The 102,855-nt window shown below is 47.1% G+C and overlaps 1 protein-coding gene across 4 annotated transcripts; it reads left to right on the top strand.

The window, feature by feature from the left end:
• Window positions 1-3,745: 3,745 nt before the first annotated feature.
• On the top strand, window positions 3,746-96,407 carry FRMD4B (FERM domain containing 4B). 4 transcript variants are annotated; one of them, XM_069027627.1, is made up of 24 exons: window positions 3,746-3,831; window positions 4,085-4,369; window positions 37,538-37,603; window positions 38,317-38,411; window positions 39,903-39,995; window positions 43,203-43,287; window positions 54,848-54,904; window positions 55,850-55,872; window positions 69,322-69,405; window positions 70,596-70,661; window positions 71,721-71,778; window positions 72,684-72,770; window positions 82,384-82,460; window positions 82,861-82,999; window positions 83,490-83,631; window positions 83,762-83,895; window positions 83,983-84,102; window positions 85,348-85,576; window positions 88,256-88,312; window positions 89,770-89,917; window positions 91,090-91,215; window positions 91,860-92,665; window positions 93,240-93,372; window positions 94,832-96,407. In XM_069027627.1, the coding sequence occupies exons 3-24, from the start codon at window positions 37,538-37,540 to the stop codon at window positions 94,950-94,952; spliced, it is 2,946 nt and encodes a 981-aa protein (XP_068883728.1). In that variant the 5' UTR covers window positions 3,746-3,831; window positions 4,085-4,369; the 3' UTR covers window positions 94,953-96,407. The 4 variants fall into 4 exon arrangements, with proteins under 4 accessions (XP_068883728.1, XP_068883729.1, XP_068883727.1 ...); XM_069027626.1 differs by having other exon boundaries at window positions 3,758-3,831; window positions 3,976-4,369; XM_069027628.1 differs by lacking the exon at window positions 4,085-4,369 and having other exon boundaries at window positions 3,757-3,831.
• The last annotated feature ends 6,448 nt before the right edge of the window (window positions 96,408-102,855 follow it).

Genomic DNA, 102,855 nt, shown 5'->3' with positions numbered 1-102,855 from the left:
GAAACAATGTGTATGAAACACATTCCAGCTTGCCAATGTGCTCTTAGAGTACGCTGAGCAGGAAAACATTAATTACATGGTGGCTGCGGACAAGACTGATTTCTCACAGGGGAATTCTTGGATACAGTGTTTCCCTCCTTGAAGCAAGGATACATTCGGGATCTGACATTTGGGGTCTGGGTATGGAACTGGGACCACGATGGCCTTGAAAACCTGAGAGCAACTTATAAGGAGGAAAATTGTCCTCTTCTTAAAAACCAATGCTCTTTTTTGAGGTGTACTTTAAATTATGTTCCTTTCTACTCCGAGAGCAACTTTCTTCTAACAGAGATCAAATTGTGAAGACTTTTATCTATAGTAAAACTGAATTTGGTTGGTTAAAACATGGAGAAGAACTGACTGAAAGGCAGTCCCTGCTGAGATAGGGTCATGCATGGGGCTGTGCTGGGTTCAAGCCCCTCCAGAACCATCTGTTGGCACTGGAGGGACTGACCCAGCCTGGAAAGGCTCCAGGAAGCTTTGGATCAGGTTGCTGTTCCCTCAAATAAATAACATGCCATCAGAAAACGGTCCACTGGGAATATTTGATCTGTTTAACTATTGACCTAAGCAAATCAGTCCCAGTGGAGGTTATTAAATCCTGGTGAGAATTTACACCATCTCCCTTAAATCCCTATTCCCATGGTATTTCCTAATAGGATAATATATTGTTGCCATACAAAGGCAATTACACCATGGTAAGCATTTACCATAAATACCTAGAATGCAGAAGAGGTCTCCCAGCATTGGGTTACATCTCACTGTTTCTGGCATGAAGGATTTTAGTGGGTGAGGTCCTGAGTATTCCCATGGGAAAGGGGAACTTTCCTGTGGTGCTGTTTGTTCATTGATTATATTTGTCTGGTATAAGCAAGAAAACAAAATTATGGCCTGGGTTTTTTGTGTGTGTGCGTGAATTGCTGGGATTTTTCATGAATTGCTGTTTTTTTCACCTCTGTAGGTAGTCAAATACTCAGTGCCTCTGTCTCCTGGGGTCGTGGAGACAAATTTAGAGGTTGTGCCGAAAAACCTTCATTGTTCACTAAATATTGTCACTTTTGTGGAGAAAACCATCAAAAGCGGGGTTGAATATTGGAGCTGATGAGGGGATTTGAGCAGTCAGAGTGTTGGGAGCAAGGAACGTGCCTCTGTTCGAGTCCCAGCCCGTGTCTCAGCCACACCACATGCACAGAACAGAGTTAATAAAGTGTTTTATTCCTCCCTCACCACGCTGTTCCTTCTGGAATCCCACGGTGCCGTTTATCCGTTTCCCTTGGAGCCCTGCGGGGCTGAGGCTCGGCGCTGCCGAGGTTCGGGGTGTGGGAGCCGTGTGCTGGCTGCCCTCTAGTGAGGCACTGCCCGGGATCAATCCCTGCGGGAGCCGGGCTGGCCATCGCCGCTCTCCGTCCGCGCCCGCACCGAGATTTTGATCGGCGTAATCCTTTAAACCTCGGCCTGACGATGGGAATCTGAGCACTGGCCGATTAGTGGGTGTTAAGTGAGAGGGGGTAAATTTGGCTGTCGTGAAGATCATCACCCCCGCAGGAGGCGGGAAGGCGCCTGGGGGGACGCGGTATCCGTATAATAAAGTTGAATAAAATCGTGGGGAGGCTTTTAAGGGGTGCATCGGGGGCTGGGGCGGTGTGTGCCCTGTGCTGCCGTGCCTGGGGGTGGGAGCCCTCGCTGGGGCCGTGCCCCCTGCTCCTCCCTGTCGTGGCACAGGCTCTGGGCACCACAGCGTGTTGGCATGCCTCTGTGCCAACCACACCACACAAGCACTGGGAAAGGTTCTGCTTTGTGTCCATAGGGCTGAAATACTTCAGGATAGGCGTTTTTCTCCTGTATTTCTCTGGCTGTTTGTATCCTGCAGTAAGCGTGGTGTGCACGTGTGTGTGGAGGGTTGAAGCCGGTGCAAGTCCTGCCAGCTGCCACCATCCTCATTGTGATCTCTGGGATTAAAAATACAGTTTTTGAGATGAGGTTGGCAACCCTGGAGTCCTTGGGGGCTGCCCGAGCAGTGTGGACAGCTCCCCTAGGCTTGAATTTTATGTGTGAGGGCCCCCAAAACTGTAAAACATGCATGCTGCAGCTGCCGAGGATAAAAGCCAGGGAGAGCAGGAGATTTTGGCAGCGTTGGATGGTTTTAGTGCTGGAGCTGCCCTCTCTAAGAGCAGGTGCGTGGATGCAGGAGGGGAGCCGAAACAGAATTCACCCAGGAGGGGAATTGGACAGATTCCTTGCATAAGGGCAGGCTTGAAACAGTCGCCAGTGCCCTGGGCCGTGGAAAGACCGGTCCTGCAGCAGCAAAGTGCTGCTGCTTTTTGGGGATACCCAGGGGCTGGAGGGGGGAGATTGGGTAAACAGGGTTAGAAGAGCTTAGTCAGGATGTGTTTGTTTAAAGGATCTGCTTCAGCCTGACTCCTGTAATTAGGTAACAAACACATTTCTGCTCCTTGGAAACACTTCATTCATTAGCTTAATGGAGGGAAGGATTATGCAGATATGAACCTAGAAGATGCCAAGCAAGGAGGGGTTTGCATCTGGACTGAGCCAAGGCATGCAGCAGGAGTAGCTGCTGGGCTGGGGGGCTCAGGAATTCACCATGGAGCTGTGCCGTGGTTCAGTCTGCACCAGGGTCTTGGCCGCGTACCTGGTGTTTTCTGTAACCCATGTCTGCTCTTACAGGCTGGGACATGGAGGTTGTTCCGTGTGGCTGTGGGTAAAAATCTGGAAAAATGTTTCCATTTAGGATGCATGAGATTTTTGCAAGGGAAAATAGATATTCTGCATTGTAATGTCCCATAAAGACACTGCAAAAATAGGGAAATAATGAAAAGGATGAAATCTATAGATGGTGTATAAAAACTGAGGATAAGCAAAGGCTGGAGAACTGTGAATATGAATTTATTAGGCTTTTCCCAGCAGCACAGTCCAATATCAGGCCAGAAATGCACTCATGCAAAGCTGCTTTGAGATGTTCTAAATCCTGAATGTCAAAATCTCCAAGTGGAGCATTCTGGATGCTGCAGGCAAGGCAGTGGCTCTTTTGGGGGTGCTGATTTTACACACACCTCTGGGATGCACAGTGAAGCAGGGAAATCTCCCCAAACAGCAACAGGTCTCTACTAGAGGGCTGAAATGCAGCAAAGCACAGGCAGTAACAGTGCTGCAGTGGTGAAGAATGAGGAGTCCAATGACTTCTCCTGAGGAAGTCATTTTACTGGGAGAAATGAGAAAAGCATCCCAAGATCTGAGCTCCTTGGGGCTCTCCTGAAGAACTGAAGTGAGATTGTGTTTCTGATGGCAGAAGTGGAGTCCCACGGCCACAGGTGGGCCAGAGGCTCCTGTGACAGGCTGGCCCAGCTTGCAATCAGCCTTTCCCTTGTCTCTGTGCTGGCTCAGAGCTGGTTGCTGTGTGTTTTGGTGCATTTGTGAGGTGCATCCCTTAGGCAACAGAACAGCTACTGAAACCTGCAACCGTGGGAGTTGAGATAGTTAAGATATAAGAAGAGTGTAACAGGTTGTACTTTCAGATCAGCTGGACCTTTTTGAAGCATTGATGGATCTTCTCCATGGGAGATGGGGGCTGGTTGTAAAGTGATGCTGATTGTCTTGATGACTTACAGCCTGTGAGATAGAGGGGGCTGATTGTCTTGATGACTTACAGCCTGTGAGATAGAGGGGGCTGGAGGGAAGAGAAGTGGAAACAAGACTCCCCATTCCTGGCTGAACAATAAAATTAGGGCTGTAAGAGGAGGTGCATATATGTAAAAAAAAATCTGGGAGGAGGAGGTAGGGTTTGTTTTGCTACAACTTTGGCATTGAGGTTCTAGGTCTTGTTTTGTCCTTATTTCAGTCATCAAATAACCTCTTTGAAAGTAGTGAGGTGAAAGTCTTAAATCCTATGAAACCACTTTTTTTTTTTTCCCTTCCAAGCTGGGGCAGGAGCAAACACATGACTTAAACACCTCCTGTGCCGAGCTGGCCTTCAGCAGAGGCAGCAACAGGCTGAACCAGTTTGCTCATTGCTTTCGTCTGCTGACAGGCGCTCTCTTGTCCCGGGTGCCCTGGGAGGTGCTTGGCCACTTCTCCCGGTGCTGCAGGAATTCCCCTGCCTGCAGCCACCAGCTCAGGCGCCGCGGTGTGTGGCCAGCAGCCTTTGGCCAGTGACAGCCCCACGGACGAGGCTGTGCAGAAGACCCAAGCCAAGGTCGGGGGACTGAGCGGAGTATCCGGATACGGGGCTAAGGAGAGTTTTATGGCGTGTGGCAGAGGGTGAGGTGTGCAAGCAGCTTTCCCTTCCAGAAGGTGCCTGTCTCCGGAGTCTCAGGTGAGAAGAACTTGTTTGAGTTGATTGAACCTGGGAGACTGTTATCACCTTGTGAGTTGGGGGGATGTCCCTGTGGTTGGTGGAGGTGCTCCTGGAGCTTGGATCAGAAGTGACAGAGCATGAAGGGTATTCAAAGGGTTCTCCCAAGTTTATTTTGCATGGATGTTGCTCATGGCAGACCTGCTCCTGGTGATTCCCTATGCTGGGCTGGCTGGTGGGTCAGGCATCCATTTGGACGTGATGCTGACCATGGGTGTTGAGGGGATGGAGGCTTAACCATGCAGGAATACTGCCCTGGCTTGGGCCAGGTGCTGGAACCCGTACCAGAACCTCACAGCCCGAAAACGCTTGCTGCCGCAGCCAGAGCTGCTCCAGCTGTCGTGGGCTCTGCTGCCCTTGCTGAGCACAGAGCCCCACCAGCTGCTCCACAGGCAGAACAGCAGGAATTTGGGTCGAGCCGGGGTGCAGGTTTTGCTCTGTTGCCTGCCAGCTCTGTCCTTCAGCAGTAGCTCAAGGGAGCTGCAGATGAGGCAGCCCTGGGAGGGCTCTGCACCCCCAGCACTGGGGCTTGGCACCCCCTGAGTTCCCCCAGGAACAGTCACCCTTGGGGTCTGCTCTGTGCTGAGCTCCCTGGTGCTTTGGTCACTGTTTGAGATCTGCCTGAAGCCATCACACACAAGAAGCTGGGAGCTGCCTGACTGGTGTCTGAGGCTTTCACAAGTACTTGTGTACAAGTCCCTTAAATTTCAGTCTAAAGATATGGAACGGTTGGCTGCTTTTCTCCTTCCACTCTATCACAGTGGAAAATTTGCAGCAACCCTTGGAATATTTAGAAGAGAAATTGCTGATCTAAACGTGCTCTGGCACAAGGCACAAACAGCTGGAAAATGTGCCTTCCCCTGCAATATTTTAAGGATGTGTAGCATCATCAGGGGCTATTCATTGGAGCTGGCACTGTGAGCCTGTGCTGTATGACAGAAAATAAATGTTCTGTCCCCACCTTTCAGTAGGTTGTGTCCCAAAAAGGCAGTGGGCAGGTGACAGGTCCCTTTCTCTTGTGACAGACGCTCTGCCCAGCAGCTCAGCCCTACCTTGGAAGGGCTATGGGAGTAAATCCCTGCGATGGAAGCTGGCAGGAAGCATATTGAGGAACAGATGGTGCTGTGCTACAATTTTACCTGCTGTAAGGCCAATGCATCACTTAGCAATACAGAAGCAGGAATTGTACTCCCGTGGCTGCTGTGCTCTTGGTGGGGAGAGGCATTATTTAATTAACATCCAGCAGGGGAAGGGGGGAAGGATGTAATTCTTTTTATATATATGTGTATATATATATATATATATATATATTTTTTTTTAACTCCCTGAGGATTTGAAAATGTAGCACCAACTAGATTTGTTTTTGAACCCCAGAATTTATTTTACCCTTCTGTGTGAATTCTAGCCATGAGTTAGTTGTGTGCTGAAGGAGTTTGCTGTCTCTGTGCAGAAGGGACGGATATCCCCATGATCTGCCAAGGCCACTTAGTGCCTGGGGAGGGTGGGAAGGACAGGGCTGTGATGGAGAGGGACAGTCGCCTCTCTCTGTGCCCCTAAGGAGCAATGTCACTGTCTCTTCAGGCAGCCTATGGGACACTTGAGCCCCTTTCAGCCTTCAGCTGTGCTTTCTTTACCCTCCAAAACCCTAGTCCTGGAGTTGTTCCCACCCAAAAGCTGCTACCTGTCTTGAGGGACAGATATGTGGGGCAGGAGGGAATGGAACTGTAATAGGGTCCAGTCAGCAGTGGCTGGGAGTTCTCCTTCCTCCTGATGTGGAACTGTAGGAAGAGGAGGACTGGGCACTCTGGTTTCCCTGGGATGGATGTCCCCTGTCCCCTTCCAACCATGTGCACAGGATGGGGGCAGGGTTTCTGGGAAGCATCCTCCTGGAACAGCTGGGCAGGACAGAGTGACCTGCTCAAACAGGCAGGCAAAGGGCCTTTTGTGCTACAATGCTGCCCGTTAATGTGAATGAGAACAGCAGACTTTTTAAAACAAAATGTCAGTTTGGTCCTCTGACCTCAGAAAGGGCCCAATATGAGCACCCCAGCTCTGTTTCCAAGCATCCTTTTCCTGCTCCAAATGGCTTCCTTTCCCTGGCTAAGTTCTCATGTCCTCTCCAAGGAGGAAGGGAAAAATGCATTATAATTCTGCAGTCTTGGCAAGTGAGGAATCACACCCATGAAAACAAATACCCGTTAATTAGGACCATGAAATGCTGATTGAATCACAGCTCTGATAATGGCAAGGGCAGTTTTCAAGTCTGCTTTACATCCCAAGGGGGGCGGGGGGGCGGGGAGAAGGAAGCAATGAGATTTTTTTCTTTTAGGAAGCCATTTCAGCCCCTCTTATCCATCTATTTAAAAATTTCTCTGCCAACAGGTACTACTCAGTTCCTGCGTTGTTTCCATTTGAAGTGTGAGGGGGAGACTGAAGTTATTGCCTGGGATAATTGTTAACAAATGTGGAATTCTCATTTGTGCCCATTATAGCAGGAATAACTTTTTAAAGTGTATGAATGGTTGCAGATTGACCCCCATTGGGGAGTTCATGCTGTTGCAGGATGGCCAGAAGAGAGATTAGGAAACTGTGGGGAGCCTGGCTGGGCTGAAGCTGCACTCTCAGCATGTCTGCTCTGCTTCCCTTTTTGCCAAGGTGATGAGGGAAAAGTTAAAGGGGGTTAAAAACCAGAACAAAACATTGGATCCAAACAATATTAAGATGAGTTTTAACAGCCTGTTTTATCAACTGTCCTTTGGCAAAACGGGAGAATGGGCTTTACCATCGTCTCTCCCTTTTTGTTCTCCCCAGTCAGCTACAAAATGAGTCGTGGGCTGAGGTAACACCCCACCCCGGGCCCTTGTCCTCACCCTCCACAAATACTGGGATAAGGGGTTGCACAGCTTTTCCTGTTGGATCTGGCCATGGCTACCAGCTGTGGGGACAGATGTGCTGGCAAGGGGGAAGTTGCTGTGCCCCATGTGTCTGGTGGGGCTGTGAGAACAGGGTGAGGTGTGGGTAAACCTCACCTGGCAGGGACCAGGCTCCGTGCCCAGCACCTTATCCTGCTTCCCGGAGGGGTGAGGTCCTCACCAGGCTGATTCAACAGGGGCCACAGACACCGTGGCCATCCCAGCCGTCCCCTCCGCCTTTCCCTCCTGCTTCCTCTCTCATTGTTTGAGTTTCTGACATTTCCCGACGTCACCGCTCCCACCCTGCCTCTGCTCCCACCCTGCCTCTGCTCCCACCCTGCCTCTGCTCCCACCCTGCCTCTGCTCCCACCCTGCCTCTGCTCCCACCCTGCCGCCTCTGATACCGCTGCTGGCGTCAGGCCTTTCTCTTGGTGATTTCTTTACAGAAAGGGAGGGAAAATTGGATCAGGACTCCTCACTTTTGAAGGAGCTTTGCTCAGCTTGAACGTGCAAAATGTGTTGTCTAAACTTACCTGCCTTGGTGAGAAGTATTTGGAATTTCTGTGGTATCAGTGCAGATTTCTTGTCCAGCTACTGAAAGCTTCAGGGCAAACACGAGGGTGGCAGCTGGGGGAGGACTGACCTGTGTGGCAGCTGCAGAAGGAACCTTGTGAAGCACAGAAGCAGAGTTATGGTTCAGGTTTTTGGTGCAGGTCTTGTGGGCCACAACTACATGGGCAATGGATTCACGACCTGTGTGAGTTCCTGTATTCCTGGGGCTGTGTAGGAAAAAAAATCTGGTTTTTTATATGTACATTTAATATAATATGATTTTGGGTGGCTTGAATAGCTAATGCCTGCAAAATGCCTGCTGGGGCCAAGGAGGGCAGAACAGCAGTGGCAGGAGGAGCTGCAGGAGGTGAAATCCCCATGGGGGTCGGTGTGTTTGTTGGTGGGGCAGTGCGTGGGGTTCCTGAGGCATGCCCAGCCTCCCCAGGAGCCTATTGAGGGCAGCTGGAGGCTTTCCACTGATTTCAATGGGCTTTGGATCAAGCCCACGGCATGCTGCTTGTTTGTTTTGGACGCCTTCTGAGGATGAAAACATCCTTTCAATGGTTGCTCCTTCCCCTTCTCCTTTGGATCAGCTGCCTCTTGCACCCCGCAGCCACGATGTGACCCCTCTTTGAGAAAATGCCATGAGCTGCTCAACTTGTTTCCTTCTCCACAGCCAAACACCCAGAACCCAGGCTCACTTTCAAGAGATGCTTTACACCAGAGCTCATCTGGTCAAACAGCAAAACATCCCAACCTGCCTCTTTTCAAAGTGTAGATGGTTATTGCCCATTTATTTGTTCAGAGCTGGCAAATGAACCCTGTATAGGTACTTTGTTAATAAAATGAGGCACTAATTGTTGTAGCAATAGATGAGACATTGTGAAATGTTGTTTTTGTGTTTCCTAGCTCTGGAAGCACATTTGCAGCAGACTTGTGTTCACAGAAAACGTCAGTCCATAGCACCAAAAGTGCTGGCAAGCTATTATATACACTTACAGTACCAATTCCTTTTTGCCTCTTCTATTTACCAGTGCTCTCTCTTTCCACTGGTTAGTGATTCTCCCCCAGCAAAAACTGGCTGGGAAAATGCACAGCTCTGCCTCAAAAGGATCTGAGCTGAGCTCACCTACAGCAGGTGCCAAAAGACCTGTTATCTTCAGGTTGTGCAGGATCAAGTCCCAGATAAAAATGTCCACAGGACCATTCTCTTGGGCATGCTGGAGTGGTGGGGCTGAGTGCTGGTGGCCCTGGGAGAGCATCAGCTGCTCTGCTGTGCTGCTGCCTTCATCCTGGTCAGCCTCTGCCAACCAGCAGCCATGGGGCTGGGTTACTTTAAATGAGGATTTTGATGGAATGCTTTTTATCAGTATTGGTGCTCTGGTGTGCCAAATGCTGAATGGACACAGAAGTGAATCCTGCTCTGCTGGGTGTGTGGCCTGGAACTGGGGATAGGGAGAAGAAGAACAAAGGCATCCCAGATGATGTCTTGGTTCATGTTTGATGGGATGCAGTGATCTGAACTCTGTCATCTGAGCAGGTACATAGGGAAGGGCAAGTCCTTTCCTATGTGCACACCTTCCCTGGGCTAGGCATGACCCATGAAGTCTAATCAAGGGCAGAGCTTTGCTCTCAGTCACGATTTTTCTGGAAGCTACAACATCCCGAGTTACTCATCCTAAGAGAATGAATGCACTGAGGATATAATTACAAGACTTAGATATCACCTATTCTCACTCTTTAAAAGATTCTTGACAGGAAACTGGTAGGTTTAGGTTCTTATTTTTGTCCTTGTGTCCATATACATCCTGCCAAATGCTGAAACTTTACTATCTCATTTATGCTTCCTCTTACAGAGCTGTAGATCTCTGCCCAGTATTTAAGTTATGTAGTAATTCTGCCCCATTTGCCACAGATTAATGAGGCTATAAAATAATCATAAAGCTGGGGCAGCCGTGGCTTTTCACGCTCCTCACGTACTTCTATCTACTGTGAAATACTTCATCCAGAAGTAATTACCTGGCTTCTCCAGGCTCCCTTTAATACTCCTTGACGACTCAAAATGAAGGAGACGCTGCCCCATTTTTGTCTGGGACATTAGCAGGGCAATGGCAGCATCCATCGTGGACCAGCGCCTCAGGGAAGCTAAGCAGGTGTGGCACCTGCTGGGGAGCACAGTGTCCATCTGAGTGACCAGAGCTGGGGAGGAAACCCTCCTGCTGCCAGGGGAGTGTGGGACAAACTGGTGAGGCTGGATGTGTCACCTGTCTGGAACCCTTTGTTCCTCCAGACTTTGAACCTGCCACTTCTCTGATAAGACCCTGAAGCATTTCATGGCTCCAGTAAGGCTATGGACAGGAGTGTCCAGCCACAGAGAGGGATTTGGCATTGCTCCAGCGGCTGGGAAGCTGCTGCAGGTCTGGGTGGGAGGTGAAGGGACTGCACTGACTCACCTGACTAATTGGGCACAGGAGGTAGAAATTTTGTCAGCATGGTATGTCAGTGCACAGAGGATGTTATATTTTTGCCTCCAAGAATAGGATGCTGAAGGTATTTTGTGCACTTTATTACTCCCCTGCCAGTTTGGGGGAGGTAGAGGTACAAGAACACTGAGATTGGAGGTGTGGAGGGTGTTTGTCTCTTTCTGCAATTTATTTTCATGGGACAGCTGCCTGTCCCTTTGCTCTGCAAGGTCTCAGTCCCTCTTTGGAGGCTCCTTGTCCCTTCTCAGGCTTGGGGACCATCTCTGAGAGCTGGTACTGGGGTAGAAGGCACAGCACAGCCTGCATGGAAGTGAGAGTGACCTGCTGCAGGGCTGGGACCTAGTTAGGAAGCAGTGAGGTGAAATCAGCAGCTTGGAGAGAAATAACTTTTCCTGCCTCAGCTTCCAAAGGCAGCCAGAGTCTCACTCCCCTGTGCCATCACTTCCTGTAGATGCTTCCCAGCAGGATAGCCCTGAGCTGGGGTCGGGCTGTCCTCCCTCTCACAGGGGGCTGGTGGGGGTGAATCACTTCCTCTGGCAGCTCTGTCTCAGGGAGGCTCTGGGTGAAGCCTTCTCTGGAGGGTGGTGGTGGTGCCAATCCCTGCAGCTCTGAGGATGCTCCACGTTTCCACCCTGTGCTGTTTGATCTCTCGTTTCCTCCAGATGTGACTTGGGAGCAGCACCAAGTGCAGGATGATTTCCCATGTCACCAGTGATGACTCTCCTCTCCTGAAGGAGCTTTGCTTGAGAAGGAAGCCCTTCCCACAAAGCAGAGAACAAGGGGGTGGTTTTCCAGGATCCTGCCCCATGCTGGAGCAGCGAAGGCAGTGTCACATCCTGACCCACTGTGCTGTTGTCCCTGGGCAGGTCTCTGTGCCCAGAGAGCTGCAGACCATGGTGCAGATGCCTGGGTAGATGTCAGCCCTTCTGCAGGTCCCCATCTTGCTCTGCCGGCTGTCACCCATGTGGCTGGAAAAGGACATAAACGTGTAGTTGGAAAGCATTCAGAGACTCTGTTGTGTGTGATAGAAACAAATCCTCTTTCAGATGAAGATCAAGTTTTTTACTCCCATTTCCTGATCCTTCTTTCCCCACAAGTCTGGGCTGGTGTTTCTCCTTCCTAGGTATCTTTTCAGTGCAAACTGACTTTGAGGCTGTAAAGTCCTCCTGCCTTGAAAACAGATGTTTATAAAAATTTTAATGTAATTTGTATGTAGGTATATGTTAATAGTGACCTGCATTAGAAGTCCTGCTGCCAGATGTCACGTAGACTCCTTCAACATCCCTACCTGATTATGTGTTTGGACACGTGAGGTTTCACTGAAGCTGGTGGAGCTGTGGCCAATTACAGCCCTGCTGCACTGGCCATAGGGTACTGGAGGAACTAGGTTTGTGTTCTGGAAACTGGGTGATGTTGTTCTGACGGTGATAGCGTGGTAGTGCAAGATGATAAACCCTGACTCCTGAAACTGGAGCATCTGCTACTTGTTTTGAACCTGACCTGATTTTGTAGTTCTGGGTATGGCAGGTATGAAATTTGCTGTTTGAGGAATCAGACAGCAGCTGCTTAATCATTTATAAAGTAAAAAGACTGTGGCACTTCATTTCTGATGTGAAGTGCTAATTAGTTTACTATGGGATACAGACTGCAGGAAATTTGTGTTTCTGGCACAGTGGCTGTTCATCTTTAAAAATGTGTTTGTCACGGTGTTATGTTTATATCATTAGTGTAGAGCAATATAGTACAGCCCAGGCTGTGTGAGAGGAGGGAAAACATCAGCACCTCATTTAGAAATATGCAAGGCTGCTGTTAAATAAGCTTATTAGAGGCTGCGCCCCACCCAGAGAGGAGAGCATTAGGTATCAGTCTCCCTCTGGAGCTGTGGATCATTTTGGGCGTAGTTGTGGCTTTCAGCTACATCAGGCACTCGACATAGGTGGAGGTCAGTGGGAAAAAGCTGGGAATTGAAATCCTGATGTAGAACCTGATAAATAAATAGCTACACTGCATGTTGTTGTTAGCCTTGAAGGAGAGTAGCATGGCCCTTTCATTCTTTCTAAACTAAAGTTGGGTAATGTGAATGACAGTAAATAAATCTTTGTGGAAGTGTAGACTTAATTTCTGAGAGGTCCTCAAATTTGTGCTAATATGAAGGATTAAGTAGGCTAGTTAGAGGCATATTATGATTAAATTTTTTTTTTTTTATAATCTTAAGGAACCAAATTGGTTTGCAAACACTTTTACCAGAAGTTGAATCTTGCTTCAAAAGCTCTTGATCAGGGCAGGTTGGATTACAGACTTATCCCGTGCACTGGTGCTGCTGCTTAAGCATCTTATGTACTGAGAGGTTAGAACATCAAAGAGAGGGCGCCCAATGTCTGCATTTCACTTTATATTTAAGTTAGTAATTAAGGGCCAGGGACGAGCAAAACCAATTTTTGAAAAGTCGCTTCATCTTTATTTGGGGTTAATTGCATTAATGCTCAAAGCTTGACAGGTTTGGTTCATGACAGGAATTTTAAAAATAAAGTTGTAGGGGATATGCAGCCTTCAGCATTGTCTGAAAGTCCTAATTCCCAAGTAATCCTGTTGTTCATGCTCATGAAACCACCTATAAAACAGTACCTTTGAGCAGCTTTAAAATTTATTTTTAAAGGCAGTGTAACTGTGTGCTGTTGGCTTCTAACTTGAGCAAAATGGGAAGATTTTGATGAAAATCTGCATAGAGATTTGTACAGAAAGGAGAAACACATCTGGGTGAAGCAGGATGAAGTGGGACTGCAGCTGGTTCCTGGGGGGAATTCAGAGGACAGTGTGGTACCACAGGTTTTTGGGTTCTAGCACGGAACCTCAGTGATGCTTCTCATTGCCCTGAGCCCAAGCCAGGGGTCAGGGCTTGAGGCTGGAGCCCTTGGAGTTGCAGCAACAGCAGATGTCAACAGAGGTGTGTGCCATGAAGCAGAATTGTCTCTCATAACTTTGTGAGGATGCTTGGTGGGGTTTTTTGTGTTCCCTGAGCTTTACTGTTCGCTCTACAGAATGTTACTAATATTGGCTGCAATCATGTGTAATCAATAAGAGTGCAATCATGGATTAGAGCCTGTTTTAATGCTCTGGTCAGGACAGACATCTGCGAGCCTGCAGAATTTGGCATTTCATGCATCTGAACAATAACTCACCTTTTACTGTGGAAGGTTCAGAGACTGAAAATGATCAAAGCTTTAATTTCATTAGCTATCACTAGGGACTTTATGTGTGTCCTTTCCTGTATGCCTAATCAAAAGTCCTGTCTAGGAGCAATACTGTGTTGCAGATTTAAAAGCAGATTGATGCTCTTGTCCTCTGGCCTCACAGGCAGATGAATTCTCTATTCATGGGAAATTCATATGAACAACTTTGAAAAGAGGAGCAGCAATTCAGCTAAACCTTGTTCCATTAATTTTGGCATAGAAGATAACATGCAAGGAAGCCTGAGAATCCACTTGGGATCATCTTTTCCTATTATGTTGGTAGCAAACCTTTGTTCTTTTTATTGCTCATTATTCTGGATCTACAGTCAATAATATGAGGAGAAGCATGAGTCTGACACACATCAAGTTTTCTGTTGCCTTTTAAACTGACATTCTCCTTAGATCACTGTTGTGTAGGCTTATTCCTTATCAGCAATGAATGCTGTGTTGTTCATATGACTGTACATCAAACAGCTGTGCAGTAGCTGTCTCCTGTGTTCCCCTGACAGTGGTACATATATCTACAAAGACATTTTCTGAGAGCTCTCTCTCGCCCTCCTTTTCCTCCCAGAATAGAAATCTGGATGGTACAGCCTTTGGAAACCACCTGGGTATTTATCCTACTGGCTTTCCCTTGCTGAATTTTGTTTTCTGTTCTGACTCTAAGGAGCCTGGGTATTATTTAAGTGTTTCAAACTAACCTGCTTGCAATCAGGTTCTTAAAGTGGAAGTCAATAAAGGACTAAGACTGATGTGAATGGATAATTCATCAGCTGCATATAAGCTCCACCAAAATTATGCTAAATTGCATTTAGCTGTCTTTTGCATCACAAATTTTCTTTGCTCTTTTTTGTTCTGTGTGTGTTTAACACTATCCAGGTTCGAGGGACAGTGCACTCTTGTACTTGGGTCAGCTGGGAAGGTGAAGTCCAGATGGGACTTAAATCTTACCTGTTTTATCACCTACTTCATCTATCAAAGGGATGAAAAAATGGGTGAAGTTTTTATTCATGAGGCTGGACTTGAAGTCCATGTACCCTGAATAAGGGTGGGGAAAAGGTTCTTGCCTTGCTCCAGCCTACCCATGGAGCTGTAACTTTGCTGTAGGAGCATAAAGCCTGCACAAGGTCAGTGGGAATCTTGATGGGAAAAGCAGCTGGGAGCACTGAGGAGGGAAGACCTGAGTACCTGTGGCTCTGCCTTCTGAGATGGAGCATCTGAGAGCATTGCTCAGGCTCACAGGAGCTTGTGAAGCATAAAGAATAATTGTGCAGGACATGTAAGTTCAGTGCAAAGATACCATGGATCATAGAGCAATTGAAAAAACCAAACATGTAAAAAAATCCCCAAACTGAAAAAACGTAACACAGATCCTTTGTGCTCTGTTAAAGGAGAAAATAATCATCCTCATTTTTCAATCTAGTTAGGCAATAGGGGGAAAAAGGCAAAACAAAAAGGCACTGAGGACAGCAGGCACAGCACAAAACCATGTAAACTTTTCCTAGTGGGTGGGTTGGATTTTCCTGTCGCAGGACAGGGCTGTTCCCTGCCCTGTTTCTTTCACTACAAAGCTTCTTTTCTTTTCTTTTCTTTTAGAAATGGCACTTGAAAACGGAATCTTTTTTTTATCTCTGTGTTTAAATTTGGATATGACTTGACCACAGTGCACAGATGCCATTGGAGATCTTCCTGGCTGATTCCTCTCCAATGCAGTGTTATGTGAGGGAATGGCAATTCCCTGCTGCCAAACCTGGCACTGGCACTGGCTCAGATTATTGGAATAACCCCATGGATATTTGTCACCACTCTCTCCCAGTGGAAGAGGGAAACTTTTTGTATTTGGTACATGTGGGTTGCTGTCAAAGTCCTCTAAACACAGTGGTGGGCAGTATTGGAGGAGGAGGAGGAAGACTTTTTGTGGCTACAGGCTCTAAGATTCCAAGGGATGATGAAACCCTTGGGGTGGAATTTGGATGCTGGATTTCAATGTACAGCCCAAATCCTTGCTTGTCTCTTGCTACAAGAAGCCATACCCTTCTCTGCCTCAGATCGCTTCTTATCCATTTGAAACATGGTTATTGTTTTCCCCATGTGAAAGCAAGGCTTGGAGGGACCGAAACTCCCTGGCAACAGCATAGCCAAGGGATACCAGCACCAACAGGAGCAGCAGGGCTGCTTTCACTCTGCTGTGCATGAAAGGGAGAAGTGTGATCCTGGGGACACAGGTCCAAAGCCTGTCTCAAACAGGCAGGCAGTCATCTGTCTGCAGAATTACATCACCCAGCTGCCACAGCGGCGCTCACTGTGGCGAGCTCCTGCAGTACGGAGAAGGTTGATTAATAAGGAATGAAGTGGGGTTTGTGAATATTTTCGCTGTGCTGTGGGCACGCAGGCGTCTTCCTCCCGTGAGGACCATTTGGGATAGGCAGGCAGTGCCCTTGGGGAAGCAGTGCCGGCAATGCCGTGGGATTTAGCTCTCCCACCCAGCCGGGATGCAAGCTGTTCCTGCCCCTTTCCATTCATTGCATTGCACAAGTTTGCTCTTACAGGTCAACCTTGCTGATGATTTTAGCCAAAAATCTGCTCTTTGAATAGTTTCTTCAACGAGGTGATGATGGTGGCATATTTGGTTCCCAGCAGCTTCTGTCCCAAAAAGCTTAGGAAGTGTCAAATCCTCTGAGGGGAGGTCTTAAAAAGAAAAATCGTCCTTCGTCTTCCACCCTCCTTTAACTTGTAATGGGGAAGAGCTCTCAAATGGGAGGTGCGGCTTGGGACCATTAACACTTTAAGCCCCAGAAGGGCAGGGTGCTGTCTAGTTTTAAACTGGCTCGAGGCAAGGCTGGAGTCTCTCGTGGGTTATTATTGCAGTGTTTATTTGCTCTGGGCTGTTTGTGAAGAGCTCGGCCACAACGCCCAGCTTTGTTTTTCTCATGCAGCAAGTGCTGTGTTAATGGAGTTAGTTTAAGAGTAGAGCAAATCATCTCTTTAGCGCGTTTTGGGTGTTTTACCCATATGATGCAACAACCAAGGGGAAAGTGCTGAACAGAGGGATGGCTCTGTGCTGTGGGTATTTGCCACAGTCAGAGCTGGAAGAGAAGCTACTGCATCTATTTTACTGTGAGGCACTGGCCCAAGTTGTGTTCAAAGCCAGGTTAGATGGGGCTCTGAGCAGCCTGATCTAGTGGAAGGTGTCCCTGCCCATGGCAGGGGGGTTGGAACGAGATGAACTTTCAGGTCTCTTCCAAGCTATTCTATGTCTGCAGGACTGATATTCCCCCCCCCCTTTTTTTTTTCCCTCCACTTGCTGGTTCCCACAAGTGCCTTTTTCAAGTAGGATTTCTAGTGTATAATTTGAGCACGGGCTCAGCCGGGAGCAAACGATGACAGCTTTGTTCCCTGTATAGCAGATAATGAGGTGTTGGAGGCAGATAGCGCGGGATTCGTGTGTGGAGCGCCTGCCCAGCTCACTGAAGTGCGGCAGCGCTGAACGTCGGTGAGCGGCTTCCTCTCCTCCTGCAGCATCTAAATGGGGTTGTTGTCAGGGCATATGGCAAAAGGGTTAAAATTTAATTAGAAAACATAGTGGTAGCTGCTGGAGCTTAACACAGCTTTATATAAGCTGCTAAGGACAAGGCTGCTGTGTGGGCTGCTGGTAGGGCTGAGCTACTGCAGCCGCTGGCTGGGCGTCAGGAGCCGGGGCATGCCTGGGAATCTGCCCAGGAAGCGCCGTGAAAGAGGAGTTTGTTTCAAGGCTTGACCCTGGCTCTGTGCAACACCCCTGCCCGCCGTATAAAGCCGGGCAGCCTCATGCCAGGCGTCTGAGCGAGGCAGCGAGAGCAGCCGGCGGCAGCCAGCCGGGACGGGGGGCTTGTGTTCCCAGCGGAGCGGCTCATGGCTTCGGTGTTCATGTGCGGGGTGGAGGACCTGCTGTTCAGCGGCAGCCGCTTCGTGTGGACGGTGACGGTGGCAGCGCTGCGGCGGTGGTACGCGGCCCGGCTGCGGGCGTGCCGGCAGGCGCTGCGAGCCTGGTGTGGCCTCCGCGATGTCTATCAGGTAAAAAAACCCCAGCTCTTCGTCCCAGCTTTTCCTTGGAACAGCATCCCGGCACCTGGCGGGTGCGTGTTCTCTCTTCGGGCTGGTTCCTCCGTGCGCACCCCCGGCGAGGCGGCTGGGATGGGCTGAACAGCATCGAGGCAGAGCTGGGAAGGTGCTCAGAGCATCCTGAACCTGGCTCTGAGATGATCCCGGTATTGCTTTCGAAGTGCCTGAATTCGGGGTTTGGGGGAGATATTTTCTGAGCCAAATAGGTTTTATCAGTCAGTCAATCTAGAAGTGTTTTGGCAGCCAGCTGCCCCCCATATCACAGCCCCTCGGAGCCCCTCTTGCTGCTGTCACCATCCTTGCCCTCGGGATCTGGGGGACAGAGCTCTGCGAGCTCCTCTCTGCCTGTGTACTTGGAGCACGATGCTCCCATGGGGAGAGACTGGCTGTGGCTTTTTCTGCTGTTTGTGTCACTGCATAGTGGCAGCTTGCAACGTGATAGTCCTTTGCATGGCAGAGGGCTTGCTGCTTGGGAGGGGTGCAGTGAGTCCTGGAATGGCAATTGGGGGGCTCCCCTTCGTGCAGGCAGGAAGCACAGCCCTGTACTTGCAGTTATTGTGGTATCCAGTTGCAGTGAGGGTGGTGTCACTCTTTTCCGAGTCTGTTTTTGCTGTCAGTTATTTATTTCTGTGTGTCTGTATTTCTGTCTCGCATGTGAACTTGTGCTGCGTGCCCGCTCTCAGCGCCGCTGTGTGCGTTTGCTACCATGAGGGTGAATCTTTCACAGCAGCTTCTCCCCTCTCCCTGGTGTGTTGCAAAACAGAGAATGACACAGCTCGAAGCAAACAGCTCTCCAGAGCCACCAGGATGCAACTTCCATGGGAAAGTCATGCTAACAGGACATCTGTGCCTGTTTAATCCTAAAGCGATCTGTTGGTATTTAGCTTTAGGGGTAGGCTCAGGAGTGAGCAAGCAGCTTTACAGTGGTGGATGTACAAGTGCTTGAATGTACCTTGGGCAGATGATGCACGTGAACACTCCGTGATGTGTCTGACACAGGTGTCACTGTGGACGTGGATCCATATATGGATCATGACTAGTTAGGGAATGCAGGAGTAAAGGCATCACTGCTCCTCATCTGCCCACCTTTACTGACCTGTAGGAATGTGGTGGGATGCAGTCCTGACTCTCTTCTTCCTCTCTAATTAAAATCCACCTACACCTGTGCTGTGTGGGTGTTATTTTTAGGGTCCATTCACATAAAGAGCATGGAGCTTAGACTGCCTTCCCTCTCTACTGCATCCCCGTGGAGGTAAACCCCATCCCTCCAGGGCTGGAATAAAGGCTTGGTGAGGACCAGCTCTGACAACAGCTGTATTCAGCCTGTTCAGCTGCCATACTCTGATGGCTGGCTTGAAGTGAAAAGAGACTTTTTCAAAACAAAGTGTAGCTGTATCTCTGCCCAAACTTACTGTGTCCTAGTGGTTGCTTTGTCTTGTCTTTTCTTTATGAAAAGCATCACAGACGTGTGCCTGTGTCTGGAAGTGGGGATGTGAAAATGGGTAAAAAGAGGAGACTGGTCCTTCTCTCAACCTACCAGGCAGACCTTGAGCCAGGGAAGTGGACAGGGAGTGCCCCTTCCCCTCTGCCCACAACTTGTCACAGCCAGACTGCTGGGATCATGCAGGGACCTGTTGCTCCCCACTCACTGCTCTGAGGGTCTTCCCTGGGAGGTGAAGCCCAGCAGGAACAAGGCAACTCCCGTGTTTTAACATCAGGAATTTGCTAGAGGTAATTTGGGGTGTATTAAAGCGAGATGGCTGAAAGAATGCCCTGCAGCTCTTCCTTGTTGGGTTGTGTAACACTTTGCTTTTTGTGCTGAAGTCTTGGCCCTCAGCTGCTCAAACCCCTGGCTGAGTCCAGTGAGTGAGGACTGAGCACACAGCGTTAAATGTCACCCAACTGCTCAGATACCAGAGCCCTGCAAGGGCTTGAATCAAATTGGTTTTCTCATCTTTTTTTAAGCACTTCAAGTATGGAAACGGCTAGAGACAGTGGCTGGGTGACCCTCGCATACAGGGAGGAACTCTGAGCCACGCTGGGTTACATTTCTTCACCTCAGGCTCTGTGGAGCAACCCAGGAGCAACACATGCAGTGTAGAGCTCTCCATGGGGTTGTTTCTCTGAGGAGGTGGATGTTGCTGTGTCTGTGGGACAGGACTCTAATCTTGGGTGTGAGATTTTGTGTCCCATCATGACCATAGATCCTGCATTGTCTTGAGCAAATTGTTTTCCTCTGTTCCCCTGTTCTTTGTAAAAAGGGTATAACAGCACTCTCCTACCTGCCAGGGATGCTGTTTGTCCTCTCAGATTTTTTCCCAGAAGTCCTGTAGTTATTGCAGCCACATGAAAGCACCTTTTTGTCCTGTGTTCTTACTAAAATTGACTCCTGGACATGTGTTTGACACAGTCCTTTACCACCTTGGCTTCATGCACAATATTGATATTTCTGTAGCTCCTGTGCATTCATATTCTGGGTGTGAAAAATACCACAGGTTTTATATAGAGGTTCTTTTGGCTGAACTTAGGCTTTTCCCCTCTCTGAGGGCTCCCTGGACTGCGCATGGTGTGACAGATCAGGACACCAGGCAGAACTTTGTCACTGAGCTGCGTGCAAGGGACACGCAGGGGAGAGTGAGGTGACAGGCACTTGTGCTGCTGATCAGCCCTGGCAGCCTCAGTTTGTTTTGATCAGTATTTGGGAATCACATTTTGTGGGCCAGTTGCTATTTTTGTGTGAGTTGGATGCTGCCAGTAAGTCCCTATTTAATCATCAGTACATTTTTGTGGAGAAAGGAAAGCAAGTAGGATTCCTTCTCCTTGGGCTGCTACATTTGTTGTTGTGGTGAGGGGGATTTTTAGTCTGTTTAAAATACGAAATTCTTGGCAGCCTTGTGGGAGAGCTGAGCTTGAGTCCCAGCATGGAGAAGCCACAAACACCTCTGTGTGTCTGAGCAGGGTCATCCCCATCGGTGTTTGGGAGCCGGCAGGTGCGGAGGTGGTCACGGGGCAGCGCTGGCTGGCAGGGCAGGCTCAAATCCTCTCTGCCAGCATAAAGCCCTTACCTGCCTTAGCAGCTTTAAGCACAACTAAAACCCACCCCAACAAGCACAAACCAGCCTTTGTCAGTCACCTTTTCCTTAGCCTTTGTATTTCTGGCAGGCATGTGTGGGAAACCTGTCGTTCTACCTGGTCACTGGCACAGGCACTTTAGCCCCAGCCCAGGCACTTCCCCAAGCTGGTCCTTGCTCCAGAATGCTTAGCATCATCTGTCCCACCTGCCAGAATAGAAGGGATGTCCTGCTTGCCCAGAGCCCATTCATCTGGAGGAGGCTGTGAGCCAAAGCTCTGCTGGGGTGTCCCATTTCACTCTGAAATAACCCCTGAACCCACACGAGGGGAGGGGCTGCACAGTGTGTGGGTTGATTCTCTGAGCCCTTGGGTTGTATGCCAGGGAACATTGTCTTGTCCACGGCAGGGAACGTTTAAAGCCTGTCCTAGAAATAACAGATTTGCAGAGACAGCTGATAGAAAAGCTGGCACAGGTCTTTTTTTCTAACAGCAGCAAGCCTGTATGAGTTTTTGGGGCTTGGAAAAATTCCTGGATGAGAATTCAGCATAGAAGCCTTCACTTAAGGGTTCCCATTTCTTACTGGAGAAAGGAGTGAGGGCTGTGTTTTGTTGTGGAGCTCTAGCACATAGTGCTGTGGCTTTGAGGGTCTTCCCAGAGCCCCTCCTGATGCCTGAGATGGGACAACATGGCATTTCTAGGTGTCCTGATACTATTCCAATAGAAAGCTTTCTGCAGGGCTCTCCACATGATGGCTTTATAGGCCACCTGTCTTAGATTTAATTATAGGGCAGTAAAACAAAGTGAAACTTTTATATAAATGAGGTTAACAAGCAGCTGCAAAGCCAAAAACTTCTAGAATCAACACTTATCCTGTGTTTAGTCACCTGCATTTCATTGGCCTGATTTTCATTGGGGTATTGACACGGAGTTTTCCTCTGAGATATCAATGCCGACTGCCACCAATACATCCCACACACAGTGATTCCTCACTATGGTTAAGCAGGAACGAAACATTGAATCAAAATCTATTTGATGATGCAGCTAACTGTTATAAATTAAAAGCTGGTGAAGTGAATGCTTTAGGGTGAGGGTTAAAGATGTGTCAGTCAGTCTGCTCCATGCAAAGTGAAAAGAAACTGGGCAAACTGTTCCCAAACTCCCTGCAGAACATAATGGCATGTTGTGATTGATCTGCTGGATGTACAACCAGATAGGGGAACATCTCTGTGATTAAGCAGTTTAGGAGTAACTGGAATTACCAATTGCCCTGGTAATTAGCTGATAAATTATGACGTAAAAGTGTAAACTTTTCATGTGGGTCCTTTAGACAAAGTGCTTTTGAACCTCTCTGAAAGGTCATTTCCTCTGTGTGAAGTGAAAAGAATTTTGCTGATGAAGCACAGTAAATCAGCTTTGTACGTGTGTCTGGCCCATGGTACCTGGGGTGGAGGAGCGGGAGAGGAAGCGGCTGACTTCTGTTTCCTCCAGGGCTAACGTAGTTGGTTTGGATAGTGAGCACCACGCTTCCTCTGCTACCACACCTCAACTTTTCATTATGAAAAATGCTGACGACAAATTGAGATGCCTTTTTTCCTTCTCTTTTCACAATGATGAAAAGCAGTGCTGGAGTGGTGAGGGAGGGCACAAAGCAGGCGCTGCGTTGTCAGGGCAGAACTTTGTTCCACACCAGACAGACCCCAGGAGTGATGCTCAGCAGAAGCATCTCAGGTGTTCTTATGGGTCAGGGCTTTTCAAAGAGAGCTTGAAAACCCGTTTTGGAGCACACTGAATATGTGTCTGTGTCCCTTGACAGATTTAAACTTGTGCACTGGGGATTAACAGTTACCCTGGAAAAGCTTTGCTCTGGCTGCTTTCATCCAGCTGTTTTTCTTTTTAAAGGGATCTGATCTAAGGCAGTGATGCGGCTCATATGTCACCTGCAGAGCTTTGGCTGTGCTGAAACTCCCATCATGTCCAAACCTGGCATGTGGAGGTGTCCCCATGGCTGGGACTTTGGGGGAGCCTTTAGGAGGGCTGGGAACAGGCCTGGCTCTGGGCACTGCCTCCTGACAGCTTAGAGTTAAACTTGGCTCTGCCCACTTCCAACAGCAGCTTTCCAGAGCTCTCTGCCAGATATATTTCCATCTGAGCTCATGATATAGCGTTTTCTGTTTGAGAGATTTCATTCAAACAAAAATACAATTTTTTTTTTTGGTACCACTTCTCCCTCTTCCCTCACTGACAAACTTCACAACCAGACTGTGAACTTCATCTCATTTCCTTAGGGGTGTCATGGTGCCAGTTTCAAACAGTGCCTTCTATTCACAAACCACTTGGGCCTGTATAAATATTTTTCCTCTTCGATGTGACTCAGCTCACAAAATACGTTAGATTTCGAATGTCGCTGGCGCCGCTTCTCAGAGGCAGCAAGTCCTGTACAAAGGTATCACTGTATGAGCTTGCCTGGATAAATCTCCATTTTGGCCTTTGCAGAGAGGCTGGCCAGCTCACTCTGACTGGACACAAGCTGTATGAAAAGGAAAATTAGAAGTGTTTCAGGCACATGCTGGTTTTTCCAAGCTTCATTTTTGTCCTTCTGAGTGTTTATCTCTCTGTCACTCCTTTTTGCTGGCATTGTCACTGCAGCGCTTTGTGATCTTGGATGGACTGTCCATGTGCTTAAAATAACACTGTGCTATCTTTGTCCCCTCATTTTCTGAAAATCAGGCCACCCCTTCTGGAGTCTGCATTGCTCTTAAAACCTCTGAGTCATAATTAGTGATTAGTAATTCTACTAATCTTCTGTACAGATGGAGGCCAGTTCATTCTCAGAGACTGCAAAGAGGATAAAGCTATCAGTGCTGGAATATATTAGCTTAAATAACCTCCCACACACAAATACACATGTACACTTTTCCCCACTAATTGATCTGTCATTCATTTAAACATGCATCAGTGGTGTGTTGGGGAAGGAGATGGGGAGAGTAAGTGTCCTCAAAAAGCTGAGAAGAGCCTGAACATGCTGGTTTCAGCCATAAAAAGTCATCTTTGACAGTCCAGGCAATGCTAGGATTAAGACTGTGGTGTTTCTGTGGTTGCTTTTCCAGCTGATGTGGGGTAGGTGCTGTCCTGGGGGTGGTGCCCCAGTGTGCATCTTCCTGCTGGCCATCAGGCACAGGAGAGTGGTGCCAGCAGAGCTGGGAACGGGGATGGAGGAGTCACTGCACTTCCACCCATGGCACTGCTGGTGATGTGCTGGTTCCTGAGCATCCTGGCTTTACTTTTGGTTGGGCCAGTGGTTTCCAGGCAGGGAGATGTGGGCTGGGCAGAGGGTGTGAGGTTTGGAGCAGGGTGGTGTTTGTTAAGCTGTAGTGAAAGTGGCAGTAATTCCTCTCTCACTTCAAGAAGCACACTGCATCTGTTCACCTTGCTGGGAGGGCTGGGGTGCAGCTGGGGTGTGCTGCATTCCCTGGAGGGTCACCCTTCAGTGAAGGGTCGTGGCACTGCTATTCCCAAACTCAGCTTGCTCCTGCCTCAGAGTTGCAGAGATTTCCCTATGCTCAACTCTAACAGCTTCCTACCTCTTACAGGTGTGCTGTATTTTTTCAAACTCTAATTTTTTAATTAAAAAAAAAAAGTTATCTGTACAGCTGAATTATGCAGCCCTGGTCTGTGTTTGTTTGGAAGCCACAGATCCTCTGAAGAGCTGTGCTCTCCCTTCTCCAGCTATTCCTGTCCCTGTGGTTATCCCAGCCGGCCAGAAGCTGGCACCACCCAGGTAACCTTCACGTCATTTCTCTAAGGAAACATGACTCACTGTCTATTTTCCATCTTATTTTTGGGGCTTTGCAGTCTGTGTTTTGGAGACAAATGGAAGTTTGCTGCTCTGAAATCCTCTCCCCAAACTTACTGCCACCCCTTAGGCTGTTGGTGAGGTCTGGACCAGCTGGCTGGACCTGACCTGGCACCCTCCTGCCTGATGTGGGGCCAGCTTATGGTTTTTTCATGAAACCTGTGATACTGAGCATGGAGAGGAAACCTTTTGTAGTCTCATGACTGTGAGAATGTTGGCTTTTACAAAATAACTTTGGGAAAAAAGACAACTCTTTGTCTGCAGCTATTTAAGGGGTGGTTATTTGATCAAAGATGTTTCTTCTGAATTAAACAAGGAGGGTGAGACACCTCTGGCACCTCACTGCATCCCAGGTGTCTGGGGTAGCTGCCTTCTGGAGGTGTCTGGATTGGTGGTAATTTGGGGAGGCAAGGGGAGCAGGGCTGCCTCACCCTGTGTGATGGGTGGAGCAGGCAGTGCTGCTTCTCTCCCCAGCATTGTTGGGAAGGCTCTGTCTTTACACAGTGCTCTGCAGCTTCATGGAACCAGTTGTTGGCCTCAAACAATGGGTACAGAGCCTCCTGTTTGGGGGACTTTATCTGGGCCAAGGGGCCTCAGGACCTCTAAGAAGAGGGAGCTGCATCTCTGAGGTGTTTTTGTCCAAAGTGTGATTCATTTTCACTCTGGGAAAAGCAAGTTAGTTTGTTGCAGGTGTTGAATTTTTTTTTTTTTTTCTATTAAAAGAAATCCCTGGCTTGTAAAAATTGGGGTGGGAAGGTCTTCATAGCTTGTCCTCTGTGTGCATAGTGACTGCTCAGTTGAGAGCATAAATAACTGAATAAGAGCATTCGGGTTTTTGAAGTAAATGCATGTGTAAATTTGAGACTTTGTGCCTCTTGTGTACCTGCCCGAAGGTCAGGTTGGAATTCTGGAAGTTGCAGCTTCCTGGACTTGGGTGCACAGTTCTTTGTTGTTCTGTTTTTTCGTTTTTCAGTGAAAGCAGTGTCAGCTGTTTGAGTTTTCTTTGAGGAGAGCTGTCTTTGTGCCTGTGTGGCACCTGTGCTCTGCCTGACACAGTTACACAGTTTGTGCTGCTGCGTCAGAGCCGGGGGGTGTGTGAAGCCGTGTGGGTTGATGTGCCAGTGGGGAAGGAATCCGGGAATCAGAACAGAACTCAGTGTTTTGCACACAGAGAACAGCCTGCAAAGGGAGCAGCAGACCAGCAGGCAGATGATTTACTCCTCTACCAGCAGCAAAGTGCACTCCTGTAGACCCAGGAGCAAATTCAGAGTGATGGCCAAGGGTGTAAACTGTGTCCACACTCTTGGTGTCCTGCCCAGAGTGCAGCAGCTCACATCAGAGGCAGCAGACCCGTGCTTTGGAAAGCAGTTTGGGAAATCCAGTGGAATGCTGCACCCGGGGGTGTCTGTTGCAGGGAGGGACTGTGGGGGTGTGAGTGTATGAAGTGAGGGCAGGTGTGCTGAGAAGACAAGCTCTGGTTGTCTCTGTGCCTGTATCCCTTCAGATGGGCTGGTCCCCACTGCCACAGGGCTCAGCCTTGCTCCAAGGGGTTCAGACTGGGGATGGATTGAAGTTTTAGTGCTGTGCCAAGTCTTTACACAAAGGACCCTCCTGTCCCCAGATAGGAGTGTGTGGGGTGGAGGAGCTGGGAGGGGCGATGGAAGCTCCCAGCGAGCACAGAACTGCCAGCGTGGGGGTCCTCAGCCACTGCTGTGACACAGGGACCCTGATCCCACACCGAGCTGTCTCACTGCCCCAGGACTGGCACCTGTGCTATGCTTTTGGTCAGTAACTGCTGGCTTTTCATTCGGTTTTGTTTTATAATAAAGGGGTTAATATTACAGACAGGGAAAAAAGAAAAAAACCAACCCACAGTTGTAATGCTTTCGCATTTTTAACAATCCCATTTCAACCCCATGTGTCCCCTGGCTCACACTGGAAGGGCTTTTGTTTCTGAATCTGTAATCAAAGCAACAAAAGTGAAGGTCACTTCCTTCAGATTATATGGCAACGGAAGAAGTCCGGGATCATGTCTCCCTCCTTCCCCCTGCTTGAAAGTACAGAAAACATGAAGGCTTAGTGCATGCATGCTGGGAGTACTTCTTGGGTGTCTCCAGTCCATTTAAACCAGCAGGGTGTGTGATGTGGAGGTAAGAGGCTGTATTTTAATTTCTGATGCTTAGCAGTGACAGATAATGTTATTTAGTGCTGCTGCAGTGTGTCCTGAGTTAAACATCGTGCAGAGCTCAGAGCTGTGAGCCCCGGAGAGCCGGCAGCCAGAAAGCAGCACAGAGCAAAGAAAGTTTGGGTGGTGTAGGGTGAAACCTTTCTGCTTGCTCTTCTCTTTGCCTTGAAGGGTCAGTCCATAAAAATTGCTTTGCATCTTTTGCACTCCATTGAGGAGATAAGGGGCTGTTTGTTTATCCCAGCATTTACAGCTGCTTTTTCCTGCCTTTGTTGTAAGTGCTGCCTTGGCTGCTTTAGGAAAGGGCTAAATCCAAGCTGGATCCTGGTAACTTTGCTGCAGCTGGAGCAAAGATCTATAACTTCTGGTTGGAGAGAAAACCTCTTTTCAGAGATTACCCTTATGGGCTGCTCTGAGATATGATTTAACCCGAACAAAGCACAGATTCATGACTCCTGAGAAAAGGCGGTCGGCGCCTGGTACAGTAACTCCTTTCAGCACGCAACTATTAAATATCTCCTCATAAGGTCCCCTCCCCTCTCCCCCCCCAAAAACCCTTTTGAAGAGGTGGCCTGGAGATGCAGCAGTGCACACAGAGCTGGAAGGTAACGGCTGCTGAGAAAGAGCCTTTGATCCAAAGCACTTGTTTTGCTTTAAAAGTGAAATATGGAGCCATCCAGATCAGCCCTGCCGAGTGCCTGGCAAGGTGCTGGCACTGCAAATGTTGGCTCCTTGCCTCCACAGAAACGCTGCTCGCTGCCTGCTCCAGCCCATACTCACTGTTGTGACTTCTCTTGGTTCATTTGTTTGCTCTTTGCAATTTTTTAAAGAGTTGCAGATTTAAAGGACTTGTGCTTTAGCCTTCTTTTAAAATTATTTTTCACCTCCTTCTTATTTGCTGTCCATCCAAGGCTGGCATCTGGGTTTCCTGAGAGGCTGTTGCCAAGCATGAGTGGCTGGAAAAGTCCAAGGCGGGATGCTGGGTGCAGGGACCTGGATGGGGCAGGAGAGGAAGAGATTCAAGATGCCTTTAGAGGATGAGGTGCTGCCTCGAGGGGATGGCAGATATTTGGTCACAGCTTGCTCTGCCTGTGTCTCCTGCTTTGGGAGCTTTCCCTCTAAAACCCAACTCAGGGGTGAGCAGGGAGGTGGTGGAGGAGATAGAGGAGCATCCTGTGAAAAGTCATCAGAAATGAGGGAGAGGTGCAGGGCTGGGGAGAGGCAAAAAGGCATAAAGGGCAGGGCGTGGGTCTCCAGGGATGTAAAACTACTCTTCTATAAGGGTATTTTTTAGTCTTCTGTAACTATTCCTGTAACAGGGAAAGCTGAGTTTGTTCGAGTGGGTCAGGGATGGCTTCTGGGGTGAGGTAAAACTCAGGAAAAGTTACCAGAAGCTCTGCACAGAATATCCCGTGAGATTCGTGTTGTAGAGACTTAAGCAAAGAAGCAGGAGATTAACTACTTTGCCTCCTGGTTGAGCAGCAAAGGTCAGGACAGGTCACAGGAGGGCGGGTGGCCAGCCCTGCCCCACGGTGGGCACTGCTTATTCAGGGGCAGAGGATGCTGCTGCCTCTAGGCAGTGCCCCTTCATGGGCTGCCTCTGCCTTTGTTTGGTCAGGTAGCACCAGGAAAGCCCTCTGATCCCACAGGATACTTTTTCCCCCTGAATTCCCAAGAGATTGCACTGGAACAAAACATCACTGTGGGCTGTGTGCAGTAATGACCTGCCTGCAGTGTCTCAGCAGTGCTGGTGATAAGAGCGTCTCCGGCAGACACGAATTTACTGGCTGTGTTCTGCCAAGGAAAGCAGATGTTGGATTTCGTTGACTTGATATTTGTGGTAGATTTGTACTGATTGTTTCCTATTAATTTTCCTGATAGCTTTTTTATAGGATTAGCTGCAGAGTTGCCTGCCTATTCTTTTCTCGCTATTGTTTTAAATGCACTGCAAAGTGGCAGGAATGGTACATCAGCACATGTGGAATGACACGACCTGTTTGAGAAACACTCCCGTTTTCAGCATGAGACGCCTTTAAGGAGAATACTCCTGCAATAAAGGTGCTGATCCTTCAAGAGGATATCTAACCTCTTCCCCTCTGTCAGAGGGATTCAGCATCCATGATAACACTGCCAGAGAGTTCCTGTGGCTTTTGGCAGTGCCAGCAGAGGTGAAATGCTGGCTGGATGCTGCTTGGCAGCTGGAAAGCCTGGGGCCAGCAGAGCCAGGGAAGAGTTTTTAGCAGCAGTTCTTCCCTCTGCCTCCTGCCACCGGGCTGATTGTTGCCTGTGCACTTGAGTGCTTTCATTCCTGTGCTGGTGCACAGTGAAAAACCCCTGCACCCTGTGTGGAATGGAGCAAAGGCAAGTACAGGATAAGCCATGGGTAGCATCAGGAAAGGCAGCCACACTGCCTCATGGGGAGGAGAGGGGTGAGGTTTTTACATTGCGTGCTCCTGATAGGGAGCAAGAAGCTGCAATTCTCCTGCTTATATTTCGTTCTTGGCAGAGGACTTTAACTCCTGGCTGGGTTACTGGATTTACCATTTTGAGGAAGATTGAATTAATTTGTTCCCTGGATTTTAATTTATTGCTTCTCTTCTTGTTTGTTCAGTTTCAGGGGTTTTATTACAGTGTGCTCACCATTATTTCTGAGAATTTTGGGAGAGGAGGATGAGGTTTAGAGCCCCACAACCTGCTCTGGTGAGTGGGATCTTCTAATGACCCCAGGAGGCTGTGCCTGTCATCCCGTACAAGCCATCAACAGAGTGAATGAAAGAGTCCCTTAGATTTGCCATCCCCTGCAATGAGAAATAATAGAATAAATGGGGAAAAGGAGAGTTGCATGGAAAGTCTGTTGGCATGTGGCCCTGCAAAGCCACAGTGCCTGCAGTGAGGGAGAGCACTTGGGCTGTCCCTGTGCCAGACGTTTTCACTGGCTCAGCTGGTGGGGCTTACATGAAAGTCAGTTGATGCTCTGCAGGAGCCAGTTTTTTCATCGTATCTCCAGCTCACATGGCTATTTTAGGAAGGTGCCATGCAACCCAGGGAGCCTCTCAGCCCCCTGTTCCAGGCACTGTGTTTTATCTCCAGCTCATTGCCAAACTTCAGCAGAGCCAACATTTCCATGTAGAGCATCATCAAAGGGGCATCAAAGTGCAAAGCTCGTGCTTTTCTGCAGCCTGTCTCATCTTAAAACGTTATTTCTGTGCACGTTGTTCAGTCATGGCTTTCAGTGTCTGTCCCTGCCTGGCTGGTCCTCAGAAAGAGAACACCCTGAGGCTGGGAATGGCTCTGTACAGTCCCTGCAGTTGCTGTGGGTAAGCACCCCATGAGTGTGCAGAGCCAGGGGGGCCTCTGCAGCCCTTGGGAGGGATGGGGGTGGCACTTGGAGTCACCTGGGGAGGTGACATTGGTCCTACAGGATGGTTTGCCAGAGCACAAAGGATGAAAGATGTAGCCAGCCATTGTGGAGCATCACTGACTATTTAACATTAGGCAGATACTGGCTTCTGTTAAAGGTTAATAGTGAGATAACAAATTATTTAAGGCAAAATCCTGACCCTATTAAAATTAATGGCAAAATTAATTGACTCCACTGGAAACAGGACTTCAGCCAAAGCCGCCTTTATGACTTGAAGATTAGGAAGGAGAGGCAGTATGTCTGGAGACATGGTCTGCCCCCATAAAGCTGGTGGAACCTCTGCCACTGCCCTCGAAGGGATCACTGCAGGTTTATTGTGTCTATGTGAGCCAGACTGTGGTGTCATGGCAGGAACCACTGGCTGCCCTGGCTGGTGTGAGCAGAGACTGGGAAAACACAAGTTTCTGGATCCAGAGCTGACCCATTGGGCATTGCAGGAGGTACCAGTGAGTCCACAGGGGAGGGCACTGCACTGCTCTGTGGCAAAAAAGCTGGTGGAGAGGCCCACAGTGGGGTGTGGGATGGGGCAATGCTTCCCTTCCTCAGCTCTTCACCCGTGGGAGAGTGGAGCATTTCTAATCCCCATCCATCAGTTTCACCCTGAGCACCTCCCGCCATGGGACACTGAGTGGTGGCACCTACACTCGTCAGGAAAGACCTGTGGGTTGCAGATGGGTTCCCCAGAATGTGCATCATGGTGTCTTTGAAGATCTGTGCAGATTCTTTAAAAAGCTTCCACAGAAATGCTGGTAAAACCCCAAACTTCTGTCTGTTATTTTTCTGCTTATTCTGTAAAGTTCTGAGCGACTCCAAGTGCTGGAACATGATGAAGCTTTGCTCTCCCAACAGACACACCAGGAAACTCTGAGCTCATTTAAACCATTATAACTTTTTCCCTCTTCCCCCCAGCTGCATGCAGGCCCCTTCCTTCCAGAAGGACAGGCAAAGGCTTTTATTTTCCTGAGCTGTGCCTGGTTAGGGCAGCTCCTTATTGCAAGACATCCTTGCATGTGATTTCACATTTTGATCAGGCTGTGCACGTTCAGGGGCCAGACATAAGCTGGCTGATTGTACCAAAGTCAGTGAAGCACTGCTGATCTGAGGCAGCTGAGGAGCTGATCCTAAATGCCTTCAGATCCAAAGGAAAAAACCCACCTAAATGCCAATGAAAATGTGAAGTTTAGGGACTTCAGTATTGAGCTTTGAAATCTCTTGTAGGCTTTATGAGTTACAGAAGAGAGGTTTGGATAAAACCCCAGAACCTTTACAAGAAATTACTGGTGACGCTTTAATGGGTGGTTAACTGCAGCTCAGGTAGGGATTTGGACATGAAATCCTTTAAAGTTCCAGGCTGGTGCTCTGGGCTTGTGCACCTGGAAAGCAGTGCTGCTGCCTCTGAGTCGCTGCCAAAAGCAGGATGGAAGCATTTTGGGATGCCCTCATGGCACAGTCTTTGTGAAATCAGTGTGCAAAGGGACAGCATTCTGGGAAAGGGAATTTTGCTCTTCGGCTTTTTGTTATCTGTATTAGTTCCTTCAGTGCTCTGACTGCCTGAGCCACTGTGGTGTGGCTGTTTCCAGGAATAAATGAGCCAGTTTTTATAATCTACGTACTAATGATGTACCACAGTCCAATTCCTCACTTTTCAAAGTGCAGGTTTAAGGCTGTGTGCTGGCCATTTATTTAGGGAAAATGGTTCCCCTTTCTCTCTCATCACTGGATGCATCAGTACAGGTGTTTTTTCCTGCCTATAAAATACCTTTTGGAACCATTCATCTGCTAGTGAAGTTTAATTTCACGTGGTTACCCTGCCAGGAGCTGATGGAAATAATGTGCACAGTTCAGTGCAGCTGGGAGCAAATCCCTGGTGTCACACACGGATGTTTCCAGGAGCACCCAGGCCTGAACAAAAGGGTTTATCTTGGAAGGAAGGAAAGAGGAGAACTGGGGGAAGAGGTTTGCTCCTTCCAAAAGACTTCTCATGGAATTCAGGGTATTAAAGGTGTGAAGCCTTGCTGGAGGTAGGTGGGGGTGGTTTTAAGGCTCCTGCTGATGGGTACTTAGGTGGCTGCAGGACCCTGGCTCGGCCACCCTGTCCCTGGGCAGGTAACACTTTCCCAGTGGTGTGCACACGTGGGCTGCTGAGCCCAAACCATGGCTCTTCCCCAGGGGGAAAAGCTGGGATGCATGCACAGAGCTCTGAGCCCGTCACTGGCAGACACAGTTGCCAGTTTTGTCTTAATTATGTGCAGCTTACATATAATCTTCTCTTCTTTTGCCAGGGAGTTTTTAGGGTTTGGGATTTTGTTTTTGGTTTTCCCTAGACCTTAAAACAAAAAAGGCTTAAAAATAGAAGTCAGTGACAGATAGGCCAAGCGACTTCTTTATAACTTGCCCAGTTCTGGGAGGAGAAATCTGACCTGGAGGGAGTGCAACACATTGGGTTTTGCTCCTGACCCAAACCCTTCATGATTCTCCATTCCTAAGCTTCCCTTCAGGAGATGTGTTATTCTGACAGCTTTTTTTTTGGCTTAAGGGTTTGGGGTTTTTTTTTGAGATTTCCTGTTTACACCCTGTCTAATTACTCTTTTCTTTTTCTCATTTTTTTCCCTAACGGGATGACACACATGGATGTCTAAAAATATTGCATGTAACAACCAGCTTTGCATAGGGAGGATGTTTCTGTCCAAGAGAAATAGCACAAATATCCTGCATGTGCTTTTTCCCAAATAAACATTCAGGCTCAGGATATTGTAGGAAACTGGTCTATGTAGCCAAGAAGTAGGGTTTTTTTCTCTGCATTGCTGATTTTCTTCTCAAAGATGGATGTTGTGGAAAATCTGCCTCGATGATTTTAGGTGGAGAATTTATCATATTTTTGTCACAAAAAAGAGGGGGCAAGATGTTGTTTCCTCACAGCTAATGAAACCTTTATGATAATGGTAATTTGCTATGTAGAATTACAGTCTCATATGCTTTAGTTTCCACACATGGATATTCTGAGAATTCCTCGGTTTTTTCCCTTCATTATCTGCCTCTTTTACTGAAGATCTGTGTGAATCAGATTCTTGCTGACAGCCTGTAAGTTAGGAGAGCTACAGTATTTTGATAGAACTGTGTTTCTGCATTGGACAGTGTTTGTCTCCTTGCAGTCCTCTCCGTTTCTGAGGTTTTGTTGCTTAGTTGCATACAGAGAATACAAGTGACTTTGGGAAACAATAAAAATCCAGGATCCCAGCCTCTCTGTATGGTTTTGCCAAAAATAGGGCTGTGTAATGTCTCTCTCCTAATTTCCTTTTGGGAATGAGATGAGACACAAGGATGCTTCACAAATTTTATGCTGCTGCTTCTTTTACTGGATAATAGCTTAAATATTAGCAGGCTTTTAAAAATAACTGCTAAGATGACCAATTTGGGGGCATGTTGCAAAAATTGTTCATTTATACAGACAATGCCAAGTCAATGAGAATAAGCTGAAAACAGATGTGTGTGTGTATAAATATCTCAAGACTGCTCACACTAGCTTTTGACTGAGCCAGACAGCTGTGCTCATCTCGTGATGGATTGGTCCAACACATAGAAAATCAATTATATTGTTCAGATTAGCAGGGTGCCCTGAATTAAAGATGAAAGAAAATGTATAAGCAAGGACTCCAGGGCTTTGGGTCTTTGAGGAGCCCAGTGCCCTGGGAGTTGGGACACAGCACAAGTCCCTTCCCAGAGCCTGAGGAAACAAACCTGCAAGCGGATGTGCTGCGGGGAATAAATCAAATAAATCACACCAGTGTCATTGGCAGAGTTAAAAACGAGTCCTTTGCTGCTCTGGCTTCAGGAGCTCAGAGTCTCCAGTTGCTGAGCTGGAGGCACCTTTCCCTGGTCAAAATCCATTGATGAAAGTGATGGAAACCTCTTAATGAAGCTCTCCAGCTTTTCTCCAGGCAAGAGGATGGGACCAGATTACTGGTACCTGTGACTGTGCTGGAGAATTGCTGTGGCATTGCTGTGCCACAGTCATGTCACACCTGGGACTGGACACGGCTGGTGGAAGGGATTGACACTCCAAAGCTTGTGAGGTGAGCTTGCAGCTGCAATAACTTCCAAAGCTTTTGGTTCTACCTCCTGTACAGAACAGGCTTGTGAAATGTGAGTATTCTTGTACATCAGAGCCCTGTCTGCACAGGGAGGCAGCTCAATGTGAGGAGAGAGCTGTCTCCTGGAGATGACCTCTCTGGTGGGCGACATTCCTGATGTAGGATGGGCTTGTGCTTCCCTGTGATAGTAATTTGGAGTTATTTATTTCTGATTGTAAGAGCGGGGTAAGCCAAGTGAAGTGCTCTCTGCCCCATCAGGAATGGGGTGGGGATACTTGGAGTGAGCTCCTGCACAGCTGCAGGAACCAGGGTGCTGGTGGCTGAAACTTTGGGTGTGCAGGAGGAGGACAAGGGCTTGGACTGTCCGGATTAACACTGCTTTGTTTGGGGATTGGAGCCTACAGGTGCAAAGCTGGTGGTCAGACCAGCAGATTTGTGTTCCTTGCTCAGGCTGTGATGCCACACAGTGAGTATCCTTGTGTCTCATCCTGGGTGGAGAAGGTGTCTTAGCAGGAATGGGCTGGGGGAGTGGAGGGGTGCAAGCAGCTCTTCTCAGAGCTACAGCCACAGGCATTCCATGGCCCTGGACATTGCTGTCCTGTAGCAATGTGACGAAGTGTTCCTGTGGTGACAGGAGCCCATGGCCACAGAGAGCTCTGGGGACGCAGGTGGGAGCTGCCAGGTCTGTCATAGCAAAGGCATTTCATGGTGCTTTGTCACTGGGCACCTTGGCATCTTCTGCAACTTCTTGACTGAACTTCCCAGTGCTCTGGGAAGTGGATGTGTGAATTCTGAGAAAAGATTCCTGGCATCTCAGGTTTTAAATGTTGTCTGTATATCTGTAAATCAGACTTCTAAGCTGTTTCCTTATGTTGTGTCATCAATAAAATCAGGGATAATTATATCTCGCCTATCTTCAGGGGTGTCATGAGGTTTATTTACTTTTGAGGTGCTTTGCAGTTACCTTGGATAGCTGAGTTGAAGCACGGATGATGCTTGGTATTTCTTTTATATTTTAATCCATCTAGATACCTTTCTTTCTCCTCAGCATGAGGCTTTGTGGATGTGTTTGCTATAATGAAACCTTTTTTACTTAACAACAGACAACCGAGGCAATTAAAACAGTCAGAAGTGATTAATGTGATTTCACTGGGTGAAAGCTAAAGCAGCTCGCAATTAAATAATGGCAACCCTCGTGCTATCTCAGAGCAACAGATGGGGAATGATTTAAAAACACTATTGGATCAGACACTTCACAGCAGGGGCAGATTGGTAACAGTGTGTCAGAGCCAGAAATATGCTCCACCTTGAAGGGTGCGCTGATGAAATGATTAATTGATGGTAACACGCGACTTAGTTATGAGCCTGCCGTGGCAGCACTGCAGCTCTCAGGAACAAATGGACCCGGGAGTAGATCATAATGGATTTAAGGGCTCTGGGTGCCGTGTTTGGACAGCAGATAAATATCAGGGACTGTGCTGTAAGCTGGAGTTGAGGTGGTGCAGCTTTTCTTCCAGAACCCGAAGGATGAAACTCTGGAAGTGGTACCTTGCTGGGAGTGCAGGGCATGGGGGATGATGTTCTGCAGGGTGCAGCCCCAAGGGATGCAGGGGTGTGAGATCGCTGCTGTCTCCGGGGGGGGCGCAGCCCTGTGCTCTGAACTCCTGCGTGCAAGTTATGCCACTCCTCATCTGGCACTTCTGTACAAATCCATGTTCGTAGCAGTCAGACAAAGGGAAAGGAAGGGATTTCTTTCCTCTAGACTCGCTCTGCAAACGGTCCTTGTACCGCTGTTGCTGTTTTGGTGGGCGGTGTGATGCTCAGCAGTGCCATGACTTGCTAGTGCTGGGGCACAGATGCTGCAGCCCAGTTTTCCCGGCCACTACAGGGAGTTGTGCCTGCAGACGCTCATCTCTGACCTGCTTGCAGAGCTCCTCAGGAGGGCACTCCCTCTCGGCTTGTGGTCAAAATGAGCCCAATTAGTTGGAACAATGAAGCTTTGTTAATTTGGGTGCTTGGGGCAGAAGGGCTGGCTGGTGACAGAGGCGCCTGTGTCTCGGCAGCCCTCACTGTGCAAACGGGGCTGCGCTGGGCAGAGGTGGGAGGTCTCTTCAGTTCTACTGGAATCACGTATAAATCGTGTTTATTTTTAAGTCTTTGTAGGGCTTGGGTGTGCAGCAGCATGCACAGGGGCAGGAGGTGATGAGAGGTGCTGGTGGCACTAGAGCTCAGCGCTGTCCTTGTCCCTGTCCCAGCGGAGCCAGAGGGATGTGAAAGGAGAAACCATTGCGTGTTACTGTTTAATCCCTCTGGGAGCCCCTGTCTAAGCAAACCACCCCCGGCCTCTGCTCACAGCTCACAATTTATAGTCGGCTGGAAGCTTGTGCTGTCAGGAAAGTGAGTTACTTTGAGGCTGGGAGAATAAATATGAAAGCCAGGTTTCCTTCACCAGCTCTCACCCGGAGAGTGTTGCAAAGCTGGTCCTCACTGAAGCTGCTGAAAGGCCCAGAATTAGAACAGATATTAAATAATGTAAAAGCTTTCATTGAAATGTATTAGATTTCAAAGGGCAGATATTAAAAGGGCATAATGGGCAGCTATTTCTGAATTGCTCGCCTCTTAAAGAGAGGCAGACTCTTAGTTTGCAGGAGGTAAATGTGACATGAAATAAGTGGTTCAGATATAGCATCAGAGGTTGCAAAGCTCATCCCATTCTTAATCCCACAGTTCAAGCACCTTCCTGATGTGTGCAGCTCCTATGTAAGAATCCTATGGAGGCAATGACTTCCAATAGTTGTCCAAGGGAAAATGTTAACTTGCTAGTAAAGACTTCGTCTGCAGGGAGGGTTGGCTAGATCTGGGTTTCATGGGTCGCTGGTCATCTGCTTCTCACCAGAGCAAAAGGCTGTGGGTGTGGCACTGGCCAGGCTGGCTCATCCTCACATTTAATTCTCACAGCATTTATGGGTTTTTTATCTGATCCTGAGTGCTGATAAGTACCCTTAATTCCAGCTTGAAGCTTACAGGAGCTGAGAGTGCTGAGGCAGCTCCCCAGATCGAGTCCTCGGAGAAGGACTCTCAGCTCGGATATGGAGTCAATTCCCTTATCCATCAAAATCAGACACTTGCTTCACACTGTCCTTGTCCCCAAGCCTCGTGTGCTCTGGTGCAAGCCAGGAAAGCCAGGAATCCCACCCTCCTGACAGGGCTGTGTTGCTGTCTTTGCAGATGACCGAGGGCCGGCACTGCCAGGTGCATCTCCTTGATGACAGGAACTTGGAGCTGCTGGTTCAGGTACAGACCTTGCTCTTTTGGGGACTGGAAGCCAGTGCCAGATTTCTCTGCTTACTTTCTTTTAGGAGCTGAAGTGGGGATTGAAGTTATACCTCTTACTATAAAATCTCACAGGAGTAGAATAAGCGTGCTCAGGCATATGTGCTTCTCCTGACATCTGGATTATCTGAAGGGTTTCCCTGTGCATCGTGGGCAAAATGTCTGCACTTCTACATTCAGCTTTTGCTTTCACCAAAATTCATTAAGTATATTAAACACACCCCTTGTGGTGGTGTTCTTTTTGTCATTTAGATGGGAAGAAAACCCTGTGGTTTTGAGGATGTTTTATTCCCATAACAGAACTCAAAGCATGAGATCCTCCACTGCACAATATTTTCTTAATTGAAAAATCCTTCCTGCTCTAAGTGTGGGAAAGCCTGGGATGCTGCCTTCTACCCCAGGAAGAGGAAAGCAGCACTTAGTCTGGGCTCTTCAGCTTAATGTCATGGATTAAGCACAGAATTGCCTTTCCATGCTCCACACATCCCACACAGCTCCACAGAGACACCCTGAGTCTGCTATGTCACTTCTGGATTGAGTTGTACAACAGGTTTTTAGTATTGCCATGTGTACTCAAATGTCAGTATTTGCACAGAATTTTTTTATTTTATATTAAAAGCTATTTTTTAAAAATAAGCTATTAATATTAAAAACTGTTTTTATTCCTTCAATAGCCCAAACTTTTGTCTCGGGAGTTGCTGGATCTGGTGGCCTCACACTTCAACCTGAAAGAAAAGGAGTATTTTGGGATAACATTTATCGATGATACGTGAGTGTGTTTATTTATTTTAAACAGCTGTGTCCTTATTGCAATGTAAAACCTTATTTCTGAAACCGTGGCAGCTTGGCATGATGGAAAAATGACTTCTTCTTTCAAAGAAGAAAGGTTTTCCTACCTTGTACTTGTGCTGCTTGGCTAGGGAAAGGGGAAGGCACAAAACAGAAACTATTTGGGAAATATCTTCAGGCACAAACCAGAGGATCCCTGTGAAATACTTTCCTGATGATTTCACATTTCTTATTTGTCTCACAATGTGAAAAAACTGATTTCCCATGTGAATACCCTCAGCTTTCCTCCTCTGCACTTTTAGTAACAACAAAAATGTTTTGCATTTATTTCCAAAATGAATTGCTCCTACTGCTTTTCACCTGAATCTCAAATGTATTACTGAGCATTTTAACCCCAAATTTCCCGAGCAGAGTGAGCTACGAGGTTAGTTCTGCCCAGGAGCCACTCTCCTCCCGCTGAGCCTGGGCGCGATGCTCTGTCCGGGCTCCGGAGCGCTGTGGGAGATCTGTTCCATGGCACTAACCCAGAGTCAGCTGGGTTAATTGCAATCTCACCTGGTGTTTAGGCTCATATCTCAGCAGGGCACTGAAATGCTTCCCCACATCTGCTGGGTGCAGGGCCAGCGTCTCCAGAGGAGTTACCTTCAGCTCCCCCAGAAAAGATGGAGCAGAGGTGCTTAGGGCAGTGGGGACACAGAGTTGTGCACTAATACAGCCCCTAAATAAACCTCTTGTATAATGAGAATAGCTTCAGTTCCTGCTCGCTTTTTGTGCAGTCCTGGATGGAAGGCTTCCCCTACAAATCCTGTCAGAGCCGTGTTTGGGGCCGCCCTGGGGGGCACATCCCACGTACAGGTGCAGGACTGGCCCTGGGGACACGCTGGAGTTCATGGAGCTGACAGGAGCTGCTCCCTCTGGGGCCCTGACCCCAGCACCGTGGTATTTTTACCAGCCACTCGCATCTTGGGCTATCCCTAGAATATTTTTGCCACATCCTTGTCCTTCCACTTGCTGGAAAATACCTTCCCCCAGCTCTTGTGTAAATCCCTTGAGGATACTGTTTGTACTTGGCTTATTTTTTCCCCTAGAGGAGCTGCCATGAAATTCTTCTGGATGTTTTTGGTTGCTGGCACTGAGTCACAGTGAGGTTTAAAGTGCTGCCAGGGGATTATCTGAAAGCTGTTGGCTTCCCCAGAAACTCCAGTGGGATTCTAGCGCCTGCCTTGGTGTATGCACAGGACTGGGTGCTCAGAGGGAGTGTGTGGCCTCTGGAGGGCACCCATGGCTCAGCCTTTCAGGGTTAAGGGTTAGGAAAAAAAAAAGGAAGTCATTTGATGAGATGTTTGCCTGCCTTGGAGCTGAGTCTTCAACTTTTTAAAGTAACACTTGGAGTAAACGAGGGCACTGAAGAGAACCAATTTCTGTATTTTCCATCCCAGTTTTTAACCTTCTCCCCGACCTGTTTCCGTAGAGGTCAGAGCGTCTGGCTGCAGCTGGATCACCGTGTCCTGGACCATGACTTGCCCAAGAAACCAGGGCCAGCAACTTTGTACTTTGCCGTTAGGTGAGTAATTGTTTCCACCAAGCAAACATTACCACTTGGGTTTATTTATCACCAGGGGGTTTTGTTTAAAATAACTGATTACAGATTTGATAAAGGAAATAAATGTCAAAGCAATGTGTTATTTTTAGAAGGAGATTAGGCCCTGGCTACGTGCTGCTCTCTTTTGTATTTCACTATGAAATAAAGTAGGTTGGAACCTTCTACTTTTTAAACTGTTACTAGGACATTATTCCTAGGGTGGGTTTGGGGTTTTTTTTTGTTTAAAACCTTGTATTTTAAGTATCTTCTTTGCCTGACTTGTCTTTAAATGTGCTAGCTTGCAATATAGTTTATTTAAACAACCATACTTACTTTTTTCCTTCTGTTTACCTAAGGGTTGTCTGTACTTTAAAGGGATTGCTGATGGCTGTTTTGCTCACAGCTTAACCAGTCCCCAGGAAAGAATAAAATCCCTGGCAAAATGATGATTTTGGCCAATGTAATTGCATTACTTTAGGGCTGTTGCTGGCAGAGCTCCGCTGGTTGAGAGCCTGAAAAAAACGCACATCCTACGAAACAGAGCTGTGCTGGCAGGAAAGATCAAGCATCATATTCTTAATATTGTTGGAGTTTTTGTTTTCCTTGCAGTCTATGAGGGAAAATGAGAGCAGACTGACCTCATTTGCTTTTCAGATCTGGGTAAATTTATGCCTTGTGTGCTTAATTATTTGAAGCACTTCCAAGGCAGAGCCTCTTGTGTAGCTGGGTCAGTCGGCACCGTCGCCTCCCCATGTCCCCCATTGGTCATCAAGGGAATGGGACAAACAAGTGGCACTTTGTTCTGGCTGAATACGTGCTGATGTGTGGTGGTGTTCAGAGCTCCTCTTCCACACTTAACAGAAAGAAAAAGCTCCATTTATAAAGGGATGATGCGCTCCTCACTATATTTACCATGTTTGATCAGGATCTGGGAGGTTAAAGCCTATGGCAGCCCAAGAAATCTGTGAAGGCAATCCTATAACCTGAGCATTCTGTTGGTTGGAATTTTTGGTGTTTGCTTATGGTTTTCATTTTGGCCCTCTCTGTTGCAAGATGGTCCTCAGGAGGACAAGCTGTGCAGAGACTTGGGCAAGAGTTAATCTGTGAGGAGTGGGCTTGGCAAGATCAACTTTTAGAAGGGAAATTTTAGCCTGACTCCTCTGGGGTCATGAGATCCAAAACAGGCAACCAAGGAGGTGGACAGTGAGATGCAGAGCAGGAGGATACAGAAATAATTAACACTACAGAAACTGCCTGACCCATAGAAAATAGATAATTCCAGCAGAAAAGCCACTTCAAAACCTGCAGTTTCCACTTGCATTACTGGAAATGGAGGAATCTGCAGATTCCTCTTTTTTCTTCATCACTTCTCATCCCTGAGCTTTTGCTGTTCAATAAGGAAACATGATAATCCTTTGAGATTTTAATTATTGCCAGCTGGCATAAACTCAATCCAGTCACAGAGGTTTTTGGATGGTACACTCAGCTGAAGGGCTCTGTGATGCAGATTGAGGACTTACAGAAGTGTCATTTTAGTTTCAAGAAAGCTGACAGCATCGGAAATAGAAGCAGAATGTGCACTTTATGGTGTTCCTGATTGTGCCTGTCATGCCCTGAACATCCTTATCTCTGTGGTCCAGTGTTCCCCATCTGTACAGGGGTGATAAGAGGGTACAGCTTGTACCATGGAGGAAATAGAGAACGAGGACACAGCTGGAGCAGGGGGCAGTGCCCCCTGTGCCCCCACCCTAAATCCATAGATCCTACTGTTTCCTGCTTTGTACCAGCAGTGACTGGGAGCTGACTCTCTTCAGAACCAGAACTGTCCTGCTGCTGAGGGTAAGTCAGCCACACCTGACCCTGGCTGAAAGAAACTGGAAGTGCAAATGAGGTCATTAGCTGAGGAAAAATCACGTTTCGGTGAAGGTTTTATTAGGCTGAGGAAGGTTTGCTCTGTGAAGGGCTGGTCTGGCAGCAGGTTAGGAAAGGATGAAGAGTGTGGGTCCTGCCCTCTGCTCTGCATTTCTGAAGAGAAACACTCAAGGGTATTTAAAATAAAGTTTAGCAAAGTTGTTGGAAAAAAAAATGTATCAGGTGAGATCAAGAGAGGGTGGAAATACCTGTGGTTCATAGAGTTCATGGAGAAAGGTGAGTCATGGAAATGTAAAACAGCTTTTCAAATGTCTAGGGTCGGCTGCTGGGCTGCCCCTTGGACAGGCTGCATGCCTGTGAAATGGGTAAATTATCTGCAGAGGCGTTCTGGAGAGTGCTCTAAAATTAATTTGATGGAACACGCCATAGGAATGTGAAATATTAAAGCAATTACTATTTAATGTCTCACTTTTCTGAAGTCACAGCATAAACACTGCAGACGTTCCTGACATGTGTGGCAGGTCCCAGCTTTACTGCTCCCTACTCCGTGCTCCGTGCTGCTGCTGGGGACTTGTTCCAATGTCTTGCAAATCATCTGTGCCAAGATGATCATCAGTGCAGTCATTAGGGGATGGAGCTTGAGGCTGTCAGGAGCCTTAAGAGCACCATGGGGCTGTGGGAGAGACTGGCCTGGCTCTGATTGCCCTGTGTTTGTCACCCAGCCCTCCTGCCATCAAGGACAAGGCACTGGGGAGCCCTGGGGTGATCTGCATTGCTGAGGCAGTGGTGGTCCAGGTCTTTGCTTGGCTGCAAAATGTTGTGTCTTCTGCCTAGCATTTGGTGGGAGCATCTGGACCTGGAGCAAAGTTGATGGCTCTGATTAACATTTCTGCTCTCCTCCTGGAAGGAAGGTGGTCCCGCAGGGTTGCCAGCAACCCCTGTCCTCCAGGAGAGTGTTGGACTGGCTTCCCCACCTGCAACACATTTGGAATTGCATTTTCCACTGCTGTGACTTCACCTGCAGAGGAGGGATGGGCTCTGCTCCTGTAGTGTTCTACAGGGTTTTCATCTCATTTGAAAAGGCATCAGATATCTGGGATCTATTGAACCAGGAGTCCCTGTTCCCTGTGTGCTGTCAGCCTGTGATTTCTGCTTCTTCCCTCCTAATAGGCAGGAAATTAAGTGCAGTAGCTCATAGTTCCTCTGTGCTATTTTATTGCTAGAGAACAAAACACTGAGGAAATAAAATTACTTGGGAGGAAGATGAAACGTATTCAGAGAGTAACTCATTTTTTTGGTTCTTTTTTAAATTTTCAGGTTCTACATTGAAAGCATTTCCTTTCTCAAGGACAAAACTACAGTAGAGCTGTTTTTTCTGAATGCCAAGTCCTGTGTACACCAGGTAAGACTCGGAGCTTCTTGTGCATCTCTCTTCTACTGCTGCTCTGCCACATACACAGTCCTGCAAACTTAGTAGGAGCTGTGTCTGATTTCCAAAACTAATTGAAGCATTAAGATCTCAGCGTGCTGACTCTCCTTGCCTTGAATGCTGATGCTTCATGCAAATGGATAAGGCTGATGATGGGTTCTAGTCCTGCTTTCACAGCCCTGCTGTGTGCTCAGTGCTCTACAGTGAGTCTTAAATACTCAAAAGCTTTCAAGTTACTTGAAATCTGGGTTGTAGCTCCCCAGGTAGGCTCTGCTCAGTGGCGCATCCTCCTGCACTCTGCATAGCAAACACTCAAGGCAAGCATCTCTTTACTGACCTTGAATCAACCTTGCCTTACAAAGAAAAGGCCTGTGAGGAAAGTCCTATGTTGTGGATTTGGTCCCTAATTTATTTATTTCCTGCCTTAATTCAGTGAAGTAGTAAAGTAACAGTAAATAGTAATAGCAAATCCTATTAAGTAGCAATCACAACCAGTTGTTGGAATACTTTCTGTATTTACTTTCTGGTTGAAAGGCTTCCACTGTTTTCTTAAAATGTTCAAACTGGTAAAATGCATGTTTTTAAAAGTCACGTCAGGATGTGGTAATCAAAATCTTAAAAAATAAGGTTGATTTGCTGCAGATACACCTTGGTCTGGAATAAGAGTGGTGTGACAGCCAACTTTGCCATGCCCCTATGTGTAGCTGCAATTCAGTGAACTTTACTCTGATGCTTCTGGGATTTTCCAGTTAATGTCAAACTCTGGTGCCCTTTGTTTTCACTCGCAGTTCAATCAGTCTAAGAGGGTCACTTGGTTATTACAACCTTTTCTTGGGAAACAATCCTGTATCACTAACTGCTGGTGGAGCTCAGTGTAGCCAGCCAAAGTTTTCACCTTTGATATGCTTCAGATTTTGGAGGATTCTTATTCAGTATCCAGTATTCATTATTTTATGAAAGAATATAGAAAGTGGTTAATGGCAAAGTTGTGACTGTGCTTTGTACAGGAATTGTTTTCTGAAAGAGTGAGGGAAATTGGTGCCTTTTTACAACATGCTAAAGTTTGAAAGATGCTAGAAGAACTTGGGGCCTCACTGGTTATGGTTATTAAAAAGCAAATCTCCATTTGACATACCTGCCACTTAAAGTGAAGGGTCTTGGCAACTTGTAGCCATCCTTAAATTGCTCCTTAACTGGAGAAGTTTAACTGGACAGATAGCACAAATAACTTTGGAATTGGAAAATGGGTCTGGTTTTGGGATGGAATGTAGAAAATGCCACTGCTATTGAAACAAGCCCTAGTCAATATTAAAACATTTGGGTTTCTCTATACGTGTTTGTGTGTATGTATAAAGCATAACAGAAAGCAAAGGAAAAGAGAAGCATAAAAAAGTTTCAAAAAAAAAAAAGTTTGAAGGCAGGCTGGGTCTTTTTTTACCCTATGGCTTGCAAGGTGTGTGCTCTAATTGTAGGAACCCAAAGTGTGGCTTCCCCATTCCTGCAAGCAAAACTGCCCCAAGCAGAGGGTTTCTGTTGTGTTCAGTTTCTGTGGGCAGCAGAGGGATGAGGATGAGCAGCATCACTTCCTCCTGAGAGAAGGATCTATGGGCAGCACCAGGTGATTCAGCATGTAGCGAAAGCTGGGGAGTCCTGGCTCTGCCTGCAGCCCTCTCTGTGCTGGCAGCTTCACAGCCCAGCTCATGCCTGTGGCTCCTTCAGCAGGAGCCAGTTCATCTACTCTCAAGTAGATTTTAACCTTCCAATTAACTCTTGTAAAAATATTCTGTCCTACGTGACAAACTTAGGGTCAGTCTCTCGGTTTCAAGTAGTCGTGAAGGGCACATGGGGCCAAGCCTCGTCTGTAAGCCCATGGGATGTGGACAGGAACATGCACAAAGGCCCCTCAGATGTGCTTCCACAGCCTGTCCTCTCCCATGGTGCTGCTGGCACAGTTGTGGGCCAGGGAGGGAGCCACGGGATGAGCAATGTCTGAATAGGAGCAGATCCCCAGCTCCATGAGGCAAGTGGCTGATGCTCACTGATGACAGCCAGGAATGTTCCCTGGCATTTCTCAGTCATTAATCCAGCTCCAGGAGGTTAGACCTGCCTCAGCTTGGCTTTTTTGCCTTTCCCTTTTTTTTTTTTTTTTCCCATTTCTTTCCTTTCCTTGCTGCATTCATGGAGTAAGGAAACCCCAGTGTGTCAAAAAGCAGCAACCCAGACCCAGCCCATGTGCTCAGGAGAGCTCCCCAGTGCACAGGCAGTGCCAGAGGATGCCCTGCCAGGGCAATATCCTAACATGGATCTCTGCATGAAGCCTCTGCTCTGTGTGGGTCAGAAATGTGGTTCAGGATAAATGCTGCAATACCTGGGGTGTGCTAAGACCTGTGTGGATAGGATTGCTTAAAAGTCAGTCATGGTTTTTTGCTTTCACAAAGGTGTTTCCCAAGTTTTCACTGTAGCTCTTCCCCATAGGGGAAACCCAAATCCAGGATGGTGCAAATGCCAGATGCTTGAGTGCTCTTGTGACATTCCTGAGCCTGGCATGTGTTGACAGCACAGCAGTGTGTGGGTACCTGTGCTCCCATGGCTTCTATGCTTTCTGAGCAGAGGGGGAGAGGGTGATGCTGCCCTGCCTGTGACATGGGCATGCCAGTGCTCCTGCTGGCATGTGGGACACACCAGGAGAGCCAGACAAAGGCTTGGGTGAGCACAGCCAGCACAATGGCAAAGCTCTGTGCCAGTCCTTCCTGTAGAGGGGATTTATCCTGGGCTTACAAGGTTCAGAGGCTGCATCAGAAATGTATTTACAGTATTTTTGAGATATCTGTGTGTGAAATCCTGTAAGTGGCTGTATCTAATCAAAGAGAATGGAATCCCCCTAAGGAAGTCCAGCACCTCTGGGGTCAGGCTGGAGCTGCTGGGCAATGTGTGCTGGCCACTTTTCTTCAGATGAATAAAAAATTAGAGTAAATAATATAGCATATTAACTATATTCTTAGTTATACAATATATTACAAAATATGATTATGAGTAATAACTAATGGAATCAAAACCTGCATGACAGCTCTGAAGAGAGTGAAGGCTTGCTTGGTGCTCTGCAGTACACAGCCATGATTCTCTTCCTCACCTTTCAACCCCACATTCCTTCTTGCAAATAACTGCTCCTTTCTGCAAATCAGGTCCTGCTTTACCCTGCCAGGACTTGGAGGAATCTGGGGCTTGTGCATTTTGCAATCTCTGTAGACATTTTGGCAAGGAGGGGACGAGATAGACAATAAAATCTCAGCTGCCAAAAATTTATTTCTTTCTACTTCCCACCCACTCCCCCACCTCTGTGCTCTTCTGTGCAGTCAAATCTCCTTTGTGCCTCTGGGAAGTTTGCTGGCATGTGCCAGATTCGTGCATCCTGTGTGACCTGTGCTGTTCTCTGTGCAGTCTCCTCTGCCTGTGAGCAGCTGGGGAGCCAGGGGAGACCCCTCTGCCTGAAGCATAAGAGGGCTGAGACCTCATTTTTACTTTTGTGAAGCCTCCTTTGCATGTGAACAGAGCGCAACATTTGCTGTTGCAGAGTGCCCAGTGCCCCCTCACTGCACAAACCTTGGCATCCAGCTGAGACAGCAAATGCTGCCAGAGCTCTCACCCTGCCCTCCTTTCATGTCAAGCTGCCCATTTGCCCCCTGGTCTGGTGCTGCAGTCTCCAGGCCCTGTCAGTCCTGTGTGGTCCCAGCAGCTGCCTGGCTCCTGCACTCCAACATCCACGCTCTTGGAGCTTGGAGAAGCCACATCCATTGCCAGGAACATCTTGGACCACCGAGCAGGAGGTGGGAGCTGGTGATAATTATATATCCAGGTCTGTGGAAGTGCCTCCCAGTAACTTGGTTAAAAACTCGTTTATCCACATGTATTTTTGGAGAATGCAAAGGCTGGAAGTGCTTTGTGTATATCTGGGCTCTCATTTTCTTACGTGCCTCTCTTTTCCAAGGCTTTGAGTGAGTATCGCTGCCTGAAAACCTTCAGTGGTGACAACTTCAATTTAAAAGCTTTCTCTCCTGTCATTGACTTCAAGAAGCTGGGTTAAGATTTACAGCTGTCTGAAACCTACTGTACAGCTGGAATTTGAGAGTGGAAGCATGGTGCTTGGTTCCAGGTGAAACGGGTATCTCAGAATGGATGTGTTTGCACAGGGAGCTCTGTAACGTGTTCAGTGTGTTATTGCACAGCCCATGACCATAGCTCAGATACTTTTAGGGAGGTGGGTCAGAACTGGTCACGCACATGCTGATGATAAATTTGGAAAGATAAATTAGTCTTTTCTTCTTTTGAAGCAGCCAAGTTTGGAAAAATAACACCCTACTTGGCTAGCAAAGCACTGTCAAGTTTATTATGCATTAGGGCTAACCTCTATATACCTCTGCAGCCATAAGTTTGAGTCTTTGCCAGGCCTTAAAACATGTTCTGTAAATGAAGATCTTGGTCAAGTTGGCTGTGTTCCCTTTTTCCTCCGTGTCTCTGGGTGTTGGGGGGTTTATTTAATTTCCCATTTGTTTCAAGGACTTGTAAGAATTGCTTTAAAAAAAGAAGAAAAAAAGAGAAAAGTTAAAGGAAATGTAAGTTTTCAGAGGAGTCTGTAACTGTGATAGCTCCATGAACAGCAATGCTTGTGAGCACTTGGCAGCCTGAAGATCAGTGCTTACCAAGAAGAGCTGTTAAAACAGACCCCTGGTGTGAGCATGAAGTCTGGTGGGTTTCCAGCTCATGAAGAGCAAAGTGGTCATATATCAGAAAGCTCTCGAAAGTTTTATAATGGATATTTCCTAATTCTTCCCCATCTCAAGGGAGAGGGGAACGTGCCCATGTAGCCTTGTAACACGGTGTAGTCTGATCCTAGCCAAGGCTATTAAATACCCTCTGTCCATTGCCTGAATTGGCTGTTCTGCTCCCAAAGACAGCACATGGAAACCCCAGGTTGAGGTTCAGCAGGACCAGTTGGCCTTTTGCTCCTCCAGGGCTGCTCTCTCCTGTGGATTCTGCCATGGCAGCCACCCCCATGGCCCAGCCTCCATAGCAGTGTGTCAGCAGATGAGGAGGATGGAGCGAGGTTGTGCCTGTGAACAAAATGTGACAGCAGGAGGAGGCAGAACCCCACGCTGATGTAAACTGGCAAATCTCCATGGGGCCCCCCACTCGTTACCCCAGGAGACCTCACATGGTTCTGTGCTGGTGGCTTTGGGGAAGGACTTGGCCACAGTGTGGGTTTAGTGCAGGGCCTCCTCTGAGAGTGCCGAGGTCGATCCAAGGCTGCCTGCTGTAAAGGGTGATGGTGCCCCAGGGACCTGTGAGGCTCTTGAGGAGGTGCAGGTTGTGTTCTAGCTGGGCTGGCCCATTGCATATGAAGATTCAGTTGATTTGCAGCCAGAGTTTTGTACCTCACAGCTCTTGATGTAGTCACCTCCTCCTGAACTAACGACTGGGTTAATTGCCATGAAGAGTCCTGCACCTTTGATCTCCTGGCCACAGAGCAGAGATGCTGCGACAGCTTAGCCTGTCCAGTTGTTTTGTGTGTTGGATATCTCACCGTGATGCTGGGACAGGAAAGTGAAAGGCTGTGATTACATGTTAAGGTTAATGACACTTGCTATGTACCCTGGCTTGCAAACAGGGAAGTCTTTATGTCTTTCCCCCATCCTCTGCTTTTACTCTTATATTAATGAAAAAAAAGTGACAGTAAACGTGTTCCTGTTGCAGTGTGAGTCTCCAAGTAGCTGCTCCTGTCCCTGGAGTTTCATCTAAGCGTTGGCTGAGGCACAAAAGGCAAAGAGAGATGGATGAGAGTGGCTGGCAGAGACAGCAAAATAAAGGGTGTAACAAGGAAACCTGAAGCTGTTCCTCACCACGAGGCACTAACAGCTTTTATTTTCAGGCTGGGTTGGCCTAAGCCTCTGAGGTGGGAAGCAGCAGGTCTGGCCAGCAGAGAGCTGTGTTGGTGTCTGCACATGCGCTGAGCTGTGTTGGTCTCTGCACATGCACTGAGATGTGTTTGGTCTCAGGCTGTGTTTCCTTGTGTGGTTTGAAGGGCTGTGGGGTTCCATGCATGAAGTCAAAGACATCATGGACCATCTAAATGCGGTGTGAGGCCTCCTGAGCCACCCAGGCTGCAGGGCCCCGTGGGGGAAATGCAGCACCGGTGGAAATCTGAAGTGTTCCTCTGAGGAAGGTCAGGAGGAACAGACTTCCATTTGCTCCTTAAAAAGCTTGTATTCTGCTGCTTTTGTGCTTTGCTTTACCTCCCTGTGTTGGAGTCAGACACTTGCTTTGCTGTGCTTTTTCTCAGCTCAGAGTTTCTGTCCTTGGGAAGTGAGTCCCAGTTAAGGTGCTCAGCAAAGCTTGGCACATCTGATGCAGAAGGGAGTGGGATGGTGCCTCCAGTGCATTGCAGGGCAGTGTGAACAGCAGGTGACTCCACCAGGACTGAGACGTAGGTGTGAATGCTGGTAATTGGGACAGGCAATTTAATGCTGGAGGTTATCCATGTGCTGCCAGTGTTTGTCTCTGTGCAGTAATTAATTACCCAGCACAGCCACTCCGACAGGGCGAGTGACAGGCTCTGCCTGACCTAGTTCCTCCTGCGCAGCTTGTGTGGTGTAACAGGTTGTGGCCAACACCCACTGCCCTCCCGAACCTGCCAAAAAAAGCCTTAAACACTGAAAAGCTGCTAGGCTTTCTGCACTGCTGGGACCTGCCAGCCCGTCCTCTGGCTGCCAGGACACACAGCAGGGATACTGCATCCCTGGTGGGAAGTCACCATGGTGCTGGATAAGGGCACTGGGGTGCTGGCACTGCTTTGTTCACTTGTGCTGGGTCCACACCCAGCTAATTGCCTGCTTCAGTTTGAACATCTTGAAGACGTTTGGGTCCTTTCTTTCCCTCTGACTAATTGCACCCTTCTTTCAGCTTTTTTAAACACCTTTCGGTAACCACTGGTAATTATATTCAATATTGTGGCTGTCTTGAGGCTATTCAATCATAGTGGGTGCATTTTTGGGGGTGTCTTTGGCTCATAAAAATTTTTAAGGAATTGGTTTGAGGGAACAGGTGTGTTGGTATCTGAATTCTCAAATCTTCAGGTGAAATGTTTTTGTTGTCAGCCTTTAACCTCTGGAGGTTATGTGTGTTTTGAACAAACCATGTCAGCTTTTACTTCTTGCTCTGGCTCTAAAGAGTTAAACATGACAGTTCCTGTGTGTTGCTTATTTTTTTAAACCTGCTTTAATCTGAGTTTGCAGCCTAAAGATTTGCCTAACACAGTTAATGCTCATCTGACTATCATCACTCTTGATCTGAGTTTTCATGAGGATTTCAGACTTGTATCTCTATGGCAGTAAATTCTAGTGTTGTTGCTGTGTCTAATGAGGGTTCACTGCTCCATTCACGACCGAGCTTGTGATTTTTATCACATTCTAAGTCCATGTCTATGCAGCAAAAGACTTGAGCTGCTGTCTGAACTGGGGGCTAAACTCTGCACTGAAGGTTGAGTTGGTCTTTACCAGATGCTGAGATAGTGACCTACTCCTGCTCTGCAGTAATCACCAACCAGTTTGGACACCTGCTGTAGCCTTTTATTACTCTGATGTTTATCAGGATGACAAAAGCCACCACCTGAATCCACTGGACCAAGTGCAGGGTTTAGATAGCCAGTGGTCTTTTGGCTGAATCAGTCTCACTGGTTAAAATGACTGGTCCCTGTGCAAACTCTAATCTAAAAATATCAGTTTCATCCCCTCCCTGGAGCTGCAGTCACTAGTCTGTTTAAACTCATTTACATCTCAAATGTAGAAGACTCAGATTCCATTATCTGAATGACATACATCTACTTAACCTCGTGCTGGTGACCCTGTTCCCACTTGGGATAAATCTAGGAAAACCTTCCATCTTCATCTTCAGCACGTGGCTGTGGGAACACTGGCTGCCCTGGCTCTCAGGGCCCCCCACTTACTCACTGAAGTCTCTGCTTGAATTACCCTGGCAATGGCAGGCATTGCAAATTAATCTTCTTACAGTCATTTTCCTCATCTGTTTTTGAAATCTGACCTTGCTGATAAAGCAATACTGAAACAGAAACCCCCATCTTCCAACCTCCAGGCTGAAGGATGATCATAAAATCAAAATATTGCCTGAGTGAGTGGGGAGAGTCATGGTCCTGCACTCCAGAGTGACACATATCACTGTCTGGATTTGTGTCAAGCCAAGGCCTGTCCAAACTCCATGACAGCCCAGGGCAGAGCTGGATTACATTACAGCAATGGCCAGTTGGGAAGCCAGATGGCAAATAATGTTATATTATGATGAAAAATACTTCCAGGCTCAGAGAGAATTGTCCAAGACACTGTCACTTGGAGAGCATTAGTCTGTCAAACACAGGCTGAGCTGGGCTTTGGCATCCTTTGCTCCAAATCCTTGCTTGCTACTTAGCTACTGCAGGTCTTCATGGCAGTCTTTTCACTCCCTTGCATCTTTTTTTCTGTGATTTTAGTCCCTTTAAAGGGTGGGTTGTTCTTTTGGTTGGTTGGGTTTTTTTGTTTTTTTCCTGAGCCTTGCTTAGAGTGGCCCCACTCTCCTGCCACTGTTGCTGTGTGGTGATACAGGATAATAACTAGGGCTGGTCTACCCTGTTCTGAGGTTTGCAGCAGCTGGAGAGACACGGTGGCAGCCCTGCTCCTGGGTGATCTGTTTGTCCCCTTTGCTTGGCCAAGACACCTGCAACGTCTTTGAGAGTTCAGGTTAGGGAGGACTCTCTTACCTGTTCACTTCTTTACAGCTTCTAAGCAAATGTGTTTGAAGCTGAAGGCACTGGCACATCAAATCCCTCACTCTGAAAGCAAAGACTGAAACTTCATCACCTAGAGAAGCCAGTCCTCCTCCATGCTCTCTTTGGTCTCCTAAAACCCTAAATGAAGTGGTTTGTGGGATCCCTGTTAACACTTGTGGCCATGTCACAGCAGCCAGTAAAGTGACCATAGTGTCTAAAGGCCAGTGTCTAGGAAAAAGTAAATAAACACAGAAGAGCAGCCTCGTAATTACTATTGCTAATTAGCTAATGGCTGTGAGGTGCTTTGAAGATGAAAAGTGAGGAGGTGCTTGGCTATTAAGTCCCAAACACCCCTGTAAGGCCAGCAGCAGCTCTTGCTGTGGGTCAGCAGAGACTCTGCTGCAGCAGCTCATCGAGTGCTGCCAAGCTTATCTGGGAGCCAGCAATAAATCGAGAGGGCTTTGGAGAGTTAAATCTCCTCGTTTCTTGTAGGCTTAAAAGGCAATGAGCCGCATGTAGCTGATTCTGCCTTGGGGCAGGGAGATGGTCTTGATGAGCTTTTAAGGTCCCTTCTGGCCCTGTTTTCCCTGATTTTGTGATCCAGGGACAGCTTTGCCGAGCCAGATCTCACCTTTCCTGCTGAGCTGAGGTTCTCTGTGATGGCATTTTCCCATGTCTGGATTCTCTGCCTGCAGGACAGTGTGGTGCAGGGGTGACCTGATCTCCCGTAATCCTCTCACCACCACAGCTGCCCTCAGAGGCTGCTTGGGCAGATGCAATTTAAGCTTTCAAAAAGCCAGCTCAGACCTGCATGACAAAGACTAACCTGATACAGACCTGGAAGTAACAAAGTGCCTGAAAATGGCACCTATGTGAAGAGCTTCTGGGATGCAATCTTGCCTCTTTTCTTAAGCATCAACATGAAAGAGATCTGAAGGAAGGATGAACTTCAAGCTGTTTTTTTCTCTTAACTTGTGATGCGCCCCTCCTCTCCTTCTAATAAAATATGTCTGGGAATTCTTTGGAGGCTACTCTGCATAGCTGTTGCCACACCTGTTGGGAAGGGGAAATTCCTCTTGGTCTGCCTGTCAGAGAAGCCTGGGGGAGTGCTGCTGCCAGAATGTTTTATTGACAAAGCTGGCAAAAAAACTTCCTTTCCATGAAAATTGAATTATTTGTTTGTTCACTTTTGAATTTAGGCTCTGTGGGCCAGACCTGCAGTTGTGGTAAATTAGCTCAGCTCCAGATGTGCCCTAATATATTTCTAGATGTCATTTCCCTGTATCTGTATGTAATTCTGTAGATCTTCCTGCTGCCCTGGTTTTGGCATTATTTCAGCTTTCGGTCTGCTTTGTCTCCTCATTCAGCCAACAGATCCTGGGGACTAAGGATGTATTGGAATCTCAGTGTCAGGAGGCAGGCATCATGTCCACTATCTCCATTTGCAGAAGGTCAATAAGAAAAATTTGTGTTCCTGGGCTGCTTCATAGGCTCAGTTTTGTGCTTTACCCACTGTTTGCAGGATGCAGGAGAAGTAAAGGCTGCAACTGTCAGTACATTGCCTTTACTCTTCCAGTGTCTCTGCTGGTCCCAGAGTAGAACCAAGGGCAGGGGTTTTCCTGGTTGAAAGTTTGCACTTAAGCTTGTAAGCAGGGGAAAAAAACCGGGATCCTTGTGTAGTTTTGATGCTTTGGCACCTGTGGAGTTTCTGAGTACCCCAGTGGTGTTAGGACAGGGCTGCTTTTGCAGTGGGCTCAAGGCACAGGAGATTTCCAGCATGGGGTCCGTGCAGTTTTTTCTGAACAGTTCTTCCAAGTCCACAGGAGTTCTAGAGCACTGTAGGATGCAGACTGAGCAGGACAAAGGACTCAGTTATGCTGTCCTTGTGATTAATCAGTATGACTGCTTTAGCATCAGAGGGCTGTGTACCACCATCACAACAAAGAGTGAACGGTCCTAAAATTATAAGCAGTAAAACTCTTTACCAAGAGATGATGTAGTTTCTTGGTCTTCTCTTGGCTGGGACAAGGCTATCCCAGTGGATAGATGCACCCAAGCTCAGCTTCTGTGCTTTGGAGAGCACTGAGCTAGGAAATACCTTTTCTTCTAGATTGAGTCAGGGGTTTAGATCTTGTCAAATACAATACTTGTCGAGCTGATAATGTGCTCCTGGGTGCCATCCAACCATGTATCTGCCATGCCCCATCCCTGCAAGAGTTGAATATCAGGTTGGACAGAGCTTGGAGTAACCTGGTCTGGTGGAAGCTGTCCCTGCCCAGGGCAGGGGGCTTGGAACCAGATGGTTGTTATGGTCCCAAACCCAACCACTCTATGATTCCAACCCAAACCAGTCTCTGATTCTGTGACCTGTGAACCTTGCCCCGAGAAGGGTGTGCGCTTCGAGCCATTAAAAACCCTTCGTTGCTGCATGGCAAGGGCTGGCAGTGTGCGGGACTGTGTCCTGGTGAGCTCGGGTGCAGTCACACGGAGCAGCATCCCGTGAAATGCAGTAACAGCGAGATTCGTAAAGAAAGCAGGCGGAGGGCAGGGCTCGGGGTGGGAGGACGGGCTGTGCGGCGGTGTGCGCGGTGGCAGCGGGGGGACACGGGGCGGGGAGCGCCGGTCTGGCAGCGAGAGCCGGCACCGCCTCCGCCGTGCCCCCTCCCCTCCTTCCCCGCGGCCGGGCCGGGCGCGCCCGCTCACGCTCTGCTCTCTCCGGCACAGGGGCAGATCGAAGTGGACAGCGAGACCGTCTTCAAGTTGGCCGCCCTGGTGCTCCAGGTGAGTGTCTCTTCCCGGCTCGGTTTGGCTCAGCACATTCCCGTTCCTGGGGTTTTCTCCCCACTCCATACGGACAAGCCCCCGCAGGGTTGTTGATGGTTTCCGCGGCTAGGGAGTGGAGGGGAAGCTGGAACACAGAGGAGTTACTTTCCTCATAGGCGAGTAAGACAAATATTTATTTGAGGAGTTTTAAATTGAAAGAGTAAAACCTCATCAAGGAAAGTCATTTATCTGGGCAGGTTTCCATTCAATTTATTACTTACACCAATTTAAATACATTCCAGAGATCTGGGAAGAAAAGTGTAAATATTGCAGCTAAATCAGCTGTATTATGCCTGTGAATCTTCTTTTCAGAGCATATGGTTTTGATACCTCTGTTATGTTGAAATATACAGTGTCAGTTTTTCCCTCTCATTAATCTAGTTTTGTTGTACTGAGACTTAAGCTCCAGTTATTTGCCGCTTTCTATGAAATAAAATTGTGCCTTTAAAATATTGGGGGTTTTCCCCTGTTGCACTGTCAATGACAAGGTGCCCCAGCAAAGCTGCAGCAGCTTGATCTGCCTGAACAGTTGTTTTCATCTCGAGTGAGCACAATTCCTCCCAACTGCTGACTGTACAGCCAACTTTTGCCTGGATGAGAGAGGAAGGAGAATTGTATTTCACTTCTTGTGCAGTAAAAGCGACGTTTGATTTGTGATGTGAAATTCATCCCCATTTTGGAAGCAGTTGTATTTATGTTGTAGGTGGATTATCTACAGCTGGGAGCAGAGGGGCCAAGTTCAGCTCTTGAGCACATGCAGGCAGGCTCCGTGTTTTGCAGGGAGTGTGGCGGGGTCAGGATCTGCCCGCAGAGCTGTGGGAGTGGGGAAGTGAACAATGCTGGGAAAATCGAGGGCTTCTGAAGAGATCATGTTTTAATTCTGTCACTGTTTTTCAATTGTAGGAAGCTAAAGGGGACTATTCCAGGTAATAACATTTTCCTTTCTAATACTGGTGTGCTTGATGGATGTGTTTTTCTGTGTTGGCATTGTATTGCAAACAATCACAAATGGGGGTAAAGTCCAGCTGCGAGCAGTGCCCAAAGAGAGTGAAATGTGCTGCTGGGCTGGATAAAATCTGAGTCTGCAGGGTGAGTAATGCCTTTTGTGAGCAAACTCTGAGTCAAAACAGTGTTTCAGGCTACCACGCTTTGCTCCCCTCCCAAATGTGGGTGCTGAAGTGGGAGAAGGGGAAAGCTCCCACACTTCCTGACAGAAAGCCTGTGCTTTGCCAAACTTTTGCCAAGGAAGCTGTTGCCTGTGCTTCTGCAGAACTGTGTTTGGGTCCATCTGGGTGACCTTGTCTACAGCCGTGCCCGTGCAGTGGCAGCACGTGCAGGGACGTGGGGCTGTCAGCTGCCCTGGGGATCAATGAGCCGTGTTCTCCTGCAGCTGCCCCAGGGCCTCTCCCTCCCTGCACTTGACCCAGCAGTTGTGTTGTGGCTGATGGGGGACCCCCTTGCTCCGCTTGAGCTGTTCAAAGCTGCATCATCAGGTTGGGCTTCCCCTTGAAGGTGCATTTTACCCAGCTCTGATTGTGATAAGGGGCTGTGGGGAGCAGGTGGGGTCACACTTGGTCCTGCTGGAGCCGGGGGAAAGACCTTCCATTCGAAAGAGCTCACCAAACAAACAGAAGTTCAGAAGATTGGCTTTGGTCATGTTAATATTTTACTACTTGCTGAGTTTCCATATGGGAGGAGAGGTGTGTTTTACACTTTAGCTACAACAGCTTTGGAGAGCGTTCAGTACAGACCTGTCTGCCCAAATGCAGAGAGCAAGTCACGTTTGACTGCCAGAATGACTCTGCTTTCCATTCAGGGGGCAGCTGTCAAGTCAATGCTAATGCCCTAGACCCCTTCCCTTCAAATGCCTGTCCATTCTCTGCTGAAGGACACGCTCTGTGAAGTCCATCAAAGTCTCCTCCTCAGCGTGCTGTCACACCTGCAGGGAGAAAAAGATGTCTTTGACCAGCTGGCTGGGCTGGCTGTGCAGACCATTTCTGTTCCCATCCATGCTGTAGACCTGCTTTGTGATCCCCAGTATATTGCTTATACCTGTAGTGTGCTGTGTTTTTCTCTAGGAAGACCCCTCGTCTTGTCTTATCTCACAGGGACACCCTAAGCTTAGCTCAGTTTAGGCACAGATAACCAGAAAATCACTGCTGACTCCACCATAAGTAATTTGTTAAGCTGTAGCAACTCGTGGCACATTTTTCTTGATTCTCAAGATCAGGGGTTAAGGTTAAAAACCACTTTAGAGGTGAAAATGTGGTTTAAACTTAACACTGCCTCCTTATCATTTGCCGTAAATAGGTTTGTAAGTATGGCTTCTCGAGCCCAAGCACTGTGTCTGTGGTTGTTTCCCATGGTTCCCTGGACACGTTGCAAGGAGTGGATTGCCCATGATTACCTTCAGAAGTATGTAAAGAAAATTGGAGGGAAGAGCATTCTGCTACAAGAGTGATTTCCAAATGCAGCTATTCTCCTAAGAGTTGCATGGAAACAGCTGCAGCAATTGTCTCCTCTGTTAAACTGAGCATATGTTATGCCCCCGTAGCAAATGAGCATGGCCAGCTGTCCCAGGCCCAGTGAGCACACCAGGAGCGAAGGAATTTCATGTCACAGATCACAAGTGGTCCTTTGGGCCAGTGCTGATAAAGCACTGGCTTAATTACCAGCATATCTTAATGACGATACTGAAGGACTGGCCTCTGCTGCCCAGCTTGCTGTGGTGCTCAGACTGTCCTGCAGCAGTGCTCCTGTGCAGTGTGATTTGCTTCCCTTTGCAATGCCTTTAGTGTGTTCTCTGCTCGCTGCCATGTGGCCATTCTGCTTTAAATCACCTTCTGGAATGTGGCTCTTGCACCACTTCTGCTTCCATGAGAACGTGCAGGTTGGTTTTTTGGTACTGGAGTAGTGCTGAATGATCGTGGGTAAATACAGGAATTGCCTGAAGTCCTGGAGATTAGCTCTCTGGAAGTGAGGATTGGGCCAGTCCAGGCAATGCTGGGGATCTCTTCCTGCCTGATTTTTCACACACATCCCATAGGCAGCTTTTCCATGGGGATACATCCTGTGGTGGGGTCACTGTAGCATTCCCGCTGACGTCAGCTCTGTACCAGGGCCTGAACATATCAGACTCCTGTGGTTCTACAGGAGCCTCTTTCCCAATCCACTGCTCGCATTCTCAGATAACGCCCTGATGGCAGGGAGCAGCAGCCTCCTGAGAAACACCCTCCCCTGCCCCATGCTGAGTGGGTGAGCACATTCCTTGGAAATCTGTTTCTTTTCAGTGAGCAAACCTGACACGTGGGCGATTGGAGAAAGTGAAAAACTTTTGATTTCTACACCACAGAGGTCACTCTGGAGGGACTTTGCAGTCTGGTAGCACTGGCAGCATGGGAATACCAGGGACTTCGGGGTTTGGCCCTTGCAGGTGCTTTTGCAGGACCCCAAGGTCATGAGCTGGGCTCTTACAGGACAGGGGTTTCATGGAATCATAAAATGGTTTGGGTTGGAAGGGACTTTAATGATCATTTAGTTTGTGCCTTATTATTTGGAGAGAGGCTTTATGTGAGATGAACCACCCAAGTCCTGCTTTGAGAGGACCTGGTTTTGAAGACATCTTTATAAAACTTAAGTACATGCTTCAAAATTGCACCCGCAGCATGTCCTGGTTTGGACAACTCTGGATTCTCAAAGGCAGCCTAGACTGGCTTTGGGACACAGGAGGAATGAGGAACAAAGGTGGCAGCAGACCACAGCCAGTGTAGCTCACCATGTACCCTTTATTTCCTTTTCCTGTTTACCCAACTGGTGATCCCAGCCAAGAAAATTCCCTGCTGTGTGTGATGAAGAGGATGTCACAGGGATGGTCAGTGAGCTGGGATGGTGTCAGGGCTGCCCTGGGCAGAGCAGTTCCTCTGGACAGTCCTGCAGCTGTGCTGTCCCCAGGAAGGCTGGGATGCTGCACATTCCTGCCCCTCTGCCTTCCTGTGCAGTGCTGGGCACGCTTTGCTCAAGAGGAAGGATGTAACACTGGCTCGTGTTTGCTTTTCACGACTCATCCATGGCTTCCAGTTGACTGCTCCTCTGTTTAAGCTGAGTTCCCAGCACTTTTCACCCAGCTCCTGCAATAGGAACCCCAAGCAAGCATTAGTCATTGATTGGAGTTTTGAAACTCTGCGTGCGTTAATTGCGTTCCTCCACTCTCATATTTGCAAATGAAACAGAAAAATCTGCAAGCCTGATTTTACGAAATCTTGGTTTTTAATCTCTATGCAAAGGTTTTAGAAAGAGAATATGATTCAAATTGCATCTTCCGGCATGGCTCAGTTTTGGGGGAAAAATGTACATATTCTGTTTATTTTAGGAATTTTATTTAAACTTTAAAGAAACTTAATGTTTTGGCAGTCTGTTAATTATTCATCTTGTAAATATGCAACATATAAAGTCTGGCCTCCTTGGGAAATAAATGATTTAGCTGTATTTAGTTTACAGATTAAGCATTTGCCCTCGAAAATGCTGTACAATACTCTATACTTTGTAGCTTAATGAGAGAGACAGTTTGTAACTGAGAAGTCCTAAATGCTGTCCTAGCATTGGAAAAATGTTTATTAAAATCAGATTAGCTACAGGGACTATATAAGGAAAGTGACTTGGGGAAAAAAAAAAAGTAGTTTATTTTCTGACTGATAATCTTGGACCGTATTTTCCCCAGTACCATTTCCAGGGCTGAAACCCAGCCGTGCTCCCTGAAAGTTAATTAAATTTCTGGAGGAGGGCTTCTATTTTCTTTAAATAGCTGACACATTCGTTTTTGATTCTGGCCTGTGGGCTGCAAAGATAACTCCCGACTGGTATAACATAACACAGACAAAATAATGAATTCCTGATAGCTGACATGTGCGAGGCACCGGGGTTTATCGTTATGGGGGTGATAAAGGCAGTTTGTAAAAGGAAAAGGTTTGGGTGAGAGATAGCCCTGCAACTGAGGCTATGGAGTAATTGGCTCAAAAACTCCTGAACTTTAAAACTCTACTGAGAAAAAAAAGTGGAAGTTCTTGATCTAGGTGCAGAAAGTAGTATTAACAATTTGCTCCTAATTAAAACTGAGTGCTCAGTGTGAGATTTTTGGGTAGTGTTTTGTTGGGAAGCTGAATGTTTTGCCAGGCAAACTGGAAGATCTCTTGGTAGAAAAGAATGTGGGAAAGATAACGTGGGCAGTGCTAGAAAATAGCTGTTGGAAAGAAGTTAATAATTGTCTGATAGCAAAGCACCTGCTCATTCTACTGCTAACCTCAAAATTAAGGTACCCTGAGGAACAGGACACACCTGAGGTCTGTTGGTGGTGGCTTGTCCAGCCTGATTTTGGGAATCTTGTCAGGTTCACGTGACCAAAACTCCAGTTGTGGCCATGTCCAGGACTGGGGTTGGAGCAGGAAGACAAGTTCAGGGATGAGTTACAAGGGGACATCTCATCTGGCAGCCAAAGACTTGAGCCCAGTCTGGATCCTCTTTCAGCCCCAAGTATTCCCTCACACCTCTATCAGTGAGTGATACAAAAGAGCTGGTGGGTCACCAGAGGATTCACTCTCAGAACATCCATCTGGTGCCTGTCATACCAGCACCATAGTTCAGTTTCTGATGTTCTTTTCCATGCAATGCACTTTTGAAATGCCCATGCACTGATATCCAGCCTTTTTCCAGGCTGCCCCCAGCTGCCCGTGGGCTGAGTCTGCCTGGCTGTAAATCAGTGCTCAGCACTGGCGCTGCCTTGTGCCCCTTGTGCTCCTCAGCCCTTGTTTGCCAAGTGACTCATTGTGTGTTTTGCCTTTCAGCTGTGACTCCCAGCACTTTTTCTTTAAATACCTGGTGAGGCACTGGCTCTGAACCATTAACTCTGTCTCGGTCAAACCCAGCTGTGTGCTTTCCTCAGCTCCCTCTTTTTCAATAAACAGCTAATTTAGGACAAGACGAGCAAAAATCTGCTTACTCGGAACCTGTTAGTTGAGGGGTTGATTATTTATTTCGCTTGGTTTGGGAACATCTGATGAACCAAGGTAGCAAATAAGCAAGTTTAGGGAAAGTCTCATGTTTCGTATCTATTTCATACAGTGATTCATACAATTCCCCTACTGACAGGTATCAGATACCCACTTTCCCAAGAGCTTAATTGAATTTTATATCCTTTTCAAAGAAAGCTGGTTGAAGAGTACAGTGATTTTTCTCTATCAGGGTGAAATTTTTTCTTTCCTTGGTGAGCCCTGCAGGTTTGCCATGAGGAACAGGAGCCGAGGAAAGGCAGCAAGCAGAAGGGAGCCAGGCAGGGAACTGCTGAGCTCCATCTCCCTCAGCACTGAGGCAGCAGTTGAGAAGGAAACGTTGTCTTCTCCTGGTGTTTTATTTTTCATGCAAACCAGATGCAAATACCAAAAAAAAGTACTTAGGATGCCATTTTTTGGATAGACTTTTCAGAGCAACAGGGCTTTTTCCACTGGCACTACTTGTAGATTCATCCAGTTCATGGCAGAGCAAAGCATATAGAGTCTGCAGTGATGTAATTTTAATGGTTTTTTTACAATTTCCTATTTTAAAGCAGTTCTGTAAGGGCTGTCAAGGAATTAGTATAGAACACTTATTATGTAGCAGATTAATTAGGTGGAAGCACTGTGGGTGGAAATGAGCAAAAAGGATTAGAAGAAGAGGGGGAAAAAAAGGATGTTTGCAGTAATTTAATAACCTGATCTCATGGGATTTACTACTTGTATATAGCAATGTAACTGTTAATATTCACACACAATTATGGCAGTTTGGTAAGGAACAGTAATTTTTAGATTTCATATGCATGATGTTTGTACAGTTTCCAGACGGGCAGAAAAGGGGTTATTGTGTTTTGTCCTCTTTAATTGTCCCTCCACAGTACTTTTCTTTGGTTTTTCTTTTTTTTTTTAAGTACTTTTGACTCAGAGAGCAGAGCTAGAGTGGGTACAACCCAGCCACCTAGAGAGGTCTTTTGTGTGTGCTCTGCATCCAAAACAGATGAGAGGCAAGACAAGCACGGTGCCAGGAAATTCATCATCCCCCAAGTTGTCTCCAGTGCAGGGGAGAAGCTGTCACAGCTGTCAGGCTTGGAGTAGCATCATGACATCCACAGCCATAGGTGTAAAAGATCTTTCCCCTTGTCCCTAGAAATTCCCTTAAGTACAGGTTCAGTATTAAAACACATGGCCTTTTCCTGATGTAAAAATCACATTTAATGGGTTTTGCATTATAATATATTCACCTCCTTTTTGTTGAATATCTGAAAAACTTTTTCAGGTCTACAGGGAGTTTTTCCAGTCTTGCACCCTCATCTGTGAGCAGGAGTTTGGGCTCTGGTCTGATTCCTAACAACATCCTCACTCTAGAAAAGCAAAAGTAAATCTCTGCTTTTGCTTCCCATGGTGGCTGAGATCTGTCATGTGAGGTGTATTTGGTGCTTTGAGGAAATGGAATGACAGCTTTTCAACCTCAGTTTTTTGCTTTTGCAGATTTGTCAGGTCTTTATCATTATTTGGACACTTTATTTTTCTTGTGGTTCCATGTATCTCTGTATCAGCTGGGCTGTGATAACAGGCTTTAAACTTTGCTACTGTACTCAGACATGCTAAAAACCCACAACTAATATGGCTAAGCTGACTTTTGTGTGAACAGGAAGAAAGTATGAATGTTAGAAATAACAGTCTGTTGTTGTGAGGAAGGGCTTGGGATCCTTCAAGCGTTGTATCAACTGTGAATATCCATCTTTGCTTGGCAGTAAATCCCCAGGTAAAGCAGAGCCATTCTGCTTTTGTCTGGTCTGTTAGGGGAGCACTGCTAACATGTGCTGTGGGTATAACCAAGCAGGTCTTTAAACATGGATCTGTCACACCAGGTCTGTGGGATGGGATCCACCACCCATTGTAGGTAGTAGGTCCAAGGACCAAAAGGGTTTGTGTCCAGAATATTCATGTTTCACACCAAGAGCTGTAAAAGAATTTAGGATTTAAATTCCTAAATCATGAGGATTTAGGGCAGCTCCAGGTCACAGATTTTCTCTAGCCACGAAGAGCTGCTTCCTTGGCACCCTGTCCCTTGTCTGCAGAGTGGAAGATGTAGCAGTGCCTCGTCTGTCAAGGTGGCTCTGGGAGCAGCTCATGTTCCCGTTTGTCTGCTCACCATGTCCTCACATGGAGAAGTGTGTGCATACAGCTGACTGGAGAAATGTTGCATTTTCCTTGGTGTTCTTGGCCCATCTTCCAAAAGCCAATGTGTGTGGTCACCAAACCCCAGCAGATCAGTAGGTGCTGCTGCTCTGCCCAAGAGTCGGGCAGTGCTCGGGAAGCAGAGAAGTTGGGCTCAGGGAGCAGGGCTGGAGCTGGTCAGGCCTGGGAGTCTGAGGCTCTGGTCCAAGTGTGGGGAATGGTCGTCCAGTCCCAGCCACACTTTGTGTTTCGTGCAGGTCCCCCTTGAGCTGTGAAACTAAAGCTGTTGCTGCTGCACAAGGTGGGAAACCGCAGCATAGCCACAGCCTAAATGTCCAACAAGCTGGGGTTGAAAAAGCCATCTGCACTGCTTATCAGGGTCCTTTTCACAGATGGGGGTGGAAGGCTCTTAAATGCCCCTTCAAATACCTCTCTGAGCAGGCGGCTGCTATCTGGTGTTCAAGTGGCAGCCTCTGCAGCCCTGCCCCCGGCAAAGCTCCCACTGGCTGCAGGGAAGGTCGGGCTCTGGCAGTCCTGTACCAACGGGAGCCCCTTGTTCATGGCCTCTCCACATCCTGGGTTCCCTTCAATAGACAAATAACTTTCTTGAGTGTGCCAGCAGACCATAAACTGAAAGGTTGGGAAATGATGGGAAACGTCTGGCATTTGCCACAAAAGAGGATTTGTCGGAGAGCACATTTCAAAATCTTGCTGCCAAGATCCTGCTGCTCTGGCATACTCAAAAGCTGCTAAATCCATCGTCTCTCCCTGTACCTCCCCTGCTCTCTCTTCCTTCCCCCCTTTTTTCTCCTGCACTTTTAACCCTGCTCATTTTTTTCCCCTCCACTGCCTCACTGCTTGCTCCTCACACCTGTTTCTCGTGGTACGTCGAAGGGCAGAGCAGCCTCCATGGGAGCTTGAGGTTGCCACGCTCTGCCCTTCCATTCAAAGCCTACAGAACAGGCCCCTGTTGCTGAAGCAGCCCAGCTGCAGTGATGGTCCATGTTGCTGGTTCTCATCTGTGAGTGTGAGGAATGGGAGCACCCTGGAGACCTTTGTGATGTTTGCCTGAGTCTGGTCACTTCAGAAAGTCACTTTAGGACCAGGCTGGGGTGTGGGCAGCAGCACAGGATGGTATTGTACAATTTGGTGCAAAGGAATTTGGTGGTCCTTCTAAAGAAATAGGGCTATTACTGACATCAGCTGAATAATCTGACCCTCTGAAACCCTTGATTGTCAAACTTGCAAGTATCTGCTCTAATTGCGTGTGCTGTTTCAGAGTATTTCTTTTGCTAGCTCTAAATATCTTGAAGAGAATGAGGTGACAAATCCTGATGGAAATGTTTTGAAGCATCTTCACGATGTAGGGTAGTAGCATATCATCCTTTCACTGTGCAGCTCCACATTTCCCTGTATCTCCTACGTAATTCTCAAATTTGCTGGTATTTAGGTGTCCATGAAATAACTTTCAGGTTAATTTTGAGAGGCTGGTTGACATTTTCTAAAGGCAAGGTCACTCTAAATTCTACCTGTGCTATGCCTAAAATTCATTTCAAGATTTAGCTGAACATCAGATAACGACATTCAGAAGGACCCTGGAGTGACTTATCCAATGATCCTACAGCAGTACAAGAGAAAGTATTTCTGTGAGGTCAAGAGGCTCCAAGAATAGAGGAAAATTGCTATACAAAGCACTTTCCCTAGTGATAAATTTGTACCTTATAACATGTTATCAACATAATTCGGCAGAGGCAGACACACCTGCCTTTGATTTAGTCAGTTAAGAGTTGTCTGAAGTCCTGTCCTCATCGAGTTGTTAATATTTACAAAGGATCTGTGGGCTGATAAGCTTCTATGCTGTAGTCCAATATATTGCTTTTGCTGCTGGGTGTGTCACTTGCTCTTCATGTTTTGTTAATCTCATTAACCACGTTTTACTCCATCTGAGCTCTTACCTGCGTTAGCAATGGGCATAAGCTGGTTTTTGACAGTGGGTGCAGGGAAATGCCAGGGCACCCATTGACAAATAGTCCTAATTAGTACAGTTCTGTAAATCTTTGCCTGGCAGGGAGTGTTGTATCATTCCATTAGAAGCTGTCAAGATGTACTTTCTGGGGCCATAAATATGTAACTCTTCTTTAATTTTAAGTAACGTGCTCTAGGCAGAGCATGCCACAATAGTCTGGCTTGGTTCCTTCATGGATTTCTGGTGGGGGTTTTAGCAAGATGCCTAAAATTTCACTGTAACATCAGCAGATTGTAGGAAGCTCCTGAGATTGGTCCTGTTTTGCTGCTGGAGATAGTTTCAAGTGGGTAGTCGTATTGATAGTCTGGTACATGATTAAGTATTTTTATTTGTTATTTTAGAAGCAAGCTGCCTTCCCTCTCCATAAACCTGGCACTGACGAGCAGGGTGTGCTGGGGACAGCATCTTGCCCAACGTTTGATCATGTTGGGACAGAGAATTAATTATGGGCAGTACCAGGAGTGCAAGTTGAGGTTCGGCGTGAGTAGGCTCTGATGCAGATTTTCATTATTTCCATTTGCATTGCCCAGATTGATTCAACTTCTTCTTTGTATCTGCCAGAGAGAAAACTCCTGTTTAGAGGGTGGAATAGGAAGGAAAGGGTCTGTCTGCTGCTTTTGTTTAATTCTTCTCCATAGTGGAAAAATACTTGAGATGAGAGTTTCCTATATTCTCCTCCTGGGGAATAACAAACCTTTTGCCAAAAACTGTTCGGCCCCATTGACTCTGGGCGGTTTTAAGTTTATGTATTGAAATTATGCCAAAAACCACCAGTCCAGAAACCCCTTCTGTAGCAGAGGTCAGATTAAATGCAAGTTGGGCCTCCCTGTCCCAACAGCCACGTCCTCCTCCTGGTGGGAACCCACCATGGACATGCCAGATAGAGCACTGGGTGTTTGGCTGGCAGATAGTGTGGATGGTGGGAGATCTGGAGCCGGGGCTGTCTGCCCTGGGATTGCTGTATCGTCTGGTGATCGTTGTGAAACCAAACAGGAACAGGTCATAATTCAAACCGCCGCTCCTGCTATCTGGAGTTGTCACCTCTGGGGAACGGCTGGCTCTCAGAGGGCTTGGGAAAATGATCCTGAAGGTCAAGGGGAGACTTGGTTGCTGCAGATGAAGTGATAATGGACTCTGTGGAAGGAGGGGGAGGACCGTTTGAGGCTTTTATTATCCCTGAAGCTGTGAATCATCCCAAATGCTAATCCTGGGGCGTGCAGTCAGCAGATCCAGGCTGCTGCGTGCCAGCCTGCACTGTCTGAAGGCATCCGGCGTGCAAGGAGCTGTGCCCTGTTTTTCCCAGGTCTTTTACATTTTTCTAGGATTGTTTCATGCTCCGTCTTACAATTATGCAGGGGGAAAAAAATCCTCATGTTGCTTCTCAGAGAGTTTCAGGCTTTATAAGTCCATTTTGATGGACTTCTCCCAGTGCATGTGGATGGGATGGTGTGTCTGAACCTCAGGGTGTGAGGTTGGGTCCCTTCAGGAAGACAAGTCCCAGGGGCCAATCTTACCTCATAAAATCAGTGTATTCTCTGCTATTGCAAGAAATTGGATGGATATGTAGGTTGGCAGAAGAAGAGAGAAGGCCCAGCTCTGCTGTAAGTTGTCACAGCTCCGTGGCCTCTGCCTGCTGACAGTCTGCAGCAGGGCTGTGGTTCTGGGTCAGTGCTGCAGGGACGTGTCCCCTGTCATGGCACAGACGTGGTGACAGCCCTTTGATCACTCTGTGTCCCAGCTCAGAGCCCACAGGCCCTGCTCTGGGGCAGGTTTGCTGGCTAGCCCTCAAAATTTAAATTCAGTGGTAGACATTTTCATATTGATGAGCTGCTACTCATCACTCAAGCTTAACTAGCACCCTTGTTTTGGCATTGATGAGGATAAAGTTGCTAGTCCGATCTAGAGAGGCGAGGGGCCCAAAAACCAAACAGGAAGGCGAGTAGCGCTGTTGGAGGCCACAAGTGTTGCAAGAGGTGGCATTTCAGAGCATGGGAGATGCAGCTGCCAGGATTTGTGGCATTTCTGCAGACTCTCGGCGATGGGGAGGCTCCTGGACCCATAATGGCTGGTGAAGGACCATTTGGGACTTCTCCATCCATGTGTAGTGGTGACAGCTGGGGTGTCAGCTGTCCCCCGTGCCCGGCTGCCTCTGCCAGAGCTCAGGCCTGGCCTCCCAGCATCAGGCTCCTTATTGCCTCAGCCCTTACAACCAGGTTTCTAAATAGGGGTTTAATGACCACCCATTAAACCTCTGATTATGAATACTGCGGGGCTGAGAATCTGCAGTTACAGAAACAGCCCTTTTGTTTGGTAAAAATGAGCTACTTTGCTATTACTTCCTTCCAAAACCTTTCCTACTTCACCGTATTTCCCTGCCAACTCTGCCTGCTAGAGCAGCCATTGCAGTGATGAGTCAGGTTTAAAAATGGGAGGAAATTTGTGTTTTAATAATCAATTACCCCGTGAGTCTATGATTGAAGTTGGACAGGAGCTTAGGAGGTCATCTGGCCAAACCTCCAGCTCCAAGAGGGGGTTCAGGCCCGGTTGCTCAGGGCTTGTTTTTTTAGTTTTGGGGTGGTTTTTTTGTTCTTTTCTCTGGTTTCTGAGGCCTTGGGAGAGCATGCTCTGTCTGCATTTCCATGTGGCCCTACAAACCCCTGGTTATCTACCTTCTGTCTGCAAGCTGAGATGTCCTGCAGCGTTTTGATCCCATCAAAATGGGCTTGTAACAGGGTGAATAAAACTCAACTTTTGTGAGCGTTGACTGTAATTGAGCGGTGGAAGGAGAGATCCTGATTTTCTACCCAGCTGTCCCTGTTTGTGGCACTTGGGTGCTGGCCAGCTTGCAAAGAAAAATGGATATTCCTGGCAGAAGAGTGCAGCAGCCAGCGCTCCTCGGCGTTAATGGACCCCTTCTTGGCAGCTTCATCAAAGACATTGAAGAATAAATAGGCTGTTGATTGAACTGTTTGCTCGTCCCCAGAGGTGGTCCCCCTCACTCAGGGCTGAGGCTCATTGTCAGGGCTGGGGAAGGGCCTTGCAGGGCGATTAGCCCGTGCTCCCAAGGAACAAAAAAACCTTTCATCTCCTGGCTTTCCGTGTGGCAACTGGGAGATGGGATCGTGGGAGGGGGGTTTCTGTGTCCTCGAGTGCAGAGCTCCATCCACAGTGCCCATGGATCTACTCTAGGGATGCACAGGCTGTGGAATTTGACGGAAGAAGGGGGGGGGGTGGGCATAGCTCTGATGAAAACTCTAATAGTTCAGTCTGATGAAAACAGAAGTTGGGAGCAGAAAAATACCTTCAAGGAAAGCCTGGACAAAGTTGAGGCAGATGCTGATGGACGTGACTGATGCATTCTTTGCATAGAAAAGTCGTGTTGGTGCTTGCTGGCGCTGCTGCAAAGGCACGCAGAAATCCTGCCGAAATGGGGCGTGCAGGTTTCAGCTGATTAATTAATGGACTGTGTGAGGAGAAAACATGAACCATTTTACTGATGCCTGTAAATAGGTTTTTAAATATTCTGCTGGGTTTTTGTTGTGACAAATTGCATTCACATACTTCAACCCTGCTGTGTTTCATTCCAGGCTGGGCAGAGAGTCCAGAATATTTGAACTTTCTCGGCAATGGGCAGTACAGGACAACTATTTTCACTGAAAATATTTTAAAGCATATGAACTGAAACCCTTTGTTTTGAATCAGATCATCGTTAAACTCTGAGACTTAACAAATACCACGCTGCTTCATGAAATGTATTGTCTAGAGGAAGGGCTTTAGGGAAAGACAGAGCAAAACTTAGCACTACAAGCCTTGCTTTTGGGCAGAGGCTCTCCTTCTGCAGCTGTTTCAGGGCTCATTCTGCACTCAGCAAATAAGAGTGAGGGTGTGCAAGATAAATATTGATACACTGGTGGCCTGAGCATCACGTGTGTGCATAATGAGCCTGCATGACACCATATCCATCACTGTCATGTGAGAGGGCCTCTAGAGTTACGTTGCTATGACAGCCTGACATGGGGCAACATGCCACGTTCTTGAGTAGCAAATACAGCCCTTCCTTCTGCCCAAACTGATGAGTCCATCTCTGATTCACTAGCACTGACTCTGGGCCATTTTTGGTTTTTCAGTGATGAGAACACTAGAAAAGACCTGAAGACGCTGCCCGTCTTCCCTACCAAGACACTGCAGGAGCATCCATCACTTGCTTACTGGTGAGCTGTTTAATTTAAAATGTAAATCATTGCTATGAATGATAACAGCAAGATGACTTTTAAGCGGTTTGCAAACTCTTCTGAAAGTTTTCAGCCCAGGACATGGAGTTAGTTGCTTATGTTCAAGCATTTCCAGTTTTTAGACTGTTATAAATTATGCAAGATCTGATGCAAATTCCTCCTTGAAAGTTTGCTCAAATTCAATTGCTATGTCAGAAACTGCTGGATCAGAATATGTGGGACCCTGCAATAGAAGGAGCTGAAATCTGAACTCCAGCCAAGCCTGGGTTTGCAGAGAGCACCTCGGTCTTCATCTGTCACACAGTGGAGCCTTTGTGGTTGGGTGACCTTTGCTGGCTGCCAGCTGCCCACCCAGCTCCTCTCAACAGGACAGGGGAAGAAAATAATCTAGAAAGGCTGGAAAGAGAAAGGCAGTTCCAATTCTGGGGCTTGAATTTGATGTAAAGGAGCACAGCATTTAGGATGAATCAGTGATATTGTTTCCTTGGAATTGATGCCCTTTGTGCAAATTCAACTCCCTCATTTGTTTTGGTTTTTTAGGCTTGATGTGTACGTGATGGATTTTCAAGTATACCATGCTTGCTTATTATCTGTTTGTCTCAGAATGAATTCTGCTGGGTTTTTCTTTGCTTTCAAGTGTCTGACACATAAATGCATATTTTATTTCACATTCCTCCAAACCAAAATGTTGAAATATGTAACAGGAAAAATGCAAAAAGGTCATTGCTGACAAATGTTTTTTTCACCTAGGAAATGTCAGGGGAAAAAAATCCACTGGAATGAAAACAGCTCTGGTTAAACTTTTTCTGTCTTAGATATGGAGCATTAACCAGCCTTTGAAGTTTGGGTCCTTTAGAACGTTAAGATGAATTTATACAATTAGCACCATTATTCTGCAGCAGCATCTGCAGCAGAACAGGCTGATCCGAAATGATTCGTTAATTAGTCTGGAAGGCAGGATGCGATGGTGGGGACCAGCCAGGCAGCTCCACACTGCTTAATGAAGGGTGGGAAAGAAATCAGCAAGAACCAGAATGTAAACTAGAGCAAGAAACATGCAGAGGGACCCTGCTCTGCATGCTGAGCAGGTGGCTGAGCTTCGACAGATGCCGTCAACACATGAACAAAGTCACTGAGCCTCTAAATTGGGTTTTGTGCTTGGTTTGCAGTGAGGACAGAGTAATTGAGCATTATACACAAATTAAAGGTCTGACCAGAGGACAAGCCATTGTTCAGTGAGTATGACACTTGTTAATTTGTGAAGATGATATTTTTACTTTTCTCCTGTTCTTTTTTTTTGTTGAGAAGTGGCAAAGCAGGCTGTTTGGGTCATTATTGCCTGCAAACGATGTCGTTTGTATCTGTCAGATTCTCTTTTTATTGAGTTATGTTGCGAAGGGGAATTATTTGAAGTTTCACATTTCACAGGCTTGCAGTTTGTCATTTGTGTAGTCATTTGGGTACCTCAAACACAAAAGAAATTGTTTGGATCTTACTTTATTGGAAGACTCTTCTCCATACCTTGCTTGCCATCCAATTAATTTTCACTCCAAACTCTTAAGGGCGAGTATTACCCTAAGTTCTGTAAGAAATTCTGAAATGTTTAGAATTTGGCTTTCAAAATAGCAAGGTCTTCCAAGTTGCACACTGAGCCTGTGGAATTGTATTTTTCTTTTACCATTAATATTTACTGTTTTTCCTACTAGCAAATGCAGTAGGATGTGTTATGAGATGTTTGAGATGATGGCCATGGCTGCATGGTGCAGGCTCCTTGTAGTTTTTCTCACGTACCTCAATGCCTGTAAATCTGTCTCAATAATCCGTGGTCTTTTTTCAGTAGGAACAAGGGAAAAATGGTCTGTTCAGTGGTTTTCTGAATTGCCTCATGAAACAGTTGTACAACGGCATAAACAGATTTATTTGGAGCCTATCCTTTGTAACCAGAGCTCCATAATGGAATAATTATAGGCAGGCCTTTACTGCCAACATTTCCCAAAAGGCTCACATGTTCAGTTCAGAATTTTTGCTTTCAGTTCTGTGATCCTCTGATAAGAGATTGAATGTTCTGTTGTATGAGAGATTTTCCTTTTGCTTTAGCTGGGCCAAAATACCCCATCTTTCCCCAAGCCAAGATGCTAAATTTTTTTATGAAAAGATGGGCCTTCAATTATTAAGGCCTTCAAAATATGCAAATGATAAATGACGTGTCCTGGATGTATGTGTGAAAAAAATATGTTAATAGATATTATTCCCTCCGGAGAAAATCATCTGATATGCTGTAAATCTGTCTGCAGGTACATGAAAGTGGTAGAAGCTTTGCCAACATACGGAGTTCATTACTATGGAGTAAAGGTCAGTAACTGCCTATAGATAATGTGGTTGCTGAGCTTATTATGTGGGATTGCATTCCTAAAGGAGCAGTTGGATGATGCAGTGCCCTTCTATCAGTATGAAACCCCACATTTTTCAAGCTCTGTAATTTTTCCCCATTCAATATACTTTAAGAATTGTTTCCAGAGAGCAGAAAGGAATCTGTGTAAAACCTTACATAATCCTATCAAGAGCTAAATTCCTATCATCTTAATTAAACTGGATATCACTTGTAGACCCGAAGCAGTTAATAGTTTCCCCAGAGACATTAATCAAGATTAGAAAAATAAAATGTGGAAAAGACTCCTCCTAAGTGGCAAGTGATTAGTGGTGCGTGCTTGGAGTGGGGAAATGCTGAGAAATACTTTTGGAGAGTGATGGAAATACACCATTTATTCCCATTTGTAGAGCAGAGCCGGGGCAAAAGTGTTTTGTGCCGAAGAGCTCAGCAGAGATGATGTCTCCTTACTTTTGAGTCACGGCCATGACTGTGGTACCTGAGAAACTGATGTCTGACGCTATTCTTTCCTCCTGTGGCTGTCCATGCCTGAATTTAGTGGATGCAGTCATTGGCCACAGTTTTTTTCTGTCCCCTGTCCTTCCCCTTCACAGCCACTCCTCCAGCCAGTGACACTCTGTTGTTTCAGCAGCACTGTCGCTTTTCTGTCCACGTTGCACAGCCACCACCTGATTTTGTGCCTCTGCCTCAGGAGGCAGAGGGAGAAAGTTTCCACGTTCACCCCAGCAACCCACTTCACCTCAATTTGTTTGCCAGAAAATCTTTGTTCTGTACCTACTTGTACTTGTCACAGAGTGAAAAGGGCTGTACTCTTGGAATTGCCTAATTCTTAAGTAGCTCTTGGTTGACGTAGACGTCCATTTTTCAGGATAAACAAGGAATCCCGTGGTGGCTTGGAATAAGTTACAAAGGAATCGGCCAGTACGACTTACAAGACAAAGTTAAGCCCCGAAAAGTAAGGTTTTTTTGCATCTGATTTTTTTTGTGGGGGAAACATGGTATAGTGTTTTATGTCAGAATGTACTCTTTTAAGCTGTTGCTTATTAGACTGGTGGGCAAAAGACCAAGGGCTGGAGGCAGAAGGAGATCTCTGCTGGCACTGAGGGAGTAAATCTCTCCTAGGTAGTGGAAACGCCCTTTGGGAGCTTTGGCTCACATGTCTTGAGTTTGGTGGTCTCAGGATGGGAATTTTTCAGCCCCCAGGGATAACTACAGAAATATGAAGCAGTTGTGTTTTGGCAAGGCCTTGTACTTGGGCAGTGTTTTCACTTCACTTTTGTAGTTTGGTTTTTCTGCGTGACGTGTAAAAGGCTCCACTGATAGAGGCGGAATACGAGGGGAGCTGCGTGAAATTGCAGGCTTGTAGAGGCAACTCTGTGTTTCCATGAATTCTGAGGGGGAATTGAGAATAAATGCCAAGTACTGGAGATTGTTCTCCTCCTTCTCCAACCCACTGCTTCCAAGTGTATCTGCTGCAAAGTGAACTCTGCCCACACCCTCCTGTGCTGTTTGAACAGGGCAGAGGGTCCTGCCTTGCTGCTGGCTCCCTTGGAGCCCCCAGCAGAGAGCCCAGACAGCAGTCTTGGAAACCCACCAGGCACCCAACACATGGGCTGGTGGGAGCTCCCTCCATCCTGTAGCCACATGTGTGTCCTTGTGACAGGACTGAGCCCTGAAAGTCTTTGAAGGGTTCTTGAACCCCCATGGCTGGTGGGAGAGCCGGTGCTTCTTGTGCTGGAGCCATGCTGCTGGGCCAGGGCTGTCGTTGTTCCTGGTCATGCCTTCACATCTAAGCCATGAGGGGATGGAGACCTGGGAGTCTGCTATTCTTTCCCCAGGAACGATCTGGGCAGGAGTTCACATGAAGTTGTGCTTCCCGCCAGGGAATTTTTACATTTGCAAAATGATATTGTTTAGTGTATTGGTGCCAAAAAGCACAGCTTAACAAAACTTCCTTGTTAAGGAGTAATCCCCCTTTCAAGCTTCCAGCTTGATCTTCTCTTTTTCCAGAGCAGGCTATGACTTGGTTTTTTTGGTGTATTTATATACCTGTGTGTCCAAGGGTGAGCTCTCGTGTTCTTCCTTTGCTTGGTTTAGTAAAACGCAGAGTTTCATCCCAGATGTCTCTTCCCATGCCTGCACTAAAAGCAACACAAGAGGAACTCTTTGGAAATCAAGTCAGCTTGATGAAGCCATTGAATGTCAAAGGAGAGCATTGAGGAGGTCCTCTTGCCCTTGAGCACTTCCCTGATTTTAGGCAACATCTATAAGATTTTCCAGCCAGGAAAGGATCATTCTGCAGCCAAGATGTCCAGCTGTGACCAGCAATGCTCTCCAAGAAGATGGAGCCTGCCTGGCTGGATGCATTGCTTTGCCAAGCATTTTTTATGCTTGTGGGATTTCAGTTTACAACATCAACCAGGCAGATTAAGAACATTTTTTAAGGTCAGCAGGGCCCAGATACCAAGTCACACCCTGCTACAGTTAGTTATGAGGCGTTGGCTTTGAATGCAGCAGGAGTTGTGATTAAGAAAAATAAAATAAAAACCAGAGGTCATCTCTGCACTGGAAGTGTTACAATGGAAATGAGAATAGTTGTTGGCTTTAGTGAAATTATAATTATATAACAGAGGATAGAGATTAAAAGGGAAGGTGAGAGAGAGGAGCCTAAATGCGGGTGGAAGGTGTAATTCCAGTAAGCTCATTGAAACTGTGGGGATGGATATGGCTGTAATACCCTTAAGGATTTGTCTGGTGTCAGTGCAAAGGGACAAAAATTATCCAAGCCACAGCTTGTCCTGAGCCATGGCTGCCTGTAATATGTGGCTAAGTATGCAGACAGTTTCTTTATATGAAAAATATTTCAGGGTTTGCAATACAAAGTGCACTTTGGATAAGTGATTGGAATCAGATCACTTTTGGGGGGACAAGCAGACATCAGATCTAGAGGGGCACCCACATCTGACATGGGTTTGGAATTAAAATGCTGCTTCTTATTTCAGTGTACCTACAGCCCTGCTGCCTGTGATGCAGCAGGCAGAAGTTCCTTTTAATCAGTATTGTCGTATTTTCATATTTATGAATGTATCATAATTTATTTTAGAGAGAGAAGAGTATATGCAGCTTGCCTGAATCTCTCAGGAGTCTCTCTGGAGCAGCAGGCAGGAGGGGAATAGGCATGTAAACTATTCCTGTCAAAGGTGCTACTTTTGCTGGATTTAGCAGAATTTTCTTGCTTTGGTTTTTGGGAATGGAGCCAAACTCACAACTGCCATGTGCTGGTGTTATCCAGCTGTTTATACTGTGGATCAAAACTGCTGTTGTGTTTATCCTTAGCCATCTGGGAAAGAGCATCCTCATTATGCTCCACTTCTCCAGTTGGTGATGTTTAAATATACATGCAGCTGATTAATAAATAGAGAATAATAGAAGGGAAAGGTTGAGTTCAAGTCTAATGAAGACCAAGTTGGCCTTCCTGAATTTTAAATCTATGAGTGATCTCTGGGTGTGCAAACCTCTCTGATACTTGTTGTGGTGGGAAAGCTGCAGCATTTTGGATGGGAGGCTTTTTAATAGGAATTGGTGCCTGTGCCCCAGCGAATTCACACCAGGGGGATTTATTCTATTCCCCATGTCTTTTCTGCAGTGTTTATGACTGCTGTCACATGTGTTTGCTTCACTATAGAATCATAGGCATTTGGCAAGACCTAAGTCCATATTTAGAATAAAATTTTACTATTAATAATAAAATATATATTAGCTGCACCCATCAATGGAGGGTCCATTAAATCCAAAGAAATATAACCACCCTCCTCAAAAAGTGAAATCTTTTGGCTTGGTCCAAGTAGGTCTTCAGGCAAAGATACCTAAATACGAGCCTTGGAGCGCAGTGGTTATCCCAAGATTTTGTTATTGGATCAACACTTGCACGAAGTCCAAGGCTGAGAGCTCCTCACAGGAAGCAACTTGCAGGAGAGTCCTGGATGAAGCAATCTCCAGATCCCTATCGCCCAGCCCTGCCAGTGCTCCATCATCACCATCCGTGAGGGGAGCGTGCGATGTCGGCGAGGCCGGTGTGTGACTTGGGGCTGGACCAGGAGAACCTGCCCTGGCTGTCTGTGTAGAGCTGGCTGGGGAGGTTTGGCTCCAGCTATTAATATTTTGCTGGTTGACCAGAGATGGTTTTGGGAGTTTTGTTGCTCCAAGTCACTCCTGGGAGCTTGTGTTGCTTTGGGAGCAGTTTCTAGCAAAGCCCAAGTGTTACCCCTCACCCAGGACTGCCAGCTGAGGGAAGCACTGTGCCCCAGCTCTGTAACAGACTGAAAAGGGAGAATTATTTTGTGTGTCATTTATGAAAATTGTCTTTGTAGATAAAAACAGTGGCTCCACACTGGCTGGAGGTTACACTGAGCTCACTTGATTATCATCCTGAAGTCTCACAGGGCATTAAAACGGACTGAGTTTGGCAACCCTTGCTCAGATTTGAGCTCAGACCTGGGATTAGCTCTGCAGTCCTGCTGCTTTGTAAACATAGTCTCTTTCAGCTGCAGTTAATACTGAGGGACACCTCCTGCTTGGAGTAGTGCCTCCTGCTTGCTGTGGGGTGGCATGCCAAGATCCTGTCCCTGGTATCCTCTGAATCAATTAGGGAAAATATAAAACACGTCCCAGGACTTTGTCATTTCAAGCCAGAATAGATCTCCCTTTACCTCTACCCCATTCTTCTCACTGGTGAGATAAACAATGTCTATCTTGTTAATGGAGGGTGTATTAGGGTACGAGTTGAGTTTATTCTGTGTTCAGCCAGTATGTGGGGATCCTCTGAGGGCTGGAGAAGGCTCTTTGACTTGTTCTCCCACTTCATTGTGTTTATGTGGGTGACTCCCTCATGATAAATTAACTACATTATCTGAAGAGAAGAACTAATCTTGCTATGGTATTGTTTCAAATGTCCAAGAATATCGGTTCTACTGCTTGACGTCCTGACTGCATTGTGTTCTCAGAAGTGTTTTTGTTAGCATATACTCATTTTGAAATGGGTCATGTTTATCATAGGATGGTGTGGGCTGGAAGGAACCTGAAAGATCATCTCATTTCAACCCCCCTGCCATGGGCAGGGACACCTTCCACTATCCCAGGTTGCTCCAAGCCCCGTCCAGCCTGGCCTTGGACACTTCCAGGGATCCAGGGGCAGCCACAGCTTCTCTGGGCAACCTGTGCCAGGGCCTCACCACCCTCAGAATATCCCTGGCTGGATTTAATTCTCCCAGGGCTTTAGCTTCCCAAACCAGACCCCTGGCTGCTCAGACAATTTCTCTGTATTTCTCCCACCCTCTGTAGGGCTATTTTTGTGTGTGTTTGAGTTTGTCCAGGAGCTCTTTGTTCATCCTTGCAAGCCTCCTTACGCTTTTGCTTGACTTTCTCTTTGTTGGGATGCATTGCTCCTGATCTGTGAGGACGAGGTATTATGATATTTCTTTCTTAATTCAACATATGCTAAGAGTTGATGCTGGAAGTTTTCCCTTGCAGAACATTTACTTCATGTAAATGTGCTGTCCTGCTTTGCTGAATAGTTTAGAACACAGCAGCGTTGGAACAGCCTTCTCAGCAGGCAGCTCTAATTAGGCAGAGATTTCTTTTATGGTGTTTATTTCTCACCAAGCCATTGATTTAGATAGAAGATACTAAGCTCACGTAATTACTTAAAATAAGCACAGGGCTTTTATGAGACTGCTCTGAAATTCAGTTCTTTCCAGATGTGCAAAAAGTTGCTAGAACGTCACGTGCCACAAAACACAAACGTTTTGGGGCAGTTTCATGTTGAGACATCCCTCGGTCTTATGATGCCAATGCTAGTGAGGATCAGGCAAAAAAAGGATCATGAAGTATTAGAAAAAAAATAGGATAGAAGAGATTTTTAGAGGACTGGCTTAATATTTAAGGGATGAAGGATGCCTGCAGGTGAGCTCTGCCAAATTATGCTGGCAGAGTTGGGAGTTGTCTGCCTCTTTCCCTCAAAGTTGCTGCAGGTGGGGCAGTTTGGCTCTCCTGCCATCTCCTCAAATGCCTCTCTCCATGGGCAGGCGCAGCAGTGTAACAGAAGGATTCCAGCTGAAGGCAGGATGCCAGACAGCCGAGTGCAGTGGAGGGGCTGAAACACAGCCCTGCTCCCAGCACTGCTGCCAGGGTGGTAATTTCCCTCTTTTGGGTGGGGTGCATTCCTGTGGGCAGAAATCTTTTATGTTTCCTTGCTCTGAATTGCCAGATTTGTCTTTAGATTGCCGTTCCCAGCCAGCTCCCAAGGTGCTGGTTGCTGAGCCTCCTTGCAGGCACCGCACGTACCACGAGGTACTTTGGAAGTGCTTCCCGAGGGAAAGGCTGCTGCAAACACTGTGGCATGGCTTGCACTTCCATGCTGACCTTAACCAAAGACCCCTTGGGTGGAAAGTCAGAGATTTGGGTAATTTAGCTCTTGGTCAGAATTTGCCACTAACCTTGGAAACATCCCAGGTACAATTATGACACGTGCTGTGCCTGGGGCTGGTGCAGCAGCGTGTGGCCACATAGCCCCTGCACTCAGCTGCTCTCCACATTTTCACCTCCTTGCAAAAAAAAAAACTTGAAAACAAAATACTAAAATACTATTTTTTTAAACAAAATCCATCAGGCTCACAGGAATATTGAGCCAGCAGCCCCTGAGCAGCTCTCCTGCATGTCTCAGGGGAGGGGCTCTGCCAGCTCCTGCCTGCAATCCTGACGGGGCCGTTTTTCTGAGCCAGTTTTCTCCTGCTATCAGGCCTGGACAAACTTGCATTTTATTCAAAACTGGATGCAAGATCAGCCAGGTAAAAAAAGAGCTGCTTCTTTTAAGGTGTTTCAACATTTGGGCATCCCATGTCTCTTAGACTATTACAGTTCTTTCTGTGCGAGAAGGAGGGCGATTCCTTTTCCTTCAGTGTTCCTTGGTATCTGGAATTGAATCACAGTAGAAATGCAGGAAGCCTAAACTCGTGGGCTGGAAAAGCAGCAGCTGGGTGGTAGGAGTCTGGCTGGTGCACAGAGGTGCCTGGGTAATGAGATGTGACCAGAGCTGCACCTCTGCCTTCTACAAAAAATCCCAGAAAAGAAACCTTGACCAGGCCAAATTCTTCCCCAAGAGTCAGACAGGCAGCCCCTGGGATGCTCAGTAGGAGTTTTCAGGAGCATTTAAGGATCTGACAACCTACATGGATGGGAAGGCTATTAAGAAAACATTAATTAGCTCAGGTGGACTTAATCATCTGGTTAAAAGGAACATACATTGCAAAACTTCCACAAAAACATTTTAATTATTCCTAATTGTTCTTCCAGCCCTCAAAAACCAGTTCCAGTTTGTTTTGGGTTTTTTTTTTGCCACTCTTTTGTCTTTAAATATACATGTAGTTTAGGTAATATTGAAGTTAGGAATTATTTAGGAACATGTCTGTACAGGGTAGGGAGTATTTGAAGGGAGCAGAAGATCTCTAGTGCAGTGACGGTTTCCTGAGTGCTGCCTTTTGACCAAGAGTTAGAAAAAATTCAGTTAAAGAAAGTTATCACTTTATTGCTTTTTTTTGTCCTTGTTTGTATTGAGTCCATTTTTTTCCCTCTTGTTTTTATGAATCCAAGTGTGTTAGGCAGAAACTTGTAATACTTTCATTCAGGATTATTTCTGTGTGCATCTGTATAAATATTATTAGCTCTCAACTTACTTGGAAGCTGTTCATTTAATCATCAACCTTTTTTACAAGGACCTGAGTTAGGAGGGTTGGTCAGATGAGGTGATTGCTAAGGAGCTTATATTGTTAAGTGAGATAGTTTGAGGATAGGGCACTTTTCAGTCCACAAGAGCAAAGATGTGTCTTGTGTACAGCACCAATTCCTATCTCTCCTGCTGTGGAGCAGCAGAGGAGGGAGCTGGAGTTATCCCAGACTTTGGTCAAGGAGGCAGAGATGTCTTTGTGGTGAATGTACCCAGCTGCGAATGCTTGGGGCGCCTGTCAGCTCCTTTTGGACTGGGATGGGTCTCACAGGGTGGGGAGGAAATGGGGCAAGGCTCTACCCACATCCTGAGGCAACTCCATGCAGGTTTTCTTAAAGATGCAAAGGCTTTTCTTCCCTTTCTCGGTACTGCAAGTGATCCTGGTGTCGGATTTGCACAGGCTGACGGAGGAGTCCGCCCAGCCCCCTGTGTCCCTCTGCCTGGGCAGGAGGCTGCTCCAGGTGCTGGGGCTGCTGCCTTTTGTCCTCCTGCCAAACGCGACCCTCACCACCTTCGGGCAGGTGTCCCCTTCTCCCGCAGTCCTCAGGAATGTCGAGCGCGTCCGGAGGGGAAAAACCCGAAGGAAGTGATAAAGGGGACGGGGAGTCATCACCCGCCGCGATAAGAGGCAGCAAGGCAGTTTTTTTCCAGAGGTCATGTTTGAAGCCCGCCCAGGGTTTTTACGAGCGTGGGAGCGGGCGGGCGGCCGGCCGGGAACGCCGGGATGATGCTTCTGGTCGAACCTGTCGCCCCTGGGTGTGAGTCAAGGCTGGCGGGGCCGGGACACGGCACCGCGGGGACCCCGAGCAACCCCCACTGCCCCCGCCTTGGCCCCCACAGGCACCCGGGGTGCTCCAAGGGGTGAAGCCCCTCCGCAGAATCCTCCTCGTTCCCTCCGCCGTTGGGTTTTGCCTTTATCTGGGGAAAGAAAGGGGTGTGGGAGGCGTCGCAGCGGAGCGGGTGGGTGGTGATGTCAGGCGTGTGTCAGCAGCGGGAGGCGAAGCTGCCAAGGCAGAGCAGCACGACGGAGGGACGGAGGGACGGCACGGCCGCCTCGGGCCGGCCCTGCCCATGTCACCCCTGACACGGCCCGGCGCGGCCGGGAAGCCGCGATCGGCAGCGGGGCGAGGTGAGTGCGGGACGCGGGGAGGCAGCCGGGGCTGTGCCGGTGGGATCCCGGCTGGGATCCCTGCTGGAGCACCCACGGGCGCTATTTCTCAATGTCCTGACAGACCGCTTGGGCTGTTTCCTTTCGCGTTTTTTAAAATATATGTATTTTCAAAGCTCAGTGCAGAGTTGTAAAGAGGCGCTTCTGACGGCAGCGTGACTGGGCAGGAGGGCTGTAAGACAAACATAAACTTATTTAAGCAGCTGAGTGAAACTTCCACAGTCGTCTAGAAAATAATTAATTTAAGTAAATTACATTTCCAGTTGGCTTCACTTTTTCTACAGCGGGTTCTAGTAGTTGTAGTCCTAGAAAGGAAAGTTTTAATTAAAGAGGGAAGGGCTGCTTTAAGAGCCACTTTTTCTCTGAAAAACAAATGTGCTGGGTTATGTTTCATTGTGTTATAAATGTTTCAGATGCAGCACAGTGTAATACATCATTTTTACAAAACCTGAAGTCCTCCTGTAGTGGGAGGGAGCACGGCAAGTCAGGTTTTGGCAGAGGCCAGTGGGAATGTTGTGTGTCCTGGGAGTTTCTGGTGTGGTGGCTGCACCCGTGGAGGCTTTGGAAAAACTCCAGTGGGGAAAGGAAGGAGTTGCTGTGATGGTCTGGGTGCCTCAGCTGGATGCCTGGTGTCGGAGGCTGGTCTCTCACTGAACCCTGTCCCTGCCTGCCCAGCTGGATTGAGGTACCTCCAGTACCTGCGTGTGGGCTGCAGCTCTGGAAAGCAGCTGATGTGAACTCCAGCGTGCTGCTGCACCTGTGCACCCCATCATGGTCAGGGGACATCCCTGGGGACACCCTGTGGGTCCCCATGTTCATCCAGGCACCCTGGCACTGCTAGAGAGGGGGCAGGAGGTGGTGCTGCTGAAACCTGGGCTGAGGGGCCGGGGAGCAGCCTGGGCTGCGCTGGGAGGATGCAGCCCCTGATGGCTCATCCCCAGGGGGTGGCTGATGCTGCTGCTAAAGGAGAGCGAATTCGTATGAAATTCTGATCCCAAGGGTGCAGCTGCCAAGCCCTGACTGACTTTGATCTCTTCTCCCAGCTGGCACTTTGCAGGAAATATGTGGGTTTCTAGCAGGAGTATGTGCTGGGGGTGGCTTCCTCCTGTAGCTGCTGTTGTTCCGTACATGCTGTACCCCTGCTCCAAAATGTCACGCTGGATGTCTCAGACAGTGTCTTCACAAGACTTGGTTTTTCCAAGCTGCTGCCATTCCCTGGGGATGTTCTAACTCAGGGAAGTAGACCATAGTTGTCTATACAATTACTTTGTAAAGAGATTTTTGTGTTTAATCAGAGAGAAAATGACTTTAACTGCCCTGCCAAGATCTCTGGGAACTTCTAGCAGTGAAATTAAATGTGCTATTGATGGAAGCAGATGTTGTCATTGGCAAAATCCTCAGTTTGCAGCACACTGTTTGTAGGAGTGTGAAATTACTGAGGGGGCATCCTACATTTATGTGTTTCTTTTAATTGATGTTATGAATGTAGTTATTGCTCAGTCCATGCCATAGCTGAGGATACACAGGAATTGTAATTTGCTGAAATTATACCACCTTGGGGGAAGAGGACTGGTGATTGTTCAGTGACCATGTTCTGCTTCTCTCTCCCAATTCTCCTAGCTATTTCAATGGAAACAGCTGGAAAATCTCTATTTCCGTGAGAAGAAATTTGCTGTGGAAGTACACGATCCCCGCAGGTGAGGCTGGAGGAGGCAGTTCTGTCCATGAGGTTAATCTTTACCCAGTGGGAACTCATCATCACGTGCTAGTGAATGGGGTGGGAGGTGCCTCAGAGCTAAGCATGAGTTTACTGGGGCTTTGGGACTGATCCTGATCAGCGTTTGGCAGGGCAGACCGGGGCTTTCACGTCCCCGGGTGTCCTCTCAGATTCCCTGTGTGTCAGGGAAGTTCTTGTAGCAGAGGCAGGACTGTTTGTCATGGCCAGATTTGCAGCAGCACTGGGTGATGGGGAGAAGGAAATCTGAGTTTTTGCATCCCTAAAATTAAGGCTGAGCCTCACCTCGTTAAGAGAGAGGCATTGTGGACTTTAAACCTCAAAGACTTGTCTTGAAATTGTGTTTCTTTTAACCTCCTCAGAATTTCAGTATCAAGAAGGACCTTTAGTCAGAGCGGGCTGGTGGTGCAGACCTGGTATGCAAACACTTCCCTGATCAAGTCCATCTGGGTGATGGCAATCAGTCAGCACCAGTTTTACTTGGACAGAAAGCAAAGCAAAGTAAGTTATGAGGCATTTTACTGCGAGCATGGGTTTCAACACCTTTCCTGTATATTCTTCAGCGTGTGTTTTTCCACGGATGAACTAGTCTCCAGAGAAAAACTACAAATTGTTTTTGTCAGCTTCTTGAGCAGTCTATTAGTGGCAGTATTGTTATTTGATCCATTTTAGCCTGCCTGCAGTTAAAGGCCATGGAAGTGTAATCACGGAAGAGGGAATTCCCATGTCTGGATGTCCAATCTGCCTTTTCTTTTGTCTCCTTCCTGTGTTTGTTTTGAAAACTGCAGAGATTTTGAGCTGGGAGATGGTTCAGGTTTTGGGGGAGAGGAATGCCAAACAGCCTGTGCACACCGCAAGCACCTGTGTGATGCTGTTGCTTTAGCCCTTAATTTTGTGGGAGATGAGGTGTGAAATGTCATCTTCTGTGATGTGTTCTGAAGTTAATTAGAGGTAACTCAAGGAGGCTGGATTTTTTTTTTAACTCCTTCAGGCAAAAATTCCTTCAGCCAGAAGTTTGGATGATATCGCCATGGATCTGACAGAGATGGGAACACCGAAAGTGTCAAAGCTGGTGACTTTGGAGGCCAAGAACCAGCTTATTATGGCCAGCAATGGCAGTTTGATCTCATCAGGTAATACTGCACGTAAATGTGAAGTAGCCAGGTATAATGGGGCTTGTGTTTGTTAAAAGGGAAATGAGGCTACCAGGCAATAAAAATGGCCTTTACGCGGAAATCCTCTGATAAAAAGCGTGTTTTCCAGGTTCTCAGGATTCAGAGGTCAGTGAAGAACAAAAGAAGGAGAAAATTATGGAACTAAAGAAGAAAGAGAAACTCCTTCAGGAAAAACTGCTTCAGAAAGTTGAGGAGCTGAAGAAGATCTGCCTGCGAGAGGCGGTGAGAACTGCACCTTACTCTGGGGTCAGGCAGGTGGGAGCCCTTTTCTCCCACTGAGCCTTATGTGGAGCCCTCTCTGTTCCCCAGGAGCTGACAGGCAAGATGCCCAAGGAGTATCCTCTGGGTGCTGGAGAGGAGCCTCCCCAGGTGAGAAGGCGCGTGGGCACGGCGTTCAAGCTGGATGACAACCTGCTCCCCAGTGAGGAGGTGAGCGTGGCAGCTGGTTTGCTGGGAGCCAGACTGGTGGCCAAAGCCACTTGCAAATAATCCAGCTCTTCCTTGGGTGTTTTAAGAGGAGGCAGCTGGGACAGTTCCTTGCATGGAGTGGGAAAGCCAGATGCATTCTGCCCTTCTTTCGGCCACGCTTTGAGCTGGCCAGGAAATTGGCTGTTTCTAAAGGCCTTAAGTTCACCCAACCTGAACCCCTGGTTTGGCCATGGCTGCATGAATTTTAATGAATATTTTGCTGCTAATTAGAAAAGATCAGGTGCATAATGCCATTTGGCAGCTCACGGCTCTGAGCTTTTCTGGAACATTGACATGTGTAGTGTTGGGATGGTGTTTGAACCCAGAATGTGTCAGGGGTGTGCACTGTCCCCCTTGCAAAATCATCTGTCCGTGAGCATAGTTGTGTGACAGGAGGAGGAGTTTTACCTGTGGCTTAATGAAGGTTCCTCCTGAGTAAAACCTCCCTGCATTGCTCAAGAAGCTAAAATGAACTTTGCTGGCAGAGACTGACTCGATGATATGGTAATTCAGATGTTTGCAGTTTCTGGACACACTCCATTCCCCCTCATTCCTTGTGAGATTTGTTAACAAGCTGTATCATCCAAGTAAGTAGGTGTTGGGCACTTGGCATCTGTCTTTCACCAGAAACTCTCTGCCCTGCCTCACAGGGCTGGTGTGCTCCATGTCTGCAGCAAAGTGATTTTATGTGGACTGCTTAAATGCTATTAAAACAAAATCCTGCTGACCAGATTTAATAATGTGTTGCTTAGCACTTCTGCAGTGCCTTTCATCTGAGCTTCTCAAAGTAGTTTACAAACAATTAATTAAAGCCTGAAACTCCCTCTTACGTAGGTATGGTGATACCAATTTCCATTTTTGTTTTCTCTAAAGTAGAGAGAGATTTTGAACAGATGTTTTCAGGGTTGGACTCATAGCAGGAGGTTTAGCAGCCTAAACCTGAATTTAAGAGCCTGTGTTATGTCACCTGGGCTTGAGACCTTTGGACCTTACCCAAGAGATCTTGTAATCGTACCCTAGTCAGAAATAAGATCTAAGACTTTCTGCTTATATGCTGAGATTGTCTTGTGTATGAACTTCGGTATTTCTGTATTTTGTGCTCAAGAGTTCACTTCATTACCACAAAAATAGATCTTTTCTTTAATAACCTTCGCTGGTAATTTCTCTCTGGAGTACAAGTAAATAACTCATCTCATGAATTTGCAGGATCCTACTTTGCAGGACTTGGAGAGCAATTTTATCATACACCAAAAGTTGGTGGAAGCTGCAAAGAAACTTGCCAGCGAGCCAGACCTCTGCAAAAACGTGAAGAAGAAAAGAAAGCAAGAGTATGCTGATGCTGTAAAAAAGCTGCAAGAGATAGAAAACTCCATAAATGAATACAGAATCAAGTGTGGCAAAAAGCCAACCCAGAAATCAACTCTGGCCCTACCAGGTGAGAGAATTCCCTGTGTTCTGATGCAAACAGGAGGGAAAAAGAGCAATTTGGCTTACTTAGAAGCTTTGTTTACATCTCCTCTATATGGTTTTTACCTTGTCTGAGGCAGTTAAATAAGAAAAAAAAGATGCAACAGCTGCATCTGATACACTCAGTGCTCTGCTGTAGGCTGGGGGCCGAGTAAGCTGCAGTTTTGGGAGCAAGCACAGATGTGCTCCAGCACCAGGTATGGACTGAAGATGCTGTGCACAAAAAGGCTGGCAGCAACACCTTGGATGAAGCTTTTCTGCTGCTTGAATTCCTGGTGTGTTGAGTGCAGCTGTACATCTGAGCTGCCACATGGAAGATCTCTCCCCCGTCCCTCCTGCAGCGCTTCAGTCCTGGCAGGAATAGAGCAGGCAGGTTTTTCTACAGGATTGAGGAAATAAGGATCAAAGACATTGCTCTTTGATGCAAAATTCCTGATTTCCAGGAAGTCATAAGTGAAGTTCAGGAGTTTATGAATGCAATTAGTAGCAAACAGATTTTTGACTAAACCCATTTGCCACTGATGAGCACAGTAAAAGCAGATCCTCTTGGTCCCTCCATTCGGAGAGTGTGATTCTCCTAAGGGAAGTGAGATTCTTGCTGCTTCATAGGATAATGTGTGAAAACCTGCTAGTATCCAAGCCAGCTGAAGGAGTTTTGGATCCCTACCCCTGACACACCCCCACAGCATCACTGGGCTATCCATCATCACAAAGTGTTTATTCTGAAAGGCTGATGATCGGTATTTGATGTGGCCCAGCTTGTTCCTGATTGACAGAGGGGAGGGAAACATGTGTTTTTCCAGTCTCTTGCTCACCAGTCTGGATACTGATTGTGGAAGGTCCTGTATTACCTGGGGCGCCTGGTGTGTGGTAAGGCCCAGGAAGGCTGGTGAGCAGAGAGATCCATCCATCCATCTGCCCATCCATGGTCACTTGTTTGTTGCTGGCAGTTTCTTGCCCTGTTGTCTGAGCCAGAAATAAGCAGCTGAATTCCCTTCCAGTCCCAGGCTCTCACCCTGCAGTGTGTATTTGTTTACCTGAAGCAGAGCTGTCACCTGCTTCAATAATTGATTTTATGTGTAACTGTGCCACTGTCACCAGTGGTGCTCTTGGGCTCCAGGTCTGGGTTTCAGAAGGCTGAGCAGTGATGAGTCACTTGCATCTGTGAATTCGGGGGAATGACTTGTTGGAAGTAATATGTTAAATAGTCCCATTGATTTACTGAATCAAACCATAGCTATTTTCATCCCAGCCCCAAGGGAAAGGATATGAAGGACATATTGGACTGCTCTCCATGTTCCACTTTCTCTTTCCTTACCTCCATCTCTAGCCCAGAGTTTCTTCCACCTTTGCAGGGAGTTGCACAGATCTGGGATTTAAATTCAGATATGTCACCATATCTGAATATGTCAGCATTGCAGACCCTCCCTGAAACCAGCACTATAGCTTTAGGCTGGCTTTTTTCTTTTCCTCAGCAGGCTTTGTTCCTCCCTGCACTGGGCTCAGTTCCATGCTTTACCACCCCGTGGTCAAATCCACGTGAATCAGCTCCCCTGAAGCTTTTTCCCAGTGTCAGGTTGCGAGCTGAGCTGCAGCCCATCCTCGGTGGTCTGACAAGTCCCCCCAGGGCAAGGGCCAGTCCTGATTTTTGCTGTTCTTGAACAGCTGCTCGCTCTATTTACCACATTCCTGTAACCAGACCTTTCCTGGCAGCAAACTGTGACAGCAAGAGCAGCTCCTTGCACATTGCACGTGCTTGTGGTGGCTGAGGACACAAGCAGGTGTCATACACAAAGTGGCTGCCACTGTCATTTTTTCTTGCTTCCTTTCTCTCATGCCTGAAGGTTCATGGAGATTTTTTTATCCCACCAGTGCCATATATTGCCAGAAACAGCCTAGGGATTGAGCTGTCCATGGGTTAATTATCTCTAGTTGAGCCTCATTTCTCTGCTGCTGGTGGTCTGCTCCAAACCTTAGCAAGGACAGGCTGTTTCTCAGTGAGGAACAGTGTGTAGCATCAGGGTGAGGCAGGTACAGTGAAGTGCTGTGAATAAGTAACAAAACGTAAAAGAAACAAAAAATTAGCATGCCCATGCAACAGTTCCTGCTGTCTGTGTTGTTGGAATTTGTAATACCTTGATGGAAATCAGTGGAATTATCCTAAAATTATATCTTAATTTAATTGAAACAGAATCTATACACTGATGAAACATTCAAAAGCGAATGCCAGATTTCAAAAGGCTTTTTGTACCTATCTGGTGGGGTTTCAGGTGTACCTAGAGGAGATTAGCTGCTAACAGCCAAGATTACATGTCTGTGTAGGCTCCTGACTCTGACTGAAGCACCACTACACCCTGTGAGATCTTTGGAAGTCGGGTGGAAAACACCTTTGTAAATCTTGGCCTGATTCCTGCTGCAGATAAAAAAATACCTCCTTTGATAATTACCTGGGTTGCTAGCTGAACTGCAGTGAACACACAGAGTGATGGTGTACCAGGACTGTCTTCAGGCTGTGGGGGCTAAAGAATAGGGATTGCAGTGTTACAAGTATCAGCTGGCTCTGAAACTCTAGAAAATAAACTGCATTTAGATATTTGTAAGTTGATGTTGGCTCTTTTATGCTTAAGGTCTTTGTTTTTATTCACAGATGATATCATTCCATCCGAGAGCAGCTCCCTGTCAGACACCACCACCTATGATGATGGTATGATGCTTCTCCTTTTTTTCCCAAGAAGTGTGTCCATTCAGAGCTATCTCTTTGACTTAATGTCCTTTAGAGTGTCCCATCCCTGCAAGTGCTCAAGGCCAGGTTGGACAGGGCTTTGAGCAAAACTTGTAAGTGGAAGGTGTCCCTGCCCATGGCAGGGAGTTGGAACGAGATGAGTTTTAAGGTCCCTTTCAATGCAAGTCATTCTATGATTCTGTCATTTTGGTGGCTTTCGATGATAAATTACTTTATAGCAGAGGAAAAAATAGCTACTCAGGAATGTCTTTCCTCTTAATGGGTTAGTTATTGAAAGTTGCTGCTCTGTGAGCTGATCTGAGTCATCTTTAGAGAAGGAAGTTGGTTTTAACATGACCAACCTGCAAGCTGAGGACACTGTGGGTGCCAGATACGTCACCCCTAGGACCTGGCTTAGAATTGAAGGACTTACAAACTGGGATGATTAGCCCAGCCCTTCTGTCCTCACAGCTACCATAAAACTTAGAGAAAAGTGGAATAGTCACAGATATTAACGCTCTATTTACATTTATCTGTTCCTTAGTGAGCTTGCAACTTGCATGGGTTGGTGTTTGCTCAGCTTACTCATTTCACACACACACCCACAGACACACACTCACACCCTGTTCCACAAGGTGGAAAGGACTTGGCTTGCCTCTCCCTTAAACTGGATAATCATCATTTGGGGACAAACATTATCTGAATTATTACTCACTTTTCAGTTCAGGCCTGATTCTGATCTCACTTTGTCCCAGTTTTAGACTTACACAAACCAGGTGGTGCTATAAAATGGATTTACACCTGATTCCTGCTTGTACAAGTAGAAGTGGAGCCAGGCTTGTGAACATGTTCTCTGTGATGCTTATCCTGCATTTATATGCATTAGTTGGAGTTTCCTGTTGGCTCTGTCGGGACCTGGTTGTGCCCTAAGCAAAGTGAGAACAAGGATCAAACCAGCATCTTCCCAGTTGCCTTCAGCCAAATGTGTCTGTCAGTTGTCTTTGCTCATTCAGTCGCTTTTGAAGTCAGTCCCTTTTAGGTTGTGTTTCAAAACTAATTCTTAAAGTGTCATTTTCAAGAGCTGGAAGGTGAGGGAGAGTAACTGGCCTTTGCAGAGGCTGAGCTTGCCTGCTTGGCTCTGAAAAGGATTGCTCTGCAAACAGATGTTTTCCCAGGAAGTTCCATTCTGTGATCCGGCACAGCTCCAAGCTGGGTGTAGTCTCCATAGGAGTCAGTGCTGCTGGGATCTGTAGGAGCCTCCACGATGTCCTGTCCGTGTGGAGGAGAGCTCAGTGCAGGCAGGAGAGCTTTTCTGGATCCACAGCTCCTGTCATTGTCTCTGTACTGCAAAGTGCTTCTCCTTAGGGGCCACAGATTTGCACACAGGGCAAAAATATCAAGGATTTTGCTCTAACAAAATGCATATTCCTTTCCAACAGTCAGTGAATCGCTTCCTGCAGTAGCACAGAGACCCAGCTCTGCGCAGCTTTCTCCAAGACTTCCTCCACCAAAGTCTCTTGGGGTGGAGAGAATTCATCTCAGGAAGTCATCCATAAATGAGCAGCTCTTGGAAACCAGGCACTCCAGGTAGGCACATCTCACTGCTGCTGCACTCTCCACCTGGTGGTGTGAGCTCCATCCTGCCCCTGCCAAGCATTCCAGTAGAGCCCACTGCCTCCATGCTCTTCTGGGCTTGCAGGATTTGGTGATGAGAGCTGAATTTCCTGTTTAGGAACAAAAGTGTCTATTAGTAGTTGACACCGTATCTGAAACTGAAGAGTACTGTAGTTTTTGTGAAGAGTTTTGAGATGGGTGAGAAATTTAATAGCAAGGGCTGTGTTTAAGGAGTTGCTCATGCCTACCACTGCTGTCACTCTTCGTCTCAGTTTCTGGGGCTTTTTTCAGTGTTGATTAAACAACTTGTCATTTTCCTGATGACTGTGCTTAGTGGATTCAGACAGCACCAAACCCTACCCATCCCTCCTGATGGTATTGGTATTTCAGCAGGTACATTGTCAAAGCTGACACAATTCATGTAAGGCCTGATGGACAATTCTCCATTTACAAGCAGAGTTACTGGTATTAAACCAGCTTCCATCATGAGTGACAGCTGTGTGTATCCATGGGATTTGGGCACTTTCCAAGCTAGAACAGCTCCATGGAGCACATTAGTAGCAGTAGGTTTGCAGATAATTGTGTGATTGTGCCATGTGTGATCATGTCAGATCTGGTGCTAGCAGCTATTCCCAGTGTAGGGATTCCCACTGATCCTGAGATTTCTTGGACTGTCTTGTGTGAGCAGGCTGTTAAAGACACACTTTAGAACGGTTTAGAGTTTTGAGTAATGCCGTGTCTTTGCTGTTTTTTCATCTGTCTCTCAACACAAATGAAGCACTCCTCCACATGAAGTTCAGAAGTCACATTATAGCCATAGGTACCCATTTAGCTGTGATGTGCTTAGCTTGAAAATCTAATTCCTTTGCTTCCCTGTTACCTGCTCTGTTACCTGCTCTTCTCGATGCTTCTGTCCTTTGGCAGCAGCTTGTCCTGCTGATCATCCTGTGAAGACCTCCCTTGAGCCACAAGAAGGGGTTGAGTTTTTCTTCCTATTTAACAAATCTGTTCTTTACATTGGGAAGCACATCCAGTTATGTTTGTTCCACCCTTCGTTTTTTTCTTCAAGACTTCGGGTGCACATACTCGGTGTGCTGTGACTTGTGGGATGTTTAACCTCACTGGGCTTGTCTCTTTTGCTACAGGGACGTGCTTTCGACCCACAGCAGCCCGTTCCGGACACTGGAGCGGCCGGCGCAGCCCCACGGTGGGAGGAGCATGCCCACAACCCCCGTGCTCACACGCAACGCCTACAGCAGCAGCCACTTACAGTAAGGGACCTGTGCTTTAAGGGCCACGTCCAGCTGGGGAAACACAAGAATAAAAGCAAATGGCGTTAATAGGGCAAAGGGTCCTTTGCTGTATGGTTTTCCCACCGCAGGGTCAGGCTCTCTAAACGTTGATGAGAGCCATTACTATGGGAACAGAACTGTAGTGTGAGCTCACCTGTACTGTCAGACAGCTGACAATCCATGCTGGGGAAGGAGAGATGCTAAGAATCTTAAAATGTTATCAAGAGCTTGAGAGACGGGTCCAAAGGAAACCCGTCTTCCCATATTCTGCTCCAAGCTCGTTACTTGTGTAGGCTTTAACTACCTAAAAGCTGAGGGAGCTCTCCTGTAAATCAATACCAAATGTGCATTTGTGACCTTAGCTCTGTCTGTCCCTGTCACAGATTAACCTTGCTCACCGTGACAGATTATTGTATGGGAGATCTCCTACTGTTGCAGCCAATACAAAATTCAGCCAAACTGAGTTCTGTGCATTGCAAATACTCTGTATAGAAAGATAAGGCAGGATTTGTGTTGTGCTTTGACTGGGGAGGCAGCTGACCTGTCCACGTGTGCTCTCCGCAGCTCTGTGTGTATGTTTGTGTGAGACTGCCTTTAACCAGCCAGCATCTGTGTTGTTCCAGGCCAGATGTTTCCCCACACCACTGCCGGCAGCGCAGCGGAAGTCTGGAATCCCAGACCCACCTGCTGTCCGAGACTCCTGCTGAAAAGACAGCCTTCTCCCTGTCCAAGTCCCAGCGGAGCAGCAGCACAGAGATCCTGGACGATGGATCATCCTACACCAGCCAGTCAAGTGCAGAGTATTACTGCGTGACACCCACTCCTAATCCATATTACACCACTCAGACCCTCGACAACAGGACCAGGGGTCGAAGACGGTCGAAGAAACACAATATTTCTGCTGCAAGTTCGGGAAGCATGCCAAACCTGGCCCATAAGGATGTCCGAAATGGTGTCTTCCAGAAAAATCAGGAGCAGCCTTCCACTAATTACTATATTTCTGGATACTCCCCGTACACCGAAGCTGACGTTTATTACAACGGAGGATATGTTTATGAGAGTGACACAGAGGGGCAGTACAGTGTCAATCCCTCCTACCGCTCATCGGCACATTACGGATATGACCGATACAGGGAATTCCAGTCCTACCACGAGGACAAAGTGGACAGAGTTCCACACAACCCCTACGCAACCCTGAGGCTCCCGAGGAAGCAAGTTGCTAAAACGGAGCACATAACCAAAAACATTCACAAGGCCTTAGTAGCAGAGCATCTCCGTGGCTGGTACCAGCGTGCCTCCAGCCAGAAGGAGCAGGGTCACAGCCTGCAGGCAGGCTTTGAGTCTGACAGAGGGTCTCAGAGGAGTTTGGGCTTTGCTGGTCTGCAGACGCCGTGCTCGCCAAGCAGTCGGGTGTCATCTTTCTCTTCGGGTAATGTCTGATTTCATCTGTGCTGAGTGTTTTTGTAAGTTCCTGCTGTGCTTTCAGTTCTGTCCCCTGCAACTGCCTCAGTGAAGTCAGCAGAGTGGAAGCCAGGCCAGAGCTTTGTCCTAAAAGGTGGATGAGAAACCAAGTAGGATCTTGTTCTGTTCTTGGAAGGAAAGTCTTGCTTGTTAGCGTCTCCTAAGTGTAAAACGGCCTTTTGCTCTTTGTGTAAGTACAGTAACCCAGAGAAGGGCAAAGAGCATTTGAGTTTCAGACAGGTGTATTTAGCAACTAGACACAGTGTACAAAGCTTCATGCCATGTAAACGCAGTGGCTGTGATGGCTTCCAAATACAGCCCGATGGACATCACTGAATGTGTCAGAAAGCATTTTTAAAGCTCCAGGATACCACCTGTACAGTGCTTTCCTCCCTACAGGGCTTGTAAATCGTATTTTATGTTTGTGTTGTCTGCCTATGTGCCCTGAAAAACCCCAGAGATCGCTGATGAGAATTGTCTTGTTTGCCTCAGCTGATTAGCTGAAGAAAAGTAATTTGTTGTAATCCTTTTTTTAATTGCAGCATCTTCTACAAACACTGCTGGGAACTGGAGAAACCCCCTTGCACTGGGACTTTCAGACTACGATACGTTGTCTCATTCCTCCTATGCCAGCTGTTATGGGAATGTTTATGGCAACCTTCCTTTGCAGAGCAGGTGAGTAGAATATATGAAGATTTTCTGCCCTTCTTCCTGCATGCCACAGGCTCTTAAAACTTCTGAGCAGATCAGCTTGACTTCAAAGAGCCAGGGTGAAGAGTACTTACAGAATTGATGTGAGAGCAGGTTTTCTGTGTGGAGCAGATCAGCTGTATCACCACTAACTGTACCCCAACAGTTAGTTGAAGGAAGTTGGGGAAGCAGTCATAATGAACTCACTGGTTGCACCTTTTCCTCTGTCTGGAGCTGGATAATCAAAGATGTTGCACTCCCTGGTAGCTGCGATGCCCTGGGCAGTGTTGCCCGCAGAGCTCACGATGAGCCCAGTCCCTCTGGTGGGGGGTTCCCTCCTGAACCCCACCAGCAGTTTGGCAGGACACAGTCCTGTTGGGTTTCTGAAGTTGTAGTGCTTGTGCTGATAAACTTCTGGAAAAACAAGGAATCTCCCTTGGCAGAGCGGGACCCAGGAGCCATGGGGGTTGTGCTGCTGTTTGCACAGGCCCCCTGCTTGTGGGGGCTCTCTCAAGGGCTGCAGAGAGCCCAGGGTCTGCTTAGTCCTTGCAGGAATTCCTGCAGCTCTCGCTGCTTCTGTGGCATTTTTGATGGGTCTCCTCCACTGTGGAACACTTGGCTGTGAGGACAGAAATCTCCTGCCCTGCGGAATGACTCTGCCCCCACAAATGCCATCACATTTAAATACACTTATGCTCAGTGTAATGAGTACCCCACGTGTGCCTCCTGCTTTGTGGGTTGCAGTTTGTGCTCGCTGCCAGACCGACTTGTGTGAAAATACTGAATTTTTAATTTTGTTTGTTTTAAAATAAATGAAAGTGTAAGGGAATACATAAAAGCTGCTGCTAGATCCTTTTTTTTTCTCAGCTAAGTGCTATGGGCTGTTTTACTGAAGTGATTTAAAATATCTATGGCAACAGTGTTTAAAAATACTGTTTCTACTAATTTCTTAATTTCTTATAATTGAGCTTTGAAAATTCTGCTTGTATTAGCAGCTTTATCTAAATGAGGTTCATTAGCTATTAATTTTCCATATTCTGAATCACTTGTCTGATTGTCCATCTGCTTTATTTTCTACTTTAATGTGATCATGGCAAACAAGCAATTAATACACCCAGCAATCTTAACAGAGCTCAAGGCCAGGTTGGATGGGGCTTGGAGCACCCTGGTCTAGTGGAAGGTGTGCCCACGTAGGGCAGGGGGGTTGGAACAAGATGATCTTTAGGGTCCCACCAAGCCAGATCAGTCTGCGATTCTATGACAGTTCTGAGCAGCTGAGATCCCTCTTGAACACAATTTTACTGATTGCAGCACAAAAAAATGAGATTGTGTTTGGAGGCAAACTGAAAATAACCAGCACAGCTTTGAGCCCAAGGGAGGTGCATGTATTTAGGGGCCCTGGGGAAGACCCTCAGCTGATCCCGGTGCCGTGTCTGCCTTACAGGACGTACGCAGAGCCGAGCCAGCTGGGCGGTGACGAGGAGGATGGCTTGGAGGAAGACCTGCCCAGCAGCGAGCAGAGGCTGTACTGGCATGAGGACTCCAAGCCCGGGACGCTGGTGTAGCCCCAGTGCAGCCCCTCATTCCTACACCCCTGCGTGCCTTGCACAAAACGCCGAGGCGGACCTCGGGTGGAACAAAAAGGAACAAAAAGAGGAAGCAGGCTGTTTTGCTGGGAAAGGTTGAATTCAGCATTAAGAGGGGGACTGTAGCAAACTGACAAAGTCTTTCCACAAATGGCGTTTCTTTGTGAATCCATACAGCCCATGGGAGCCAGGGCAAGCCACAGTTCATCTATGACCAGATGCAGCACTTGGTTGAAGTATTTATATATAACAAGCACTTTTTGGAAAGATTGGAAGGTGTTGAAGGCAAACCTCAGAGAAAAAAAAAATGTGAAAAGGAGACTCTTACGGAAAATTCTAGGAGCACAAGTCTGATGTCTGAAAGAAGAAGAAAAAATGAAAATTTATTCTGCCATGGCTTATGAGGACCTGGAAGGAGTTTCATAGGCTTATGAAGGATAGATACTGTGTGCATGAGTGAGGCAAAGGGTGACTGAATCAGTATTGGAACATTACTTGAAGGAAGGCTGGAGTTTTTTTATTATGGAGGTTTGAATGAGTCTGTCCAGTTTTTGGGGTGTTGTTAAGAGTGTTTGTTAGCACCACGAGCAAGTTCTGGAAAGAAAAAAAATTGCTGACACAATATGTAATGTAAAACTATAGGTAGTTGTGGATTTGGAAACAGAAGCAGTAAACTTTGAACTCTCTTTTCCACCATAAAGCATAATTAATAGCGGCCCATTTAATGACCTCTCCATAGTACAACTTCACTGTGGTGTGGAGGAGCAGGCAAATTTTCACGGTGGCTGCACGGTGCCCCCTGTTCACCAAGTGACAGTGACACGTTGCTGTGCTGCAGTGGGTCGAGGATCCACAGTGGGGAGCCCCAGGGAACAATTTGATAGCAATGGCCAGTATTTTAAGTTGGATGCAAACACAAACAGCCAAGTGGGTGCCTTAAAATGGGGGGCATTAGGATTGTACTGCGAGTGACCTGAAGTGCCAGGTGCGTCGCAAAGTCACTGCGTGACAGAACAGCGTTTTCACAGAACCATTTGTGTAGGAAAAAACCCTGCGACTGCAGTCTTGATTTAAGAGGGATAAACCTACCTCAGGTCATCCATCTGTAGGAACAAATTGGCACGGGGTTATCCTGCCTGATTCCTGATGACTCGTCTGCATACGGTAAAATCTCTCTCGTTTCTCAGCTGTACTGTGCTTCAGGATTCCAGAAATGGTGCTCTTTTGTTCTTTTATACAAAGGATTAGCTACTCCTTGTTCATATTGTGAATAGAAAAGTTTCTGATAAACTTTTTTGACGTTTTCTACCAATATTCCAGAGCATGTAATATATACAGAAGGACACACTTGTTAAGCTGGTACTTAGTCGTTTGTATTATTAGAGTCGCGATTTGGAATTAAACGAAAAAACAAAATAAAAAATAACTTATTTCCTTGGTTTTGCATATTTGTATAGCCTTCTAGAAATGCGAAAGCTCTTTTTGCTTATTCTTTTACTACTCCTGAATTTTTTAGACCTATTATTTTGTATAGGTCAATAAACTAAAAAGTGTGTTACCAAAACCACTTTGGCATTCCTCCTGTTTCTCCTTGAGTGCTTGGAAAAGTGCAGTGTGTGTTATTTCAGGGCTTTGAAGGAAATTACCATGGTCTGATTTCTTTTGGCCTGAGGTGTTGGGCAAAGTGCAGAGGGTCAGTGGCTTTGTCTGCAGGAAGGTTGGCCCCAGGCAGTTCAGAGACTCCCAAAACATCAGGATTTCAAGTCAGAATTTCTCCCTCTCCATCAGCTGCACTGAGGATCCATGCTGGGCTCACTCAGCATCCCTGCAGTGATACAGAGGTGGCCTTGTGTTGTTGAAAATGCTTCTTGCTCATAAATCCTTGCACTTGGAACTTGCCAGAGCCTTTCCCATTTGGAACCTCGCTCTTGGGGTGTGTGTTGCTCACGTGCTGTGTCCTCTTTGGAGTTTGTGCCCCAAGACACCCACCTATCTGTAAGAGTGACTTGGCTTTCAGAGGTACAACTGCTTCTGCACCCTGGTCAGCCAGTAGTTGAGATTATTCAGTCTCACTCTCCTCTCTTCAGAGTTATTTGTCATTCCCTACTTTTTGTGGCATCCATAAACTTCACAACCACCAATAAGAATTATATTCTTATTTCCAGGTTGCTGGTGAAAATAGGTGTTAAGAACATCTGCGGGTGTGCCTGTTAAAATTACCCCCATGACACTGTACTTCTTCATTTCTCCCAGTAGCCTTCGAGGTTTGTCTGCTGGCAGGTTCTCCATTCATTGACTGCTCCCTGCTGCTACAAACCATCAGTGCTTTGAGCAGCAAGATGAGTGGTCCCAAGTCCAGTTCCTTACCCAGAGCTCATGGAGTCAGCACTCCCAAAGCTTTTCATACAAAAAGGAAACGAGATGTGTAACAAGGCCTGTGCCCCATTTAAAACTTTTTTTTGCATTCCTTTAATGCTGTAGCCACTGAGTTTTGTATTGGCTTTTTTGTCAGTTCAGGATTTAGCTCAGCCCTGCACATCTGTGTTGGCACAACACTGGCACTCAGCCTGGCCTCCCGGCTTGCTGGGACAGAACCAGGGCAATTTTGGGTGAAGTTGTTGAGAAGATGGGAATTCGAGGTGGGTTTGGGCTGAGGATGGTCTGCTGTATTTGGGGGTATTGTGCATAAAACCTCTAGGGCCAGAGTTCGGAGCCTGGTTGCACTTTCCAGTGAGAGGTGGGCAGAGGAGCTGGAAATCGAAGCAGGGTGGTGGAGCTGTAGCACTTGAGCCCCTCTTGTCATTCTCCACATGCCTGGCCCTTCAAGAGTTGTGTTTTTGGGAACTTTTATGAAGGGTGGAAGTACAGACTGAAGAAGGAGGCCCAGAAGAAGAGAGAATAAGAATATCCAACTTCTCTTTTATCAGATGTTGCTTAGGGTCAGTCTTGGGTGGCATAGGGAGGGAAAGGGAGAGCATGACCCTGGGGCACCTCCTGCCAATCAAGGGAGCTGGTGCTGCACCCAGTTTTTGCCAGTTGCTCCCCAGGACCTTTGACTTTGCCCTTTGCAGATTTCCAGCTTGCTTTGTTGCATTTCTGGAGGGATATTTTGATGTACATGCACGACTGCTCACAGAGACCAGTCTGTATAACGCAGCTAAGGAGGTAATAAAGACATACTTGTAATGATTATCTTATTTGTTCACAGCTGAAATACAAATTGCCTGTGCTTTGTTCGAATTCCTATCTCATCTGCGTGTTGCTGTTTAACCACAGCCTGTCTCACCAGGATAACTGAGGACATCTAGTGCCTGACAGCAGAGTTGAAGAGAGGAGCCTTCCTGCCTCTTGTGCTCCTCTGGAATCCTTCCTGACCCTTCCAATATGAAGAAATATCTAGCAATTCTTATCTGGTAATATCAGAACAAAGCCAAGAGGTGAACAAGGTGGAACACCAGGCCCACAGGTTTCGATTTTACAAACGTCTGTCTCTTCAGAATGTAGCTGCTGCTGAGGGGATTGTGGAGGGGAAACAAAACCCCACTTAAATCTCTGTGTAGTGGAGTGTTTCTGAGTGCTTTTAGTTAAGAAGAAAACCCAGTCCTTGCCGGAGTCCTTACAAAGGAATTCGGGCACTGAACTAAAATAAGCCATGCCTGATATTTTTAATTGCTGTCTGCTTTTTCTCTTTTGTTTTGAACAAAAATACTCTGCTATATGGGAGGACAAACACCGATGGGAGTTGCCACTAGCCCCGTGGGAGGCTGCTGTTGGACATTCCTCTGGTGCAGGGACCAGGAGGGAGGAGGCTCAGGCCGGGACCCCCTTCCCCAACACAGGAAAATGTTTAAAGATCACTAATCTTTAACATTCACCTGGCTATACTTAGGTGAAAGTTTTTGGCCAAGGTGACTCAATATGTGACTCTTGCAGGTTTCTGCTGACTTCTCATTGATGACCTTGGACTTGCTCAGCGGGAGTGTGAACAATGCAGCAGCAATGTTTGCAACTCCTGGGTAGGTGAGAAGCCTCCACCGTGACCCAGCCCGTCCCAAAATGGGTGTAGGAAATGCTGTAAAGACTGAAGGTTTGCTCCATCTTCTGGGCTTTGGGATCATTGCAGGAGAACCGCTCCTGAGCCTGGGGAGAAGCACCCTGTGCTTGCCCGGCACTGTCTAGATATGTTCACACTACTCCTAGGAAGATTTCTGCATTCCACACTATTCTTCCATCTCCTTTGTACTTTTCTATCATATTTAATAAAACTGAGAGTCTCAGCTACAGCAGGGCCTCACACAAGTAGTGAAATGTCTCTCAGTGAAACCTCTCCCAGGACAGGATTTTTCATCACAGATATTTACCCTGCGCTCTGATGGAGCAAATCAGGCCTGAGGTGGCATTTCCTCCTTGGAAGAAGGGACAGTGTGAGTTGTGATCAATGCTGGTAGCCCAGAAGGACACATGACACAAAGGTCAGGGCCTTAATGACAGAGAAGCAGGACTTCTAACAAGAAGCAGCTCCTTGCCATCTCTCCACCTTTGTTATACCTCTCTGTCCCTTATGATGAAGGGAATCACCATAAATCCTTCAGCAAGTCCTTGACTGCAGAGGGATGTGCTCTGCCTCCCAGGACATCTCCTGCCCAGTTCCAGCACAGCAGGAATGAGTCTCAATTTATATTTAATCATTAGTGTCATCAAAAGGCTGCAGATGGAGAAGAGTTTGCAGCCAGCCAGGGCTCAGCTGGAGTAACTCTAGAAGAAATCCTTCCACCTGTTCCCAGCCTGAGGTTAGGGAAGGACGTGCCCCATGTGTACAGAACGAGGTGGCCATGTGGCCTCTGCAGCATCACTGCCTGTGGGCACGTTTTGGTGGCAGGAGGACATGAGGTGTGGGGCTGTGATAGGTTTGGATGCTATAAAAGAAAGATACACCCTATTTCAGTGTGAAGGATGACATTATTTCCCAGGATGACTTTTTCTCACCTGACCTGCTTGTGCTGAATTCAGTGTTTCATATAAATGTGGAGGTGATTGCTCCTTGCAAAGGTTATGATGATGGTGTTGCTCCTTGAAGAATCCTTGACATCGTGTTATTGCAGTTCTGATTTAATTGTGCTGGCAGGCAACACTGGGAGTGAAACTATAGATTTGGCTTAAAAAGAGAAGGTACATTTTAACATTTAATTCTAGCTACATGTTTTATCATGAGGCTTTCATCACTCCTGAGGTTCTGCCCTGCCCAGAGCACAGATGAATTGTAAGAATAAAGGTAGAGTTAGCAGTAAATAATTGCTGAATTGCACATGCTGTCACAGATGGGTTTTTACACAGTTTTCAGGAAGATTAATATTTTCTCTGAAGGTCTGAGCTTGCATTTCTTGTGCAAAGTATTGAATTTCTGTGTTTTCCACACAGATTTCGAATAACAAGCCCTCTGTCAGTAATAGTAAACATTTGGGTAAATGCCCTGTGTAATGCCCATGGGTAGTGTGAGATTCAGCACTGTGTTTGCTTTGTGTCTGGGTGAGCTGTGCCCCTCAGACAGGAGCCAGTGCTGCCCCAGGGTCTCTGTCCCCAGGCAGTGCCTGGTGCAGGGGTTGGTGTCCCCCTTTGATGGCCATAAGCAGCCTCAGCTCTGTCCCAAAGCAGGTTGAGGCTCAGGGCACATTTTGGGTTTGCCCACTGGTGAAAAGTCTCAGGCAGAGCCACAGCTCAGTCCCTGAAGTCGTGGTCAGATAATCAACATGAATTGCCTGTTCCCCATAAAATAACAAAATTACTTGTGGTCTCTCACAGACTTGTTTTTATTCACCACAGGCTGGTTTTCTACTCCTTTTGGCAGCTGTTAGCACTATGCTTTGGGAAAAAGAGGTAACAAACCACCACCCAGGGATGAAAACATTCAGGTATTTAGAAGTGCTTCACCAAGGTCGCATAAATAACAAGCTGGGAAAGGAAAATACCAAGTTAGCAGAAACTAATGCTGAGTGTTTCAGCATTTTGCCCGTGTTTGTGCTATAAATGATATCTGGGAGCACAAACTCCCTCCTGTAGCCACAGAACTGCTCTGTGTAACTGAACATGGTGCAGAGCAGCAGCATGCTCCCCCTGGCTGTGCTGGGGGTGCTGCTCCAGCCACTTTAGAAGGTGGTCAGTAAAAAAAGAGCTGGGGGATTGCAGGGTGGGTGTAGTGTTGATCAGTGGCAAGCAAGCACAGAAACTCAGTCCTTGAGGGTCAGATTTGGATCATGTTTTGGCTCTGAATGGGGCAAAGGTTTGCCCTGCATCAGCCCAGATGCCCAGGAGCAGCTCAGCTGCCTTTTGTGTCATCTCCAGGCCCCTACCAGCAAAATCTCAGTGTCAACGTTCATATGTGGGGCTGTCTCCTACCCCAAAATCATGGGGGTTTTGGTATTTTTAAATGGTTTAAAACAGTTGAAATTACTTAGAAATCCATCTCCTGAGTATTTGACCCTTTTTGATACAAACCAAGGCATACATATCCGACTTGCCAACGCATTTCCCTCCAGGATTGCTTTGGACAGGCCAGTGTGGGAGGTCAGTGCCCTGCCCCAGGCTGAAATGTTCTGTCCTTAATTTCTGTCATGATCAAAGTCTTCTCCATACTCCCCTTTTCTCCCTACACTTGTTAACATTTTCTTTTCCCTGTAATAAGGAACGTGGATGATGACAGAGGTTGTTTCCTACTGCAGAGGTACTGTAGCTGCTCTCAGATGTCTCTAAAAATGGAATATTAGAAAAATAAATAAATCGCCGAGTTATTTTTTGGGGGGCCAAATGAGAAGCATCCAAGTCCCACTGAAACAGGAGATGCAGCCCTGCTTGCTTCTCTAGGGGCAGAGGAAATACCAGACATCAATGCAGTGATGATGAGAGAGGTCATGGGAGATGATGAGAGATGAAATGTGGTGTTTTGTTGATCTGGGGCAGCACTAGAGGGCTCATATCCCCCTGCCTGCTGCTCCATCCTGCCCTGATCCAACCACTGCTGTGCCCTCTGCTTCTCACAGGGATTGACTTTGCAGCTCCCTGTCAAGTGACTTGGGCAAATACTGCTAAAGTCAGATGTCCTTACTCTATTTAAGCAACAAACTTAATCTGATATATTTATATCTGGAAGAGTTTGGAGGTTTGGTGGGTGTTTTTTTTCCTTGGTGTTTTTCCCACAGGGTGTCTCTCTATGACTGCTCCCGCTCCTTAGTGGTTGTTATTGTTAAGATCCCATCATCTGACCCTTTATAATCCCTGTATTGGGTTGCACTGCATTGCTGGACATGCTTGGTGTATGCTACTGTCTGTCAATTTTAGACTCTCCCATCAGCCTATGAGTTTCTTAAAAGTAATGCAAGGTTATGTTACATGGGCACATTCTCTGACTCATTCCAGCTGCACTTGGAAATGCCATGGATTGGTAAAAGAGGGGAATAAATGTTGGGGGTGGGTATAAGCAAAAAAATGAAAGCCAATATCATAGAAATTGCTCTCCAATATTTGGCAACAGCATGTGTCCCATCAATTACCTTAAAAATAGAACAGTTTTAGGCACTCAAAACATGGGTTCATGGGCTGCCTCGTGTCAAATGGTGGCACAGGGGGCAAGCCTTCCTGATATTCAAGTTAAGGACTTGTCAACCTTTTGGCTTTCAAGAAGAATAGGCTGGAATTTTTGAAGAAAATGTGTAAATGAGAAAAAATAAATGAAGTTAAGCAATCCTGCAGGAGAGGCTGCTGGGTTTCATTCCAGAGTTCATCCATGTGCGAGTACCTGCCTCACAAACAGCGAGCAGTGAGTTGGAATTGTTCACTACCAAGGGCAGACCTCTTCTTCTATCAGTTTGCTCCTAAAGTGCTTTTGTTT

The sequence above is a fragment of the Aphelocoma coerulescens genome, chromosome 12 (assembly GCF_041296385.1).
Source record: "Aphelocoma coerulescens isolate FSJ_1873_10779 chromosome 12, UR_Acoe_1.0, whole genome shotgun sequence".
Taxonomy (NCBI): Eukaryota; Metazoa; Chordata; class Aves; order Passeriformes; family Corvidae; genus Aphelocoma; species Aphelocoma coerulescens.
This window is presented reverse-complemented; position numbering and strand designations above follow the sequence as displayed.

Bases quoted from the DNA above. Each gene is read 5' to 3' on its own strand.
- FRMD4B (XM_069027627.1), top strand. From the start codon at position 37,538: ATGACCGAGGGCCGGCACTGCCAGGTGCATCTCCTTGATGACAGGAAC. The intron at 38,412-39,902 runs GTGAGTGTGTTT...CTGTTTCCGTAG, and splicing joins ATAACATTTATCGATGATAC to AGGTCAGAGCGTCTGGCTGC. The intron at 93,373-94,831 runs GTGAGTAGAATA...TCTGCCTTACAG, and splicing joins AACCTTCCTTTGCAGAGCAG to GACGTACGCAGAGCCGAGCC.